This window comes from Rattus norvegicus, chromosome 5 (genome assembly GCF_021556685.1).
Source record: "Rattus norvegicus strain SHRSP/BbbUtx chromosome 5, alternate assembly SHRSP_T2T, whole genome shotgun sequence".
Lineage (NCBI taxonomy): Eukaryota > Metazoa > Chordata > Mammalia > Rodentia > Muridae > Rattus > Rattus norvegicus.
The window spans coordinates 148,845,049-148,974,505 of NC_141538.1; the positions used below are offsets into that span (position 1 = coordinate 148,845,049).

A 129,457-nucleotide genomic window follows, 5' to 3' on the forward strand; every position below is an offset into this window, starting at 1 on the left:
AGGTGTTTACTTGGCTGGAATTGCCTCACCTGATTGAATAGAGATATCTCCTAGGGGTTGGGGATTTAGCTCAGTGGTAGAGCGCTTGCCTAGCAAGAGCAAGGCCCTGGGTTCGGTCCCCGGCTCCAGAAAAAAAAGAAAAAGAAAAAAAAAAAAAAAAAAAAAGACTGATATCTCCTGAATACGGCTAAGCCAGCATTAAAATCTCACCAAGTGAATGGCTGAAGCTGAAGTTAAAACTAAGGACTAAGCTGGGCGGTGGTGGCACACATCTTAAATCCCAGCACTCAGAAGGTAGAGGCAGTTGGACCTCTGAGTTTGAAGCCAGCCTGGTCTACACAGAGCAGATTCTAGGACAGCCAGGTATACACAGAGAAACCTTGTCCTGAAAAACAAAAAAACAAACAAACAAAACAACAACAACAACAACAACAACAACAAAAAGCCAAACCAAATCAACCAACCAGACATACAAAAAAGAAACTAAGGAGGGCTGGGGATTTAGCTCAGTGGTAGAGCGCTTGCCTAGGAAGCGCAAGGCCCTGGGTTCAGTCCCCAGCTCCGAAAAAAAGAACCAAAAAAAAAAAAAAAAAAAAAAAAAGAAACTAAGGAATTATTCTGGCTCTCAGGATGAAAGCATGGAGCCCAGAGTCTGGTAAGAAGCTGGAAGGTGTATGTTTCTCATATCTGCCATCTTTCTTCCTCTTGTGTGTTTTTGTACTACATCTATTCAGTATTGTCCAGGGCCCTGGCCTGATGGAGCTAAATGCATTATCTACTTGATTTCACACAGTATTGTTAGCAGTGTGGGAAATGATGGTTCAGTTAAGTAACGTCAGGTCTGGTTTCAAGCTGGCTTTCCGAATACAGTATGTTCGTGAGTTTGAATATTGAGACCTGGGGATGTAGCTCTCTTGATTGGTAGGGTGTTGCCTAGCAGGCCTGAAGTCCAAAGTTTGGTATCCAGCACTGCATAAACTGGATATGGCTGAACATGTCAGTAATAGCAACAGTAGGAAGGTATGTGAGTAGGCTCAGGAGTTCAAGGTAATCTTTAGGTACACAGTGAGTTTGAGGGCAGCCTGGATGATATGAAACCCTGTCTCAAAAAAAAGAAAAAAAAATAGAGGTGGTGGGGGCACAGGCCTTTAATCCCAATATTCAAGTCAGAGATGGGGATATCTCTGTGAGTTCTAAGACCAGCCTGGTCTACAATGTGAGTTCCAGGACAGCAAGAGTTACACAGAGAAACTCTGTTTTGAAAAATCAAAAAGAAAAAAAACTTAAAATTGGATGATTCTCCAAGACAGAGGCAGGTGGATTTCAGTAGGTTAGAGACCAGCCAGGGCTACAAAAGACCCTGTCACATAAAAAAACAAAAACAAAAAACCCAAAAAAAAAACCCCAAAACCAAACAACCAACCAACCAACCAAAATGGAGTGTTTGCAAACACCTCAGGCTTCTTGTTCTCAGCTTAATTTGCATCTTAATATTTCTTTTCTTTCTTTCTTTTTTTGTTTTTGCATCTTAATATTTCTAATGACCTTTGAATAAGGGTCCTGGCATTGTCCATTGTGTTCCAGATCCTGCAAATTAAGTTGAGGCCCTGCCCTCCTACAGTTGGTTATCCTGTTGCTCTTCTCTTTTGTTTGTTACAGTGGGGAAACAGAGGCAGGAGGAAGATGCAAAAAGGCCAGGAACCGGAAGGCTGGAAGAGGTTCGAACCCAGCCTCGGGCCAGGCTGTGCTAAGGTCCACGCACAGATCTATGTTGGCGTCCCCTCCCCCTACGGCAGGCTGGGCACTCCGTGCGCGCTCCCGCGCCTTCCACCCTGCTCCCTACGCGGCGGCGCGTGCTCGCCCCAGCGGGCGGGCACAGCGGTTGTGTGGCCTGCGAGTTTCCCCGAGTTCACGCAGGCCCTGCGGTTGGCATGGCAACCGGGCAACCTGTTCCAGAGCCGCCCTCCCGCTCCGCACACGCCGCTGCCACCGCCAGAGCCGGGGCCGGCGCCGCTCCCATGATGCACCGCGTCAGCCCAGTCCCCAGTGGGCCGCCATGTTGTCGGAGTGAAAGGTAAGGGGGAGCGAGAGCGCCGGCGAGCGAAGATCGGGGGGCCGGAATCCATCTTCATCCTACCGCTCCGCCCGTGAGTATCCGCGCCCCGGTGGCCCCAAACCGTGCTCTGAACCCCCAGCAAGCCGATGCGCCCCTCGTATTGGCGTTTGGCAGCGGTTGGCGGGGCGAGAAGGGCTTAGAGACGCCGCCGGGCCTGGCGGAGGCTCCGCGCTCGCTCCGCTCGTACGTGTTTGGGAGGCGGCAGCGAGGCCCTATTGTTATCCGCGAGGAGGGGGTGGGGAGCGGGCCGCGGCCGGGGCCCGGCCCGCAGCTGGCGGCGGCTCCGTGCCTCTTCGGCCCCGCTGGGAGTCCCTGGAGGTTGGTGTTGCCGTTCGGCTCGGCTTTTTTTGGGGGGGGGTATTTATTTATTTATTTATTTTTGGTTGGGTCTGCGAAGCCCTAGGTCCTCTCTTGTAGCCGTGGAGTGGAGATTCCGTGCTCCCGCGGGCTCCTTCGACTTCTGGAGCTTCCGTGGCAGCGCCGAGGGAGGAACAATACATGGCTTTAGAAAGCAGCGGTGGGCCCGCGTCCTCGGGCGAGCCCCCACGGTAGTGGGGTAGTAGGCGATTTTGCAAGCCTTAAATGTGGAGAGGTGGCCATCAGGAAGTTTCGGATCGCTTTTTAAGCGCCTGGGATTCTTGTGGCCTTTTGTTTCTATGAGAGCTTGTGTGTTTTTCTTTTCCCCCCTTTTGAGGCGGGGGGTGTTCTTCCTCTCTGAGCTTCCCTGTGTTGGTGTATTTTCCTCTCCAAGGGGCTTTCAGTAGGTAGTAGGAAAACCATGTGTAGATATCTACACAGTGCTACAGTTTCGGTCCTCACAAACGCGGTTGGTAAACATGGGTCATTTGTTTTACTCGTCAGTACCACTCCCACGTTAAGTGAGGAACGCTCCTGTAACTTTTCTCCAGTGAGGCTCACCCCTCTTCCCAAGAGCTCTCACACAGACGACCAGAGGAAGGCTTTATTCTCATCATAACTTTGAAGGATTGTTCGTTTTCACTGTGCAAATTATGATAACGCTTCGTTACACTTGATCATTTTGCTCACTCCATTAATTACTGGGATTATTAAGATTATTTATGAGTGCTTTTGGACTTTTCAGTTTTTAAAGCCAGTTACTTCTGAAGTAGGATTGTAGATTTAGCTGTTTGTGTTGGTGTAAAAGTTACTAATGTTCTCGCTTTAAGATAAGCAGCTTCCTTCGGGGTTTTTAGTAAACACATGAACATTCTGACCCTTCGATCATTGTAACTTTGTAAAACACTAGGGACCGCGGATCTTTATCTGGTGGTTTGGAAATACTGGGTTCTGAACTTTGAGTATTTTGCCTTTTCACGCTTGAATTCATCTTGTCTAAGGCAACAGCTTTTTGAAGTTAGGATTGTTTAGTTTGGGTTTGTGAACCGATTTAAGATAAATTTATGTCCACAGAAGGTTTGTTCAGTGTAGTAAAAATAAATTTTAAACCCAAGCATCTTAGTAAAAGGAGATAGATTAAACCATGTTTCTTTGTTTAAAGAAAACTCCTATTAGTGATACTTTAAAAAAGTAAAAATAAGGGGTTGGGGATTTAGCTCAGCTGTAGAGCACTTGCCTACCAAGCGCAAGGCCCTGGGTTCGGTCCCCAGCACCGAAAAAAAGAAAAAAAAAGTAAAAATAAACTACAGCGTGATCAGTTTGAACGGTAGTACGTAGCATTGGTACCTCCTATTGCTTAACATATTTCCTTTTAAATGATATGTCATTTGCTTAAAAAAAATCCCATTTTAAATACTGCACATAACTTTTTAGTGAGCTTTGAGGGTTCCCTAAAATGCACCATCAGTTTCTTTTTTTGTGGTTCTTAGGGTGACCGATTATTAGTTTTTGTTCTGCCATTGCCAAGATGTTACAAAATTCTCTCAGACACATGTCAGTGTTTAGGTGTTCGCTCACTTTTAAGTTGTCCCTCTTGCCAGGCTCCCTGCTCCCCCCCCCCCCCCCAACCCCCAAGGCAGTTTGGGAAACAGCCTTGCCTCATTAGATAAAGCAGGAAGTCTCCATTCCAGATAGCCTTTCAAAGGCCAATTGTTTTGTTTTAATATTTTTGTAAGTGACCCCTCCCCAGTTATTTTTTTTTTCTTTTTTCTTTTTTTTGGAGCTGGGGACCGAACCCAGGGCCTTGCGCTTGCAAGCGCTCTACCACTGAGCCAAATCCCCAACCCCCAGTTATTTTTTTAGAATGAGATTGCTTTCAGGGACAGACTTTTATCATTTGTTTGTTTACTTATTTATTGTTTTTTTGAGACAGGGTTTCTCTGTATAGCCATTGCTGTCTTGGAACTCACTCTGTGGACGAGGCTGGTCTTGAACTCAGATCTGACTCAGCCTCGGATTCCTGAGTGCTGGGATTTAAAGGTGTGCACAACCACTGGCCAGCTAAACTTTTTTTAATATGAAAATTCATAGGTAACTTTTAGCAGCTTTTTTTTTTTGGTTCTTTTTTTCGGAGCTGGGGACCGAACCCAGGGCCTTGCGCTTCCTAGGCAAGCGCTCTACCACTGAGCTAAATCCCCAACCCCTTTAGCAGCACTTTTATGTTAGAAAATACTGCCTTTATTATTTTATGAATCCTCTTGGTGATTGAAGCATGGCAGCCTTGATTGGTATAGGTAACTAAATTTGTGGAATCTTAAGCATAGTGATTTGAGGAAATTTAGAACTTCCTTTATACTTTTCAACTTACTGATTAAAAGCTATCAAAAACCAAGGCCAGTGATTGGGGAAAACTTTTTTTTTTTGAAACTGACAGGTTGTTTGTTTGGTGGCAAAACTTTTTTGCATCAGTTGGCCTCAAGTAAAGAGATGGAGGCTCTTTTTTTTTTTTTTCTTTTTTCCGGAGCTGGGGACCGAACCCAGGGCCTTGCGCTTCCTAGGTAAGCGCTCTACCACTGAGCTAAATCCCCAGCCCGAGGCTCTCTTACAGAAGTAAATGCACTCTGAGATATGAAGGACGGAGGACTATGCTGGTGTATTTTGCAGAGGATCAGAATGAAACAGCTGTACATTTCTGGGTTTGTGCTTGAGCATTGACAGCATTTTGTTCATGAGAGCCTAGCAGGCAAAAACTATTCCAGTATAAGGTTTAATTGGGGTGTGTGTGTGTGTGTGTGTGTGTGTGTGTGTGTGTGTGTGTGTGTGTAGGTAGGTAGGTAGAAGGGTATTGGATTTTTTGATTTACATTAGGCATTTCCAAAGCAGAGGTTTGGTTTTGTTTTTTGGGGGGAGGGATATTTTACTGTTCTCCAGGTTTGCCTTAAACTCACAGTATAGCTCCTTGACCTCAAAATATTAGCAGTTCCCCTGCTTTAGTCTCCCAGAGTGCTGGGATTTTGAAGAGATTGCAGATTCCATGTGACTTTTACTAGCTTCATAACCTGAATTAGTTGTGAGAAGCTAGTATTACTTTTCCATGAGGTTACTTACCTAATGAGAGAGCATGGTGGAGTCTGGAGAGATGCTTGGTGCTTTTGCACTTCTGACTCGGTGCTTTTGCCAAGGACATGTGTTTGGTTCCTAGCACTGGCATGGTTCACAATCAATCCTGGCTCCAGTTTTAGAGGATATTATACCTCCGGCCTTCTCATACACTGCATGTACATGATACACACACAGGTAAAACACATACAAAAGAAGACTATTTCAGAAAAGAGAAAACAGGCTTCTCCTCTGTTTTGAACTGTGTTGCTAACCTCGGAAGTTCTCTGGTGGTTGCAGACAGAATACCCTAATTGGTAACCAGTTTACTTTTTTCATACAAATGTAATTATTTGGTTTTATGGAACTTAAGTAGCAAAGGATCCTAGTAATATTTGATTTCTTTTTTTTTTTTTGGTCTTTTTTTCGGAGCTGGGGACCGAACCCAGGGCCTTGCGCTTCCTAGGCAAGCGCTCTACCACTGAGCTAAGTCCCCAACCCTGTAAATTCTTTTAAAGATAATTAGGGTATGAGGTGGGGAGGGTCCATGGGATTGAATCTGCAGGGGCTGGGGTGGAGTCCAGGGGATATAATCTAGGGCCCATTCGGGCTGGGCCAGCAAGCACTCCATTGAGCTACACCTCAAGCCTATAAACTTAAGGATGCTTTCAAAAGTTCATGGTCACAGTCCTGTTGATGCATGTCTGTAATCCCAGTACCCAGGAGGTGGAAGTAGGATCAGTACTTGGTTCCTGGCCAGCTTTGACTACCTTTTAATTTCAAAGCCAGCCTGGGTTACATGAAATTTCACCTCAGGGAAAAAAAAAGTGTTTATTTTAAGTACAGTTGACTTAAGGAGAAAGTTGAGTAGGGAAACTACTATTGATTAAATTCTGATTCCATATTGCTATTTTGCTTGTTTGTGTATTTATTTATTTATTTATTTATTTATTTATTTATTTATTTTTCTTTTTTCTTTTTTCCGGAGCTGGGGACTGAACCCAGGGCCTTGTGCTTGTTAGGCAAGCGCTCTACCACTGAGCTAAATCCCCAACCCTGTTTTTTTATTTTTTTAATTTATGTGGTTCTGGGGCTCCAACTTAGGTCCTAGCACATTAGGCAAGTTCCTTGTCTTTGTATGATTACTTTTCAGTACAGCTCTGGTTACAGCAGTGGGCCCTCATCTCGGCACTTGTTGGAGTACCTGCTGCTGTTGACCTTTATTTCTGTACACACAGGCCCAGCAGCTTGAACGGAGGTTCAGGTCAGGAAACTGTTACAAGGCACTTGACTTCTTGGTAGAGACAGTTATACAGTATTGACTTGCAGAAGAGAGGGAAATGTTTAGCATTTTGTACTGGAGTATATGGAGTTGTTTTAAAAAAATGCAAGCATTAAACATCTGTTAACTGTTTGTTCTCAGGTGTTGGTGGAATGAGCGTTGCATGTGTCTTGAAGAGAAAAGCAGTGCTTTGGCAGGACTCTTTCAGCCCCCACCTGAAACATCACCCTCAAGAACCAGCTAATCCCAACATGCCTGTTGTTTTGACATCTGGAACAGGGTCGCAAGCGCAGCCACAGCCAGCTGCAAATCAGGCTCTTGCAGCTGGGACACACTCCAGCCCTGTCCCAGGATCCATAGGAGTTGCAGGCCGTTCCCAGGACGACGCTATGGTGGACTACTTCTTTCAGAGGCAGCATGGTGAGCAGCTTGGGGGAGGAGGAAGTGGTGGAGGCGGCTATAATACTAGCAAACATCGATGGCCTACAGGGGATAACATTCATGCAGAACACCAGGTAAAAAAAGTTCCTATTTCAGCTCTTGAAACTTCTAATCACTGTCTGCTTAGGCTTCTGCTTCCAGTGACTGTTCTGAAACTCTTCCATTGCTTATTTTATTTACTTTGTGTAAACAAGAGTCATTTGGTTTAAAGAATGGCTGGTTATTATTGTAATTGCCACTGGCTTATTTACCGTTCTGGTGTTATACAGTAATTCACTAAGGAAATCTCAAGAGTGTTTTCATGTTCTCACTGCATTTCTAGGAATATCTTACAGCATATTTTTCACCATTGACATGCTCTTAAGAACTGTTTGAGTTTACAGGACAATGTAAAGCAAAGCTTTTCTGTTCCGATTGGGTGACTTTTATCTTTAATTAAGATCCTGTTATTTGGAAGCAATGTGAGAATGTTTAAATTCCCAGGAAAAACTAAACTTGACAGATGTTGTAAATTGAAAATTTAAAGAATTACTGAAACAAAAAGATGTTATGGTTGGAAGTGGGGGGGGATTAAGAAGTGAATTGCTCACTTCAGATTGGTTGTTCCATGTGAGGACTGATCGTGCCTTTTAGGTTTTAACCATCTCGTTCTTGTTCTAAGAATTTAGTTGATATTCAGTAATTTTTTAATTAATTCCTTTCATTAACTTTTTTGAGAGACGGCATCTCTATATGTAGGTGGTGTAGATCAAGCTGGCCTTGAACCCACAGTGGTTGGCCAGTACTGGGATTAAAGACTTGAACTCTATGTCTGACTTCTTTTTTATAAAAAAAATATAAATCTACTTTACTAACAAAGAGTTTAGCCTGGTTTGTTTCCTGAGGGTTAGACTTATTCAACTGATTAAGGCTACTCTTGGCAATTGAGTATAGGTGCCATTTGTAAAGAGTCATTTGACATTGCCAGTCCAGTGCTTATTAGCCAAAGAAACAGATATCTTTTCTAGGGTTTCTAGTTTGTTTGTTTGTTTTTTGTTCTATTTCAAAAACCTAAGCGAGTCTGAATTTTCAGTTACTTGCTTCTTCAGCTCGCCAGGAAGGATAGTAGCTATTTCTCTTTGTTATTCGTGTATGTATGTGTGTGTGGTATATTTGATTTGAGTGTGTATTTGCGCGTGTGTGCGCGTGTCTGTGTGTCTGTGTCTGTATCTGTGTGTGTTCATAGGTGTGTGCTTGCCTGAGCCAGATATCTTTGTCTACTGTTTTCTATCTTTTATGTTTTTTTCAAGACATGGTTTCTCTGTTTAACAGCCCTGGCTATCCTGGAACTCAGTCTGTAGATCAGGCTTCCCCTTAAACTCACAGAGATCCTCTTGCCTCTGCCTAAAGGGCTGGTATTAAAGGTTTGTGTTTATGTTTTGAGACTGATTACTTACTGAACTTAGAGTTGTACTCGTTGGCTAGATTGGCTGGCATTGAGCTCCTGGGGTTCCTATGGGTTTGCTTACCCACCAAGGTTGGGGTTGTGGTTGCATTCATTCCTTTACACTTAGCTTTTATGTTAGTGCTGGGGATCTCAAGGCTTCATGAAGGCTTGGTGGCAAACACTAAACCCAATGATCCATCTGTCCAGCTCCTATTTCATTCTTTTTTTTTAAAAGATAATTTTTATTATATTTTATTTATTTATCTGTGTAGGTACATGTGTACACACAACATGTACAAATGAGAGGACAGATTGTAATAAGGTTTGCTGGCAAGCACCATCACTCATCCATCCAGCCATCTTGTCAGCCCAGCCCTCCCCCCTCCCTCCCTTTCTCCCTCCCTCCCTCCCTTCCTTTCTGGTTTCTATTTTTTGGAGGGGTTGGGTATTGAAACGGTGATTCTCTGTAGCCTTGACTGTTCTGGAACTCTTGTCTGTAGACCAGGCTTGCCTTGAACTCACAGAGATCTGCCTGACTCTGCCTGGGCTGGGATTACAGGCGCCACTTCAGTAGATGCTGGATCTTTGTTTTTTTGCAAGGGCATATGTAGGAAGGAAGAGGAAGTGTCTTGTGTTCCTTGGTTATAGTTTTATTAGTATTTAGTTTTATTCTGTACTTAAAGCAAGGCACGGCATTTGTTTACTGTTATAGCATGGTCACCCCATTTTTTTTTTTTTTTTTTTTAAATTTAAGATTTATTTAAGTATGTGAGTACTCTGTCGCTGTCTTCAGACACACCAGAAGAGGGCATCAGGTCCCATTACAGATGGTTGTGAGCCACCATGTGGTTGCTGGGAATTGAACTCAGGACCTCTGGAAGAACAGTCAGTGCTCTTAACCGCTGAGCCATCTCTCCAGTCCCACCCCTTTTTTCTTGGCTGAAGATAGAACTCAGGCTTGAGCTTCATAGGCAAGACTCATTTTACTACATTCTCAGAAAGGTTTAGAGTCTTGAAGGTGCTGATTAAATGTACTCATCTCAGTATCAGTCAATACACTTTAGCATGTAAGAAGGTTTGGGAGCCGGATGTTGTGTCATAAGCCGGCACTCCAGAGGCAGAGGGAAGCAGATCTCTCAAGTTTGAGGCCAGTCTAGTCTATGGAGCGAGTTCTAGGATAGCCAGGGCTCTACAGAGGAACCCTGTAGTAAGAATCTTCTGTGAGAGACAAGAAACTGAAGTATAGTTAGGAGGCAGACTTTAGTGATGACATTACAGGAAGGAGTGTGCCACCACCATGCCCAGGCTATGTAGTTTTGAAGTAAGCATGGGTTCACTGTGTAAGCTCTAGGTAGACTTTTGCCTTCCCAGGAAGACAAAAGACCCCAGAGAATTATTGTGGCAATATAGCACATTTTTAGGTTAACTAGTTATTTTACTAGAAAGGTAAATATAGGGCTGGAGGAATGGCTCAGTGGTTAAGAGCACTGACTGCTCTTCCAGAGGTCCTGAGTTCAAATCCCAGCAACCACATGGTGGCTTACAACCATCTGTAATGAGATCTGATGCCCTCTTCTGGTGTGTATGAAGACAGCTACAGTGTACTTATATATGATAAATACATCTTTAAAAAAAAAAAGAAAGGTAAATATAGACTTGATAGTAGATAAATACAAATGATACAGACTCTCATAGACTGCAGTCGTGTTTTCTGTCCCATGGTATATATGTGTTGTGTGTTCTGTTTTTATATGGGTTCTAAGTAGTAATCACTCAATAGGAAGTGATCTGACTCCAGTGCTTGCCACTGTACTACTGGGTCATTCATTTTTTTGTGGTGACTGTTTTCTGAGCCTTTTTATTTATTTTTACTTTTTTTTTTTTTTTTTGGTTCTTTTTTTCGGAGCTGGGGACTGAACCCAGGGCCTTGCGCTTCCTAGGCAAGCGCTCTACCACTGAGCTAAATCCCCAACCCCTATTTTTACTTTTTTTTTTTTTTTTTTGTTCTTTTTTTCAGAGCTGGGGACCGAACCCAGGGCCTTGCGCTTCCTAGGCAAGCGCTCTACCACTGAGCTAAATCCCCAACCCCTAATTTTACTTTTTAAGGGTCTTTTTTTTTTTAAAGTTAAAAATTCCTTTTTTTGGAGCTGAGGACCGAACCCAGGGCCTTGCACTTGCTAGGCAAGCGCTCTACCACTGAGCTAAATCCCCAACCCCAATTCCTTTATTTTTTATTCCTGGTATCACTACCGCAATTTACAGGGCAATATACCTGATGTAATGAAAAGAAAAAGACAAAGCTACAACAGTTAAAAGACCTCAGAATATACATCTAATCGACACTCATTGCATTAGTCAGTGGCTGCACTTTTGCAAACTGGCTGTGAGCGTCCTGTGAGGGATCATTGTTCCTTCTGTGGCAGATTTTACAGTTCCTCTAATGCATGTGGGACGACTGTCTCAAAGTAACCTGCAGCTTTCCTGACAATTCCTCGCTCTCTCCTGCTAAGAACTGTAGCATTTGTTTCTGTTTTATTTTAAAACCTTCTGCTACCATATCCACCACTTCCACCTCCAGATCCATAGCCACCACCATAGACTGCCTGAGCTTCTTCCACCAAACCTGTCCCCCTTCATGGGTCCAAAATTAGATTGTTGCTGTCCACTATAATTTCCAAAGTCATTATAGTTCCCACCACCACTATAGTTAACCTCCACCAAAATTTCCTCCTTCATTGTAACCATCATAGTCTCCTCCTCCACCACCGTATCCACCACCTTGGTTTCCATATTCTGGTCCACCACTCCATAACCTCCTCTACTACTGTAACCAGGACCACTACCATAGTTGCTACCATCACCTCCAAATCCATGATATCTATCACCACTACCTCCATAACTGCCTCTGCTGCCTCCGCCTCCACCACCATAGCCTCCTTTTCCACCAAAGTTTCCTCACAACCAAAGTTTCCTCACGACCAAAGTGACCAGAGTTTCCTCCACATCCCATAGAGTTGCCAGATCCACCTCCACGAGCTCTCTGTGACCCAGCAGACTGCATCTCTTGTTTAGAAAGGGCCTTTTTCACTCCACAATTATGCCCGTTAATTGTGGTTTTTCTTTCTTTCTTTTTTTTCTTTTTTTTCGGAGCTGGGGACCGAACCCAGGGCCTTGCGCTTCCTAGGCAAGCGCTCTACCACTGAGCTAAATCCCCAGCCCCAATTATGGTATTTATCAACTGTGTCATGATCATCAAAAGTTACAAAAGCAAATCCTCCTTTTTTCCACTCTGCCTGTCTTCCTGGTTCTATGGTTTCAATCTTGCCATACTTTTCAAAGTATCTCTCAGATTATATTCTTCTGTATCCTCTTTAATACCACCAACAAAAAATTTCTACACCGTTAAATGGGCACCAGGCTTTACAGAATCTTCTTTAGAAACAGCTCTTTGGTTTCACCACACGTCCATCAACCTTGTGTGGCCGAGCACACACTGCAGCATCCACTCTTTGTGACACAAGAGTAGGTCACAAAACCAAAGCCTCTGGAACGTTTTGTTTGAGGATCTCTTATTACCTACCACACAGTCTGTAAGTGTGCCCCATTTCTCACAATTTTCTCTTAAGCTATCATCTGTGGTTTCAAAGCTCAGACCACCAATAAACAGCTTCCTCAGCTGCTCTGGTTCCTTTGGATCGTGGCCCTCCAAATTGAGACCGTACTCAGGTTCTGTCATTTAAAAAAGATTTTTTTTAAAATGGATATGAGTACACTGTTGCTGTCTATCTTCAGACACCAGAAGAGGGCATTGGATCCCATTACAGATGGTTTTGAGCCACCATGTGGTTGCTGGGAATTGAACTCAGGACATCTGGAAGAGCAGTCAGTGCTCTTAACCACTGAGCCATCTCTTCAGTCCTGTCTTTTCATTTTTTTTTTTTTCTTTTTTTCGGAGCTGGGGACCGAACCCAGGGCCTTGCGCTTCCTAGGTAAGCGCTCTACCACTGAGCTAAATCCCCAGCCCCTTCAGTCCTGTCTTTTCATTTTTACATTTTGTTTTTAGACGACTATAATGGATTGACCCCCCCTCCTTCCTTTTATTTTATATATTTATTTTGTTTTGGAGACAGTCTCACTCTACCCCTGGCTGGTTTGAACTGGCTGTGTAAATCAGGCTTTCTTTGAATTTACAGACACTTGCCTGTCTCTGTCCCCTTGGTGTTGGGATTAAAGGCATTTCCATGTTCTGTTACAATGGAACAAAATTTAAGATCAAATTGGTAAAACACTTTGATCATTTAGAAGCTCAGGGTGTGATTATGATAACATTTATACTTACTGTGTCAGGAAGGTACTTTAGGTTCATGTTCTTCTCTTTTATGAAAAACTTACTTTTTTGGGCTAGAGAAATGGCTCAGTGGTTAAGAGCACTGACTGCTCTTCCAGAGGTCCTGAGTTTAATTTCCAGCAACCACATGGCGGCTCACAACCATCTGTAATGGGATCTGATGCCCTCTTCTGGTGTGTCTGAAGACAGCTACAGTGTACTCATAAATTAAATAAAGAAATCTTTTTAAAAAATCTTTACTTTAAAAGGAAAAAGGTTTATCTATGTGTGGTTTGCCTGCATGTAAATGAACCACAAGCATGTAGTACTCAGTGCTCACAGAGATCAGAAAAGGGCTTCAGATCCCCCGGAACTGGAGTTAACACAAGGTTGTAAGCTCAATGTAGGTGTTGGTAACCAAACCTGGCCCTCTTTAAGAGTAGCAAGTGTTCTTAACCCATGAGCCATTGCTCCAGTCCATTTTTCTTTTTTTTCTAAGATATACTTTTTTTTTCCCTTTTTCTCGGAGCTGGGGGACCGAACCCAGGGCCTTGCGCTTCCTAGGCAAGCGTTCTACCACTGAGCCAAATCCCCAACCCCAGATACACTTATTATATATAAGTACACTGTAGCTGTCCTCAGACACACCAGAAGAGGGCATCAGATCTCATAAATGTCTTTGAGCCACCTTGTGGTTGCTGGGAATTGAACTCAGGACCTCTGGAAGAGCAGTCAGTGCTCTTAACCGCTGAGCCATCTTGGGGGGGGGGTAGGGTGGGTGGGTGGGGCTTTTGTTTTAAAGTTTTGGAGACAATAGTTTTCCGTGTAGTCCCAGCTGTCCCGGAACTTGCTCTGTAGACCAGGCTAGCCTCAAATTTGGATATCCACATGCCTCTGCCTCCTGAGTGCTGGGATTAAAGGCAGGTACCACCACTGCCCAACATACAGTTTTTTTAAGGTGAACTGACTTTATTTTTGAGATGATGGTCTTTGAGATGATATTGCCCAGGTTTGCCACAAGCTCAAGATCTTTTTGCCTTGGCTTCTCACACACACACACATATGCATATACATATGCATATATATACGTAATCAGCTTTTCTGCTTTATAATACTGAACTTTTTTTTAAAAGTTTTTTATTTTTTGGAGCTAAGGACCAAACCCAGGGCCTTGTGCTTGCTAGGCAAGTGCTTTACCACTGAGCTAAATCCCCAACCCTAATACTGAGCCTTTTAAGGACAGGACTGCATGTAGCCCTGCCTGGTCTGGAACTTGCTTTTGTCGATTCCAGAGATCCTCTAACTTCTGGTTCCTGAGTGCTGGGATTCAGGTCATGCACCGTCAGACCTGGCTGTATTATGTTATATTTTTAGGAAGAAGGAGATATAGGAGGTCCTCCCCCCATAAGTAAGGTGAGCATGGTTCTAATACCAGTATTCAGTGGGCTAAGGCAGAAGAATGGTGAGTTGGGAGGGTAGCCTGGGCTACTAGTGAATCTGTGTGTTAATGCATCCTCCCAGATGAACAGTAAAAGCACATATAACTTTCTGAATAATTTGATTTAATAAGCTGTACATAGTTTGAAATGTCAAAGCCTCCATTTTTTGGACTCACTGGAGGTTTCTGGAGGAGAGGAGGGAAAGGGAACTTGGGTGGGTTGAAAAAGTAAGTAAGTAAGTAAGCCCTCAGAGCACTGATTCCAGAATAGAGCTGCACTGCACAGCGCCCGTAGCAAACCATTAACAGAATGAGGGTGCTATAGAAAAGCTGGAAGGCCCATTTGATATGTAAATGGTCTATATTTAAATAGTCTTTTTGTTTTTTTTGTTTTTTTTGTTTTTGGTTCTTTTTTTTTCCCCGGAGCTGGGGACCGAACCCAGGGCCTTGCGCTTGCTAGGCAAGCGCTCTACCACTGAGCTAAATCCCCGACCCCAATTTAAGTTTTTTTGACTAGCATTAAAATTTCATCTTGCAAAACTAAAACTTTGACATGTGATTGTGGTACTGACATTGTGAAATCTGTTTTCTCTGTAAAATGCTGGGAGATAAAGTAGGTGATGAAATAGGGGAAACGTGTTAAGGTCCATGAGTGAGCTTTATAGCAGGTTATCCAGGGCAGCCAGGAGCAGCTCTGTCCTGGCCACAGGGCCATGGAGTATACTCAGTTTGCTTGTGGCCACGGACACTAGGACCAGTTGGTGCTTACTGTAGGTTGGCCTCATAAAGGATGATCACAGAGGCTCAAGCAGAGCTCAGTTGATCAAATGTCTCATTGGTGTTGGACTGGTTTTTGTCTCTTGGTGAGGGTATCTTTTTTTTTTTTTAATGTTTATTTATTTTATGAGTACACTGTAGCTGGCTTCATGCACACCAGAAGAGGGCATCGGATCCCCTTACAGATGGTTGTGAGCTACCATGTGATTGCTGGGAATTGAACTCAGGACCTCTGGGAGAGCAGTCAGTGCTCTTAACCAGTGAGCCATCTCTCCAGCCCCCCTGGTAATGTTTCCTCTCCAGTGCTGTGAGGTAACTGACAGCTTATACTAGTCACCTGGGATAGATGGTTAGGTGGTTCCTCAGCACTTGACTAAATAAAATATCTTTCATATTTTATATTCTGTTATCTCTACACTCTTCATCCTTTTTCTCTGTGTTCTGTACTTTCAAGCTTAATATTAGGTACTTTGTTAAAAGGGTGGTCAACAGTCTTTGTATACTCTGAAGAATCATGGTTTCACATGAAGAAGTGGTCCAGTGGTCCTGGCATGTGTGTATGTACACATGTCCAGTCAAACTGAATAGAACTTGATGTGAATGCCTTCTAGGCAACACATTGTTTCAAAAAGCTTTTGGTAAGTAAGGTATTAGGGTAAATGATAGATGGTAGTAAGATGTCACAATGGAAAATGAAATTCAGAGTTTATTGTCAGTTTCAGGCTGGCCTGGATGATTAAATGAGATCCTGTGTCAAAATTAAAATCCAATAGAAAACTCACAGAAATAACATATACCAGTTGAAGAAGAGAGAATGGAATCAGTTAAGTGATTTTTGGAGATAGGGTCTCCCATTGTAACTCTGGCTGACTTGGAACTTGCTATGTAGATGTAGACCAGGGTGGCCTCAAACTCACATAGATGGGATTAAAGGTGTACACCACCAAACTCAGCCATGAAAGTCTTTTAAGAAAAACAGCAGTTAGGAGACTTGTAAGTCTGAGTGAGGGGTGCTGTCTAGATGGCTTGGAGGGTGTAAAGCAAAGAGGCGCTTCTGTTTCTGATGACACCTTTGTGTGGCAGACACATCCTTAGATGCAGCCTTTCCAGGAAGCTGCAGTTGCGCAAGACTTGTGTGAGAGCCGCTTGCTTCAAGAATATTCTGGAAAGACTACCTAGTAGCAAGCAGTCTTTGGAACCTTGATGCACACTCTGGTACAAGGTGCTGCCACACACTGTCAAGAGAACGGGGTGACAAGACTATGTGCGTAGGCGTAGTTTTTCTTTTCCTTCTTTCCTTTTTTTCTTTTTTAAATATTTAATGTATGTGAGTACACTGTCACTCTTCAGACACTCCAAAAGAAGGCACTGGTGGGGTTGGGGATTTAGCTCAGTGGTAGAGCACTTGCCTAGCAAGCGCAAGGCCCTGGGTTCGGTCCCCAGCTCTGAAAAAAAGAATAAAAAAAAAAAAAAAAAAAAAAAAAAAGAAGGCACTGGTTTCCATTACAGATGGTTGTGAGCCACGATGTGGTTGCTGGGAATTGAACTCAGGACCTCTGGAAGAGCAGTCAGTGCTCTTTTTTTTGTTTTGTTTTGAGGTTTAGTAATATACCTTTTTTCCCCCTTTTATTGGATATTTTCCTATTTACATTTCAAATGTTATTCCCTTTCCTGGTTTCCTGGACATAAGCCCCCTAGTTAGGCACCCAGTGCTCTTAACCACTAAACTGTCTCTCCAGCCCTCAGTTTTTCAATACAGGTTTTTTTTTTTTTTGTCTTGGAACTCAATCTGTAGAGGAGGCTGACCCTCCCAGAGATACATCTGCCTCCCAAGTGCTGGATTTGATGTTTTAAAGCCCTCTCCTTTGCTGTGTTTTCCCATTCATTTTTTTCTGTGTGCATAGCTGTCCTGGTACTTAATGCGCAAACAGTGCACAGATTGCAGTAGATCGTGTGAGCGTGTTTATTGTGATAGTAAGGGTTGAATACAGGATGGGGCTCAGGTTACCCAGGGCTGGAGCGGAAGTGAGCTACAGGGGATGAGAATGCTCCCACTGTGGTGTGGCTAGGCAACTGGGTAAGCAGCTGACAAGCCGTAAATCAAAACTTTAATTGAGCAAACTATGTTACCAATAAAGGAGTTATTGACAACATCCTTAATGCTCCCTGATTGTACACATTAAAATCACTTTCCTGGAAACTTACTAATTCTAAGAGAAGTACTTCAGAGCTGGTAACATAGCTAGGCAGCATAGCACACTTAACCTATTGAATTCCAGGCAAGCCTGGTCTACATAGCGAGTTACAGGAGAGTCAGAGCTGTATAGTAAGAGACCCTGTCTCAGGGGATGGGGGAAGGAGAGCTCTTGAGCTTTTAAACTATTGCCTGGTGTACATGGATTAAGGACAAGGAGGAAATAGCACAAAATTTGTTATATTTATGTAGGTAGTAGAGGTTACTGATAATTTGGTTTTTTACAATTTATTAATTTCAAATTTTATAAGACAGTTTATGTGCTGTATGAATGTGGACTTGCCATGCAGTTATGTGTGCGTAAGCCGGAAAATTCTTGGCTGTTAGTTCTCTCCATTGATGAATCTCTGTTTTTTGTACTGATATGTCAGGCTAGCTGGTCTGCAAGCTTGTTTGAAATTGCCTTCCATTTTGTCCTAAGAACATGGGGATTAGAACCCTGCACCTGCTTTATTTACCTGGATTCTTGGGATCAGACACAGGTCCTCATCTTTTGCCTGCCAGGCTAGTGCCTTTACCTTACAGAGGCCTCCCCATCCCCCAACCCCCACTTGTTTTACAATATTCTCTGTGCTCTGGCTGTCCTGGAGTTCACTCAATAGACCAGGTTTATCTCAACTCAGGTTTCCCTCTACCTCCCCAGTGCAAGTATTAAAGGCGTGCACCACCACCTCCAGGACAGCAGGACAGGGGGGATTTTTGTTGTTGTTTTTTCCCTTTTTCTCTGTGAAAACCTGGCTGTTCTGGGACTTGGCTCTTGGCTGGCCTGGAACTCACAAAGATCTTCCAGCTTCTGCCTCCTGAGTGATGGGATAAATTAAAGGATGACCTCCCACCCCCACCCCTAGCTCTCGGCTGGCAGTTTTATTCTTACATGGTGAGAACCTCCAATAATTTCATGCAGGTTATTTATTGAGTGAGTGATTCATGGTGGTGGTACAGTCACTACCTGGCAGCCTCATGTATTCAGGCCAGTGCTATCACTGAACATAGCCCCAGCCCTCTATGTAAGTTTTTATGAATGAGAAAACAGGGTGGAGAAATGTGGTTCTCATGTAAAATCTCACAGTTGACTTACTTTCTGTAGGACTCACTTGTTGCAGACCCATTGCAACTTATTGTGGGACAACTACTTTTCTAAAACACAAGCCTGTATTAAACGACATACGGTTTTAAGTGGAGCTGGACATCTCTCTAGCCCAGTCTCTTGTCACATATTTTTTCTTTTGTCTTTTTTTTTTAAATATTTTTTAAAGATGCATTTATTTTATGTTATGAGTACACTGTAGCTGTCTTCAGAAGAGGGCATTGGATACCATTAGAGATGGTTGTACTCAGGACCTCTGGAAGAACAGTCAGAGTACTCTTAACCACTGAGCTGTCTCTCCAGCCCTCACTTTTTTTTTTAATTTTTTTTAAAGATTTATTCATTTATTATATATAAGTACACTGTAGCTGTCTTCAGATACACCAGAAAAGGGCATCAGATCTCTTTACAGATGGTTGTGAGCCACCATGTGGTTGCTGGGAATTGAACTCAGGACCTCTGGAAGAGTAGTCGGGTGCTCTTAACTGCTGAGCCATCTCTCCAGCCCAATTGTTTTGTTTTTTATTTTTGAGTCAGGGTATCTTGTATCCCAGGATGGACTCGAATCTCAAGACATAGCAGATGCGCATTTGTTCCTTATGTTACCATCTCCCAAGTGCTCAGGCACAGGCTTCCACCCCAGTACCCAGTGTGTGTGTTGTTGAGGATTAACCCTAGGACTTCCTACCTACAACCAAGCACTCTACCAGCTGAGCTGTGGGTTTAGCCCTGTGGTTATTACCAGTTTATAAAGAGGGTCCGGCTTTGTAGTGTTGGATAGTCTGGATTTTCCTATGTAGCCTAGGCTGGCCTCACATTGTGTGTGGCCAGTTCTTCTTAGAGCTGGGATTACAAGAGCGTGCCTTTTAGCCAGGCCAATTTTTTCTCTCTTGAATTTAGGGTTAACAACTTCCCTTCGAAATAGTATAAAATAGTATAACAGGTCCTGCTTGGCGTTTTTGGTGCAGGTCACCTCTCTGCTTTTTTCATTGTCTCCACTGTGTACTGAATCTATAACTTTGTCAAAACATGCATTTTTAAATATTATTTGTGAAGTGCTTTCACATGCTATTTAATGAATGGATGAATCAATGACTTAAATGAATTCATTATATTTTGAGACAGTCTAGTTGTAACCTTGGCTATACTAGAACTTAGTTCAGTTCTGCCTGCCTCCCAGTGCCCAGTGACACTCGATTCACAATGCATTTCTAGTTTTATAGTTTTCTTTTTTTAAGCTACCTTCTATTTTTTTTTTATTAATTTTAGTAAAAAATTAACTTAAGCTAGGGAAGAGTAACAGGTTTTATTCTTACATTTCCACCTACAGTATATATCATTACACTTTGTTCTTTGCTCCCCACCCCTCTTCCTCCTCCCTGTTTGCTGTCTTGTGACATAGGATCCATTATCCTCTTCCCTGCTCTAGGACTCTTTAATCTTTCACAAACCTCTTTTAAGGTTTTACATACGTGAACATAAAACCAGCTGGGCAGTGCTGCATACACTTTTAATCCCAAGGAGTCAGGCAGGTGGGTTTCTGTGAGTCATGAGACCAGTCTGATCTACAGAGCAAGTTCCAGGTCACCTATGGTTATACAGAAACCCTTTCTTGGAAAAAGAAAGTTGCATGTGAGAGAAAACATAAAATGTTTTCTTTCAGCCGATAAGATACAGGTATGTGTCTGTATCACCTTCCTATTTTTTCCTCTTTCCCTGAAGGCTTGGCTAAATTCAACTCAAACTATGTATGTATGTAACCAAGTACGACCTTAAACTGCCGTCCTTCTGCTTCCTTCTCACACGTGCTGAGGTCACAGTTATGCATAGTCACACCTGGCTTGTGCCGCATGCTCTCCTCCACTCCTCTGTCGGTTTACTTCTAGGCTTTGCTGGCTTTGCTACTGTGAGTAGTGCAGCAATAAACATACATTGTATAAGGATCCCTCTGGTATGTTGTGTAGAGAATATTAGATATTCTCTGTTGCTATGGTGTAAAATACCAGGACCAAGACCAATCCTTATTAGAAGTAAGGATTTATTTGGGCTACTGGCCCACATCATTGTGGCAATCAAAGCAGAAAGCTGAGAGATCATATCTCAGAGTGAGCGAGCAAGCAGAGGGAGTGGCATTAGACTTGAAACCACAAAGCCAGCCCCCAGTGACATTCTTCCTCTAGTAACACACCTCCTAGATTTCCAGACTGCCATCAATGGGGGCCAACTGTTCAAATACATTAGTATTGGCAAGCTAACCCTTATTTCACTCCGATCCTTTCCAGATCCTCAACACTGGGTAGGAGAGAAAGAAGGTTGAAGGAAAGGAGGGATAAACCTCTTTAGACTACTTCCTGCTGATTACGGCCATTGGGTTCCTTGGGGCAAGTCCAATCTCTATCAGGATATCTCCATCCACCAATAGGAGACGGAGCAGCCTCCACTGGCACATGCCATCTCAGGGTTCTCAGATTTATACCGTCTCCAACGTCTCCAATTGAGTCCCCAGAATTCTAAAGATAAACTTTTTTTTTTTGGTTCTTTTTTTCCAGAGCTGGGGACCAAACCCAGGGCCTTGCGCTTCCTAGGTAAGCGCTCTACCACTGAGCTAAATCCCCAGCCCCTAAAGATAAACTCTTATGCAGTGATCAAAAATCATGTCCTCGCAGAGGAGGTAGTGGCAGTCATAGGCAGTGGCTCTGAACACTGAAGCAGCCCCATATCCTCCCACATCTGGGATTAAAACGAAAACGTATTTACCTAACATTACTAGGTTTTAAATTCTCACTACACAATGAGTCTTCAAGCTTTTGTTAAAAGTACCTTCATTTCTGGTGGCCGTTGCTAGCTCTCTCTTTCCTCCAGAATTAGATACTTTTGTGCCCGTGTGGTACTTGGTTAAAGCATTTAGCAGTGGTTGGGCGTTTCCTATGTCTCCATTGGATGTTACCGTGCTGTTGCAGTAAACAAGTGTGGACTCAGAATCTCCAATGCTGAGTTGTCATTCGTGTATGTTGTTCAGCCTCCCTTGAGATCCGTGTGTTAAGAACCAGTACTTTGGGAAACTTTCTCAAAGAAGTAAGTCTTTTGAAGACTTTTATTCCTAGCACCTGGCAAGTAGTATATAATCATTGAATGAAGACAGGATGCCATCAGGACACATTGAGGAGATGTACTGAGTGGAGTTTTTTATTTTGAAGAGTACTAGGATGTCATTTTAACTTGATAAACTTGTAAGGTGCAATCCAGTGTAGGGTCTTGACTACTGAGACAGTTTAGAGTTGAAGGAACAGTCAGCATGCTTCGAAAGGCTGTATACTGAAGAACCTTAAAGTGTTGTGTGTTCTCTGATTTGTGCCTTTTGAAAAGCTTGTTGTCAAGCTTGACAGCCTGAATTCCATCCCTGGCAATCACACTGTAGGAGAGATTTATTCCTGAAAGTTGTTCTTGGGACTGGAGACCTGGCTCAGCAGTGAAGAGCCCTGATTTCTCTTCCAGAGGTCTTGAGTTTGATTTCGCAACCATGTGGTGGCTCACAGCCATCTGTAATGGGATCTGATGCCCTCTACTGGTGTGTCTGAAGACAGCTACAGTGTGTTTATATACATAAAATAATAAATAAATCTTTAAGAAAAAAGAAAGTTGTTCTCTGACCTCCACACTTGTACTGTGGCATATTGGAGTTCTCGTCCCCATGCATACAAAATAAATCATAATGTAATAAAATGATGTGTTTTGTTTTTTAAAATACTTGAATTTTTCTTTTCTTTTTTTCTTTTTTTTTTTTTCCCGGAGCTGGGGACCGAACTCAGAGCCTTGCACTTGCTAGGCAAGCGCTCTACCACTGAGCTAAATCCCCAACCCCAATACTTGAATTTTTAAAATGCATTCCTAGACCCTCAACACCTGTTGAGGCTATATAGGATTGCTGTGAGTTTGAGACCAGTCTTAGGTGGGAAGTGAGACAGTATCCTTAAAGCAAGTGCAAACAAAGAAAATATCTGTATGAATAGTTCCTGGTTGTTGGCAGTTTGAATGGGAATGGCCCCCAGAGGTTCATAGTGCCAGAAGTTCAAATTAATTTGAAAGGATTAGGAGTGATGGTTTTATTCAAAAGCCCAAGCCAAGCCCAGAGTCTTTCTGCTCCCTGCTGCTGATCATGGTGTGGAACTCTCCAGTACTGGTGTGCTGGTGTGCTGCTGTGCTCCTAGCTATAACAGACCTCTTAAGCTATAAGCAAACCTCAGTTAAATGCTTTCCTTTATAAGAGTTGGCTGTGGTCATGGTATTTTCTTCACAGCGATAGAACAATGATCAAGGCAGTAAATTATGCCTCATTTTAGAAAATGTATGGGACTTCATGTAATTTGAATTTCCCCCACTTTTTTAGACAGGAAAGCAGTGTAGCCCATTGATACTATAGTGTATGTTTGTTTTTTGTTTTTTTCCTTTTCTGTTCTCCTTTTGTCTTGCTTTTTGAGACAGGATGTCAACATGTAACTCTGGCCTGGAACTTAACTATGTAGACCAGGGTAGCTTCAAACTCACAGAAATTCACCTTTCTCTGCCTTTGTAGGATTAAAGGCATTCACTACTATGTCTGGTTTATCCCATTTACTTGAGACATGGTATTACCATGTGGTTCTGACTAACCTGGTTTTGTAATCCTGTCCTAGCCTTCTATAGATGGATTCACAGGTGTGTCTCCATATGCCTTCCCCCCTTTTAATTAAGGTGACATTTTTACTTCTTGTTTTTGAGACATGGTATTACTAAAAAGCTCTGGGCATCCTGAAACTCAAGATCTGCCTGCCTCTGTCTCCTAAGTGCTAGGTGGCATATTTCATGGCAAACAGAATTCTAATTTAGTTTTTAGTGATAGAGTCTTTCTGTGCTGCTAAACTTGGTCTCAGGTGATCTTTTTCTCTTAGCCTCTTGACTTGTGACTACAGCTCTACACCACTGTACCTAGCTGGTGTGCAGTTGTAGAGTTTGTGATATGTACGCTTGTACTATCATAATCCAGAGATGGAATGTTCTAGTTGTCTGTTGTCTTTAGTAATCCAAGCCACCTCTATTGTAGTTATTACTGTTTTTGCAGTTTTACCTTTCTCAGTATGTCATACTAGGCATTCGCGCTTTTTAGTTACCTTCTGATTTATTTTGTCTGCATAGGGCAGAGAGGACTCACTTTCCACACAGCACAAGTGTTTAGAGGTCAGAGGACAACTTTGAGTAGTGAATTCTTGCCTGCAGCGAGTGCCAGGGATGGAACTTAGGTTGTCAGGTTTTGCAACTAGCACCTTTATCAAGGCCCAGCACCTCATAGGCCTTGAGAGACCTAAGGTTTGTTAAGAGGCAGAATCACAAATTCAAAGTGCACGCAACACTTAAAAGGGTTGTACTGAGTTTTAAGGTTTGAGATATGGTTTAGTGGTTAAGAACACTGCTCTTGGCGTTGGGGATTTAGCTCAGTGGTAGAGCGCTTGCCTTGGAAACTCAAGGCCCTAGGGTCTGTCCCCAGCTCTGAAAAAAAGAAAAAGAAAAAAAAAAAGAACACTGCTCTTGCAGGGACCTAGATTCAATATCCAGCACCCACATTCTTTTCTGGTTTCCAGGGGAGCTAAGCTGAGCATGCATGTGGCAGGTAGACATGTGCAGGCAAATTCCCATAGACATAAAAAAAAAAGTGAGCTTTGCTACCCATTCCCATTTAAAAGTTTTTTTTTAATTTTTTTTTATTTTATTTATTTTTTTTCCAGAGCTGGGGACCGAGCTAAATCCCCAACCCCAAGTTTTATTTTTTTAAATTTTGAAATAGGGTTTCGGATATAGGGTTTCACTGTGCAGCCCACGATGGCTTTAAACTCACAGAAGACCAGTCTGGCTGTTACTAAGACATGCATCACTACCGTGCTTGCAAGGCCTCAGTTTTTATTTTTGTTTCAGATAGGGTTTCCAGCTCAGTCAGCCCACAGGGTTGACGGAAGGAATGAAGATTAAAGAGGAACTAGACTAATGACCCCAGTAAGTGCTGAGTCAGGTTTACTGTTTGTTTGTTTGTTTTTTTTTTTTCCTTTTTTTTCTTTTCTTTTTTTTCAGAGCTGGGGACCGAACCCAGGGCCTTGCGTTTGCTAGGCAAGCGCTCTACCACTGAGCTAAATCCCCAACCCCGGTTTACTTTTTTTTATTCAGCTGTTTTTATACCATTCTATGCATGTCGAAAAAATAGGGTCAATTCTAGGTCAAAGATGAAATAGTCAAGGAGCAAACAATAGGCACAAACAAGGTACTCAGGGACTTACCAAGATCTTGAGCCTGCTTCCCTGTTCTAGCCCAGTGTCAAATTCTTGCCAGTATCCTTGAAGTGGCACTAAGAGTTCTCCAGATCTCCCCGTTTTATTTCATAAACAAGGTTGTTCTGACAAGTGTCTTCTTTACCTGTCATTGAGCATGCATTAGCCAAAGCAATGCATTTCTGTCTTAGCTTGGTAAGGCTCTGTGTACAATTTTTTTTTAAAGATTTATTTATTATATATGAGTACACTGTAGCTGTCTTCAAAGAGGGCATCAGATCTCATTACAGATGGTTGTGAGCCACCATGTGGCTTCTGGGATTTGAACTCTGGACCTCTGGAAGAGCAGCCAGTGCTCTTAACCACTGAGTCATTTCTCCAGCTCTTCTGTGCAGAATCTTAACCCATTGACTGCCAGCCTGTTTGAGTTTCAAGCCTTGTATTTTGGCTGTCAACATGTTGAAGTTGTTAGAGGCAAGTTTTATCATAATGGGCAGGGATAAAAGTATTCCAGGACAAGAAGGGCCAAAATGATCAAGCCATGTAAGCCATTCTTGAAGCTTGACCAAGATGGAAATATTGACCTTAAGCCATGAATAATTTTATCAGCAATATCTGCAGCATCAAAACTCAGCACAACAGCATTCTTTAAATTCATAATCTTGTTATGTAAAGTTATAATATCCAGAGAGGTGTTAGAATTATGCCAAATACCTTGCAAAAAGGTTTCTGAATTTTCTCCCAATTATAGGGGCTATCATTGTAAGTTTTAGAGGTGACAAAAATCCATTGATATTTAGTGTGACACGCGAGAGAGCTTCTTATTCCTAAACTTTGAACCTCCTTTCCATTATTTTAGTAGGATCATAAAGAGCATCAGTTTGTTCTAACCCCTATCTAAATCTTGAATACTCAAGCATTAGTCACATTTTCTGCTAAATGATTAACAAAAGTAGCTGTCTTAACTTCTTGCATCAAAGCAATTGCGGAAGCAGTGGTGGTCGCTATTAATGTAATCCAAGCTGGTGTGCCGGCACTGATCAGACCTGGACCCTCTTGCTTCTGCTTAAAGCCTGACACACTTCTTGTAAGCTTTTTTCAGAATACCAAGGTCCTGTCATAATCACAGGCAATAAAACAAAAGCTGGCTGATAGACCACCATACCAGACATGCTAGATTTCAGTACACTAACATAATTAGAAAGTGTACAATCAATGTAACTTACATTAAATACCATAGAAGAAACAAAATTTTAACATGGCCTATTAATAAAAGATTAGGAGCCTTAACACAAGCACTAACACTTGTTCAAAATACAGATCCTGTCCCAATTTTGTCTATTGATAAATAACTTTATAGATAGCTACGGATGACTTCCAAATATGCCATTGGAAATGGCCTGCTTCTGATTGCCAAAGGCCTATGGCTGTCCCCTTTCGTCCAGTGTTTGACGGATTCCCTGCCCAGTCAATAATTCACATATTATTTGGAACATTAAGCCACTTTGGCAGTTGATTATAGCATTCTTTCCATCTAACCATTTTTTTTAAATGCCTACACATTCTCTGTGGGTTCAGATCTGCAAGGTCATAGCTTATGAGGGCCAGAGGCCGATCCCTCATAGAATTTGTCATGTCCGTCTCTATGCTTTGAGTTACAGTTTGTGAAATGTTTTTCTTCCAAATATGAGTAAACACAGAAATACACCCATCATTCCATCATTCGTACTATTCTTCACAAAGCAAACAGGAATCCCATCACCAATTGCATTGAAAGTCATGGTCTTATTATAAGTTTACTTCCCTGTCCAGGGAGATCCAAGAAGTTGAGTATTATTCCTGGTCACAAGAATCTCTGGTCTGGACCACACCAGATGTATCAGTGGTGTATCAAGAACATAGGCTCAATACAGCTTCCCTGTCACCATTGTCAGGGCCCTCAGCAAACTCACAGCATCATTAGTCCTAGCATCAGCATGTCTTGCCAATTGCTCTGGCAGCCATCACATTCCTTTGACATCCTGCAAGGGGGCGGGGGAACACAAACATGCCCTCTTCCCCATATTAACAACAGATTGGGACCATGCCATTGGCTTGTCATATGCTATAGCATTGCCCTCACTAAGGTATCCCAGCAGTTCAGTATGAGCTCTTAAATGTCTTAAAAAGTAAGGAACAGTTTTCTTTTTTCTTTTTCTTTCTTTCTTTCTTTTTTTTTTTTTTTGGAGCTGGGGACCGAACCCAGGGCCTTGCGCTTGCTAGGCAAAGCGCTCTACCACTGAGCTAAATCCCCAACCCCCAGGAACAGTTTTCTTAAACTGAGTTGTATCTGCATAAATAATTGTAAAATTTGAGAATTAGCAGTATCTAAAAAAGGAACAGTTTCAAGCAATTATAAACCATGAGCTATATATTGGCTATCAGTACACAAATTAAAAGCTTGATTTTTCAACATTTCAAAACCAGCAGACAGCACATAATTCAGTTATCTGTGCTGAATTGGGCATTGGGTGGGGGGTGACTCAAGAGAATAGACATGTGATCTAACTACATATGCTGCCTTCCCATCAGATAAGCCATCTGTAAATACAGTAAACTCTTTCTTTCTGGACTGCATGTGCAAATTTACAGGAAATACAAAAGCATGCATAGAGGCAAATCCTAGTAACTTATCTTTTGGATAGTGATTATCAGTTTTGCCCAAAAAGTTTGCACATGCAATAGGCCAAATGTCAGTATTCTGCAACAACTAATTTAATTGCTGTTTGGAATAAGGAATAAATACTTCATGAGACTCTTGTGATTGAATTGTAAACTGCCAATGTTCCTTTAGCTTTATATATACTTAACTATAATTTTTAAGTGTCTTTTGCAATATTAGAGCATAACCATAATTTTGGAAGGCAAAACACAATTTTTAATAGTGTAAACAATCCAGTCTCTTCTAAAATCAATACCAAGGGTGTTACTTTCATGTTAGAAAGTTTGGCTTCCAGTTCTTGTATGTGAATACATGATGCTGCAGCTTTTTTTTTTTTCCCTTTTTTTCGGAGCTGGGGACCGAACCCAGGGCCTTGCGCTGGCTAGGCAAGCGCTCTACCACTGAGCCAAATCCCCAACCCCGATGCTGCAGCTTTTAATACCTCATTAAAGAAACATTGTTTTAAATCCTATCTTTTATAAGTTTTTTTTTTTTTTTTTTTTTTTTTTTGGTTCTTTTTTTCGGAGCTGGGGACCGAACCCAGGGCCTTGCGCTTCCTAGGTAAGTGCTCTACCACTGAGTTAAATCCCCAGCCCCTATAAGTCTTTTTTTTTAGGACAGGAATTACATAAAATATTACCACAGTTTAGACGTATCTTTAGAGACCTGGTTCCCTAGGTTGACTCATGCCATGTATTGTTTCCCAGGATGACTCCAATCCTGACTTAACCAGTTTAAAATTTTTAAAAGATTTTTAAAAATTTATTTTATGTATAGGAGTACACTGTAGCTGTTTTCAGACACACCAGAAGAGGGCATCAGATCTCATTACAGATGGTTGTGAGCCACCATGTGGTTGCTGGGATTTGAACTCAGGACCTCTGGAAGAGCCGTCAGTGCTCTTAACCACCGAGCTACCTCTCCAGTCTTAGTTACCAGTTTTAAGCCAACTTTCTGTTACCAATGTTATAAATTTTTTTTTTCTTTTTTTCCGGAGCTGGGGACCGAACCCAGGGCCTTGTGCTTGCTAGGCAAGTGCTCTACCACTGAGCTAAATCCCCAACCCCCAATGTTATAAATTTTTAACAGTGCCCAATAACTTATAAGCCAATAATCTATAACCCCGGCATGCAGAAGTGCCCACACCCATCTTACATATTTAGAGTAGACAGACAACATTTACTTGCTTTTTCTAGTTGTAATTTCAGGAGAGGAGCACCTTGTTGTCTGCAGAACCCAATAATCATAGTCACAGATTTTTATAGGAGAAACAACCATCAGCTTTCTGTCCAGAGAAGCTGAGAAGCTGCTAGCCCCTTTAAGAGAGGCTTGTACAGCCTTTCCTTTCCAGCAGTGCTAGACTCCTAGCTACAGGTGCAGGGCAACTTACCGGTTTTTGTTGTGCCAATTCAGAGTGTTTTTTTCCTTTTTAATAAAAAAATCCTTGAAATGAGTTAACTAAATTAAGTGGTGAATGACCAGCAGATAAAGTTTTAACCATTTTTTCTTTTGAATATGAAACAGCAACAATCAAGCCATGAAAACACAGACATAAAGTGACAGACATGGAAAGACTAGCATACCAAAGACACAATAGAGAAGAGATAGAAGGAGATGTTCCACCAAGGGGACCCAGAACCAGAACTAGGCACTCCCCAGTGAGAGCCAGAGAGGAAGCAGGATGTCTCCCAGCTTCCTTCTAACCCCAGGAGAGCTCTGGAACAGGTTACATTCACTTCCTTTCTCTTTGACCAAAGCATCCCCAGATGGGGAGGCTTTTCTGAAACCCATTCTCCCCCTCAGGTCTAGGGTCTAAATTATCTCTTATCAGGGTCCAAAAACTAAAGGTTCCTATGCAAATTATCTTCACTCTAGATTTTAGCCCCCCCCCCCCCCCCCACGCACACCCACACGCACACACACAACCATTACCCTGTCCCATCTTTACAGGATTTACTCACTGCTGGCCCAGAACTTCTGTATTCTCCTTTGCACATGCCTCTTTCCCCCCAGTTTCCTTCACTGTACTCTTTGTACTTGAGTTCCAAAGTTGAGACACCATTTGACCAAGCCAGCTCAGTCAGTCAACAGGGTCTCGACGGAGGGAGTGAGAGGGTTAAAGAAAGAAAAGACAACTTGAGAACGTTATAGTATGATCCCAGGAAGTGCTGAGGTGGCTTGGCTTTTTTTCAGTCTGCTTTTATACCATTCTAGGTACATGCAAAAATAGGTTCAGTTCTGGGTCAAAGACAAAGCCACGGAACAAACAAGACATAAAGGTTCCAGGGTAGTCAGGGTCTTATCAAGATGATCTAGATCTTGAGCCTGCGTGTTTGTCTTAGCCCAATATCAAATTCTTGCCTGAGCCTATTTGTTCTAGCACAGTGTCAAATTCTTGCCAATATTCTTGAAGCAGCACCAAGAGCTTTCCACACACCTGCCTGTCTCCATCTCCTGAGTACTGTTGTTATCACACATGCATTACCACCATTCTTGACCTTAGTTTTTATTTTTATTTGTTTGAGACAGTGTTTTTCTATGTAGCTTTAGCTGACTTGGGACTTGCTGGTGCTGACAGAAGTATGTGCATGTATGTGCAGGTGTTGACAGAAGTATGTGCATGTATGTACAGGTGCTGATAGAAGTATGTGCATGTATGCACAAGTTCTGACAGAAGTATGTGCATGTATGTGCATGTGCTGACAGAAGCCAGAGGTGATTAACTCTTCTGGAGCTGGAGCTACAGGTGCTTGTTAGTCTTCTAACATTTGTGCTGGGAATTGAACTTGGGTCCTCGGGAAGAACAGTCAGTTTGTGCTCTTAACCACTGAGCCATCTTTCCAGCCCCTCCATTTGTTTTTTTTTTTTTTAAAGATTTATTTCTTTTATATATATGAGTACACCGTAGCTGTCTTCAGACACACCAGAAGAGGGCATCAGATCCCTTACAGATGGTTGTGAGCCACCATGTGGTTGCTCGGAATTGAACTCAGGACCTCTGGAAGATCAGTCAGTGCTTTTTTTTTTTTTTTTTGGTTCTTTTTCGGAGCTGGGGACCGAACCCAGGGCCTTGCGCTTCCTAGGTAAGCGCTCTACCACTGAGCTAAATCCCCAGCCTGGCAGTCAGTGCTCTTAACCAGTGAGCCATCTCTCCAGCTGTCCATTTTTTTTTTTTTCCCGGAGCTGGGGACCGAATCCAGGGCCTTGAGTTTGCTAGTGTCCATTTGTTTTTTAAACTGGGAGTGCATGTGTATGCTACCGTACGAGGCTACCTAGATATCTAGATATTCCAGACTACCCAAACTTCTAGCAAAACATTGTTATGTTTTGTTTTATTAGTGTGTGTCTGTATGATGTATTATGTGTTGAGTGTGGGTTCAGGAGGTCAGAGTATCTACGATAGGTTGCCTGGATCAAATCAGATCCTCAGGCTGAGCTATTTTACTAGCCACCAGTCTAGAAGCTGTGAGTTAACATTCAGGAGTATTACTTAGGTGTGGTGTGTGTTCAGGTGGCACTTTGTATTGTGCTACTTTTGTCTTTTCATGTGCACGTTTCTCTTTAAAATTCAGACATGTTTTAGGGTGCTGGAGCAATGACTCGCTCACAGTACTTGCTGCTCTTAAAGAGCACCCATGTTCAGTTCACAACTGTATAACTCCAATTCCAAAGGATCTGACACCCTCTCCTGGCCTCCACAAGCAGCAGGCGCGCGCGCGCGCGCGCGCGCGCGCACACACACACACACACACACACACACACACACACACACACACACACACACACACACACACACACACATTGGAAGTCAAACACTCATACCATAAAGAAAGGTAGACATTTTAAATGTGGTATTAAAGTCTTTAGATTCTAGTGTGGTGGCACACACACTGGGGAGGTCAAGGCGGGTAGATTGTCTGTGAGATCCATATCCAGGGCAGCTAAAGCTACACAAAGAAGCCCTGCATGGAAAAACAAAACTAACCCCCCCCCTCCAAAAAAAAAAAAACGAAAAAACAAACTTTAAAACACATGTGATATTTAATAACTTCTGTTTTTTAGCTCTTTGCTACTGACCCCATTAGAATATGTTTGAAATCTTTGTCAATACATCTTTGCCCATATTCTGATTATTTACGTAGAATTTAAATTCTTGGAAGGAAATTTAGCAGCTCAAGTGTCATAGATATTAATAAAATCCATACAGCTTATTGTCAGATTCCTAGAGAAGCCAGTAAAGCACACTGACTTCCTGTGAGGCAAGAGAAGAGCCATTGGACAGAAGCTGCCTCCAGGGTGTAGTGCTTTCGTGACACTCCCCTTTGCTCTCTCTGCTGTTAATACTGACTGAGTTTTGAAGGTGCATATATTGATGTAAATGATTCAGCTTTCAGTTCAGCTACCTGTTGAGAGATCATTCCAAGGGAAATGACTGTTGCTAGTCATATCCATCTCTAGCTGAAATTTGTGAAATTTTTGTATCCCTGACTGTCCTCAAACTCACCCTGTAGACCAGACCTGCTTCTGCTTCAGATTGAAGGCATCTGCCAACCGTGGATTTATGTGATTCATTACTTAAGGAGGAGCTATTCTTTTTTTTTTTTTTAAAGATTTATTCATTTATAGTATGTAAGTACACTGTCGCTGTCTTCAGACACACCAGAAGAGGGCATTGGATCTCTTTACAGATGGTTGTGAGCCACCATGTGGTTGCTGGGAATTGAACTCAGGACCTCTGGAGGAACAGTCAGTGCTCTTAACCACTGAGCCATCTCTCCAGCCCAGGGGGAGCTATTCTTGGGACCATTCTGGCCACAGGTGGGGGAAGCAAGAAGTTGCTCTTTTTTCAAAAATTATTTTTATTTTATTATCTTATGTGTATGGGTATCTTTCCTGCTTGTGAGCCTGTATACAAATAAGCGTGCAGGGCTCATTGAGGTCAGAAGTGTACATTGGATCTCTTGGAACTAGAGCTGCCATGTAGGTACTGGGTCCTCTGGAAGAGCAGCAAGTGCTCCTAACCACTAAGCCATCTCTTAGGCCCCGCAGTTCCTCTTTCTTGACATGTGCTTAAAAAAGTGTTAAGTTAATTGACTTTTTTCTAAATACATGTGTAACTGAACAAATTTGTTCTCAAAAGACATTCTAGCACAGGTTAGGGAGTACTGAGTACTGACATCTTGCTTTTTCTGAATTTTATCTCTCTTGTACATGCAGCAGAGGACTGGACAAACTGTTACACCTAGCAGTTGAGGAGTAATAAGCTTTAGTTAGAATGCTCTCCAGTCCTGTCTAAGTGATGCTGAGGATGGAACCCACACAACTACTAGAATTACTGTTTTGGTCCATTCATGCCCTCAGCACAGGGCTCACCTGTGTGTGCTTTATTATTCTGTGGTTCCAGTGATTGCATCGGTTAGTAGTCTGTGGTGTATTTAAGTGAAAGGAATTACAATTGATGAAATGTATTTAGTTCTAACTTTTAAAAATGTTAGAGTTCTGTTGTGTGTGCTGTGTGTGTCCATCCTGTCCTGTCTCTTCCCCACCCCTTTCCCTTCTATTTTAGGCCAGCAGGAAGACAAGAGTGGGGAGAATCAGAACCAGTACAGAACAATGTCCAGAACAGTGGTCAAGGATTTTAGAGTACCTCCTTCTCTCTCTCTCTCTCTCTCTCTCTCTCTCTCTCTCTCTCTCTCTCTCTCTCTCTCTCTGTGTCTGCCTGCCTGCCTCTGCCGCCCCTCCCCCCTTCCTCCTCTAGCTTTTGAGGCTTGGAACTCACTGTGTAGACCAGGCTGTCCTTAAACTTAACAGAGATCACCTGTCTTTGCCTCTAGAGCACTGGGATCAAAGGCATGCACCACTACCACATGGCTTTTCTTTTTATTTCAATGACAGCTAAAAAAAAGCATTGCCATGGGTGGGAATGAAGCAGTGTTTTTATGTGGGCTGTGGAGTAGTGTCTGAATGGATGCTTTACTTAATTGTTGTATTTGCTCAGATTTGAGAAGGAAAAGAATGGGTATACATTGAAATCTTACAGTTTGGAAATAAGATATTCCAGTGTTGGGTTCTAGACTTTTCTGGGGAAACACAATTCTCCTTCCCTCCCCACACAGGAAGCCTGGGACAGAGCAAAGTCTATCTTGGTGAAACTCACAGTAACCTAAAACTTGTTACTTTTTTTTTGACTTGTGAGTTTGTGGCTTGATGGAAACGGCTACTTTGAGTACACCGACAAGTTATCTTACCTTTATAATTACTACTGTATGTCTGTGTGTGCTCGTGTGTGTGTGTGTGTGTGTGTGTGTGTGTGTGTGTGTGTGTGTGTGTGTAGCCTGTGGGAAGTCAGTTCTTTCCTTGCACCCTGTGGGAAATGTCTTAATCCAGTCATTTTAGCAGGTAATGACATTGGAGCTGATGAAATGGAAGCTTAAATAGGCTGCTTTAGTGAGATGTGAGGAAGGTTTCTTATGTGCTTTCTCCCTTGTTTTTTGATATTTGGGGGCTTCCTGGGACTGCCTTCTATAGATAGATGTTAGTCTCTGACAGTTTACAGCCTCATCTTGTTACCCAAGAGTGCTGGTTCAAACTGGCCTCCCTCATCCCTGACTGCTGAAGGAGATACAGCCCTGTTAGGATCAGCGACTTGCCACTGAGCACCTTTGTGCTCGTCTCTGCTTATTAAAGAAGCATGGGAACAGTAACTAGCATTCTTGTCATGGTGCATTTCATGCCTTGAAAATGAAGGCAGTAGGTCAGGTAACAGATCATTTCTGAATCTTGATGGTTTAAAGGTGAGTGAACGTTTAATCCCTTGAGTTTTGTTACTGTGTTTGTTGCCTTAAATATAGAAAAGTCTTCATTTGTGCATAGTATGTACGCAATATTCATAATGCTGACGCAAGCTTTCCCTTCTATTCTGAACACTAGGTGCGCTCTATGGATGAATTAAATCATGATTTTCAAGCACTTGCTCTGGAAGGGAGAGCTATGGGCGAGGTAAGTGAGCTGGTGTGGTTGACAGTGGGTGTTCTTAGGGAAGCTTGGATTTGTCTTTCATCAGTTGTGTCTGAATCTAGTCTCTAGGAATCTGTGCTTGCCTTTCCTTGTTGCCATCCTCAAAGTAGGAATAGGATGTTGGAGAATTGTGCCAAAACTCTACTGGTGACTTAGTACCTTAGTCCAGTTACACTGCAAAGCACCAACTGTGAGCACTGACAATAAACGTGTTAATGCGTCAGCTGTGATATGAGGCGTGCAGTCATGATGCCATTTATCTTCATCAGGTGTTCTTACCTTTGCCTCCATGCTCAGTGGCCAGGTGCTTTCCCATTGCGCTGGAAATCAGAGCGGTCAGTGGCTTGTGTTACACAGGTGCTCTTCAAAAGCTGGCACTCAGGCCTCCATTTTGAATGCTGCTGTTTCTTAGGTTTCTTACTTACAGATAGAGATCTCAGTTGGTCAGAGCAAATTCAGAAACAACTTTGGTTTCTTAGCATTTAAAATTTTTTCATTGTAGTGATTTGCCATTGTCTAGAAGGAGAGTGTGGCTAAAGTCCTGTCAGACTCGGAAGGGTCTGCTTGTTGGCAGGAGTCTGTACCCATGACAAATACTACTGTATTGACCGTTCAGATGTATTGCTGAAGGCCTCAGAGGTTCACTAAGAGGCCGGTCACTTCTGGTTGCCATTCTGGACAGTAATCCTAGGACTGTCTGTTTTCTTCTGTACATAAAAAGCTCTCTTAACTACTTCAATGTTTTGAAGGTGGAAGAATGACTATACTTCAGACCTTTTCTGTGTTCCAGCCATTAGATAACATTTGTTTGGTTTAGGGAATGCTATTTGGTCCTGGCATTGTGCTAGGTTTAGAAGATCAAGAAGTTATGCAGTCCCTTTGTTGAGCTTACACCAAGTCCTCCTGGGTGCTCTCTGGCCTCTATTGCTTTGTCCTGAGAGTCTTGCTTATTTTGTTGGAAGATTTTGCTTTGAATATTTCTGAATTTTCTTATGGTCCAAGAAGCTAGTGTCTGTCTTAACATCTTGGGTTCTAAATTTTAGGAAATGATTTGGTAAGTGTCCTCTGTCTGCCTACTATCATTGGAGCAGCATGTGCTAATAAACCTTGCATGTTACTGGGTAAAGTACTTTGTTAATTTCTGGAGTATGTTTTAAAGAGAAAATTAACATTTATGTTACCCATTAAATATGGAAGATAAACTATACTTGTGATTCTAACCTTTTCTGTGTTTAAAGTTCAGTCCAATTCTTGAGCTGAGCTTATTAGCTCATCCTTTAATCCCAGGATTGGGAGACTGGGGCAGAAATAGCTTGAGTTCAAGGTCAGCCTGGATGTCATAGTTGAGTGTATTAGTTAGTTTTCTGTTGTGACAAAATGAATAAGGGTACTCTAAGGAAAAAGCAGAGTTTATTTGAGCTGCTGGTTCCAGAGGGAGAGACATAGCTTTGGGTAGCAGGAAGCTGAGAGATCACACCTTTTATCTCAGCCTAGAAACACACAGAATGAACTGGGAGTGGAGGAGGAGGAGGAGGCTTTAATCTCTAAGAGCCACCTCAGGGACATACTTCCTCCTCTCTCAGTAGTGTAACTAGTTGGAGACCAAGGCTTCCTTTATTCTTAAGCCTGTTAGGCACATTTTTCATTCAGACAGTACACCAAACAACATACCAAACATACAACAGTGGCACTTACCATTTGTTAACTAATTACTAATTTGAGGCGGATATTAACTACTATTTCATATTAACTTACCAGCGCCCACTGAGGACTCAGTTTACTGTCCCCACAGGGAAAGCTATTACTTCTCAAGGTCAGATGACTCAAACAAGTTCTCTCTCCAGAGCACAAACAGGGCACTGAAGTGAGGGCAGCAAGAAGGGCCTGGAGAGCACATCAGGATCATGTGGAAGTTGGAAGCTGAGAAGTGGCTTCTGGTCAAATGAGGACTTGGTTACAAACAGATTGGGTGAATCTCCCCTCTTAATGCAGGGGACAGTAGCTTCTAATTACTTGATTTTTTTTCTTCCCATTTAGCAATAAAAGATACTCTCTTGAAGGGAGTAATATCGTATTTACTACCACAAACCTTAATCTCAAGTGGATTTGATGAACTTTTAAACTGGTGGTGTGTGTAAGGGATGTGTGTGCAGAGAATACTTAAGTACCTAAATGTATGGGTCTTTACATGTCAAAGAACATTGGTTCCCTTGAAAAAAACCGGTTTCTATTAGTGTTAGGGCTGCTTTATTCTGTTTAAAGCCTTTGTCATAGCTCTTAGCACAGAAAGATTTCCAATCTTTTTCTTAGTAGAAATTTTGCTTAAGAAGGTTTTCGTTGTTTTTCCCTTGACAGGGTTTCTCTGTTAATAGCCCTGGCTGTCCTGGAACTCTTATTTGTACACCAGGCTGGCCTCAAACTCACAGATCAACCTGCCTCTGCCCTCTTAAGTGCTGGGATCAAAGGTCTGGGTCACCACTGCCTGGCAGGAGTTTGTTACTTAAAATACCATGCTTACATGTTTGCTGGTTGTCTGAAGTGCAGCTCTTTTTGTTTTGCCTGAGTGTGTGTGTGTGTGTGTGTGTGTGTGTGTGTGTGTGTGTGTGTGTGTTTACACACTACACAACTGCAGAGGCCAGAAGGGGGTTGTCAGATACCCTGGAACTGGAGTTATTCTAGTGGGCTATGGGTTTCCATGCGGGTGTTGGGGTTTTAAGCTGTGTCCTCTGGAAGAGCAACTGGTGCTCTTCACTGCTGAGCCAGCCCCCCAGCTCCTGCCGTGTAGCTGTTTTCAGCTGAAGGGGTTCCTTTCTCCTTGTGCAGAGTATGAATTAAAGTAGTCCCCATTGTGTTTTACTGGTTCCTTAGTTCAACCTAAGAGTCCTCAAAGGTTTAAAGATACTTACTGGAGCAGCTTAGTTGGTGGGGATTCAGGAGAGTATTTTTGTAAAATACGGTCTTAGGGACTGTTGTATTCTCTTGTGGTCACCCAGACCAGATATCTGGCAGTAACAAAATAAAGGAAGAATTCTTATTCATTTATTTATTTTTATCTTATGTGTACGGGTCTTTTGCCTTCATATAGTAACATTCTAGTCCAGAATTGTTACTTTTAGCTGTTTCAGAGAGTTTGGAAACCTATAACAAAGGGGCTTCTTTGGCAGACAAAAAGCAGACAATGAAAGTGGCATACAGGAAGAGGCTATGGTGACAGAGACTCCACAGGAACATGCCTCCAGGGAGGACGTTTACCTAGTGTCTGCTTCTGCCTTTCCCCTCCTCCCCAAAATGTTATCCTTCCATTCACAATGTCAGTGTCTGGAGGTGCTGTGATGCATGCACCCAGAATGCCCTCTACTTGGTCCTTGGTCTACTCTGAATCCAGTTAGGTTGACACTCAGCTTTCAGCCTATGTTGACGTTGGTTCTTAAACTTCCTAACCTGGTTTCCCTATGGTCTCTGCTTTCTGGGTAGGATGGCAGTTACAATGGGACTGTCTAGGCCATGAAAAGTATTTCTTTGTGAAAAATAGAGAAACACTGAGAACTGTTGGTGACAAGGTCCCTTAATTTTTGTTTTTTTCTGTTCTTTATTTGTGGTTTTAAATTTTTACTTATTTTTGGGTAGGGTTTTTTGTTTGTTTGTTTTAAATTGAGAAAGGGTTTCTCTGTACAGCCCTGTCTATCTTGGAACTCATTTTGTATAGACCAGCTGGCCTCAAGCTAAGAGATCGCCTGTCCCTACCTTCTGAGTGCTTTAAGGCCTGTGCTACTGCAGTAGGCCTGAGATGGTCTACTTCTTCTGGAACGCACTGTTTCCCAAGCTGACTTTGAAATTGTAGTAGTTCTCTTACCTCAACTAAACAAGGGCTGGGGTTACTAGCATGAGCTAGCTGAATTTTCTGATCTTTATAGAATAAGTGACTATTTTTCTTTTTAGGATGTTGGTGATAGAAATAGGTCTTATGTAGCTCAGGCTGGACTTACACTTCACATGTAGGTGGCTTTGAACTCATTCTCCTGCCTCTGCTTCTAAGTGCTGCTGTTTGAGGCATTGACGATCATGCTGAGCTGAGATTCTATTATCTATCTATCTATCTATCTATCTATCTATCATCTAGAACAGTGTAGGCTACCATCTCATTTCTGGATTAAATGCATGTAGGTATGTAGCTCTTCACCCTTTAGAAAAATACTACCCTTGGTGATAGGTTTGAAATATGGTTGAGAAAGGGCTGGCTTAGTTAAGAGCACTGGTTGCTGTGCCAGAGCCTCAGGTTCAGTTCCCAGCACTCACATGGCAACTTACAACCATCTGTAACTCAGTTCTTGGGGGTCCGACATTCACATGGTATACATGCAGGCAGAAATGCCTAAACATGTAGAATAAAACTAAATCACGAAAAAGATGAGATTGAGAGAATCTAGAACATTCTCTCCTTGTATATGGAGTGATAAAGAGTCCTTCTCTGTTCTCCAGAAGTAGACTTTACCTGAAGATTGCAAACAGCAGAATTCAGAAGGAATAGTAGGGTCTCTGAATGTCAGCAGATTCGGGAGCTAGGGTCTCACTGCGTAGCCCTTTATGTCCTGTGCCTCCTGAGTGCTGGGGTTAAAAGCAGGCACCACCCACCACATGAACTTGGAGGAGGACGCTGATTACTCAGCAAAACTTGCCGGATAGAAGCAGCACAGCCCAGCATCTTAACCAGTGCTCCCATCTGTGCTTGGACATTTCTCTTTGCACCTTGCTGCTTTCTGTCTCCGAGAGATGTTGAGTAAGAGTTTAGTTTCTGGGACTCTCCTGTGTCAGAGATTGCTGGAGTTTGACCTTATGTAGAAAAAGAATGGTTAGCCTTTTAGGAGGAGCGAGGAAAAGAGAAATATGCCAAAGGACATTTAAGACTGATTTGTTATTCTAGAGCTTTTCATTGCATACACCCCCTCCCCACAGGACACCCTATAATAGGGTTTTTTGTATTCCAGGCTGCCTTCAACAAATTGTGTCCTTGTACAGCCTAAAATGTGTGCCTGCCTGAGCTTGTATGCACTGTGTGCATCAGGAAGGGGGTCATGGAAGTTGAGGCTATCACATCTTCTGGATGGAGTTATAGGTGGGGGTGAGCTATCATGTAGGTGGTGGGAACTAAACCTGGGTCATCTGCTAGAACATTGCGTGTTCTTCATTACTGATCACCCTTTCAAGTTTCAACTTCGGATCCTACTGCTTCATCTCCAGAGTCAGAATGTTTCTGTGATGCTAGGCTGCATACATGCTAATGTATGTAACCACCAACTGAGCTACATTGCCAGCCCTCATTGGACTCTTCAGTGACCCATTCACCTTTCAACAACTGATTGGAAACGTCCATCAGGAGACATGGGTTGAAAGCAGGGCAAAGTGGGAATGGCTCAGTATGTTAAATTATCTTCCATTATGGTTGACATTGTCTTATAGGATTAGAAAGGTGTTTTTTTTTTTTCCTTTTCTTTTTTTCTTCCTTCTTTTGGCTTTTTGAGGCAGAGTTTCTCTGTGTAGCCCTCGTTGTCCTAGAACTCACTTTGTAGACCAGTCTAGAACTCAGAGATCTGCCCACCCCCACCCCCTGAGTGCCACTAATGCCCAATTTTGAATTAGAAAGCGTTGATCAGCTAAAATGACTTGTGACTCACATTTCTGAAAGGGACTGCTGTTGTGCTGGCAATTCCTTTTAAATAGAGATACATAAAAACAGTTCATTCAGTTGACTACAAAATTGATTGTTTGGGAAGGAGACATGTTGTTGAAAGTAGTAAGCACAGCAGGGCTCCTGCTCTCTGTGTTAATATATTTCTAACATTCATGCTTCTCTTCTGGCTAAAATGTTAGCTTTAATAAAAAGAAAAGGCTGGGCATAGTGTTGCACAATTCCAGCAGTCAGGAGGCCAGCCTTGTCTACATAGTGAGTTCCGACAGCTAGGGCAGTGTAGAGAGACCTGTCTCAAAAGGGCAGTGTCTTCCAGTGTAGCCTAGGCTTTTTTTTTTTTTTTTGGGTTCTTTTTTTCGGACTCAGTGGGGAAAGTCCAGAAACCAAAAGGATGATGCATGGGCCCAGCTTGAGGACCTCTCTGCTCTTCTAACAAGCTTGGGATGGGCTCTGTCTCTGCCTCACTGGCTTCCCTCACCCTTGCCACCAGTCCCTCTTAATCCGACCATTTTTTCTTTGTCTTGTCACCGCATCTCATCATTACCAATCTTTTTTTTTTTTTTTTTTTAAGAATTTTTTTTTTCGGAGCTGGGGACCGAACCCAGGGCCTTGCGCTTCCTAGGTAAGCGCTCTACCACTGAGCTAAATCCCCAGCCCCCTAGGCTTGCTTTTTAACTCACAGCAATCTACCTTTGTGGTGGGATTAAATGTGTGTGCCACCATGGCAGACTGTTGGTATTTTTTTTTTTTTGATGCATATTCATATACTTGATTTGCGAGTAAAACAACTCTACATTTACAACAGTAAATGGCAGCCTCCAATATCATATTTATAATGATACCTCCCACCAACAGCATTTTCTGTTACTCTTTTTTTGTTTTTGCTTTGTTTGAAATAAATCTTCACTATGTAGTCTAGGCTGACCTTGAATTTGTGCTCTTTGTTTTTGCTTGGAAAAATGCTGAGATTATACGTATGTGCGCTGTGTCTGACTTGTTCCCCAGATCACCCTTCCTTCACCTGACCTGTGTAACCACATGCCCCTCACCTCCCACCTCCTTTTTTAAAGATGAGGAAAGGAAGACCAGCTAAGGCTGTGTGAATATTGCATAGACTCACTCCATTTTATTGGGCTCAGAAGAATTCTATTGAACAAATATATTCTATTTTGGCTCTACTTATCCCTTCATAGACCTGGTTTTCATGATGGTCCTACAGTGTTAGAATGCTTTTTTTTATTTTTTTTTTGTTCTTTTTTTTTCCGAACCCAGGGCCTTGTGCTTCCTAGGCAAGCGCTCTACCACTGAGCTAAATCCCCAACCCCTAGAATGCTTTTTAAAACAGATGAGCAGCAGAGCTGATGTGATCTTTCCAGCTGTTCAAACCCAGATACATCATTCTCAGTGGTTTATGTGGAGTCTTAGTCTTTCAAATTTTGGCTTGTAGTTTCTGCTCCTCCACAAAGCTGTAGAATGAGTTCTGCTTTCAGGGGATGTCTCCTGTTCTTAGGCCCACACTTGTTCGTCTAGAACTCCATCTATTTGGGGTCAGTAAAACTGCAGCACTTAGATACCTTTCCTGCCCCTAGGGTTGGGCAGATATGAAGAGGATGAATGACAGCAGACCCGAACATCTCTGTCCCTCTTCCAGATAGTTAGGGCAGAAGCGTTTCGGCACCGATAACTAGTGATCTACATTGCTGCTGCCCTGCTGACTGAGTCTGATACGGAGGCACTCTATTTGAGCCAGAGCTACTGTGGAACCCTGGCTGGCCTGACAGCTGCATCCATCTGCCTCTGCCTCAGTGTCCTGGGGGACACTCTGTAGGCACACTCTGCCATATGCCCCCAGGGCATTTGTTAGCAGATTATTGTAGTTTAACTAGATCAAGAGGCTGCTTTTCTGTATCGTCTATGTATCATCTATGTGTGTGTAGCCAGACATAACAGTATTTATGAGGTTGGCCTTGTACTCTGCTGCTTGCTCAGGAGTGCATCAAACTATGATGTGTATAATTGTTTCTTTGTTGTTTGCTTTCCTCCCTCCCTCCCTCCCTCCCTCCCTCCCTCCCTCCCTCCCCCCCTCTCTCTTTCTTTTTTTCTAAAGTTTGGGACAGGGTTTCACTGTACAGACCTGGCTGGCCTGGAACGCAGAGATCCGCTTGCCTTTGCCTTCCAGGTTGCTGGGATTAAGGGCATCTCCTACCAAGCCCAGAAACATCTTTCTCTTACAGTAAGTTTGCTGTAAGGAACCAGAGAGCATTCACTTCACTGATTTTGATTTGGTTCTCATAGCAGACAGAGAAGCCTTTTCTGTTGATATTTTCTGTATAAACAGCAGTCACATTTTTGAACCAGTCATTTATGAGGATGCATGGAAAGGGCACTCCTTCCTCTAGCATAGAGACGCCTGTTGCTCATGCTTAATTGATGAGAAGTACAGAGGCTGACCAGCAGTATGAATGGGTGGAGTGTTGTAGTCTTCACTTCTTAGGTATTTGCTTGGAGTTTCAGGATCTAGAGATGTTCTTGGAGACTGGTGTTCAAACTGTCTATTCCTGAACTCTGTGGTAAGGGGTCTCGGGCAGGTCTTTGTATCCTAGGGTTTCAAGAGAAATTGTTTTGATTTTGATATAGGCCCATTTAAACAGGAATGTGATGGACCATCATTATGCATCAAAAAAGCATGCAACTTCATCAGTAGGTAACTTGACAGACAGCAAACATAGTGGTATTTTATTGTGTAATTTCTTCCTGTTGTTATCCTGGACTGATTGTCAAATGTTGTGAAGATAGTTTCATTTGTCGCTGTCCCAATAATTTGGAGTGGGAGCATGTAAAGAATTCGCTCAGTGGACTCTGGAGTGCTTAGTGGAGGGGGAGGGGGAAGGAGGGAGGGAGGGGCTGGTGTGTTACTTGTTTCCAGGTTAATTTATCCAAAGTGACAGGAAGTTTGAGGTGCTATCTGTGTCTGGAGTCTTTGAAGGACTTGTCTCATGAAAGCAGCATGTCTGCAGACTGTTTCAGGAAAAGTTGCTCCTGATGGCTGTAGGTCAAAGAGCCAGCCCGCACCTCTCACTAATGGGTGTCCTTAATGGGCATCAGTTCTCCAACCTCCTTCAAATCATGCCTCTTGGTCCCTCAGCAGTTCATAGTGGATCTTCAGGGCACCTTACTATCTTCTGGGTGGAAGAAACATAAGCTGTGTGGATCCTGTTAACATTTGCCTTCTGTGTTTCAGTTGGCGCTATAGAATAGATTTTCAGTTTAAACAATTTAAGTGATGGCTTCTGTGACTGTATTTTTGTTTATTATGATGGGCTTTGATTCATCATTTGTAATTACAAGAGTAGGAGAGATGGCACAGTGGTTAAGGGCATATGTTCTTGCAGAGGACCTGGGTCTAATTCCCAGTATTCACATGGTGGCCCACAACTGTCCACATGTAACTCCGTTTCCAGGATTCTGACCTGAAGGCACCAAGCACTCACATGTTACACATGCAAAACACTCAACATAAAATGAGTAAATCTTAACAAAAATAGAAATTACAAAAACCACAACTTGCCAACAACAAAAAACTGACAAACACCCAGAAAATCAAATCCCAAAACTTGTTTGGAGGGCTAGGGATGTAGCTCAGAGGTAGAAGGGCTTGCCTAGCATGGACAGGTCCCCAACTGCTGTAGACTGAGTAAGTAGAGCCATGGGAAAACTGAGCGGCATCGGAGAACTCAGCCTTCTCCTAAGGCTTCAGACCTTAGGTACTATAGACTTACCTTCTGGCCTCATTTAGATCTCTGACTTTGGGGCCAGCCTGATCTACAGAGTGAGTTCCTGGTCATGGGCTATGTAGAGATACCCTGTCTCTTCCCCCACAAGCCCATCCTAACAAAACAACAAGACAAACCCAAAACACCAAGAACCCAAAGTCTCCACCAAAAGTAGGTTTCTCACTGTAGAACCCGTGTTAGCCTTGCAGTCCAGCTTCAGTATCCTGGGTGTTAGGGTTCCAGAAGTGCATTTGCTGACCAACTTTAAGTTTTTCCATAGGCAGAAAAACCAGCATTGGATATTTTACATTCAGGAAGGAAAGACTAAAATGACTTTATCTTGGCTAGTTGAGTGATTGGTGGTTTCACGATAGTGGTGGAACTTGTGTTGAAAGATATTAATCCTGCTCTTATAATCCAGGACAACACAAAATCATTCCTTTCAGGGTCTGGAGAGATGGCTCAGGACTTAGTCTACTCCAGAGCTGCCTGTAACTCCAGTGTTGGGAACTCTTCTGGCCTTTATGAGTGTGCGCACACGATACTGGCATGCACGCACACACACACTAAAAATAATAAAAATCTTTTAAAAGTTTCTTCCTGTATCAAGGGTTCATGTAATGCTGGGCTTTGCAGACTTTGCACTTTAACTGGTATCTCTGTCTTTAAAAATAATTTTCTGTGTGTACGGATAGGCATGTGGAGGGCAGAGAACAATTAGGGGCCATTCTCTTGCCCTGTCCATAGTACAGCTTTTGGGCATGATCTCAGGCTGCCTGACAAGTGCCTAGGGAGAGGAGAGAGGAGGGCCTAGGACGAAGACTCCTGAGTGAGCATATGTGTTGAGAAAGGGTTTGATTTGTAACCCAGGCTTGTGGTAGGGGTGCTAGGATTACAGGCATATATGCACCACCAAGCCAGATTGAAGAACTTTCGTTGTTCAGATAAGTTTCTCTTGGGGATTAGATGGCCCTGTGTCTGTTCATTACTCTTCTGTAATGAGTGACTTAGGTTTTATTTACATTTTATATACTTTCAAAAATGTTTACATTTATTTTCTGAGACACTGGCTCACATCTCTAACAGAGCAATGATAGCATCAGTAGAGGGTGTGGCATTGTGGACATTTCCTGTATTGTCTCATTTATTTTACAACATGTCGGTATTGGGGGGCAGCTAGCTAAATCCCATGGAGTTTTGACAATAGATTTCTGAAAATACTGCTGTTTTCAGGGACTTGTGAATTACCATAGTCACCATCATAGTTCAAGTTGCAGTCTCAAAGGGGCCTTTTCCTGACTTAATGTCAGCTTCTGAGACTTAAAGGATTTTTTTAAAGATTTATTTATTTATTATATATAAGTACACTGTAGTTGTCTTCAGATACACCAGAAGAGGGCATCAGATTTCATTACAGATGGTTGTGAGCCACCATGTGGTTGCTGGGATTTGAACTCAGGACCTCTGGAGGAGCAATCTGTGCTCTTAACCACTGAGCCATCTCTCCAGCTCTAAGGGATTTTTTATTTCTTGAGTCTTACTAGATTGTTAAATGTTTAATCATTTCAGGTAAAACTAGGAACTTCGAAATTCGAGTAGGCAGACAACATGATACCTGATCATGCCTGTGAATTCGTAAGCATCCCTTGTGTCTTAACAAACTAGATTTCTGCAGGGAGTGGTATGGACGGAGAGAGAGGAGAAAAAAGGAGGCTAGTGGTAGAGACAGGAAGTATGAGCAGTTAGATAACACTTAAGAGCATATGGTAGTAGAAAGAGTGTACAAATTTTTTGGTGGGGGCAGGGTGGCATTTTGAGACAGGGTTTCTCGTGTAGCCTTGGCTAACCCAGAACTTACTCAGTAGAGCATTAGATCTGTCTGCATCTGCCTTGCAAGTGTGGGGACACCACTGCCTAGCCTTTTAAGGTCAGCAGAGAATCTCATGAATACTTCCCTGGGCAAACATTAGTATTGGCATGATCATACACGGTGATCCTCAGTTAGAGAGCTTCTCCAGGTTCTGCAGAACTACAGTCATGGTTCTTGGGAAGTTTGGTTGGCTAGTGAGTTTTACTACAGTGGTCTGGCTGGCATGGTGCTAGCTTTGTCTGCTGGCAGAGTACATGGACAGCTTTGTGTAGGTTGATGTCATTATGCAGGTGAAGGCCGGTACAGGATAGAACGAGGCCTGTCACTGGACAAGAAGGGAGGATGGGCAGGAGAAAAGTTTTAGAGAGGGGGAAAGGAAGACAGAACAAGAAGAGGAACTGAGAGAACATGGTGACAGATGTTAAGATTCTTCTCTTCACATAGTTACAGGTTGTTACCAGCTATTTTTCAGGGACGGGTGTGTACAGGATTTTGTGTTGTCTAGATGGGCAAATTATATCTTACCGATTGGATCAGAGGATATTGTGTGGTGTGTTCTTCCATATTGCGACTTAATTGGGTTCAAGAGAGTGTGTGGTGGCAGGACGCATCAGGCTTGCCACAGAATTGGGATGTGTATGCCTGGTGTGGTAACAACCCAGCCTGGGAACTAGATGGGCAGAGAGATTGCTGCCTAGGTCAGAGAGTATTTGGGGCAGCGTGGAGCTGTTGAAGTGCTAGTTCCAATGGCTGGAACAAGTGAGAGCATGACTGCCAGGATACCAGTGGGAACTGGTTTCGCCCTTTTTTATTTTTTACCACAACAGCCTTGGATTGGGGAAATCCCACCCTGTGGTAGAATGATAGCTCTTTACTGTAAGTGGTATTGCATTATTTCTGTTGATGTTTATGACAGAGTATTTGTAATATTAGATAAGGAGGCAGATGTAAAGCCACACTTGGCATTCAGAGACTAGAGGTTTTGAGTGTTAAGGTTCCTTAATAAGTGATATAAGATAATTGTGTGGTGTTTTTGATTTTTAAACACTTGTTTCTGGTGTTTTTGGTTTTGAGACAAGGTCTTTGCTAGCTTTTATTTAACCTAGAACTTAAAATGTAGAATGAACCAACTTGTAGTAAATTTGTGATAGTTCTCCTGTCCCCGATTGAGATTTCAGGAGATGGAGTCTCCACTGAGTATGACTTCTTGTGTAGTCGTTTTTGTTTTTTTTTTTTTTTTTGTTAGACTCAGAAAACAACAAAAGGTGTTCCCAGGCAAAATATCAGTTTCCCAAGTGCCAGATTACCTGCAGACCAGCGCCTCTGTCTTGCTCTCTCAGTTCTCAAAGTGCTCACCATTTAAGCATTTCCTTGGTTCAGGAGGAGATTTGACATCTCCTATCTAGTTAAGAATACTATTTAATGAAATGTTACGGGGAAAGAGAAGGTCTGTTTTGCTGAAGATGGGGAGACAGCCACCTCACTCTCAGTTTGTAGAGGTTTTTGTTTGTTTGTTTGTTTTGTTTCAAGACAGGGTTTCAGTTGTGTAGCTCTCTGTATCCTGGAACTCATTTTGTAGACCAGGCTAGTCTCAAACTCAGAGATCTGCCTGCCTCTCTGCGGCTGGAGTGCTGGGAATAAAGATGTGCGTTCCTACTCTAGTTTGTAGATCTCAAAGGTGGTCTATTGCTCATTCAGAGGAATTGGATTATGACATTGATCCCACCCTGACCAGAACCACAAGAGACTATTGGATAAAAGCTGAATTGCAGGCTGCTATTTTCTGAGAAACTGTGGGTCTCACTGGACAGGGTCACTGTGGTCAGTGATCACCGTGCTTGGTTATAGATGAAGTCAGTTTTGAGAAGCTGTTTGCTGTTAGCGTTGGAGGTGGAGAAGTTGCTGGGCTTTGTTGGATCAGTTTGCAATCCCCATCACCTCTTTTTAGAATTGTCATATCTTAATCCTTTATAGCTGAGTTTTCCCTTACAGTGAAGTTTGTAAAGCTGAGCTGTCATTTGTTGCTTTTTGGCTATAATTTCAGCACCTGAAAGCTGAAGCAGGAGGATTGCCTAGAGCTGTAAATCAGCTTGCATTACTTAGTGAGTTCTCAGCAGGCCTGCCTTTATTGCACTGTGCTTAGATGGCCTGATCCACCCCCACGGCGGCCCCCTCTGCCCCGTCTCACAGATAAAGGCTGGTCTGGCTGAAGTGCAAGACTGTCAGCTACCTGTTTTTGGCAGTGTGTTGGCTCGTGGGGATGCTATACCTCATGCTGCAGATAGAATGACCTCTAGAGCTGTGCTTGCTGAATTTAAATGGCTCTTGACTCTTTCTCTTGTTTTGTAGTAAAGTTGTTACGTAGCTCTGAAGGTGATGTCCTTACTCTTGCTGACTTGGAATATAGAGCTGAAAGTGTTCACGCTGCTTGTCACTAGCTACTTAGTTCTAGTGTGTTTTTAAGCTAGAGTATGGGAGAACAGAAATGGACAGAGCTAAATAGCTCATTTTTCCTAAATCAAAAATTAGTGTAGTTTCAGCACTGGAAGTGGGATGAGAAGTGTCGGTGGTGTTGTTGTTCGGTGTTTTTGTTTCTCTGTGTAACCCTGGCTGTCCTGGAATTCACAGATCTGCCTGCCTCTGCCTTCCAAGTGCTGAGATCAAAGGGTGTGGACCACCACCCATCGAGAAGTTATTCTTAAAACTCCAGCGTTGGAAACACACACTTCCACATAGTCGTGATGGGATCAGTTCCCCCACTGTATAACAGATTCCAGACAGCTCAGAAGGCCATTGTTTAAATCTTACGACTTCATAAGCTCTCTCACTTGCTGCAGGCATGATTTCTCTCAGGGTTGATTTTATGCTCAACTTTATCTGAGAAGGATCTTCTTTCAAATTTAATATCAGGATTCAGGCCTTCAGACTCAGGAGGGCTTCGATTCCTAGTGAATTGTTGGGTGGGGATCTCTCAGGCTATTCTCTTGATACTTTGCCAGGTGGGCCACTTGCGGTGCTGTATGGTTCCCCGCACAGCAGCTGTCTGCAGTGAGCAGGCTGGGCAGTGGTGGTGGTGGAAGGGGCCCTTTACAGAACACTAGGACTAGGTCATTTGGAGTCCGCTGTGCTGCTTACCTCTATCGGAGTACAGGCAGATTTTATAGCAGAGGGAGAAAGGCTAGGTTAGGTTCTTTTGAACTCGGAGATATTAAAGGGCATAACTAAGCTTGCTTTTGACTTTGCCCAGATCCCTTGGTTCAGAGATTGCCTTCCTGTTTGCTGAGCACCCATGCAGCTCACCCTTTCTACCCTGCTTGGCCCCAGTCAGCATGCTACACTCTGCTCTTCTACCGTGTTCTATCTCTTGGGAACTTGCCCAAATGGTGTCGGCTGTTCTCATTGATAACAGTTAGCTGGCCTCCACCCCATATGTTTAAGGAGCGCTAGCACTGTGGGGGTCACCTCTAACATCTGCTTACTATTTGTTTTCTGTTTGTAGTAGCAAGACAACTGGTTGACTCTTAGTGAACTGGGAACATATTTTTGATGTGTATCTCTTTGAGGCTTGTTGCTACTAATAGAAAGTAGACTTCACCTTTTTAATGTTTCATTATTATTTGTGTGCATATGTGTGAGTTTGCGGACTTGTGTGCCATAGTGGGTGTGTGGAGAACAACAGCATGTGGAGTTAGCTCTCTTCTTCTAATATGTAGGTGTCAGGGATTGAACTCAAGTAATCAGGCTTGGAGGCAAGCACTTTTGCCCTCTGAGATATCTCACCAGCTCTCAAATGCTCCCTTTTAGCGATGTGCCTCATGCTTGCTCTACTGTCTCCCTTTTGAAGGAGTGTCTAGCTGTTGCCCTCATCTGCTTGTCTGCGCTTGCTGCTTTGCATGTTATGATAACCTAATAGACTATAGTAAACAATGTCAGACGCCCACAAGTCCCCTTTAGTCCCTTGATAAATTATAGCAAGACTGTTTATATGTCGAATCTGGTACCTTGTCCAGGTTATTCTTGAATTGTGTGGAGAAGGACAAATGTTGAAAAAAATGACAGCATAGGACTGGTTTTAATTACTTTTGCTCTTTACACCGTTTCATAGAGCATGAAATTAACCACTAAGAGATGTGGACTCTTGTCGCTCCTTTCAGTGTACAGAGAGGATCCTACGTTGGGACTACTGTCTGGTCTCACTGTCTTCAAAATAATGAATGAGAATGTTGTCACTTAAAAGTGGAGTGTTGGGAGAGCGAGCGAGCTAGTGAGTAATGAGATTTATGGACTCTTTGGATAGGCATTTTTACAAGTTGAAAAGGAGGGGAAAAAAATGAAAACAGGAGCTCTTTTTATTCTGTGTGTATTGATAAGGTATTCTGCCTGCATATGGGATTGTAGTCACAGACCGCTGTGAGCTTCCATTTGGGAACAGGGGTTCTTTTAAATTGACCCTTGTATATTAATAATTCTAAGTATCTCTTCTGGAATTTGACCATGTTTTTGCTTATGTCTGATGTCACATAATACATTTCCCAAGAAGCTGTTTGATGCACATTGGGCTTAGTTCTTGCTCATGATGCTTCTGATTGGAGCAGCCATTGAAAAACAGGCTTGGCAGCAGAAAAAAGAGGAAGTGACCAAGGGCAGGTAATAGTAGTTCCTAGGGTACATCACAATTATCTACTTGGGGGATTTCTGGCCCTTTGCTTAGCTTTATTTGGTCACCTGTTTCTCCCTCTCTTTTTATTTCTTCTTCCCAACCCACTCTAGTTAGCAGACCCCAAAAACATCAAGGAAGAATTGGTTGATGTTTTAATTTAACTGCCCATCTTTGAGGCAGCTTAGCACTTGCATAATTCAATGTCAGTCCACAGTCTTTCTGTTAGGGATCTGTTAGAAAAAGGTAGCAAACTGCTTGGCATGTTTTGGAGCCTATGCTGTGGAATGGTTTGGGACTTTCTGAGGGTACATGAACACTATGCTGAGAAGGTGGTAGTGAGGCTGGAGGGCCAGTAGAGTTTGTTTTCTTAGACAGCTTCGTTTTCTTTATTCTCAGATGTAGCTAAGTAAGTTGGAGTGTTAAACCTCTCCAAGAGGAGAGCAGATCTCTTGGGCTTTCTGGTGTTTTATTTCTGAAACCTAGCATTCCATTTCTGCTATTGCATAAGTCAGTTCTTCAAGTATGCCTGTTTATGCTCAGTAGTAGTGATTGCACATTATCTCAAACTTCTTGGTATCCTGTCTGAGGAATAGCAGTTATTTAAAAAAAAACATAATTAGAGGAAACAAGAGGGAGACATTTTATTAAGTAAGGTTGGTGAAAGACCAAGAATTATGGCAGTCTTCAGGAATTTTCCTTTGTAACTACAACCACTGTTTCTTTGATTCAAGTTACTTAATGATACTATCAAGTATTATTAAACCTAACAGAAGTCAAGAAGTTTGTTTTTTCTTTTTTTTTTTTTTCCCGCTTCTGAAAGTGGATGAACGTCTTTCTCTTCTTAAAATCTCAGACTAGATGGATATGGTATGGAAGTGTTAGAATATCTGTAGCTGGGTTCATAGCTGGGTTCACACTCCTGCTTGGTTAGCGTTCTGTGTTCAGTCAGTGCATGTGCAGACGGTTTGATTAACAGTGCAGGTACTCTTGCACTTAGAGCCCTCTTAGCAAACAGTTAGCTACTAACTAGGGCGATTTTGTACTCTTACCTCCTCAAAAATCTTCACATAGATTAAGTGAACAATTTTAGATATTGATGATTAGTGTCCCCTTGCTTTAGGCCTTTCTATGTCTTTTACCAAGTAGAATAGTGCTCTGATCACAGCTGTGTAGCCAAAACACTTTGACTGAGACCCGCAGGGCCCTTGGGCGTCTAAAGAAAGTGTTGACTGCTGTACTTTCTCCCTTTGTGAATTCTTTAAAAGCATCTATTATTTTTAATTTGCAGCAGCTCTTGCCAGGTAAAAAGTTTTGGGAAACAGATGAATCCAGCAAAGATGGACCAAAAGGAATATTCCTGGGTGATCAATGGCGAGACAGTGCCTGGGGAACATCAGGTAATCTAGCTCTAGCTGTCTACTGTGATTTATGCCTGTCTTAGAGCTCCCTCCTCAGCACTCGGCCAACTCATGAATCTCACATCAGTGGCAGAAGCACGCTGAGCAGATGTCCTGTCCTGTGGTAGTATAATTGCTACCAAGGAGTGTAGGCCATGAATATATTAAAAATAATCACACAAAATCAAATCTTCAATATTTTCTGAAGTGCTAGTCAAAGAAGAATGGAGTCATTTGAAGTGACCATGATTTCAGCTCTGAGTTTTCCCTCTGTACTGCTGTCAGCTTGTCTGGAATTGGAAAATCCAAGCCTGTACTTTGAACTTCATGATTCTTTTCCCCCCTTGATGATCTGTGCTGTATATGAGGTAGTTATCTAAATGTGCGTGGGACCAAATGAAATCACCCGGCACAGACATTCTTGCGAATAGACTTCCCCTGAAGAGGACTGGGGGGAGCTGGTAGAGGCAGAGACGCCAAAAGCAGAAAGAAGCTGTAGTTTCTAGGGAGGGAGAAGACAGAAAACCCAACACTGGAGAAACTGTGTTCAGGACAGTGCCAACTGGAGTCCTCAGATACTGTTTTGCCTAAATAAATAAATAAATACATACATACATAAATAAATAAATAAAAGAAAGAAATCCTGCAACTCGGAAGAGACAACCATTGGCTTATCTACCTAACTGTGTGAACTGTACTCCTCTGCTCTCCTAGATAGAGGCAGGGTGTGTTCTGTTTCCTTAGCCTATGTAGAATACCAGTGCTTATTGAAAGACCAAAGAGGAGACCTTGGCTCAGCTGACCGTGCTGACCGTGCTGACCATGCGTGGTTGGTCTCCTGATTCCCAGACATTGGTTTATCATGAGACATCACTCATAATTTGTTTGGGCTTCTGGCTGCACTGTGTCACACTTGTGTATCTTTTTTGTAGATCATTCAGTTTCCCAGCCAATCATGGTGCAGAGAAGACCTGGTCAGAGTTTCCATGTGAACAGTGAGGTCAATTCTGTACTGTCCCCACGATCGGAGAGTGGGGGACTAGGCGTTAGCATGGTGGAGTATGTGTTGAGCTCATCCCCGGGCGATTCCTGTCTAAGAAAAGGAGGATTTGTAAGTTGGCTTGAGGAACTCGTTCCTATCTCTTTCTTTCCCCTTCCCCTAAAGCAAATGTGCCTGTTGAGTTTCCTAGGTTCTCAGAGAGCAGTATAGGGTGTTTTAAAAACACTTCCATTGTAGCATAGAGCTCAATAAGCAGAGCAAGAGAGGCAAACTGCACTTCAGAGGTGAAAAAGTAAAGTTCTGCTTTTTTGTGGGCAGTGGGCTTGCATAGTATTTAGGTGAGGAGAGAGCTAAAGTCAGTCTCAGTTAATTAGTTTATAAGAAAGCATTCTTCATTAAAACACAAAGTGTAACAGAGGACTTTCTTTACAAAGAAAGCAGAAGTTGGGTATCAGCATGAGGTACTTGTCTTAGAGGAATAATTGGCCACTACCCAAGAACTTTACAAAGGACAAGGCTTGTGGCCCAATCTTGATTTGCAGGCTAGATGTTAATTTTATGGTGGCCTTAATGAACAGCTTTGTTTCCTATGCCTATGCTGTTGGGGAGCTTTTTTTTTCTTTTCTTTTCTTTTGTTTTGTTTTGTTTTGTCTTTGTTTTTTGGTTTGGTTTTTAATTCATTGTCACTAACCCACTTATCCTGGCTGAATGGCAGCCAAAGCAGCTTCCTCGCTTTCTTCTTCTTCGCATTCTTTCTGAAGCCTTTGACTACCTTTCTTGAAGCACATTCTCTGTATTAGCAGCCTTATAGATAAAGGAGTCTTAACAATATCTACTTGAGTCTCCTTTTGTACTCTGTGGCTGATGCTGTAGCCACAGCTATCTGCCTGCCTCTCATGCCTAACTCAGTTTGTTCTCTACCCTCCCTTTTAGTCCTTTTCTGGATGCCATTGTGGACAAATAGCACCCGGTGGCAACTGTTTGAGATGTCTTCTCCCTCCTCATCATCTACACATGCGCTTCTCTCTGTGTGGCACTTATTACCGAGAGGCCACTTCTGTCACTGAAAACTGTTGGGTAGCAGTAGTTGGTGTGTGGTAGCCTGCTCTCCTTCTGTATATTAATAGTATGCATGTTCTTGAGGGCCAGTCTTTTCAGAGCTGACCTGAACGCTTCTGGATCTTTTGATTTAGTCAGGGCATAATGACTTGTAAATCAGATAGGGAGCTGCTTTTGCGTTCCTTCTCATGGGGCTCTTTGGGGAAGAACAAGATTTATACTTTGGATATGAGGAATGGGATCAGGCCAAATGATTGTATATCTTCTCAAGAAAACAATAGAATTCTATTTTCTTCCTCCTTACATTTTCATTTGATTTCTTCAGAGAAAGTACTGCCTTCTAGATACTGCCTACCATTTTTAAGTTATTTGCTGGAGAAAAATTAGTGTGGTTTGTTAATGAGTTGCTTGTATGGTGACCAGGAACCTTGCTAACAATGGCTGAGAATTCTCTGACCAGTTTCTACTTTGTTGACATTAGGCACAGGCACACATCAGGATTACTGTGAAAGTTGTAGGAGGCAGAAAAATCATTTGAATTAAAAGTAGGTAAAACAGGAGAATGGAATTATTATTGTCATTTTTAGGACAGCTTCTATGATAAAACCCCGCCTTTGGATTGTAATAGGGTTTCATACTTAATTGTTTTGGGAAACTGGTGATTTTTAGGTCTTCATTGACTTGAGCCTCAGGCCAGATGAGCTTTCCCTACCTCCAGTTGAAAATAGTACTCCCTGGGAAGCAGGACTCTTAGCAGTCAGCTGGATAATTCTTCATATCTTCTTTCTTAAGAAGATGGCCATGGAGAATAAAATGTTATTGACTATTTCTACACCTGTGCCATCTGTAGATAGCATTCCTGTTGATAGAATACCTGTGGACATCAAGTCAGGGTGTTGATAGAGGAATACCTGTGGATAGCAAGTCAGGGTGTTGATAGAGGAATACCTGTGGATAGCAAGTCAGGGTGTTGGCAGGTGCCATTTTCTAGCTGGAAAGCCTAGAAGGAAGGTCTGTCTGCCAGAAAACTGCTGGTCAGCACTGGTGTTTGTGTTCTGCTGATGTTAACCTAGGCTTGCTCTTCTGCGATTAGGATATCACCTAGAGAAAACTCTTGTTAATGGGAAATCTGAATTACTCTAGTTCTCATGACATGCACACAACATTGGGGAAAAAAGGGGCTGTCCCAGTCTTTCTTTTAAAAACAAAGGTAGTTCAGTGTTAAGTTTGGAGAGCAAGGACAGTGTCTAGGGGGGTTCTCTACAGAGCACAGAGCTCCTGGTCGGGGCAGCTTGGGCTTTAGTCTAGTAAGCTGAGTGGCCAGCATCATTTATGGCACAGTGATTATGTAGAACTCACAGCAGGTACACAGAAGTCCTTCTTGGATGTGACAGCTGGCAGTCCAGATGTTAAAACTCAAGTGATGAAGGTGTCCCATGAGGAGACAGTAGTTTTAAGTTTTCGTTGAGATTTCCCTCACCACAGCTTGAATGAAAAGATTTAGCTCTCCTGCCCCGTGCTTCCCTGAGTTCCTTTTGGTGTTTTAAATGCTTCAGGAGTTTTGGTTTGATTAAGGATTACTTTTAGCAGGTGGGGCCTGTTATTTTATGCCAGAGAGAGGTCAAATGATCTCTGAGTTTGAAGCCAGCCTGGTCTACATAGTGAGTTCCAGGCCAGGGCTTGACAGAACCTGCTACAAACTTAGCTAACTTACTTTGAGGGTCAGCAGAAGACTCTGCTCTCACACTTGCTAGCACCCAGCATGTGTATACCAGATTTTGGAATAATCTGAAAAACCTTGAATTCAAGAGTCAAGTCTTCTCTCCCCAACCCCTAGCTTTTATTTTATTTGTTCCTAGAATAAGGTATTTCTCTCCCCATCTCCTGGATTCAGAGGTAGTTACAAAATTACATATTTTGAAAGCTCTTGGGTGAGATTGTCTTTCTAAGGGCACTGCTCTTGGTCCCCGATTTGTTTTTCTTTAAATAGGTTGAAAAGTGGGTCATCAGTGCTACCTTCTGGTTTATCCAGTGCAAACATTGCATTAGTGACAACTACTCTAACTTTGTTGGTAGGTTTCTTCACGCTGGGTCAAAGTGCCTGCTTTCTGACCTGGAGGTCACATTTGGGCCAGTTATTTGGCTGGGAAGGCTAGTATTATAATTGTTTTCTGTGAAACTTGGGATATTGCATTACATAAAGAAGCCAGGGTTTTGAGTCTCAACTTTTGCTTTTAAAAAGGTTTATATATTTATGAGTACACAGTAACTTTTCAGACACACCAGAAGAGGGCATCAGATAACATTACAGATGGTTGTGAGCCACCATGTGGTTGCTGGGATTTGAACTCAGGACCTCTGGAAGAGCAGTCAATGCTCTTAACCACTGAACCATCTCTCTAGCCCTCAACTGGACTTTTAATTGTTTAGCAGGAATAATTACTATTCAAAGAAGTATCGTAATATTGTAAGAAATACAATATTCAGTTGTGCACTGATATCACTAGCATTATCCTGGGACTTAGGATTCCTAGGACATACCCTGGCCTTTCAGAACTGAAACCTTCTTTTGTTGTTTTGGGGACAGGGTGTCACTGTGTAGCCCTGGCTGGCCTCAGACTTTCAGTCTTGTTGCCTCAGCATCCTGAATGCTAGGCAGGCAAGAGTGTACCCACCATACCCACATTTGTAATAAGTGAGCTCTCTGCTGCCCCAGTGATTCACATGAACATTAAAGCAGGTGAGCTCTGCTGCACTGCTAGAGTCTCCTTGGAAGAGCAGATCATCAGGGTGCAGCACCTTCAGATTGTGGAAGCCACATGCTGAGGTCTGCAATACCAAACTTGTTAAACAAAACCAAACTATTTTTGAGGGTTTTCTAATAAAATCAAACATCACTTCTTGCCTGTAAGATAGGTTTCTTTTTCCCTCTTAAATATCACTGCAGGTGGCTGCTGCTCTTACCTTTCTGCACACCAGGAATTGGGTGATTGTGAGTAGACTTGTGTAGGTCATGCTCTATGGTACACTTCTCTAAGTATTCCTCCTGCTGAAATGAGTGCCAATTCAAATGGCCTTGTCATTCTTGTGTCCTTTTATAGTGGTTCCTAGCATGATAGTATCCCAGAATCCGTGAAATGTATGGCTACATTTTTTTTATACTGATCTTTTTTTTTTTTTTTTTTTTTTTGGGGGGGGGGTTCTTTTTTTTGGAGCTGGGGACCGAACCCAGGGCCTTGCGCTTCTTAGGCAATATACTGATCTTATAAGAACAAGTTGTTTTGTCTTTTAATTTCTTTTGAAGACTTATAATTTTAAGGATATTGCCTCATTTAACCCTTGGAACAACCCTTAAGGCAGATTAATTTATAGATGAGGAAAAAGGCTCAGGGCAAAGTCCAGGTTCTGCATTCAAGCTTTGCTTTCATTTCGGTTTTGCCTGGGATGGCTTTTGCTCTGCTATGTTGGCTTTTGAGTGGGTTCTCATCAAGTTGTTCCACAAGGCTAGCAGCTGTAGATTTTTTTTTCTCATTTTTTATTCCTGTCAGAGGTGGAAACTGTTATACTTCGAAAAGATTTAATTAAAAAAATTTCAGGGGTGTGTTGTGTGAAATGAACACACACTGGACTTAGCATAGTCAGCATCGTCTTGTTTTTGTGCAGCTAGATCCACACAGACCTGCATGTATGATGCACATGGAGGAGAGCCTCTGCTCTCACTTGACTGGATCCTTTGTCATGTGAAGGGTTTTTAGTTCTGACTTCTTTGAGAACAGAGAAAGGTTTGGGGGTATCATGCTTTATGGTTGTCCTGAGGAGGCCGAGCCCACAGTGAAGAGGCCAAATCTGTCTTTCGGACTATGTCTGCTTGGCTCCTGCCTCTTTGGCTCCTAGCAGTGGCGATGGTCCTCAGTCACGTGTTGATCTGCACCTTCTTGTTGCCACTGTGAAGAGCGTGATAGACAGGTAGACGGGGCCTGGATGCTCCAGTGCTTTCTAGACTGTGGTGGTGCCTTTTTTTTTTTTTTAAATTAAAGGTTAAATCTCTGAAGTAGTTTGAGATTGTGCTCATCAGCATTGACTATAGAATCAGTGTTTTTTTTTTTTTTTTTTTTTTAAAGAACCATTTTTAAATGAGTGCTCTAGAAGGACCACACCAATTAAGTACTTGTGTTCGGTAGTGTTTCAAACCCTGCTGTGAACACCTTTCTGACGTATTTTTATGGGTATACAATAAGATTCTTAAGTTTCACAATACAGCATTTCATTGCTGTTCATAACTATTTATTAAACAAAATTATCCCTGCTTTATAAATGAGAAAATGAAGACTCAGAGAGTGAATGACCAGAGTTCTATGACCAGTGTTGTACATAGAACACACAATAGATTTCAGACTAATACTGTCTGAAAACTTTCATAACCATAAACACTTCCCCTTATAATTGAAAACCATACACATGCCACAAATTAACACTTTTCATACTCCTTTTTTATTTTTCCCTAAATTTACTTTTATTTTACATGTATGGGCGATTTGTCTGTGTGTTTATTTGTACAACGTATGGCATTCCATGCCCCTGGAGTCCATGAGAGGATGTCAGTGTCCTAGGAACTGCTAGATCTGCCACATTGTTTCTGGGATTGAACCCTTGTCCTCTGGAAGAGCAGCCAGTGCTCTTCTCTGCTGAGCCATCTTTCATTTCGCTTTCTTCACAAGATGTTTTCTTTCTTCCCCTCCTTTAAAAATAAAAGACAAGGTCTAATATGGGATCCCTATGTAGCCAAGTGCCTTGAAGTCGTTGTAACTTTCCTGTTTTATTACCTGAGAACTGGGGTTACAAGTTCAACTCCCCTGCCCAGTTATAAAGAAAGGTTTCACTGTGTGTACCTCTGGCTCGTTTGGAATTCACTCTGTGGACCAGACTGTTTATAGAGTTCCTCCTGTCTCTGCCGCTGGGCACTGGCATTAAAGTCATGTACTATCATTGTCACCGCCACTGCCTGACTCAGAGACTTTATTCATGTTCTTTGAGACAGGGCCTTTCACTATAGCCCTCGCTGGCTGGTAATTCACTGCTTCTCTTCCTCGGTGCTGGGACTATAGTAAAACCTCTTTCGATGATCTTGAATCCAGGGCTGACTTTCCATAGCAACTGATTTCTCCCTCTGATCTTGACATAATGCACAAGGCAGACTGGATTGCCAGCTATTTTTGTTGCATATCTTTTGTTTGTTTGTTTTTCAAAACCTGGTTTCTCTCAATAGTCCTGGCTGTCCTGGGACTTACTCTGAAGACCAGACTGGCCTCGAACTCAGAAAGCTCTGTCTGTATGCTTCTCCTGCCTTTCAGTGCTGGGATCGATTAAAGGTGTTCGTCACCACAACCTGGCATGTGTAATTGTTTTAAATGAGCTTTTTTCTTTAAAAAAAAAAAGTATCTGTCTATATATATCTTTTGGTGTATACACACCTAACTGCTGTGGTTATAAATGTTTTCCACAAACTTCTTTAAGACGAAATGCACCAACAAAATCAATAGGCAGAAAGCAGTGCTCTGCCAAACGTCTGATATTTTGATAGGGGGAAAAGTCAGGTAACAAGCTGCAGGAATGAAAGGTACAGGGTTAGTGAGAGCCTCCTATCTCAGGGAGTGTTTTGAAAACCTAACCCTTGACTGTGAAATTGATAGTGAAACTAATTGGTGCAGACCAGTGAGCACATGAGTAGGCTGAACAGGTTCCCCGGAAGCCTTGTGGAGATCCCCCCCCCCCCCCCCCCCCCCCCGCCAAGTACTGGCTGTAGGACCTTTGTGCTGCTGTTTTTTCCTGTCTCCTGTGCAGTTTTATGGTCAAGTCTTTTGGATGCTGTGGGAGAGATTGGAGTTGGGCAGTTTTTCCTGAGACATAGACTTGATGTGTAGACTTGTAGAGATTGCTCACATGATTCTTCTTGGCCATTGACATTAATGGTTTCTTTCTGCCACTGCAGTCATATTCTCACCATCTAGACTGGGTTAAGATGACAGAGATAAGATGGAGTTTCTTATTTTGGCAGTGCAGTTTCCCAGGAGGCTTTGACCCTCACCATTAAAACAGCTCTTGGCCATACTTACTGAGATTCCGCTAGACAGTGCATCCATCTTTATAGCCGCAGATGTAAAACAAAACTTCCATCCCTCCTCTCTGCCTGGTGGAGGTTGCTACTGTTTCTGGGTTCGTGTAAGCTCTTGTCCTTTAGAGCCTTGTCTTCCCCTGTCTGCGCTGGGTGTCAGAGCTCTCCTTCAGTGCTTCTCTGTTCCTAAGCTGCATGTTGTAGAAAAGCAGTCTCCAAGGCACATCCTGTGGTGGCCACTGTTGTCTTGATGCCACTTGAGGCCAAGCTGTGTATATACTTCATATGCAGTCCTATTTTTGTATTATCCACAAAGGCTTTCTTTTTCTGTGTGCATTTATACAGAGAATGGCTTTAAAAGGAAAACTGGCTCTGAAATAGTATCCTACAGGTCTAAAACTTCTACAGGTTTTACAATTCAGGGCTCCTGTACTGTAGTTTCTGATTAAGTGATTTCTTAACACTTTGGAGAGCTTATGTTGTTTTCTCTGGGCAGCGTGACCATTTCTCAGTGGGTCTGCTCACAAAACTAACTGCCTGCTACTCTGTGCTCCACTATGTCCTACTGGAGTTTAGCTGGTGATTGGGAATTTGTCTTAGAAGTGCTTGTCTTCTGTCCACTGGGCTTGCCTTGTATCAGGAACTTGAGTTTGAGCCATGTGCCCTTGTTTCCACCATTAAAGCCCAAGACAGTGGTGGGAACAAAATTACTTCTCTCAGTTTATAACAGCTGAAGTTACTTAGTGCCCTGCAGTGCCAGGGTCTTCAAAGCTGTCTGCCACATTGAATTCACAGATACTCACTTTCCTTTTGGGAATCAAGGCATTAAAAATTAATATATGCAGGGCTTATGCTGGGTGCTACTAAGAGGAGATACATTCACATTCTTTTAAAGGCAGGATCTGAATATATCTGATAACATCAATTACAGTAGTGCCCATGTCTGAAAGTTTGAAACATTTCAGAAATTTTCTTGCATAAAATGCCCCCAATTATATCATTTAAACTAATTTGTTGCAAAATATGCAGGTAATGGAAGATACGAGTTTTTAGAGTATGCTTCCTAAAAGGAAGATTTAATTTGTTTTGAAGCATCTTTTTAAAACTGTCAGTGTCTGCTGGGTGTGTGGTACACACTTGTAATCTTGGCATTCAAGAGGCTGAGGCAAAAGGGTTGCCAAAAATACAGGCCAACCTGAGCTCTGTGTTCCAAGCTAGCAAGAGATAGCAAGAACCTGATTCAAAAAGCCAAAACAAAACAAAATCAACCAGACAAAAAATTAAAACAAAATACAAAAATGTCAAGGACTTGGTGCAACAGGGTAAAACTGGGCAGTAGTATGATTTGGCAAGGCATATATCCCCAGGTCAAGTGGAGACGTGTTAGATTCAACTGATTTCAGCCCACATTAAGTTTCATATTTAGAAGTAAAGGAGGGGCTTATATAGGATAATGGGAATCATGATTTTTTTTGTTTGTTTGTTTTAAAGCAGGCTTAATGCTTTCCCTCTTAGGAGTATGCTAGACAGATTTGAGAGTAGAGAAGTAGGCTGGAGAGATACACAGTTTCAATTGGGCAGCAAAGGGGTGGGGTAGAATGGGGAGTACATGGTATGATAAGATGTATTCAGTTTGTAACATACCTGTCTGTCTGTCTTCCCCCATTTGGCAAAACTTTGTACAGTGTTCCTGCCTCTGTGTTGTTTGTAAACTAGACTGTAATGTCAGGCATGGGCACTGTCCTGTTCCAGTTAGCATTTAGTGTAGTGTGGTGTCCACAGTGGGTGTCCATAATTAGTTGATGATGATTAGTGAAGCTGAAGCTATTTTTTAAACAGGGCCCAAGGGATGCAGACAGTGATGAAAACGACAAAGGTGAAAAGAAGAACAAGGGTGCGTTTGATGGAGATAAGCTAGGAGATTTGAAGGAGGAGGGAGATGTGATGGACAAGACCAATGGTTTGCCAGTGCAGAATGGGATTGATGCAGACGTCAAAGATTTTAGGTTTGTATATTTTACACTTCTGATTTTTTGGATGTGGGCTGTGGGTTTTTGTTTTTATTTTAGTCCCTCCTGTCTTGTTTCAGCTTTAAAAATTGGATCTAGTATAGATGATGCCGTAGAGGTGTAAACTAACTGGTAAGGTGGAATTTTCCAAGAGCTGACCTTGTTTTATACTTTGCCCAAATAGTAGAATTGGCATTTGTATGGAGCTGGGCTTGCAGAGTAGTTCCACAGAGGACATTTTTATAGTTCTAGAACTTTGATGTAGGCACTTGGGGACTCCCTGAGTTGGTCCCACACCACTATACACCAGAGCCATGGACACTGAGGGATGTGTCTCTCTTTCACATTGGAGGGAGAAATAGCTGAGATGTTTTACACCTTCTCCTGTCTTACACACTCTCGGCAGCTCCACTCTATGTAGGTAGGCTGTCATCAGTTACTTCAGTTGGAAGAAGTAGATGTTCACGTGCAAAGTAAGAGGGGCTCACTATGTAACCCAGGCTGGCTTTGAACTTGGCAATCCTCCTGCCTTGGCCTCTGAGTGCTGGAATTTCAATTGTATACTGCCACACCCAGCAAATGGCGTGTTCATAATCATGTACTTTCCATGGATGCCTCTTATCCCATCTCTGGTCATGACTGAGTTGCAGATTTCCTTGTAATAGAACATCTGTAGTATTAATTATTTGTCTTCCACAATTGATAACCATACTTCTTTATGTAGACAAGGTTTAGTTACTGTGTGTGATTTCAAAATGCCTTTAAAAAAAAATCTTTGGGGGTTGGGGATTTAGCTCAGTGGTAGAGCGCTTGCCTAGCAAGCACAAGGCCCTGGGTTCGGTCCCCAGCTCCGATTAAAAAAAAGAAAAAAAAATCTTTGTTCAGTGTTACACATACACAAAAATAATTTAATGTCATTCTAAAGCTTATAGGTGTTTATTGCAGACAGACGCAAACGTGTTTTTATACCTTCTAATACCCATTGTATAAAAAAAGTTTTGTATCATTTGCAGAGGTATTATAAGCTTAATTATATACATATATATACATATATATCTCTATATCTCTATATATATCTATATATTGAACTGTATAGAATTAGAGTCTTTGAAGTTCGAGACAACAGGCAATAAATACTTACCTGTGTTATTTGGATGTGTTCAAACAGCCTCACCTCCATGAGTCACAAGCATCTTGACCAATGCTTTAAGGTATCTTGCTGGGGCCGGAGGTAGTGGCGTATGTGATGGAGCGTGACAGTTGCTTTAACTTGTACCAGCTGTATTTATCTTTTAAGAGACGGAGGGTCGAATGTAGCCATAGGCTACTCTCCCTGGCCTGTAATGGGTTTGGAGATTTGCAGTTTATAATGGTTATGGAATTATACATAGGGTTGTGGTATGTACTCAGTTATACCTTTTGGCTCTTTTAGTTCTTTGGAGTGTGGTGCCATGGAGGATGAAATATAAACACACTAGATTAGGTTTAGAATTGTCTCGGAGTAGGAGCTTGTGGTCAGTAATGATGCTTTACACATTTTTGACGTTTTTGAACTGACTTCCTTCTTCCATTTACTTGGCAGGTGGGGTAGTATTCACACCACTTGTAAAAATATAGATAAATAAGACATGAAAACCTTTTTATTAGAATCATTACAGGAATTGGAATTCCCCCTAGGAACCAACTTTAGGTGTTTTGCTTTATTTTGAAACAAAGGCTTGTGTGGCCTCCAGCCTGACTTTGAAACTTGCTCGGAGTGCTGGGATTGTAGGTGTGGCCATTACGCCCAGAAAGCAGCCGTCCCAGTTTGCTCTGTGTTTAAAGAGGATCTGCTACTCTGGTGGAGCAGAGTGCCTGTGTTTGTGGGGAAAACTTGTTTTGTTTTCATGGCTGCCACAGGCAACATTGTTTTTAGTTGACTTTGGTTTCTTCCATCTAGAGTCCATAGTAAAGGTATTGTATGCTAACAGCAGTGATGATGACCCAGCAAGAGGGTCTAGGAGGGAAGGCAAACAGTGGAAGAGTCATTCTAGAGGCTACAGCCCTGTAAGCCTTGTCAAAGATCTGGTTAGTTTGTAGAACTAGCTTTCAGGATTGCTAATGAACTGTGATGTCAAGGACATAAACTGGGGGTTGCTGTAGTGTCCCTTCTCGATCAAAATAAGGTTTAATGCCCTTTACTTTCTCTGTTTAGCCGTACCCCTGGTAATTGCCAGAGCTCTGCTAATGAAGTGGATCTTCTGGGTCCAAACCAGAATGGTTCTGAGGGCTTAGCCCAGCTGACCAGCACCAATGGTGCCAAGCCTGTGGAGGATTTCTCCAACATGGAGTCCCAGAGTGTCCCCTTGGACCCCATGGAACATGTGGGCATGGAGCCTCTGCAGTTTGATTATTCAGGCACGCAGGTACCTGTGGACTCAGCAGCAGCAACAGTGGGACTTTTTGACTACAATTCTCAACAACAGGTACAGTGTGTGTCTTTGTCACTCTTCCCTTTCTTTTCAGCCAATACATTTTGGGTGCGGGGTGGGAAAGGGTCTTACCAGTTCAGAAAGTCTTTAGCCAGTTGCTTTTGGTTCAGCAGTGGGATACATTTTAAAAGCTCAGCAGGAATCTGGTTCTTAGGTTGCAGTTGCTGAGAGGAGGGCACCCTGTCCTATGTGCACCACGCTTGCTTGGCTCTTTTCTCCCCCTTGGGGAGTGGATGGGCATCCTCTCAGATGCTGTTACATTTAGAAGTTGCTATTGTATGCTGTTGCTGGTTTGTTTTGTGTTAAAAAATAATGAGGGGCTAGAGAAATGGCTCAGTGGGTAAGAGAGCTTTCTTTGAAAGCAAGAAAATCCACCTTCAAATCTCTAGCATCTTTGTCAAAGCTGGAGAGCTGTGCATGCCTGCTGCAACCCTAGGGTCGGAGGTCAGAGATGGGCATGTTCTGGAGCTGTTAGCCAGCCTGACAACCTAACAGAGCAGTGGGCTTCAGATTCAGTGTTAGACCCTGTATCAAAAGGTAAGATAGAGAACAATAGAGGAAGACATTTATTTACATGTGTACACAGTGCCGCATGCATCCATTCCCCAAGTGAATATTTCTTCTATAGCTCCAATAAATAAATGAAATGGTGATTTCTTTTGTCCATAACCTCAGTATAATACCAACCCATTTCCTATCAGTCATGTCTTTTGTTTAAATTAGTTACTCTAGATACAGTCTATAACACACTTAACAGACATTCTAATTGTAAAATAATAAGAATGATAAACTAAGTACACAGAACACTAGAAGGTCTGCAATGATTTGTTTGGTGGCCCAGGGAGGCAGATGGTCATGAGAGCCAAAGAGGTCAAATACACACTTGCAGAGTTCAGAGGAAGATGTTGGATGTTTTCTTCCTCTATTGCTCTTTGCCTAATTCCCTTGAAACTGGGTTTCTCACCAAGTCTGAAATAAGGCACTTCATCTAGGCTGGGCATTTTCCTAGGTTAGCCAGCCAGTAAGCTCCAGTTATCCCCACCACCACCCCACCAACAGTGCTACCTGTTGTTTTCTGTGCTCTTACACACCAAGCCATCCCTGCAGGCTTAGCTCTGTGTTTTTACAAGTTTCTAGAAAAATCCGTTCATGTGTTTATTACTGTTTTAGTCTTTTTGAGACTGTTTTTTTTTTTTTTTTTTTCCGGAGCTGGGGATTGAGACTGTTTTTTATGAACCCAAGGCTGGCCTGGAATCTGCCTAGCCCAGGATGGCCTTCTTGTCTCCATCTCTGTGCTTTGTGAACATGCATGTCTGTGTGCCATGTGCATGCAATGCTCAAGGAAAAAAAAGAAGAGACTTGAATTCTCTTGATCCTGGAGTTACAGATGTTTATGAGCTGCAGTGGGGTTCTGGGAAATGAACTGGGAGCAGTCAGCGCTCTCAACCACATAGTCACTTCTCCAGGTCATTGCTTTTAGCCTCTTTGGTAATACTGAGATCACAGATGTGAACCACCATGCCCTAAAACAATGGCAGCCAGTTTTGAAGGCACAGTAGGCCTAATTCATTAGAAAGGAAGTGAGAATCAGAGGGACTACTGTGTAGCTTCACAATCCACAAAAGGTCTGACAGATTACACCTTTCTGTTACTCCTTTGGATTGTTACAAAAATAAAAATTCAAAGTGTGAGAGATGGCAATATTTTGAAATTACCTACAGTGGAGATTAGTTATAATGTGCTGTGCCTCTTTTATATGCTCCGAGTATATATGGTGGTTACATTTTTGTTGCTTTCTGCAGTACCGAGGGGAGAGCCTGTGCTTGACCTTCAGGTGTATATGGCCCAGCCATACCCCCAGCCTATGTGTGATTTAATTAGCAAGCTTTTTTCCCCTATAGAATGAAAAGTATAATTGAACGTTATTCTCTATAGTTCCCAGGAGCTGTGTACTCTACAAAAATTGTCTCTTGTTCTTCTCTTTTCTGGTCTTTACTGACTCAATGTTTTGTTTTGTGTTTTTATTGAACTCTTTTATTTAAGAAGAGTTTATTTGGGGCTGGAGAGATGGCTCAGCGGTTAAGAGCACTGACTGCTCTTCCTGAGGTCCTGAGTTCAATTCCCAGCAACCACATGGTGGCTCACAGCCATCTGTAATGGGATCTGATGCCCTCTTCTGGTGTGTCTGAAGACAGCTTCAGTGTACTCACATACGTGAAATAAATAAATCTAAAAAAAAGTTTATCTCCTGTAGGGTGTTTTTTTTATCTATCTGTCCTTTACTTCATAGTGAAGGAATTGTGGCCCTTTTGGTTTATTAGTCTACAGTTTCATATTACCAGGAGTTTTGGAGTTAGCTAATTATTAGGATTTAAACATAAATGAATTTTGTTTATATCAGAGATACTACTTGTACAGATAGATGTACAGTGTCAGAGATGGCTTCAGGACTGGCTAATTTAAAAAGATTGCTCTTTGGAACCTGTTGAGTTACATACAGCTTTTCATAGATGTCTTAGTTTTTACAGCTTAGGGGTTGCTATGTGCATAGACTATGAATTGTGCATTGTTTTATCCCATGTTTTAATTAGAGTTACCGTTGCTATGATGAAACACTATGGTCATCAGCATGGTGGGGCTTACACATTCACACCGCAGTCACCATTGAGGAAGCCAGGGCAGGAACTTAAGCAGGAACCTGGAGGCAGGAGCTGATGCAAACACAGGTCATAGAGGAGTGCTACTTACTGGCTTCCTGAGCCTGCTTTCTTATAGAACCTGGGATGACGCTCCCAGGGATGGCCCTACCCACAATGCACTGGTCTTTCCCCCATCAATCACTACTTAAGAAAATAGGCTTGCCTGCAATCTGACCTTATGGGAACATTTTCTAAGTTGAGGTTCCCTCCTATCAGATGACTACGGCTTGTGTCAAAGTTGACATAAATCTTGCCAGCACATTTTGTATATGCTAACTATTGTCTTTTCCTTCATTCATGCCAATGACATGGTCAACTCCTGAGCTGTATTGCCAATCTCAAATTAACTTTTTCTCAGTAGATATATATTTTTAAGATTTTTGAGCACCCTGATAACATCTGGCAGTCATTATCCTAAGATGTCCAAGTTTTCTAAACCCAGTTTCCCAGAAGTGCCTGTGGAGAAGCTGGCAAAGTTGAGGAAGGATCATTTGTAAGTTGGTATGCATTCTTACTTTTGCATTTTATATTAGTTTCTTTCTGTTGCTGTGATACAACATCAGGACCAAAGCAACTTAGAGAAGGCACGGTTCATTTGGGCTTCCAGTACGAGACAGTGTGTCATTGCAGGGAGACATAGCGGCGAGTGGCAGGCATGGCTGTAGGAGCAGGAAGCAGGAAGCTGATGACTCATATCTTCTACTGCAAACACAAAACAGAGTGAACCAGAAGTGGCTTGGACCTCTAATCTCTAAACATCACTCCTGGGTGATATAGTTCTTCCAACAAAGTCACACCATCAACCAAGTGTTCAAATGTTTGAGACTGTGGGGCATCTCATTCAAACCACCATATTTCTCAACACACTTAACTCCATTCCCATTCTCGGCCAGCTGTACCACTCTATTTTTTTATGTGCAGCTGGAAAGTCCTCATTTCTTCAGCTCCATTGTATGACGTGGCTCAGTGACCTCAGATCCTGTGTCTTTTCTTTGCCTGCCTATGATAAGGTATTACTGCCTTTGCCTGCTTGTGAGCTGCCTGAGAGCAAGGGCTATCCCCCTGCTTCCCTTTAGTCAAATGGGGGGGGGGGCTTTCCTCTGTTTCTGTTAGAAAGTTTCCCAAATTAAAATTTGAAACTCTGTAATAGCTGGGAAAGTTTTGGATGTTGTTGGAAGGTTTGTTATATAACCTCCAGTAATATAATATTACAGCATAATGGCCGGGGTAGTTATTTCTTGGATCAGATGTTCCAAGGGTCACTGTGTGGCCGTCTGGCCTTTCACATCCAGAAAACATTTTCTTGTTTTGTGAATTGATGTAGGGAGATTGTGGCTTCGTGGGCTACTCATGATAATGTGTAGTTAGTACCTTTTCATCTGTAGACAAGTGTATCTTTGAATAGAGCAAAGGTTTCTGTTCCAGTTGTTTTCAGTTGTTAGGACGCCTCTCATCATTTCTGTAGAACAGGCAGCACTCTGATGATGCTGGGGAGATGGCTCAGTGTGGTAGATGCTCTTGCACAAGACACGGGTTGGCTCTCCAGTACCTGTGCTGTGTGGCTTACAGCTGCCTCTGGTACGACCACCAGCTTCTACTCTGTAGCTCTGGCTGTCTAGAAATCTGCTATGTATACCAGGCAGGCCTCAAATTCTGTCTGTTTGCCCATGCTGGGATTAAATAAAAGTGTGTGCATTTAATGCCCGTCTCTGACCTCAGTAACAGGAGTGCCCACATACACACGCACACACACAAACTCTGAAATAACAAAGAGATAAGATCATTCATGTCTACACCCTATGGAGAGTTTCTGTCTCCAAAGAAAGGAAGAATTTATGGAACAAGTGCCAGCGAGCTGTTCCTTAAAAGCCTTTCTTCAGGAAGAAGCCGAAAATCAAAAATAGTAAAGCCTAAAATGTAGATTATCCAGAGTGTGTTTAACCGGATGGGTTATTTGAGAGACTCTGAAGGTGAGTAGGCGCTGTGCATGTGGACTTAATACCAAGTAAGACTGTTTTTTTTTGTTTTTTGTTTTTTTGTTTTTTTTTGTTTTTTTTTTTTTTGGGGGGGTTCTTTTTTTTTTTGGAGCTGGGGACCGAACCCAGGGCCTTATGCTTCCTAGGCAAGCGCTCTACCACTGAGCTAAATCCCCAACCGAGTAAGACTTTTTTTAAAAGCAGGATCTATATGTCTGTCTGTCTGTCTGTCTATGCATATATACATACATACTCAGTCTTGCCATGTTTCCTTTACTGGCCTTGAACTCATGAATTTCCTGCTTCTATCTCTTCTTTTTAGGAAGAATGCCTGGTTTTCGTGGTTTTGTGGCGTTTGTGTAGAAGCAGGTGTAGACACTGTGGTGGTAATATATTAGTTAGTTGTTGACTCACCAGTCCTTGTGGAAACCTGAGTTCTCTTGCAGTGGGATCGTGTTAAATTGGTTGGTGTAAGTACTACTGGCCAGGCATGGGAGGGCTCAGTGATGATCAAGGCTGTCTTAAGTGGGTGTTTGGGTTGACAGAGCAGAGAGTATTATATATAATCACAGTGTGCCTGGACTGTAATTCTAGCATTGAGTACAAGACTGCATTGAGAATTGAGTCTCAGTTGTAGTGGTCTTGCTTATACCAGATGTGTCTCTGAGAGTACCCAGAACAACTGAGGGTCGTTAAGCTGTGATCTAGAGCACTGTGTATTGTTTTCCACATTATGCTCTTTGATTTTGGGGTCTGTAAATGAGGAACAAAAGGTGGTCATCTTGCGTTTTTAATTTGCTTCAAATTGTAGGGCAGCTTTATTTTTGTCTGTTTTTTTCCTTTTTTGGTGGGGTGAGGGGGAGTTAGTGTGGACAACTACAGAATAAATGGTCTCTTGTCCTAGCTCCTTTCCATTGTGACGTTTCCCATTGAAGTTGATGGAAGTTGGTTTTGTAACAAAGTGTCAGCTTGATTGAGATACCTGATAGAAAGCGTCCAGTGAGTAGGGGAAAGGTGCTTAGTCCCTTTTTATTCTGTGGGCTTTGGATTTTTTAGATTCTTCTCTGGTTACTGGTGCTCATTGTGAATGTGACCTCTCAGATTTATAAGAGCAAGAGTTCTAGAAATCCTTTGGGCAGTTAGGTGACTCCTGTGATTTGCTTTCTTGTCTGCTTTGTTTTATGGTGAGGGACTGTGCAGGCCCAGCGCATGCTTTGCTTCTGAGCAGCTTTGCCAACCCATATTGTTGAGGGTGTCCTTTTGTGTGTATTCTAAATATATGGTATGTGGTAGACTATGGAGAAAACACATCAATGTGTTTAAAAGCAGAATCTATATTTGCTTCTTTATACATAAGAAGCATGAATTATTAGCTGATACTGAGCATGAGAAGGATTTTGGAACGCTCGTGACTACACAGAAGAGGAAAGTGCATGGTTGCCATCTGCTGTAACAACACAGCTTTAAGGCTAATAGTGACCCTTTTTGGAGACTATTTCAAGAGTTTAAAGAATATGCTGAAGAGTCTGCAGGTGGATAAGCACTCAAGTGAGCCTGCAGGATTGACATTCATGGAAACGGGGCCTCAATTAAGGCTATTTTCTCCACATAATATCCTTTTTGATGTCCTTCTGGAGTGATCTTTCCACTTTCTTGCTTTGCCTTTTGCCTTCTTAATCCTGAAAAACAGCCCCCAAAAGTTTTTGTATTACCAAATTCGTGCCATTCTGTGGTATGTATTTGAGCAGTTTTTAAATGAAGTAACATATAATTTTCCATTTATATTCCCACCAAAATATTTTGGAAGTCATTATATCCTCACCATGTAACTGAAGCTAATACTGTTATGTAGGCATAAGTTATTGAGTGTTGATGCATTTTATTTAGAACAGTCAGTTGAAAATAGCCTAATATAGATAGGGTCTCATGTTACTGGAACTGACCCAGAAAACTGTTAATTGTGTAACTGAAGACCTTGAATTGATCCTTCTGTTCCTGTCTTGAGTAGTGGGATTATAGAGTGTGCACATGTGACTTGTAACTGACTATAATTCCAGCTGCAGGGCATCCAGTGCAGGATCCAGGATCTCCAGGAGGAGAGGGATCTTCTCTTCCTCCTCATCATCACCTAAGTGCACTTTGAAAACACACACACACACACACACACACACACACACACACACACACACACCCTGTCTGTCTGTCTGTCTGTCTGTCAGTCTGTCTGCCTGCCTGCCTGCCTGCCTGCCTGCCTGCCTGCCTGCCTGCCTGTCTCTCTGTCTCACACACACTCATTTTCTTCATTAGTGATTAACCATCGTTAACGGAGGCCATAAGTATGCATAACTTTAGTATTTTGTTTTTGAAACTCAGTCTCTTTGTAGCCATGGCTGTCCTGGTAGCCCTGCATAGATCAAGCTTTTCTCAAACTCAAGAGAAGGGCCTCCCTCTAACTGTCTCCTGAATGCTGGCCACCACACTGGCTTATTTGCATAGCTTTAATGCAAAACACCTTTAAAATTCACCAGCGTCCTATGGGCTATTATTGAGGAAGACTTGTTATTGACTAGTTATAGGATTATTTACGGTTACCTCAGTGTATTTTATTTTGTTCAGTTATACAGAAACATTTATTTGGTAGAGGATTGGGTTTTAGTTTTGATTTGAGATCTCAGAAATCATTTACCCTAGAATCAATCAATCTCTCTTTTTCTCTGTCTTTATGTTTCTGTCTTTATGTTTGTCCCTGTCTCTTTCTCCCCCTCTTCCTCTCTCCTCTTACCCTCTCTCCCCCCCCTCCCTGGTGTCATATCCCCCCCTTCCCCCCCCCCCCCCCCGTTTGCTTTTTGAGATGGTCTTTCCAGCTCTGGCTGTGCTGGAACTCATGTAGACTAGGCTGACCTCAAACTTAGAGAGATCCTCCTGCCTCTGCATGCACCACCAGGATCATTTGGAATTAGTTGTTTTATCTGTTAAGGAACAGTGAAGGTTTTGTTGTTGTTGTTTAAATATAACATTTATATGTTTAGTGTATATGGGTGTTTGGTATACATATGGACTATTGGCTCTTGTCTGAGACACATAAACAACAGTAAAAATTGAAACAAAATGGCGAGATCTTTTGGTCTCTAGTGTTAGGCTTCCCCCGCCCCCCAACCAAGGACTGCACAGGCTTTGTTATGTAGATTTTGCCCCCCCCCACTTTCAGTTCAGCTTTATCCTTAGTCTTCTTTTGAAAGGTGTTTAACAGAAAACTGTTCTCTAATAACTTAGCATCTTTCCTTGTAACTTCCAAAAACATTTGTATGTGTGCGCCCGTGTGCATGCATTCATGACATGAGGGAGGGGGGAGAGAGACAGAGACAGAGACAGAGACAGACACCGAGACCATACAGAGGACAGCTTGTGGGAGTTTTATCCTTCCGCTGTGTAGGATATACTGATTATAACAGTAATAATATTAATAGCTCCCTTTTGTTTTCTAAGCCATATTGGTAATAACTACCTTTTATAAATAGCCCACTGTTGTGTTGTATGTTTTTGAGCTTTTGGAACAGGAACATTGCCTTTTGTAAACTCATGTAGTGAGGGACATAGAAGAAAGAAAGTCAAAGCAGTTTGTTATAGATACCCAAACTGTGCTTTCAGCATTTATTGGGAATATGACTTTGAAATGTTTGCTGAATTGCCCCGTGCTCCCTCCCTGTGCACGCGCTATAATCAGCACAGCTCTCATCTGCTGTTCCTAGCTCCTTTCTCAGTGAATGCATGACAGCGGTAGCAGAACTCAGGGATGTGCTACCAGAGGGCATTAGTTTGAGTTTTTTTTTTTTTCGGAGCTGGGGACCGAACCCAGGGCCTTGCACTTCCTAGGCAAGCGCTCTACCACTGAGCTAAATCCCCAACCCCCTAGTTTGAGTTTTTAAGGAGCTTTGGAGGCTGTCACTTGCCAATTACCCAGTTTTGTTTTGTACTGTATTTCTCAAGAGAAAATGTACCAAGAAAAAAATGACAAAATTGACATAATCTAATATATAATCAAATCTAATGGCTGATACATAATTAGCTTTTGTTAAATTGTTTACTATAAAATGCTCTCAGAAAGAAAATCTCCCATTTTTCTTATCACTAATTGTTAAGCAGTCCTTAACCACAGGCTACGTGTGGCCTCTTGCAAGGCTAAATGTATGTGATTCCTGTTAGAAGTAATAATCTTTACCTTGAAGTGTGACCACATGAGGATGGGGACTGCAGATTTTGGTTACATGGGAGGATTGCTTTTACGGTATTCACATATATGTGTGTGTTTACAGTTATAATACTGAGTACATGAAGGATGTATCGAGGAAAGTCTTGAGTGTTGTTGGATCCTGTCAGGATGCCCTCAGCCCTGACATTCTACATGTATCACTGTTACCTCCCAGTTCCATTCTGTGCAGCAGCCCAGCAGTGGGACTTAGCAGTGAGAAGGGTTGTTTAAAGCAGGGCCGTGAGGGTGGCATAGAAGCAAATGGAATCAGTTGGTGAGAAGGACTGCTTCAAAAACTTTTAGTTTTTTTATGTGGCTTTTACCTTTGTTTATTACTTAACCTTTATTTATTTGCTTTTAAAAATTATTTTTTGGTACTTGATTGAACCCAGGGCTTATTACATGCTCAGTGAATGTTTCATCACTAAGCTATCTATATTCCTGGCCTCTTCATTTTTTTTCCTCTTAGCTGATTCTCTTGTGTACAAACACCCCCCACCTCCGCGCACGCGCGTGTGCTAGTGACAGTGTTCTTGAGATAAACTTGCAAAGCCCATACATAAATGCAGCTTGTAAGACACACTGATCAGCTTTGGTCTTAGGGTGGACAAGTGTTTTGAATGCTTGAGAAATTCATCTATCTCACTGCTTGGTATTAGATATGTATGAGCTAATGCCTTTTTATTTTTATCAGCATCATGGTGACGTTTCCTTTAACCTTTGAAAAGGAAAGCCAGAGGGTTTTTTGTTTTTTTGTTTTTTTTTTTTTAAATCTGAATATGATTGTTTCCTAAGGACCGGCAAGATGAAAATCTGTTTGTTTGGTTTTTTTTTTTTTTAAAGAAATACTTGAAGTATAGAAAGTAAGATTCAGGTTAAAGTGGCCACTGTGTTGAACATATCCCAACTTTTTATTTAAAATATTTGTAGTGATTGGGAGAGATGGTTCAATAGTTAAGAGCACTGGCTGCTCGGGGTTGGGGATTTAGCTCAGTAGTAGAGCGCTTGCCTAGGAAGCGCAAGGCCCTGGGTTTGGTCCCCAGCTCGGGGGTGAGGGGGGGACAAAAAAAAAAAAAAAGAGCACTGGCTGCTCAGAGGATCCAGGTTAAATTCCCAGTACTCACATGGCAGCTCACAACTGTCTGTTCCAGGGGATCTGACTCCCTCATGAATACAGGCAAAACACCAATGCTCGTAAAATATCAATATTTTTAGGCTTATGTGTATGAATGTTTTGCATGGTGTGTGTGTGTGTGTGTGTGTGTGTGTGTGTGTGTGTGTGTGTGTGTGTGTGTGTGTACACCACATATTTACCGGGTACCACATAGGTCCAGGGATTGAACCTGGAGCAAAAGCACCAAGTGCTTTAATGAGCCGAACCATCTCTCCAGCCCTGTTTGAGACAGACATAGGTAGGGTGTAAGGCCACAGGATTAAATCTCTGTTGTATACATTAATAGTAAGAATAGTTGCAGTGGTAATTTAGCTGAGTTGACGTGATGGCACCTTCTGATGTCTCTCAATAAATATGGCTGTAGTTGAAGGTCTGTCCTGTCTGTTAGACATCACCTAGTGATGTGAACTGGGCTCTCGGTGGCTCTAGTAGAAGAATAGGTGGCTGGAAGCTGTATTCTGGGCATAGAGCTTTTGAGCAGTTTACAACCAGGCTGTCAGCTTCACCTTTCTTCTTCATTCTCCATGTTCCTTGCATAGTAAATATTTGTTAAATGAATAGGTGAATCACTTACTTCGGGATCTTCTATAGGTACATTCATGGGATCATGTTAACGAGAGGTGTTTGACACTTTTCTCTCTTTGCTGCGAATTAAAATTTTGTGTGCAAGTCCTGATGCCACCAGCATAGGAAGTCAGAGAACAGCTCATAGGTCCTAGGGATTCAGCTCAGTTTCTTAGGCTGAAAGTTAGGAACCTTGCTTGTTCACTTGTCCATAGCTATACTTTAGGAGACCCTGAAACTCCCAAAGCCAGGCATTTCTCTAATTCATTCATTAGGAAAGGCTGCTACTTTATGAAGGTATGCAAAATCATTTTCCTAGAGAATAAAGCAAACCTTTCTCATCTCCTCCAAAGCATGACTAAGTAAGAACTCAGTACTCTTGGGTCTTAAAAGACCTTTGGATCGATTCTAACCTTTGGGGTCATGTGGAAGTTACTTTGCAGCTTTCTTACCTGACTTTAAGGTGTTCCTTAGTCATTCTGTGCTGTACACTTGCTGGTTGCTATTAAGGATTTTTCATATGTGTATGTCAGGAGTTAGGGAACATTTGACATAGGATCAATCTATGGAGGAGGGTGGGCTATTTGAGGCAGGAAGGGAGAATAGATAGACTGAAGCATTATTCCTTCAGGGAGTGGAGCAGGCATCCTTTTTTGTCAGATATTATGTGTAACAGAGGCTAATGGAATTGTTAAGAGATTTCAAACACATTTCACAGGACAGTTCTCTAACTATAGCATCTTTCTCTTGCCTCAGCTATTCCAAAGACCCAATGCGCTTGCTGTTCAGCAGTTGACAGCTGCCCAGCAGCAGCAATATGCACTTGCAGCAGCCCACCAGCCTCACATCGGTAAGTCCTTTAAGCCCGTGTCTCTTTCTATCTAGCAGTGGTAGATGCTGGGAAAACCAGTAACTTACAAATGTCAGAGGCCTTCCTGACAATTGGGAGGCAGTGAGAGTTTAGAGGAGTTCCAGGCCAGTCTGATCTACAGAATAGATAATACATTTGTGGTGAGCCTGGAATTTACAGTGATTCCCTGTGTCCAAAAAAAGAAAGGGCACGGGTGGCCGGATTTGAGACAAATGCCTTGTACAGAGTAAGTGGCCTCTCTTTCTTGTGTCCAGTTATTTCTTGCCCCATAGTTTATTTTCGATGTGCTAGATCTAAACTCATAATACTTCTCTGAAATGTATTCCCCTTTACCCCCAGGATTTAAATAATTTGCTAGAGAAATGACTACTGATACCTCTTCGTAAGATTTCAGGCAACAGTACTGGGTGTGGTGGCACACACATTTATTCCAGAACTTGAGAAGCAGAGGCAGGAGGACCTCTATCAGTTCAAAGCCAGCCTGTATTACAACATAGTGAGTTCCAAGCCAGCCAGGGGTACACAGTGACATTCTGTCCCCCAGAATAAATAAATGACTAGATTTCCGCACCCGTGATTAGGTTGTTGCAGTTATGAATAGCCCAGGTCACTTTTCAGCTTACTGGACAGCAGATAACGCTTTTTTTTCCTTTTAAGAGCCATCTTCCAAGTCTTTTCTTCCTCTTCTTGGGTTGAGTTTGGCAGGCATTTTAATCTTCACTTGGACCTTCCTACCTATTTAGACCTCTATTTTTAGATCTTTGAGACAGGATCGTGGTGTAGTCTCAACTGGCCTTAGACTCATGTCGGTTATCCTGCCTCAGCCACCCAAGTGTTGATATCACAGATCCCCGCCAGACCTTCTTAAGGGTTCTTCAAAACAAAATACCCTGACTGTAACTAAGTGGGAGGAGAGATTTCTTTTATTGTTTTTTTTTTAATATCTATTTATTTATTATGTATACATCATGCAGCTTTCTGCCTGCATGTGCACCTACAGGCCAGAAGAGGGCATCAGACCTCATTACAGATGGTTGTGAGCCACCATGTGGTTGCTGGAAATTGAACTCAGGACCTCTGGAAGAGCAGTCAGTGCTCTAAACCGCTGAGCCATCTCTCCAGCCCGATTTTTTTTATTCTTGCTTTAAAAGTAACAGAAACGAGCAGAAAGGACATGGCAACACTGGATGTGTATGCAAGGAAGAAGAGCATTTAACCCCACCCTAGTTGCCATAAGATCCTACCAGTGCTGTGTGTATGTAAATTGCCATTAATACCAAAACTGTTTTGAAACATTGTTTTAATAGAAATAATTCATCATTTAATAAAAGTGTTTTGAAACAATTTTAATAGTAAAATTGAAAATTAGTATGATTTTAAAATTAAGATTTGGAGATGGAGTATGTATAGTAGATTCAGTGTCTGCACAGGGCCCTAGATTCAACCCCCAGCAACACAAACAAACAGTAAAATTAATTCCTAAGAGTCTGTCTAGCTGGATTTAAAACTGTAACAGAGACAGGGCAAGGAGACAATATAAAAATGAGGTGTGCATGATTTGTTGCAAACACTACATTAGTAAAGATGGGAGAGGTTGCCCAAAGTGGTCTAAACTGGGCGGTGTAGTCCAGCACTTTGAAGATTGAGGCAGGGGGATTCAAGGGAAGTAAGCTACATAGTGAGACTTCCATTTCACAGAGCTAACAGGACTGGAGTGAAGCTTGGTAGGTAAGAGTGTTTACTGGTCAAGCAAAAAGACCTGAGTTTAAATGTTCAGTACTCACTTGAAGGCAGGTAGATCCCAGTATTGGGGAATGGGAAGGAGGATCCAAGGACAACCTGTCTTAAAAAATAAGGTAGAGAGCCTTAGAGCTATGGGTGTCAACCTGTGGACTCGCGTATCAGATATTCACGTTACGATTCAAAATAGTAGAAAAATAAGATTAAGAAGTAGCAATGAAATTTTATGGTTGCAGGTCACCACAACATGAGAAACTTAATTAAAGAATTGTAACAATAGGAAGGTTGAGAACCACTGCTATAGAGGAAGGTACCTGTTGTCTTCCCCTGTCCTCCCAGTGTACTCACTCACTCACTCACGCATGCACGCACTTGGATAGATGTCACTATGGCTTTTTATTGAGGTTATATTATCTTTGTGAAATTCCTCTTTACTCTCAGCTCAGCCTATTCTCTCTTCCTTTTGTCCCCTTCATCTACAGCCTGGAATGCTAGCCAAACTAGAGAGTTGTGTAGTAGGGCTGCAGTTTGGTCGTTTGTTTTTACTGACAGGTATGTTTCCAGCAGGTTTAGCTCCCGCTGCGTTTGTCCCCAACCCATACATCATCAGCGCTGCTCCCCCAGGGACGGACCCCTACACAGCTGGATTGGCTGCAGCAGCGACACTCGGTGAGACACGTGCTGCATGAGGGATTTGCTCACCTGCTAGAAAGTCCTTTGAAATGGGCGTGCCTTTCTCCTCTCGCAAACCCATGTCTCCAACACCAATGTCTCCTGGCTTTAGTTCCTGTCCCTTTTCAGTCATATTTCTCTGCTTAGCTATTTCCCCATTCTGCCTAGGAAAATAAGGCGCTCACTCATTTTGCCCCACAGTGGCTTGGGCGCCCTGAATTGCTTGTTGATAGTGCAGGGTATTTGCTCAGCTTTTTCTGCTGGTTCCATAGGGAGCTCACTGTTTTCTTGCCTTCTCTTTGCTTTGTGGCTTTCCCTTCCTCCAGTCCTCTAAATTACATAGCTTTTGAGCACAAGTCTTAATACCTCCCTTGGATTTCTCTTCTCCCTACTCTGAAATGTGGCCTGGTACTGTTACTGTCACATTAGGTTCATCATCAGAGCCTGAGGAGAAGATGACAGTTGGGTTGATCCTTGGGATTAGTGAGTACTACAAAGGAGCTCTAGTGTCAGAATTCTGAAGATCGACTGAGGTTAGCCCATTGTATATCATTCTCTCTCCATGACTTGTGTGTGAAGCTGACCAATGTACCGTTCTTTTTTTCTTGAATGGTCACATTGGCTCACAACATACACTACAGTCAGCCCCATCTGATCTCAGTTCCTTACAGTACCAACTTGGGCTTCTGTCTTGGGATATTAGTCATGGCTTGTGCCTGGGAAGATCTGGCGTTGGTCTGGATGGATGATCTGTTAGTCTGGGTTGCCTGTTGTTTCTTTGTTGCTGACAGCTGTGGGTGTTATTTGCTGTGGATGGATTTACAATGGCCTTTTCCTTCCCTGAACTTTGATTTGTATTTCAAAGTCAAGTACCTTTCTCCTTTGACTCTGTGTAGCACTATTGTTGTCTCAAAGGGGCCATAAATGTTAAGTGGCTTCATTTCAATATGAAGACAAAGACATTTTCAACTTAGTTCCCATGTAAGGTTTCTGTGACTGTTGTGTAGAACATTTACGTCTGGTGTGTGGTTCTCAGTGATGGTGCAGTTTAGCTCCTGAATTGCTTCCCTGGTGATGATGGCAGCCTGGTTAATACTTCTTGGGAGTGTGACAGTCCTGTCAGCAGTGCGGACCTTGGTTGGCTACCACTAACACTTGCCACACCTAAGAGCTATGCACTGCCCTGATTACTGCTGTTGAGCATTTTCCATCATCAGGTAATGAGTGTGCAGTTACTGAAATGGTAGGTTGTGTGCACATGACCCCGACTGCAGATGACAAGAGACATTAGCGACCCAAACCATGGAAGAAAGGATTTTGTAAACACAGAAATTGAGCCAAAAGTTGTGATTAGCCAGTTTCAGCTCAGCACCCTGACTGGGGTGTTTAATTTCGACCACATGACCAAGGTCCAAGTAGTAGAAGTACCAGCTCAAGGATTTGGAGGCAGAGTGTTAAGTTTTTAGGGCACTGTCCTTGCAGGTCTCACCCATCTTCTCAAAGGCCAAAGGGCCACACTCTTTTATTTTATTTTATTTTTATTTTTTGGTTCTTTTTTTCGGAGCTGGGGACCGAACCCAGGGCCTTGCACTTCCTAGGTAAGCGCTCTACCACTGAGCTAAATCCCCAACCCCAAAGGGCCATACTCTTAACCTGGCACACTGCTGTGTGAACAAGGAACCCAGGCACTGGGACAATTTCCTTAGGTGCCTTTCTCCCCTTTCCCCCTTGTGGCTTTCTTTATCTTAATAGCTTGTCAGGTGAGTTTGGAGACTGTCATTTTCTTTACTTGTTTAGGTTCTGAAAAGCCAACAAGGCACTTTAATGCGTACACACGCTCGCTGTGAGAAAATGGTCCGTGTGGTAACGCATTTCCTCAACAACACAGTGGGCGTTCTTGGTCATGGTAAGCCATAGGTGTCAAACAGCACCCAGCTAGAAGTTCTGGAGGCAAACATTAGGCCGTGATGCAGTCAAACTTGCTTGTGGTTTAGAACCTTGCAGCTCCTCTACCAGCACAACTATACTAAAATGCAAGGCTGTTCACTGCTTGTCATGCTGCACGCACGTATGTGCTTAGCCTGTGAGACTGAGCAAGAGGCGTGTCTCACCAGATTCCAGGAGTTGTCTTTGAACACTTTATGTTTTCCTTCTATGTAAGTTCTTTTAATTATGTAAAATATACACAAACTATTTACTCTTAGAGCCTTGTCACTGTCTTCAGGGTGAATTCACATCTTTTTTCTTTTTTGGTACCAACTGCAGCATAGAATTTTGACCTAGACTTTGGCCCCACCGGCTGCTCTCTGAGCTACCTTATTCCGTTCAGATCTGCTTCTCTGACTTGTGTGGCAGACTTTGGAGCTCACTTATCACCAGTGAAGGGGACAGTTGGCTTGGAGAGAGTGTTGAGTTTCTGTGCTGGGGCCGGTGACTCTGTGGTGAGTCAAGAGTAAGGTGCATTGTGCTTTTGTCAATAACAGTCAGCTTGAAATGTGAGGCTGGATGTAACTGTGTGAGTATGTGCTTGTTGTGTTGAATAGCTTTGAGACTTTAAACATAGAAAAAATAGTCAAAGGTTTTTGAAATTGTATGTGGAGGTACGGTTATCAGAAGGGTCATAGATTGCATCTGGCGTTAGTGAAGGCTGAACACAGCTGGAGTTTGTTCTTTTCCTTTCTGTTTAAGCTCATGTATCTTCCGTGTATTTCTCTTTCACAGCAAACTTTGTCTGATGTCTGTCATGTATCTTTTCTTTCTCATGGGGTAAACATAACTTCAGCTGGGTATGCTGTTTCATGTCTATAGTCCAGCACTTGGGAGGCTAAGGAAGGAGCAGGTCTAGTTTGAAGCCAAACTGGGCTGCATAGCATGACCTCATCTGACAAACAAATCTTTGTCTCAGGCAGCTCCTCCTGTTTTTAAGCCCCATTCCTTCAGTTCCCTTCCCAGCTTCTCTTTAGTAGCCTAATCACTGTACCCATACCTGTCTGGCCACAGTGCAGCCTGGCTTCAGAAGACCCTGCCACAAGGATCATACAGTCAACCTCAGTCCCTCCCTCCTCTCATAAATACTAGCTAGCACAAGTCTTTGTGTTCTTTAATATTTTTTTGGATCTCACTTTTCAAGATCTGAATAATCTTAAGGTCATGCTTTTTAAACTTCTTACCCTTTTCTGGTTCCTTTCAGGCCCAGCTGTGGTCCCTCACCAATATTATGGAGTCACGCCATGGGGTGTCTATCCTGCTAGTCTTTTCCAGCAACAAGCTGCTGCAGCTGCAGCAGCAACAAATTCAGCTACTCAGCAGAGTGCCCCACAGGCCCAGCAGGGACAGCAGCAGGTAAAGTCACTCCTGTGAGGCAGGCGTGTGGTGTGTGTTACTGACAGACAGACCAGTGAGTGCATCTGTGTGCAAATGACTCACAGCTGATGTTAATGTCTTCATAAAACACAGGGTACCTCTGAGAGAGAGCGAGTGTGTGTGTGTGTGTGTGTGTGTGTGTGTCTGTCTCTGTCTCTGTCTGTCACAGATGATGTTGCTCTTAATCATAAAGTGCGGAGTGCCTGTGCTTGATGTCCACATACTTCAGTGCTCATTTAGCTGATATATACATTATTGTTGTTGGGTGGGTCAGAGGTTATTAGCCTCTGGTGCCATTCTTCAGGAGCCAGCCACCTTTTTTATTGAGATGAATATCTTTCACCCATACCTGGCATGCACCAGTTAGGTTGGACTATCCAGCCAATGAGCCAGGAATCTTCTTGTTCCTTCTCTGACACTGGGATAAGTTCTTGTTAACGTCAGTGCTGGGCATTGAGTTCTGGTTTACATGCTATGTAGCCCTGGCTATCCTGGAATTCACTGTGTAGACCAGGCCGTTTTCTGAACTTTTTCTTTTTTTTTTTTTTAATTTATTTATTCTTTTATGCTATAAGTACACTGTAGCTGTCTTCAGACACACCAGAAGAGGGCATTAAATCCCATTGCAGATGGGTGGTTACTGGGAATTGAACTCAGGACCTCTGGAAGAGCAGTCAGTGCTCTTAACCGCTGAGCCATCTCTCCAGCCCCCGTTTTCTGAACCTAAGAGAGCTGTCTTCCCTGCTTCCTGAGTTCTGGAGTCACCATGCCCTGCCAGAATGTCAGAGGGGTTCCAGGACAGCCAGGGCTACACAGACTAACTGCATCTCTGTCTCTGTCTCTGTCTCTGTCTCTGTCTCTGTCTCTGTTCTCTCTCTCTCTCTCTCTCTCTCTCTCTCTCTTTCTCTCTCTCTCACACACACACACACACACACAGACACACACACACACACAGACACACACACACACAGACACACAGACGATTTAAGAGGACTTAGGTTCCAAAGGGTTAGTGTTTCTGATGGCTGAGGGAAGATGGTAACAACAGCTGAGAGAGGGGTTGGGGAGAGAAGTGTTAGCCCACTTCTCAAACCACAAGTGGGAAGCAAAGAGCAAACCGGGAAACTCCAAGCTCACCCTACTGACCTACTTCCTCCAACAAGACCTTAATTCTTCTTAAACATTTTTTTTTTTTTTAATCATGTGGAGACAGTAGTCAAACATGAAGCTGTGTGCCCATTTTCACTTAAAGCGCCATACAAGAGAAAAAAGAAAATGTTGTGGTTAAGAATTTTGTGCTTTGGTTTGGGAGTTGGCTCAGTTGGTATTGGATCAGTGTTTTCCTAGCGTGCATGAAGCCCTGGGTTCCATCCCCTAGCACCATGTGAGCACAACCGAACATGGCGGCATGCCTAGTGGAGGTAGGATGGTAAACAGTTCAGAATTGCCCTGAGTTTGGAGATGGCTGTGGAGTGCGTACAGATACTTCTACTCGGTGTTGACACTGCTCCCTGTCTGCGCTGATCTCTCCTAGTCCTTTTTAGTCTTCTTTTTCACTCATGTGACAGAACTCTGACATTGCACTGCTTCCTTCCTTCCTTCCTTCCTTCCTTCCTTCCTTCCTTCCTTCCTTCCTTCCTTCCTTCCTTCCTTCCTTCCTTCCTCTTACTCTTGTTCTGTATTCAAGAGTGTTTTGCCTGCATGTTTGTATGCACGTTTCCCCTGGTATCTCCAAGGCCAGAAGAGGGCATTGACTCTATTGGAACTGGAGTTGCAGGCAGTCGCGAGTGCACGTGGGTGCTGCGAGTTCTCACTGTTACTCTAAGCTGTCTCTCCAGCCCTGTTGACTAGAGTGCACCTGCTTTGCCTGTCTCATTTATAGTTATATTTTCACTGTTTGCTCTATGGTAAGAGTTAAAACTATTGAGTAACGAGTATCACTGTGTTCCAGTCTTTTCTCTTGTCCTCTCTCCCTCCTCCCTCCTCCTTCCTCCTCTTTCTTTCTTTCTGACAGGGTTTCTCTGTGTGCCTCTGCCTCCTTAGTGCAGGGATTAAAGGTGTGCACCATCCTGTCTGGTATTATCTACTGTTTCTAAAGGTTGCACTTACAACAAGAGTATTCTAGAATGAAATTTTACCCTAGTAGCCACACAGTGTGATGAAATCATTATAGTAAACATTTTATTCCGTGCAGTGGTGGCACATTTCTTTTATCCCAGCACTCAGGAAGCAGAGACAGGTGAATCTCTGAGTTTGAGGTCTACAGAGTGAGTTCCAGCACAGCCAGGGCTGCACAGAAAACCCTGCCTTAGTTGAAAAACCAAAAAGGGGGAATAAAGGACTATTTTACTTTTGCTGTCTGACTCTAGTAGAGCATGTGGTGTGTCCTGTGAGATAGCATTTCTGTTTCCTACTCCCAGGTTCTTCGTGGAGGAGCTAGCCAGCGTCCTTTGACCCCAAATCAGAACCAGCAGGGACAACAAACAGATCCCCTTGTAGCAGCTGCAGCAGTGAACTCTGCTCTTGCCTTTGGACAAGGATTGGCTGCAGGTATGCCAGGTAAGAGTCCCACTCATGTTCCTAATACTTTGTGAGGCCAAGAAAGTATGAATTCAGGGAGTGTTTGTGGCCTAGGACTGGGGACTGGCAGGGATGATCCATACTTGCCCTCACTTAGACCAGAGGCCATTGATGAGGCGCTGTTTTCTGAGCCAGTCGTTGGTCATCATGGTTATCTGAACACATGACGGATGTGTGTGTCCATACGTGTGAGAAGGTGAGCTTTGCTTTGTTGATCTCTTTTGCCTCAGGACTTAAGTGGACACAGCTTTCATCTGTTTTCACCATGGTCTGAATGCCTGTGTGTGAGCTGCTTGACTAAGAGAGAATCCCTGCTGTTCTCTTAGATAGGCACTGTCTGTGTTTGTGGGATTTCTAAGTGTTGTTTGGCTACTCACTGAGTTGTTGAAAAACCAAAAAGGGGGAATAATCCATGTGTCACCAGTGCCTGTTGGTCTCTTCACTGCCTTACCGTGGCATGCATTGGACATAGATTGATGTCATGTGCTTAATTGAAACAGGTCCTTGATTTTGTGACACTTTCCCGTCCTAGTGTAGCCATTTATATAAAGTGAGAAGCCTCAGCTTGCCTTGTGTATTATCTCTGTGTGGTGCTAGGTCTCCTGTGCATGCGCACACAGTTCTTCCTGAGACCTGGAGATTCTTAGTAGCAGTGAATAATTTTGTCAGTTGAACCTAAACTAGCTCTTCTTACTATCTTGTGGGGTATGTAACCTGCATTTTCTGTGGTCTATGGAAATACTGTGGTGGTTGTACTCAGACTTCTGTTCCTTGTTTAGTAAAGACATAATTGGTCTTGGCTAGCACTTTGATGGAACGGTATTTTCAGTCCTAAATTGACCTGCAGAAGAGAGTGCTTCTGTCCATCAAGTGCTGTGAGACCCTTCACATCCGTCTCTCCTTTACTATTCCCAAGGCAGTGAGTGCTCAGATTCGGGGAGTTTCAGCTGTGTGAGTGACAGAACCAGGATGTTTATCTAGGTCCACAGAATCCCAAAACGGGATCTGTCTCTATGATATGTTGGTACCCGATGTCTCCTGTAATTCAGAAGCTCCTTTGATTACTGTGGGTCGAAAGACCCATGTGTGTGATGACTCACACTGGTTAGTACTGAATCTTGTTTGTACTGTGTAAACAATATGAATTCAATGCCTGGTAGGAGACTGAGATCTGTCTTAAAAGTTACTTTCCTGTTTCTGAGAAAGCACCATAACTAAAGCAACTTCCAGAAGAGATGGTTTATTTGGGGCCTACGATATTATAGTGTCAGAGTCTACGTGGTAATGGCAGAGAACATGGCAGCAGGCATGGTGCTGGGACAGTAGCTGAGTGCTTCCTGTCTCTTTAAGCCCGAGGCAGAGAGGGCTAACTGGAAATGGTGTGAGCTTTTGAAACCACAAAGTCAGCCTCCTGTGACACCACCGAGGCCAAGCTTTGTAGTCTTTTCCGAACAGTTCTGGGGACCAGGTATTCAACTATATTAGCCTATGGAGACCATTCTTATCCAAACCATCACCTCAGCTAAGAGCTACTGTAGACTTTAGTAACTGGAATACGGAGATTCTGTTGTGGCACATTAGAAGCCTCAGGCTCAAGTGCTACAGCAGCTACACTGGTAAGACAGTCTGGTAATCTAGGCTACTGTCACTGATGGGCAGGTTGCATTTGTAGGGAGGTGGGACTGGAGTACTGTGAAGTTTCATCATGTCACTTAGAATGACCCCGTGGTTTAACGCTCACACATCATTTGTTTGATGAATTTCCACCTAATGTAGCGGAGACTAACTGACATGGTTTCTACTTGTGCTGCTTACTCTCCCCAGGTTATCCAGTCTTGGCACCTGCTGCTTACTATGACCAAACTGGTGCCCTTGTGGTGAATGCAGGGGCAAGAAATGGCCTCGGAGCTCCAGTTCGGCTTGTTGCTCCAGCCCCAGTCATCATTAGCTCCTCAGCTGCACAAGCAGGTGAGCTTCGTTTTGGACGACTAAGGGTTGAGGGAGCTAAAGGGGAAGGGTTGGCTGATAGTGATAGTCTTCAGATGGGCTCTAGTGTTCCTTCATTGGTAATCTCTATTTTTTTCACCCTGTAATATTTCAAAGAGAATTAGAAGCTACAAGGCAGTTTGGTAGATTCAGATTCTATTGGTGATTGTGTGGCACCTGGTTAGATGCACAGGCAGTGGCACAACAGCTAACATTCAAAGACTGAACAACATACACCCCACCCCCCACCCCCCGTTGCTAGGAATTGCTTTAGCTTAGGGCCGGAGTAAAACTGGGTACCTATAGGACCAACATAGCAGTGCATTTATTGACAGTGCGGAGAATTTGGTTTTTAAAGCTTGATACATGAGTTTTTTTAAAAAATGAGAGTCAGCTGCTTGCGTTTGCATACACTTCGTATTCCAGTTCTTGGGAGGCAGAGGTAGGTGGATCTCTTGTTCATATTCCATGCCAGTCAGGGTTACAGGATCCTGTTCCTGAGTAAATAGATGCATGGGAGGGTGGGAGAACAGAGGGCTATTATGGAAAGATCTGTGTCTTAAAAGGAGGTTAAGTGCATGACTGAAGGACTTAAATAGATGGACAAGATCATTTCATGGAAAGTCTCAGGTGGGAGTAGGTGTAGAATTTGGGATTTTCAGGAAGTTGATGTATTTAATGGGTCCATGTAATGCTTGAGCCACTTTTAAACTGGAGCCACTTTAAATCCGCGTCTAGCCTAGAGAGATTGTTGTGTGGAATTTTTATTTCAAGCCCATAATACAAATAGACAGTAAAAATTGCAGATGAAGGCATCAAAGATGGATGTGTACAGTTCTTTATAAGGTTTGTGTCAGCCTTGGAAGGATTCTGTAGCACTAGAAGTATTGTTTTAAGTGGATATAATACATAGGTCTGTGGCTGGCACCTTTCTTAGCCTAATGCTGTGCTTTCTTCCTCACAGCTGTTGCAGCGGCTGCAGCTTCAGCAAATGGAGCAGCCGGTGGTCTTGCAGGAACTACAAATGGACCATTTCGACCTTTAGGCACCCAGCAGCCCCAGCCCCAGCCCCAGCAGCAGCCCAGTAACAATCTGGCTTCCAGCTCTTTCTATGGCAACAACTCTCTGAGCAGTAACTCCCAGAGCAGCTCCCTCTTCTCTCAGGGCTCCGCCCAGCCTGCCAACACGTCCTTGGGATTCGGAAGCAGCAGTTCCCTTGGTGCCACCCTAGGATCGGCCCTTGGAGGGTTTGGAACAGCAGGTACAAATTAGGCTGAGAAGCTGTTAAAACAAATTTGAATGAGTTTTATAATCTTTCTGGAACCCTGACAATGCATGACACCCTGCACAGATACCACAGGCAGATGTGGACTAAGTCCCTGGCAGTCTAGCCAGCCCACCCAACCTTTGAGATGTTGGACTATAGACGTCAAGGTATGCAGCCAGGGCCTCTTTCGGTCCGTGCTTGTGTTGCTACTTATTTTAGTTTCACTTTGTCAGTTTGTTTCAGGCGTTGAAAACTAAAGAGAGATGTTCTTCAAGCATTAGGGAGTTGTGGAGGGGACTCTAGCAATGTAGATGTTAGGCTGAGGGAAAAGGACTCACAAGAAGGTCGAAGGCTGGGCGCTCCACATTCAAACCTGTGCCCTGGGCTTGGCTGGACCATTTTAAACAGGCATTTTATCCATGTTTTGAACAGCGGTAAGGGAGATGCTGTGGAACATTGGGAGGAAGGATGCTAGACCAAAATATTTGTTTCGATGGGAGAAGAATGTAGTCTGTGGACAATGGGATACATGGAGTGGTTATCAGCAGTGTGATTTCAGAACAGAACGGCGTGTCTGAGAGAAGGTGCACTAATCAGAGCTGTAGGCTAGCTGTAGCTCCCGAAGATGACAGACAGGCCTGCATTAGAAAGTCCCGTGGAGCGGGCAGGGCCCCGCTTACACATCTTTTTTTTTTTTTTCCCCTGTGTTCCATTTTTCTGCTAGAACCTTTCAGCTGATGAAAGGCATTCCTTTTAGGTCATTTCCTTTCACTTTCCCGTAGCTCATGTGGCCATCATAGCTTTTTAACCTGCCCCCATCCCATTCTGTCTGTGACACTAAGGAAAGGTAAATTTGCCATATTTGTGTGATGGCTGGAATAATAGCTCTGTTAACCCAAGCCATGTCCTCTTTATGACTTTAGCTGCCCCTAGAACTGCTACATTAACAGTTAGGCTGTCTCTGCTGACACATTTGCGGTGGTAAGGAGTCTGGTTCAAAGTGTTAGGAACAGGCCAGTGGGCTTGTTCTTCAAAGAACAGGCCTGTTCTTATCTGCATTGTTTTAATTCCATTTTAGTTGCAAACTCCAACACTGGCAGTGGCTCCCGCCGTGACTCCCTGACTGGCAGCAGTGACCTTTATAAGAGGACATCGAGCAGCTTGGCCCCCATTGGACACAGTTTTTATAACAGCCTTAGCTTTTCCTCCTCTCCTGGACCCGTGGGCATGCCTCTCCCTAGTCAGGGACCAGGACATTCACAGACACCACCTCCTTCCCTCTCTTCACATGGATCCTCTTCAAGCTTAAACCTGGGTAAGAACCATTACTCTAACACCACCTTGAACGCTAGAAGTCTCTTGCCACTGATGACATTTCAAGTACTTTGCATAAGCAAAGGACAGTCCCTTTATTCTAGAAGTGTCCTGGTGTTCTATGCCTTTGATAAAGTCCTCCAGTTGCTCAGGTTGTACCTCTAGCTTTGTAGCAGTTGGGGATTGCTAAGCATCTGGATACACCCTGTGTATTCACTCCATCCTCAGTGTGAGCATTTACTCTTGGGCAAACACAGTAAAAGTCATTACAGGGAGGTAGGAGGACACAGAAAGAAGAATAGTTGCTAGTGTAGCTCTTGTGATGACAGCAGTAATTGATCTGCTAAGGCTCTTTGTAGGCTTTCTCCCCCTCATCCCCCCCTCACCCCTTGGATAGAAGTTAGTAGCTTCACAAAGCATTTTATTGAATTTTTTGGCCAGATTTTAAAGTATTAATAAATACTTTAAAAAATCCAAACCTTTATAGCCTGTAAATAATTAGATGAGAAGGTTCCAAATAGCAGGCTTTAAAGAATAGTAGGAAATTAAGTTGTAGCACTGGGCAGGGGTGCAGAGTTCTTATCTAGAAATGAGGTGCACCCCTCCTCCCTCTCGTTGTCTCTCTGGTATGGATTTCAAGGTGCCAATTTACTTCCCAGATGGGGAAAGTTGAATTAGAGAAGTGGAGAGCAAATGGTGAGGTGAGAGTGTTGTTATTTTGTGGTGGTGGCTTTAAATGGGAGTGTACTGAACAAACCAGCAAGAATGCACTTGCTAGAAGATTCTGCCATTGCCTAACATGTTTAAATGTGGCTTCAGGGACTTGGCAGTGATGACTGAATAAAAGTGAATAGCATGATCTCATTTGGAGAGACATTTATGCAAACCAAGAAAAGTTTGGTAAAGTCTGTAATAAATAGTTATTTTAGAACGAGTTTGAAGGCAAGTGATGCATGCAGTGTGTGTGCATGGGCATGTGTGTGCATGCACACATGTATTTTCTGAAGTGGAGAAAACTTGGACATTCTTATTGGCTGTCCACAATGGATAGATGAGTGGATGGGGCATGTTATGGCAGTGTTTCCTAGCAGCAGAAAGCCTGGCTGCAATATAGGACCAAGAGGGCCATAGGCTCAGAGCAGAGGACTGAACAAACACTGTCCTGCGCTACCCTCCTTGCATTAAGACTCTCACTTCCTGTGCGTCTGGGAAGTACAAGGGTGGGGGGTAGCACTTTGTTTCACATGTAGAGAGCCTTCTCAGAGCTTGAATATTTTGCCTCACTTGTATGTATCAGATTTGAACAACAGTTTTTAAAATTCTAAATTCCAATATATAACCTTTTTATGTGATGTGCCAGTATATCTTTTGAGCCAGCACATTGTAACTAAGTCTATGTTTTGCTGAATCATTTGTGTTGTTGCTGTTGTTGGCTGTTTTTGTCATTGTTTTTATTTACTTTTTAAAAAATTTTTTTAAAAATGTGTTTGGGTGTTTTACTTGCATGCATGTGTACCATATATGTTTCCAGTGTCCAAAGAGACTAAAAGAGAGGAACTGATCCCCTGCAACTGGAGGTAGGGACAGTTGTGAGTCACCATGTGGGTCCTGGGAATCTATCCTGGAGCCTCTGGAAGAGCATTCAGTGTTCTTTATCTGCTGAGTCATCTCTCCAGCCTAGCTATATTCTAATTAAACTAGTTACAAAATACAGGTGGTAACCAGACAGATTCTATGTCCTAGAGTTTAACTCCTGAACTACATGCAGTGGCTCCCGGTGTGCACACTGGATCTGAAAATGCTGATGCAGTGAGACCCAGCAGTCAACATGCATTAGAGGATTCTAAGAAAGCAATTGATCTGCTTAATAATTACTTCTATGTGCCTAAGAACCCTCAAGTGACACCCCCCCCCCCCCCCCCCCGCTGGGGACCGAACCCAGGGCCTTGTGCTTGCTAGGCAAGCCCTCTACCACTGAGCTAAATCCCCAATCCCCAACCCCTCTCAAGTGACTTTTCATTCCCATTTGTTTCATTCTAAATTAAAGACCAACTTCTAGTTCTTACTGTAAAATTTACCTTGTTTGATGTAGTCTGTTGAATAAATTTTATTGCTGTAACTTCTGTGGCTTTCACGGTAAATCTTTTATAATATTTACAACCTCTCATACCCTTCTGCACTTCATTTGAAACTGCAGTTAATGATGTATTTAGTTTGCATTTTATTTTTTCTTGATATTTGTCTATGATGCATTATATGCCAGTAGGTAGTTCCTTCTTATTGAACAATTTTTGTGAGCCCATTACCTTTTGTCTGTCCACTCAGATCTCAGGGGCTTTTGTTTCTGCTTTGGCTGTTACTTGTTATAATTACAGCTGTGAACCTCCCCAAACCCCAGCAGTGTCTCTGAGTGGCCATGGAACTCTCTGTAGTCCAGACTGGGCTTGAAGGCAGAGATTCGCCTACCTCTGCCTCCTGAGTGCTGGGATTAAAGGCCGTGCGCCTCCACTGTGGGGCATTCAGCTACGAACATCTTAATGGAAGTGTTTCTGTAGGCGTACTTGTGTTAGCTATATGATCTGCCTTTTATTTTTAAGATAGGGTCTGGCTATGTAGTTCTGCCTGGCCTGGAACTCACAGATCTGCTTGCCTTTGTTTTGATAGAGCTCTTTCAGTGGACAAGGAATGGTATCTCATTATGCTTTTATTTTCCATTTCACTTCTAACTCAAAGCATTTTGGGAGAGGGTTGACGAAGTATTATCTAGTCTACGCTGCTTTCAAATTTTGTAATCCTCCTGCTTCATCCTCCCAGGTACTAGTTTTATGTGCCCTGGCTTTAGAACATTGTTTTATGTGCCTTTAGTTATCTTTAAAATTTCTTATGTGTTTTGCTCATTTAAAACTTTGGTTATTTGAGCTATAAGAAAGAAATCTTTATGTTCTCATCATTTGCTTCTTTTATTTTAAAATCGGTGTCTTTAAAGTATGTCAAGTTTGAATTTGATTAAGTTTATTTCATTGAAGTCTTGGTTTTGTAGGAAATATTTTCGTATCTTCTAAAGTTTTACTTTTTTTTTACTGTTTATTTTGATGTTATTTTTTCTTCTAAGATGCATTTTTGTAATTTTAAGTTACATGTGTCTGAATATAGGTCTGTGCATTTGAGGCAGGCAGGTGCAGATTCCAGAGTCCTTGGCCCTGTGGAGCTCCAGCTGTGAGCTGAGTGCTGGGAACCAAATTTGTCCTTTGGGAGAGTTAGCAAGTGCTTTATTCCCAAATCTTACAGTTCTTACTCCTAAACATAATGTGTTCATTTTGAACTAATGTTTTCATCTCGTGGGTTTAGGGTTCATCCTGACATGTAACTGTCTAGTTTGTTCCTCCCCCCCTTTTTTTCCCAGCAAAGTTTTGTAGTTTTCAGTGTGGTTTACGTGCTACTGTGAGTGGGATTTTGTTCTGGTTTAGGGTTGTTCATTTTGTTGCTGAAATAATACTGAGTTTTTGTATACCGATAGTGATGGTTTGTGTATGCTTGGCCCAGGGCACTATTAGAAGGTTTGGCCTTGTTGGAGTAGGTGTATTATATTATCACTGTGGGTGAAGCCACGTGAGTTCTTAAAAGACCTCACACTGCCCTGGCTGGCCTTGAATTCCTGGTTTTGTTTTAGAGGCACTTTCTCTTTTTATATCCCTGGCTGGTCTGGTCTCCCAATTTGTAATCCTCCTGCCTCACCCTTCCAAGAACTAGGATCAGAGATGTATACCACTGCACCTCACTTACATATCATTTTTATTGTACTTATTGAGGGGGTGGCCAGAGTGCATCCTCAGAGGTCAGAAGACAACTTGGAGGAGTCTTCATCTAGCTGGCCTCATATCATTCTTAATTCATTTATTTAAAGTGTATAATTCAACACTTTTTGGTGTATTCAGACACCAGCAAAGGCTGGAGAGCTGGCTCAGGAGTTCAGAGCACATAGTAAGCTTGCAGAGTACCTGACTTGGATTCCCAGCACCAATGTCAGAGGGCTCACAACTCCCTATAACTTCAGCCCTAGGGAGATTGGGTGCCCCTGTCCTTCATGGGCCCCTGTACTCGTGTACATAGAAGTGGAAACTTGTGGTTTCTTTGGAAAGTCAGTTGTGTCAGATGGTGTTTTGTAGGGCAATTACATGAAGGAATGTTTTTGTGAAGCAGAAACAGGTGAAAGGATGTCTGCTAAAGCAGACACGTGGAAGGACACATGAAACAGGATTCTTTGCTAACAACACAAATGTATTGGTCTGTTTTACACTGCGTAGTTGAGCTACATTTCTCAGGACTCCATAGAGAGAAACGCACCCAAAAACCTCTGGTGGTGTGCTGCAGTTTTGGGTTGATTGGCAGAGTGATGTCAACTGAGACAGATGCATGTGCTGTGGGGAAGACACGTGATGAGGCAAGACCCTTGGAGGACAGGTGATGATGGAGGGTATAAATAGGACTCGGCTGACTGTGATGGAGGCTGAGCTTGGCTTGCTTAGAGAGCCAGCTGTGCAATGCTTGTGGGTCTTTCCTCTTCCCTGATCTCTGCTTCCCTAAAAGAGGCACAGCCTAGAACTTTTCCTGGCCTCGTCCTGGGTCCCTCCTGTTGGTCTACTTCCTCCGTATCCTATCTTTCCTACTACCTTTGGTGGACGGTGGGCTAAAAGGGAGATTAAAGCGTTTAAGAATCATCATTAAAATTAAGGTGTAAAAAAAAAATTAAAGTTACAAGGGTGTACCTGCATCCCCCAGTGAGCATACAAAAGACAGAAAACAGCTTACAGGAGTCTGTTCTCTCCCTCCATCATGTGCTTTCTGGGAACTGAACTCATGTCACTAGCCTTGGTGACAAACAGTTTTACCCATTGAACAGTCTCTTTGGTCTGTTTTGTGCCATCTTATTATTAAAAGTGTCTCTGAATCTTTATGCCAGCTCCCAAATAAATGTCCCTATAAGAGTTTCCTTGGTCATGGTGCCTGTTCACAGCAGTAAAACCCTAACCAAGACATCTTATCCAGAAAATGGTCTTAGGTTTTAGGTAAATCTCTAGGATTTCTAGATAACAGAACAGAGAGGAGCGTATTATTTTGGCTGTATCCAGGTCCTGGGGATAATGTTTGTTCATTGCCCTGAGGTTTGTTGGCAGTTGGTCATTGTGATGGACCTTTATGAAGATGAGAAAACTTGCCACTATCACAAGATCACAAGTTAGTATGATTTCTTTCTTTCTTTCTTTCTTTCTTTCTTTCTTTCTTTCTTTCTTTCTTTCTTTTTTTCTCTCTCTCTCTCTCTCTCTCTCTTTCTTTCTTTCTTTTTTTAAGATGGATTTTGATATTGTCAAGTACTTTCTGTCTTTGTTGATCATGGTAGGACTCATTTTGTGAAGATTTTGTTATACGTCTGTATTAGTAAAGTGCAGGTATTCTGTGTAATACCTGTTGTCAGGTTGGTATTGACCTGACCTATGTCTCTGGTAGTTTCTGGAAATCCTATAGTACAGGGATTGTTTTTCCTTTATTTGTTTGCAAATTCACCAGTTAAAACCATTTGCAAGGTTTTAGTTACTTTTCTTATGTCTGGTGTTTTATCCTTGGCTTTAGGTTTTTTCAGTCTGTCGTCCCCTCTCCCCTTTTCCTCTTTTGTTTTTCAAGGCAGGGTTTCTCTATGTAGCTCTGTCCGTATTGATAATACTGGCCTTGAAATAAAGAGATCCACTTGTCTTGCTCCCAGTCGGATTAATGGTGTGCTTTAATTCACCAACACTTGTCGTCATTTTCGTTGTTACTACTGGTTTTTGTTTTATTTTTCTGAGATAGAGTCTTACTCTGGCTTTCCTGGAACTCACCATATAGACTAGGCTTGCATGTGACGCTGCCAACTGGCAGGTTTTGTGTCTCTTAAGTCAGTTTGGTAATGGAGATTGGGCTCTCCAGATTTGTCCATTTCATCTTCATTTATAATACAGTTAGGGCTGGTTCCGTACCTCAGCTGGTACAACTCTTGCCATGTAAGCCTGGTGACCTCAGTTGGTTGCCCAGGACCCACATAAAGGTGATACTAACTTGAGGGAGTTAGTTGTCTTTATAGACCTCCACTGACATCACCCTTCCTCCAGTCTCTTCCTCGCATTGTGTGTGTGTGTGTGTGTGTGTGTGTGTGTGTGTGTGTGTATACATATATATATATATATACATATATATATAATGCAAAACACACACACACACACACACACACACACAAGCTTGGGAAAAACATACAAAATGTGAGTCTAAGCAAGGCTGAGGTAAGCAAGCAGTTCTTCCACATAGTCGAGCTGTTGTCATGGAGCCCCTCTCAGTGCACATGTGGATTAGAAGATGGAGTCTGTGATTGCACACTTAAGCTTCAAGGATCTCTCTCAGGAAAGCTGTGAGGAGTGCTGTCTACTCTGTTGTGGATGTTCTAGAAGTCTGGTGTTAGTTCTGTCTGTCCTGCTTATCCATGCAACGTCTGTGACCCATTACGTTCCTGTTCCCTGGTTTGTTTCTCAGTGCACATGGTTTTCTGCAACCCCTAGGTTGTACCTTAGCTCTTGAGAATCAGAACTTGCTGAGCGAATTTGCTTGGGCTTATATACAGTTTACAGTCCTCAGGCAGGCTTGTGGAACTTGGGTACGTTGTGCCTGTTCCCACCTCCACAGTTGAAGCACACCCAAGTCCTCTTGTACTCTGTTCAAGGTGAAAAAGTTCTACTACCTACCATTTAGGGGTTTTGTTTTCTTCTTGAGACAGGGTCTTTCTTTGTAGGCCAGACTGGCCTCAAACTCAGATCGCTGCCTGAGCCTCACTAGTGCTGCAGGGATTGAGAGCCACACTTGGAGACCGTTTCCTTTTTTCTTTATCACATAGAAGTCTTTTCTGCCTGAACCTTATCCAGGTTGGTCAAAAGCAACACAGAAGCAGGAGTCTCTCCCTGGGCCCTGTCATCTATGAGTCTCACTGCCTGGATACATTTTTAATGTACTAAGCTTTCTTTAGTTTAGGACTAACATGATGTGTTAAGGCATCAGTGAGCATTGCAGCCTCTATTAAATGTTGGAGGTGAGGATGTAGCCAGTGGTTGAGTTTTTAACCTAACGTGAATGTCGGAGCTTCATTCCTCAATACAGTGGAGAGAGAGACTGGGGAGGGGGGAGGTGGTGGGTGGGTGGTGGTGGTGGTGGTGTGTGTGTGTGTGTGTGTGTGTGTGTGTGTGTGTGTGTGTGTGTGTGTGTGTGTGTGATGACGATGCCAGGAACTCAGCCTTTAAATAGCTATGACATAATATAAGTAGACTATGTAATCCCTTAATTTCTGTGGAATGGTGCTTTAAGACACTGTCCAAACACTACAGAATATGGGAAAGTTCAGCCAGCTTTTAAAAGCCCATGTTAATTGTCTCTTTCATAAAAGGCTTTCGGTTGCCTGGTACTTGCAGGTAGACTGACTGCTAGGAACTGGATTGTTAACTGCTACTTCTCACATTCCTAATCCAAGAGCCATTTGGTCAGTAAATACTGAAAATCTGTTTGTTAGACGGTTTTTTCAGAAAGGACCAGAGAACTTTAATCTTAAACAAAACTTGCTGTCTTAGGTTAATGCATAGATAAATCCTACTTGACCTCTGCAGGGTACATCTGTGAGTTGTGTTTCTCTCAGAGATTTGTGTATACTTTTTTTCAGTAATAAAAGAGTCAGTATGTCAAAACTTGAGCATAAATGTGTAAATATATAACTTATGGGCATATTCGCTATCGTTCCTTCTAGCCCTTTGAAGTATGTATTAGTATAATTTTGGCCACAATAACAAAGTCTAGTTAATGTTAGCTTCAACAGCACTGAATTTATTAGTGCATAACTGGAAATTGAGAAGTGTAGGGTAGTGTTGAGGGTTAGTTTGTTCCATTATTGACTTAGTTGCCCAAGGCCTGGCTTCTTTTCCACGTATCTTCTGCCTTTTTCAGTGACCTGCTAGCACAGTGCCTGGCGTGACTTCAGAAGCCATGTGTGTTTGTGCTGGTCCTCCTTGTATGTTTGTTATGAGCACCGCATCTGTAGTGCCTGCTGCTTCACCGACCTTGTGACTGTTTCTTTGTCCTCTCTCCAGTCAGAAGAGCAAGGTTTCTTACTGTCGTAGAGAGTGTCCTTAGGCTGCTCTTGTCTTCTTGAACAAATCCACTTGTGTTCCGGAGTACTGTGACATGTGAGACTTAGCAGTACCCCAAAGAACGAAAACGGTTGACGTAACTGAGCCTCAACATAAGGCACATGGCGCTTTGGGCCAAGGGCCTGACTTTTGTTCTGGCTGTTAGGACTATGCCTTGCATTTTTGGATGCCTGGTTCTTTTCCCTCCTAGTTCTAGTTTCCTGTTACGAACATGTACCCATGACCGATAGGCAGCACCTGTGAAGAAGTAGCTTAGATGTTCACACACTGCTCTCCACAGTGTAATGCTGAGCTGTTAGTGTTGCCATTCTGTCACTCAGAGGGAGACCTTTACTTTGGAAGTTGGGTCCTGGAATTTGTGAAAAAAGCCAAGCTAGGTCTCTATTTGTACTTGCCATTAAATGCTGAGGCAAGTTCTGTTCAGAGCACGGAGAGATGGAAGTAGGCAGTTGTCCATGGATTTGGAGTTGATGTGTTTCTTAATACTTAGGCTGTTTTAGGTCGGTTTGTTTACAGTGATTGGAGAAAAACATTCCTGTGCTGGGGTGCACTTTAGTGATGGAGCTTTTGAGTAGCACACACTGAAAGACTGCCCCATGGCAGCCTTTCTTCTGAATGCCATACGATTTTATGTTCTTGATATACAGTAAAAATTAAAACAAAAACACCAAGCCAGGTATGGCGGAGCCAAACCTTTAATCCTGGCACTGGGAGTCAGAAGCCAGTGCGTCTCTGAGTTTGAGGACAAGCAGGGCTACACAGAGAAACCCCGTCTTTGAAAAACCCAAACAGTTCAAAAGCTACGACAGGAACTATGTGAACCATTGTAAGAATGATTGAAAAAAATCTATCTGTAAATCTATGTAACTATGCTACTTTCCTCTGTGTGTGTGCCTGCGTGCCTGCATGCGTGTGTGTGTGTGTGTGTGTGTGTGTGTGTGTGTGTGTGTGTGTGTGCGCGCGCGCGCGCACTCACGTCTGTGCCTGGGTTTTGCCAGGTGGAGCCCAGTATCATACCTATGTTAGGCACAGACTCTACCATTGACCTACACCCTAGCCCAGGGCTGCTTTTCGTTAAGTCTTTTGGTTGGGATGCCATCTTGTTGTGTAGGGACACACATTTGTAACCTGGTCACCATCAGGAGCAGTACACGGAGTACAGGACGTGCTATGCCACGTGAGCTTCCTCTCACAGGAATGAGTGTTCACAGTCGCCTGTTGATGAGGACCTCAAGCCTACCACCTGCCTTGAAGTCATTCCTTCACAAAAAGCTTTCCAGGAATTTCCTGTCCATACATTAGGATGTCCTGATTTTATTCCCTCTTCGTACATTCCCAAGCAAGTGCAGTATCCACACCCCTGTTTGTAGTGATCTTAATGGGTGGGCTTCAGTTGGGAGGGAAGGTGACTTAGGAATGGAATGAGTCCCTATAGTGCTTGAAGTGACAAGCTCAGAAGAGGCCTCATTGTGTGCTTTGTGTTTTCTGAGTCCTTACTGTAGGTGCTGTGCCTCATTTGATTTATTAAGGAAACACAGTATATTGCTCCATTTTTTACTGGTTGGTTTTGTTTTCTCCTTTTTAGGTAGTATTGGGGATTGAACCTAGGACCTGACACATGTTAGCAAGTGCTTCATCTTTAAGCTGTACCTCCAGCCTTATAGCAATTTTGCTAGCACTGGTTAAAACAAAACCCAAACAAACAAACAAACAAACAAACAAACAAAAAACCAAAATAGATACTTCTTTCTTAATCTCTGTGCAAATGTTTCCTTCAGATTGGTGTGTAGGCCTTGGAAAGCCACGGTAGTGGGGAAACTGCCTGATCCTAGCACAGTGCCGTAGGAGGAGAGACGGGGAGGCGTGTGGAGGTGCAGGAGTGGTGCAGTGCTTCTTCCTCCTAGATGAGGCTCCTTCCCTAAGTGTGGACTCAGGTCTTTTTGTTCTGTAACCAACAGGAGGACTCACGAACGGCAGTGGAAGATACATCTCTGCTGCTCCTGGTGCCGAAGCCAAGTACCGCAGTGCGAGCAGTGCCTCCAGCCTTTTCAGCCCCAGCAGCACCCTTTTTTCTTCCTCTCGTTTGAGATACGGAATGTCTGATGTTATGCCCTCTGGCAGGAGCAGACTTCTGGAAGACTTTCGAAACAACCGGTACCCTAATTTACAACTGCGGGAGATTGCCGGGCATATAATGGAATTTTCCCAAGACCAGCATGGTTCTAGGTAAGGACCTGGCTTTGGCCCCCAGAATAACTAAAGTCTGTGCCCTGGATTCCATGCCTCAGATAGGAATACACCGCAGCACAGAGACGTGACTCACAGTATGCCTCTGCTGCGTCTCTCAGGGTTTGTTTCTGAGGGGATTTAGGCATGGAGATCTTTAGATGGCCACACGTTTAAAACATCTTAGTGGTCTGGACCATGGTTGTCTTTGAGCAACTTTTTTACTTTTATGAGCAAGTACTCTGTGTGTTTCTGCTCCACAAGAATCTTAAAATGCTGTTGTCTGCCTCTGGCTATGGTTGCACATAACCTATAATCCCAGTATCCATGAGACAGAGGCAGGGGGATTGTTACAAGTTCAGACATTTTATTGTACACTAATTACACCCATCTCTATGCATGAAGAATTAACCTTCCCAGGAAGCCCTGTGCATAGGTCAGCACTATAAGGCCTCTTGTGGAGGAGACAGTGTGGGTCCTCAGTTCCCAGGAGCACAGCAGGTCTAGCACTTGCTCTCATTCCTACTGCACCAGCAGCTGCCCAGAGGGTTGCACTGGGCCTAGAGACCCAGCGAGGTGAGACAGTGCCACTCACCCTCCATCCAATCAATCTCTGTTGTGGTTCTTCCTGTCTGTATTCAGGGAAACTCCTAATGGTTTCCCTGCTTTGGTGCTTCTCTTAGCTGCCTTCCCTGAGGAGTGGAGGACAGTGGAGACAGCAAGGATTTTCCTGAAGGAGTCAAGCAGGGGGGGCAATTCAGAAGATAATGAATGACTCTCTTTACCAGTGTGGGTTATAGAATGGGGTCAGGATGGATTCTGATGAGGGACTGCTATCTCAGCACTTGGGGAGGCAGAGGCAGGATGATCTTATGTTTGAGGCCAGCCTGGTCTACGTAGTGAGACCCTTAAAAAACAGGCAAACAAAACAAAACCCAGTGCATTTATTGGGCTCATGGTCCAAATGTTGCAGAACTTGTCTATCAAGTGATGCCCTCACATTGCAAGTCTCTCTGTGTGGTTTCATTGCCCCTTCACTCTGTTCTCCAGATTCATTCAGCTGAAACTAGAGCGAGCCACAGCAGCTGAGCGCCAGCTTGTCTTCAACGAAATCCTGCAGGCTGCGTACCAACTTATGGTGGATGTGTTTGGAAATTACGTCATTCAGAAGTTCTTTGAAGTATGTCTTTTTTTTTCCCCCCACACTTTGACTTTGAGAATCTTCAGAGCATTTGACTTTTGTTGGCTTTTTGAAGCACAAAAGCTCATTCCAGCCATTAAGGTCTTCTCAGAGAAGAGTGTTTTCAGTGTTTCTCCAGTTCCCGATCAGCCACCATTGTGCTCCTGGGTGTGTTAGATGACTTGGGAGTATGGTGTGATCACTGCTCCTACGCTCCTACGCTCCTACGTGAGACTCAGCACAGACTGTAGACCAGACTGGGCTTGAACTCAGGAATCCACCTGCCTCTGTCTCTGTCTTCCAAGGGCTGGGATTAAAGGCACGCACCACCCTGCCTGAGTGCATTAAGAGAGAGTGTTTTTTAAAAAATGTTAATATATGGGGATAGGGTGGTTGCCTGAAGAGGCTTGGGACATAAGATCCCTTGAAACTCGAACCAAGCGGTTGTGCTAGGAATCAAACTCAGGTCCTTTGGAAGCATGAAGCTTGTCATGAAGCTTGTCCTAAGTGCTGAGCCCCACTCTGCAGCCTTTACCTCAGTGTCCAGATGGTCACATTATAGTTTAGCAGCAGCATCACTGCAACGCAGTGTAAGCATGAGGAGCAATGGAAGGCAGCCCAGCCTCCGCTTTCCCACCATGCCCTGAGGCAGTGTGTGGAGACCTCCTTTGGCCTCGTCATCTTCTTTTGCCCATTAACTTGATTGAGTCTTTGGGAGTAAATTAGTGGTGAATATTGTCTGCTCCCTCTTTTAAGCTCAAATTTCAAAGACGGGGATTTTTTTTTTTTTTTAAGTTTTTATTAAGGTTATAATAATGCTATTGTTGTCATTTCTTATTGTCAGCAGCTTCAAGCTGTTGGATGATGCAGAAACACTGAGGGAGAAGATTAGGTCTGGGGACAATTACTGGACCTCTAAGCTTACCTGCTGCTAACATCTACAAAATCTCATGGCCTCTTATTTGTATGAAGCTTTAAGAGTGGCTCTTTCAGACTTTACCGGTTCACTTCCTCACAGATACTCAGCTGCTCTAAGAAACTGGCCTCTGTGCCTCTCTGATTCTCTCTTCGCTGCCATTATGTCACTGAGTTAGGGTGCTGTGCAGCTGGGTGTCAGAACAAATGTGGCGTGTGTGTAGTTTTGTGATTTAGAGCAAGCCAGAAATCTTCCCTAGACCCATGAGTGGAACATAGAGCTTGGATGATGATTGTATTCAAATGACTGCAAACAGCCAAGGTTGGAAAACAATTTTTGGGAGAACTTTAATTCTGTGCAATGTCACCTTTCAGGTTCCTTGGCTTCTCCTTTCACAGGTTTCTTGTTAATATCAACAGTCCTTGAAAGACACTAATCCATAAGAGTGTTGTGTGTACTTCACCTCACACTTGGCAGTCACTTGGCTTGCCTGCCACAGACCTTGCATATGTCTGCCTATGCATCACAATTAACTATATCACTCTGAGGCATGTGGAACCTTGAAGACGCTTCCATCTACTGGCTTTGAGTAACAGGTGTCTGGCTCCCTCCTTTCAGAAATGAATGTTAATGCTTTAATTCTTCAGGGCTCTTTAAGATATATTTGATTGTAGGCAGTAGGACAGCAAGAGGCGGAGGCTGGACACAACACAGGTTAAGGAGAACTTTGTTTTCTCTGGTCCTTCTCTTTTACTTAAGTAATAGTGTCTCTCATATACCCCGTCCAGTTTGGCAGCCATGAACAGAAGCTGGCTTTGGCTGAACGGATTCGAGGCCACGTCCTATCATTGGCACTGCAGATGTATGGCTGCCGAGTCATCCAGAAAGCTTTGGAATTTATTCCCTCAGACCAGCAGGTAATTGTAAGTTTCCTTTTCACTTTTCTCTTGGTGTCTCTGTGGTTTGTGCAGTGAACTGTGAAGACTGTCAGTCTGGAGCTTTGTGGTTTATGGTTGTACTCATGGCTTCCCATTGGCAGAGCAAGCAGGAATTGCCCGGTTAGTTCACAAGATTCTAGAGGATCAGATAGTTTGCAGCCTCATCTCTTTGGTTCCAGTGTAGCCTGAGTAACTGAATAAGGTAAATCTGCTTATTGCCCATAAGTGGCACCAAACATCCCAGCAAACCTGAACTGTAATTGAGCCCACGGGCCATCTTCCTTCACTCTTCCTCTTGTTCACTGGTCACATGCTGAAGCCTGCTTGCTGTGTGTCAGCAGTGGGCAGCATGGACATGACTAAGGCTGGGACCCTGCCTTCTCCACACTGTGGTGTACAGGAGCAGTGGGAAACAATGCTGCCCGTGGGGGAGGCCCTCACCCCCTCCACTGCAGAATCAAGGCTGGGGAGAGTTAGACAGGAGAAAGGGAACCGAGGCCCAAGCAGCTAGTTTCTGTGGATAGGGATGGATGGGAGGCCCACAGATAAGGAAGGCACACACACCACAGCTATTTGTGCCAGGTGGCACCAAGGCCCCTGGCCTGCACTCCTCAGCCTTGGTGCTCTGAGCTCCCTCAGCCTTCTCAGCGGTGGGGTTAACTGTTGTCTGGCGGTGATGACCCACTTGCCCTCACTGAGGACAAAGTTCGTTGGTGAGAACCTTTGATATGGACTCGTTCTGAGCCAGACAGGATCCCACCAGCTCTGATTCAGACCAATTCCATCATGTAGATGTGGCAGTTGAAGGCTGGTGGAGCCTGGAGCACTAGAGGCTGAGTCTCATAGCTAGGCGACTGAAGATGGGTGTGGTTGGAGACAGACCTGGGCCATATGTGCAGAACAGATAAGAAAGCACTGTCTAGTTGAGTGTGGGTGTACACAGTGGCGTCCTAGCACATTGGAGCCAGATGCTTGAGGAGTATCCCAAATTTGAAGGCACCCATAGAAAGCCATTCTCCAAGATCGGTGCTGTTTGTCATCACAGGCAGACCGAGGCTGGCATTTGCCATTCACTCAGGCATTATGAGTTTTAATAACCTCAGGGTTTTGTGGCTCAGTGAATTATCTTTAATTCTGTTGCTGGCGCCCCCCCCCCCCCCCCCAATCTTCTTTCTCTTCCATCGTGATAGCCACTTAACAAAAGTAACCAGCTGTTCTGGCCGTTGTATATGATGTCCCCTCTTCCCCTTCCTCACTGAGAAGGCCTTTGCCAGCTTTTCACCATTTCATGTCTTCCCCCAGAAGGGCTGTTGCTCTTCTTTGCCTCTCTGTCCTTCTCTCTGATTCTTCCTCTTCCCACTTTTGTGGCAATGTAGGGTTGAAGGTAGGGCTTTATACAGGTTGGCTAACTGCTCACCCCAGGCCTTGAAAGACCTGCCTTGGCGTATCATGAGACGCTGGGGTCGTGGCTTGTGCCCCCATGCAGAGTTGTTTCACTTGTCCTTTTTCTAGCTCTTTCTCTGTGGCACTTTGTTCTGAGGTGAGACTACTCTTCTGCTGTGGACTATGCTTTATTTTAGTAGACAAGTTTTATCAGTTCTGTGAGTATGTATCCCTGGCCAAAAATAAGGCTTTTTCTAGTGTTGGTTTAGTAAATGCTCCTTTGGACTAGGCCATAGTGAGTGTTGAGTGAGTGTCTTGATAGGGATGGATGTCTCATTTGCTCTGCAGCTCGTACCTCAGGGATGCAGTCACTGTTTGTGAGCGGTGCCATGTCACAGTGGCTGTGGCGTTCTCGCAGAAATACAAAGAAGTGCAGATAGAATCAACAGGGACATTGGGGAGCAGATGCCTGGCCAGCCAGATTCTGTGTTTCCATATAGACGATGTGAGGCAAGGAACGCCAGCATGCCAGGTCTTTTTAAACTCCCTCATATATGTCACTATGATGCCTTTCTCAGTGAGTCTAAGTTTATGAGTTGGATTAGTAATAACATGGCCCACTAATGAAATTTCCATATTAGGATCTTACTCAGTTCCCATTCTGGGAACAAACAACAGAAATGTATTATCTTTCCCTTCTGGAGGCAGGAAGAAGGTTCCAGTAAGAATCTTATCCATTGTTGTTGCACTCTGTGTCTATCTGTCATCTTTATTCACTGTTTGGACACCATTAATGAATTGAGAAAATCATTCCTATTGACTTTAATCAGTGGATAAGTCAGACACTGGGAGTCATAGTGTGACTGCTCTGAAATTTGTATTGTATCGCTTTTTGTCTTTCCCCATGTACCTTGGTTCTACCAAAGGAGCCCTTTGAGACGTGTTCCTGGCATGTCTAGGTTAACCTTAAACCTCTTGGGTTCTCTAACAGTCTTAATCTTCCTAGATGTGTACCGTCACCACCAATGGCTGTCTATAGATTGTATGTCCTGGCAAGGAGGCAGTCCTCCTGCCTTCACCTCTCATGTACTAGAATTACATGTTTTAATATGTTTTAAATAGGTAACTTGAGTTGTCAGTTTGTTTTTCTGTGGCTGGAAGAGCTGCAGGTAATTATGGAATTCTCAGGTGGTTGCCCGGCAAACACAGGCTGCATCATGGCGCTCCATTGCTTGGGTTTGAGGCTTGGAAGTCCAGATCTTTTTCAATAAGTTGTGTAATGTGTCTGCTCCCATGCTTCCTATGTGATCTGTTAAGAGGGAGCTAAAGCATACATTCTCAGCTCTTGGATCTTTCTAGATTAAGTGCTTATTAGTAATAGAAGCTTACATGGTTGTCAGGACACAAGTGTGTGGAATTGTCTGAGCTTTTCAGTCCTTCCTGCTTCATCACTTTTTTCCTATTTGAAGAGGACTTTGGTAGTTTTTAGGTTTTTAGAGTCTCATGTAGCTCAAGTTGGCGTTGATAAAACTGGCCTTGAACCTTTGAACCTGTTGCTGTGCTATCAGCACTCACAGTACAGGTTGTACCACCAAACCCTGGCGTGTTTTTAAAAAGGCTTTGCTAGGTGTAGTATAGGCTGGCCTAGAAGTTGCTATGTAGCAACTCCAATTCTGCCTCAGCTTCTAAGACCTAGAGTAGAGGTGTGTTCCACTGCACCCTGCTGGTGTCATGGTTTTGAAAGCCGGTTTTTAGAGCCTGGACGAGTCTTTTCCAAGTTTAATATCATTTTATGTCCCACCTGCTCTCTCACTCGCTGTGATGTTGCTTGGCTACCGTTGACTTTGGTTGTCATGGCTCTCTCTGTGCAGTGCTTGCTCCTTGGTAGGGGTGGGGACTGTTGGGATGTTTGCTGGCTGTGATTCTGCTTGGTAGGGAGTGGGGACTATCTGGATGTTTGCTGGCTGTGATTCTGGTGGTGCCTTCTCATCTTTGTCTCTAATAGAACGAGATGGTGCGGGAGCTAGATGGCCATGTCCTGAAGTGTGTGAAAGACCAGAATGGCAACCATGTGGTTCAGAAGTGCATTGAATGTGTACAGCCCCAGTCTTTGCAGTTCATCATCGATGCATTCAAGGGGCAGGTAAGTCACTTAGGGTCATGTTGTCCCCATGCGTTTATTTCACACTGCAGTCATGTGCAGTGGCATCCACCAGAACATGTGGTCAGTCTCTTCCCTTTACTCTCTGGGGTCTGCTGTTGGTAGCAGAACTGTTAAGATGTATTAATATCTGAAGGATTATGTTTCCCATGGCTAGTTTTTATTCTGAGTTTTCAAATCTTTTGTTACATAAAAAAATTAAGATAGAATCTTGCAGATCATGATTGATCACGATCTTTAACATAACCGGGCGTCTTTGCCTACAGCTTTCTGAGGGGGTGGGCCATGGTTGTGTGACGTTTACAGGACCCTCTCCTCCAGCACTGCACTGCTTTGGTGTTGAACTGGGTGGGGTCTTGCTGTGGAGCCCAGGCTAGGCTCAGCTTTGTAGTATTCCAGCCCTCCAAGTGGGTATAGCCATGCCTGGGCTAAAGTTGTTACCATATTATGCCATTATTTTTCTGAGTGGCTCTAAATTGAATATAATTGTTAGTTTCTTTGCCAAAAATAATAATTTCCTGCCTTGCTGTAGTTAATGGGATTGGGCATTAAACAAACTTTCTTTTTTGGGCATTTGAATCAGGACTTCTGTTTTTTTTAAAGGAGGAAATATTTCTCTAAGAAGTGCTTAAATGGAAGCATGGTTTAGAGTTTTTCCAAGACAGTTCTTGTTCACTTACAACATGCTTAAGATGACTCAGAGCCCAGGGCTAACATACGGGGAGTTTCAGGATTAGTGGAGGGGAGAGAGACAACGTTTGTTCACTGCAATGATGTGCGAGCTGGAGAGATGGCTCAGTAGTTAAGGTCACTTGTCGTTCTTGCAGGGGACCTGGGTTTGGTTCCCAGAACCCACATGACCACTCAGAACTATCTGTAACTAGTTCCAGAGGATCAGATACCTCTTTCTGGCTTTTTTGTATACACACATTTGTATATAATTTAATCTATAAAAACATTAAATTAATGACAGTATGCAGCAAAAGTAAAACAAAGGAGAAAAATGATTGCTGTGCTTATTTTGAGGGAGTGGTGAGGAACCAGTGACCTGCAGCTGCAGCCACACTGCTGTCTCCAGTCCAAGGCTTAAATGCCACCCCTTTGGAACCGCAAGAGCTGATGGCTAGGTTAGATAAAGAACTGTTGCAATCCAAGAAAATAGTATGTGGAGGGGAGAAATGGAGGAAAGGTGAATTAACATTTACAGAAGCTCAGATTGCCAGCTGATAGGGAAATCGTCTATTCCGTTCCTCAGGAGGGAAGTGAGAACGAGATCCAGATACTACAGGCAGTCCCCACCATGCATTGCGGAATGCTTCAGAAATGTGCTGCAGCCACTTTGAAAATTAAGAATATTGATAGTCTTAGATTTCAGTATTTGTATTTCTTTGATCTAGCATTTGGCTAATTATTGTATCTAGTGAAAGACCAACTTCATGTATTTTATATAGCATTAGGCACACTGAGGTAAAAAAAAAATTAAAAAAACAATATTCAGTGTAGATGTCTGTGAGCCACTGTCTAGGTTTAAAAATGTCATGCTCTGCCAGCAGCATGCTGGGTAGACATTCTAGACAGGGAACTCTGGAGACAGCCCTAGTCTTAGAGGATTTTTGTTTTGGAAACATGGTGCCCAGTGAAGTGGTTTTTTTTTTTTTTTTTTTTTTTTTTTTTTTTTTTCCTTTCTTTCTTTCTTTCTTTCGGAGCTGGGGATCGAACCCGGGGCCTTGCGCTTCCTAGGCAAGCGCTCTACCACTGAGCTAAATCCCCAACCCCTGTTGTTGGCGTTTTTATGTTCCTAATAAGTCCATATAAAAGATACGAAATCCAGATGTTATTTATAAGCCAAATGCTTAAATTGGGCAGATGTAGGGCTATTCCAACTCATTCCCCAGCTATCAAGCCCCTTGCTATTTAACTGTTTCTCCTGGCTCTGATCCATGGTGGCTTCCTCCTCTTTGGTCTTCTTCCTCTCCTCTCCCTCTACTCTCCTCTGGGACCTCCAGTTCCACCTTATTCCCTTCACTGCCCAATCACTGGCTCTATCCTTTTATTGACCAGTTGAATTGGGGAGAAGGTTCATATGACATCGCTTGAGTATGTGCGAGCATCATCTGCTCCTTGGGGGGGTCAACCATATCTTGAGGCACCAGTTTTAGCATTAAAATACAAGCTGCATCAGACCGACCCACCCACTGCAAGCTGTTGTAGATCGTGAGCAGGCAGTGTCTTTGCAGCGTTGCAGATAATAGGTGCAACTGTAGGGCCAGGCAGATAGGGAGTGCTCAGTCCACTGACACCTAAGGGAGGGAGGCAAGCACTTGGTGTGCTGTTGCTGCTGCTTATAGAAATTGTCATCTTTTCCCCCTTTGCTGTCCCGTGTCGTCCCCCCCCCCCCCCCCCCCCCCCCGAGCTGGGGACCGAACCCAGGGCCTTGCACTTGCTAGGCAAGCGCTCTACCACTGAGCTAAATCCACAACCCCCCTTTGCTGTTTTGAGGCAGGCTCTTACTATGTAGACATGGCTGGCCTTGAACCTCATGATACTCCTATCCTGGTTTTCTGAGTTCCGGGATTAAAGACATTAACTCTTGTGCTCCCATAAGTACTTCCATGCAGCTAGGAAAAGCCAGAATCAGGATCCTGGAGATGTAGGCTGGGGATGCAGCTCACTTGTGGGATACTTGCCTAGCACAAGAAAGAACCCCTGGTTCAATCTGCAGTACCACAAAAGTCAAGTCAAAATACGATCGTTAAATGCTTATGCACTTTGTTACTTGTTCTGAACCAAACAGCACCCTAGCCAGCATTTTGTGCAACGGTCTGTTTATGTGGAAGCATTTAGATTTAATCACTTCTAGTATGTAGGCTCCTTGGTGGTATGCCTGTATGCTACGAACACTCCACCAGTGAGCGGGCGCCTACTGGAACCTTCTTAGTTTTGCTACCCTGGCCTCCCTGGAGTAGATCTCCCCCTCTGCCTCTTGAGTGCTGAGATTAAAGGTGCTGGCCACATGTCCAGTTTATCCTCCTCCTCCTGTTTTCATTCTATCTTGTGGAAAGGCAGTTGGTTGACGCTTTTGATTCTTCTTCTTTTTTTTTTTTTTTTAAAACTTTTGGGGTGAGGGGGAGAAGTTGGTTTTTTGAGACAGAATTTATCTGTGTAACTCTGACTGACTGTCCTGGAACTCTAGAACAGGCTGTTGTGGAACTCAGAGGTGCACCTGCCTCCTGAGGAGTTTGCATCATCACCTTGCCTCATTTCCATTTCATTTGAGGCTTCCTGGAAAAGTTCGTTTCAGCTACTTTACCCGCTTGTTTGAATTTCTGACCGACATAAGTCTGTTGAGCTTATCTGTGATGCTAGGTGGGTGGGTAATGATGTGCCAGCACTGAAGCGATTGGCCTGGATCTGTCTGCTCTAGGTGTTTGCTTTGTCTACGCACCCATATGGCTGTAGGGTGATCCAGAGGATCCTGGAACACTGTCTCCCCGACCAGACCCTCCCTATCCTGGAGGAGCTTCACCAGCACACGGAGCAGCTCGTGCAGGTACTATGGTTTCCAGAGGAGGAGCTGCAGACTCTGGACTCCTGTGGGCCGACGTGTGTGTTTTCTCAGCAGAAAGCATTAGCATGTCATCAGTGTCCTGTAGATCTGTGTGTGCCATGAATATAGACAGTGATTCGAAACCATGGCCTGTGAGTGGGAAGTCTCCACTTCATTGCACACAAACCAAATGTGATGGTGGTTGACTCTCATACGATAGTGAACAACCCGAGTGTTAGAAAGACGCAGTTTCTATTAGAGGAAAACATTTCTTTATTCCCCAAACACTCCTTCCCTGATTCTAAAATAATTACAGACCTACTTTTTTGTAGTTAGTAATTTGTAAAAAGCCCAGCTAGAAAGTAAATCCATAAATATATAAAGAAAAATAGTCTGCTGTCTTGTAACAGTGCGTTCTTGTTTTGTATAACAGAGAAAAATTGTTACCAACTATCTATTTAAAAGTTCCTTGCAGGTTCCTTCCCATTCAGATGCACTTGAGTGCAGCTCTGTCATTACCCGGCCCTCTGCCTCTAAGAGCGATAGACAGTAATCAGATGGAGGACCCAGTAATCCACAGAACTGTTTTATGTATATTTTCTTTTCTCTCTCTCTTTTTTTTTTTTTTTTTTTTTTTTTTTTTTTGCTTCTCAAATAGGATCAGTATGGAAATTATGTAATCCAACATGTCCTGGAGCATGGTCGTCCTGAGGATAAAAGCAAAATTGTAGCAGAGATCCGAGGCAATGTACTTGTATTGAGTCAGCACAAATTCGCAAGGTGTGTGCTCTGGGGAGCAAGGATTGGGCAGCGCTTGAGCCGCAGATTCTGTTCCCTAAGTTCCTACACTTACTTGGCTGTATGTGCATGCGTGTGTGTGTGTGTCCATGTACACTGCACCATGTGTATGTATGGAAGCTAGGAGACAACCTGGGGGAATTGGTTCTCTTTTTTTTTTCCACCTTATAAGTTCTGGTTATCAAACTTTCAAATGTTGGAGTTTGGTTTTATTTTTATTTTTTAAGTATTGACTGCTGTAAAAGTCAAGTAGCATGTTAAGTGCTCTCTTTCTGCTCCTTTGCAGTTACTCTGGAAATCTAAGGGCTGTTTCTGACATGTCGTCCTTTGACCCCTGTTTGTTTCTTCCGTAGAGTGGGCATTGTGAGGTGCTCTCCACTCACCTCTCTTGGCCTGAGAGGGGCCATTTGTGAGACCTGCCCAGGCCTTCGCGTCTCAGCTTCAGGGTGGCGTGCTTGGGAAGCCCTGGCCTCCTGGGCCTTAGCTCTGTGGTCTTCTGACACATTCATTCTTTCTCACCGCTCATAGAACACAATACTGCTTAGTTTTGTAGTATTTTCTTCCCTGGAGCTTTTATGGGATTGGCTAGACAGATAGTCAATACTCACTCTTAATTAGGGAAACCCTTTAAAACCTTTTTTTTTTTTTTTTAGAATTTTGTGTGTGTGGTATATGTGTGAGTGTTCATGTACATCTTCCATGGTGCCCAAGTGGAGCTCAGATGGAGTAGATTAGTCAAAGCACTTATGTGTGACTTAGTCTAGAAAGGCTGGTAGGCCACGTGCCTTCAGGGGTCACCTTCAGAGTTGTGCTTCTGGAGTTTATGGTCTGCTTTCGGTAGGAGTGGCTTCTTTCTTGGTGAAGGTTTGGGACCTAGCACCCCTTTGTAAAGCCAACTTGGTACTTCTGGGTACTGGGTTCTGGGCTCACTGACAGTGGTCCACATAGCACACTCTATTGTTGATTTGCACAGCTTTGTGCTCATGGAACTGCGGTGAGGACACGTGCCATCTAATAAAGGCAGGCAGTTATTATAAGGAACTGCTCTGCTGGCGATTGGCCATCTGTGTGGCAATGAGGCATTTTTTACTGCTTTCCCAGATGATGTGTGTGAGGTGGTCACAAGTGCTGCTGGCACAGCACAGGGGGCCCTCTGTGCTTCTGAGCAGCTGACAGTGCTGTGGGACAACTTGAAGTTCCTTCACTGAGCCTGGACTGCTCCAAGTCCCAGTGTCTGTCGTTCATGGAAGCTGTAACCAGCAGAGTCATCCTAAGTCTTGATTATGTTGAAATAGTGATTATGAGCCCCCTGAGCTATGGGAGAGCTCTGGTGAACCTTGGGTGTCAGTTTGTTGGTTTCTCAAGTTCATTACTATCTCAGGTCAGCAGGTCCGGGCCCCTCTCCTGCAGCACTGGACACCCAGCATTTCTGATGAAAACATGGATCTTCAGAACCAGACCCTGGGGAAATGAGTCCTCCATGTGCATCCTGACAAATGGAGCCTAAGAGGGGATGTTTTCTGATTGATCTTCCCAATTTGTCTCATGACAGCAATGTTGTGGAGAAGTGTGTCACTCACGCCTCACGTACAGAGCGTGCTGTGCTCATTGATGAGGTATGCACCATGAATGACGGTCCCCACAGTGCCTTATACACCATGATGAAGGATCAGTATGCCAATTATGTGGTCCAGAAGATGATCGATGTGGCTGAGCCGGGGCAGCGGAAGATTGTCATGCACAAGGTAAGCAAACTGGGTATGAGCCCAGAGTTGACAGAGGACCAGACGGACCCTGTGTAGACAGAGAGGACAGCAGACAGTGGGCTTGGTGGTGTGCTGTGAAGACTTGTTGCGGTGTGGACTCACCGTGGTCTTTCTGTGCTTTCCATTCCTGCCCTCAGCTCAGTGTAGGGCTTTTGTTTCTGGGATTTTGTTTCTTTTTTAACTTTAATTTTCTTCATTTTTCTTTTCTCTTATGGGTATGGCTGTTTTGTCTGAGCACACACCTATGTGCTACATGTTTTTTTAGCATTTTGTTGAGTGTGGATGTTAGGGTTCATGTCTAGATCACACTGAGGTAGTTGGGTTTGATGACAAGTACCCTTTTCCCTCTGACCTATGCTGTTCATCCTGAAGAAGCTTATTTCTGGTTTTCAGATTCTGGGGCTTGACCCCAGGCCTGGAGCATGCTAGGCTAGCATTCTGCCACTAAGCCACATGCCCGGCCTGTGTTTGCGTGGAAGGGCTTACTTTGTTGCTGGCCTTAAAGTTGCTGGCCTTAAAGCGTAGGGTCTTTGATGCTTGATTGCAGGCACATGCTACACACGTCTGAGGTAAATCCCTCCCTGGTCAGATCATCAGTCCAGTAGGCAGCCTGTTTTCCTGTATTTCCTTTCCTCTTTTCACTTATTCCTGCTGTGTGTGTTTTCAGGGAGGTAAATCTGCTTATTGCCCATAAGTGGCACCAAACATCCCAGCAAACCTGAACTGTGATTGAGCCCACGGGCCATCTTCCTTCACTCTTCCTCTTGTTCACTGGTCACATGCTGAAGCCTGCTTGCTGTGTGTCAGCAGTGGGCAGCATGGACATGACTAAGGCTGGGACCCTGCCTTCTCCACACTGTGGTGTACAGGAGCAGTGGGAAACAATGCTGCCCGTGGGGGAGGCCCTCACCCCCTCCACTGCAGAATCAAGGCTGGGGAGAGTTAGACAGGAGAAAGGGAACCGAGGCCCAAGCAGCTAGTTTCTGTGGATAGGGATGGATGGGAGGCCCACAGATAAGGAAGGCACACACACCACAGCTATTTGCGCCAGGTGGCACCAAGGCCCCTGGCCTGCACTCCTCAGCCTTGGTGCTCTGAGCTCCCTCAGCCTTCTCAGCGGTGGGGTTAACTGTTGTCTGGCGGTGATGACCCACTTGCCCTCACTGAGGACAAAGTTCGTTGGTGAGAACCTTTGATATGGACTCGTTCTGAGCCAGACAGGATCCCACCAGCTCTGATTCAGACCAATTCCATCATGTAGATGTGGCAGTTGAAGGCTGGTGGAGCCTGGAGCACTGGAGGCTGAGTCTCATAGCTTGTTGATGTATGAAGGTGTTGTGAGGTGGACCTGATGTATGTAGGAACTGGAAGTACAGGAAAAGGGCATACAGTGATGAAGACTTGGGGACCAGAGAGAAGACTCACTCACTCACTCACTCACTCACTCACTCACTCACTCAATTTATTTGTTTATTTATTTATTTATGGAGCTGAGGACCAAACCCGGGGCCTTGCCCTTGCTGGGCAAGCGCTCTACCATTGAGCTAAATCCCCAACCCCCGAGAGGAGACATTTCTTTCTTTCTTTTTTTACTTTATGTGTATGCCTCAGCATGAATATATGAACATCAGAGGACAGCTTACTTGATTTCTTTCCTCCTACCATGTGGGCTCTGAGGATGGAGCCTGCAGGTTGTTGTCAGGCTTAGTGACAAGGCCTTTATCCATGGAGCAATCATTCAGACCCAGGACTGTGCTTTAAATAACTCTCCTGCTCCTGCAGCACTGCTGTAACTTCAGCTGGTGGTGTTTGTCAGACCGAAGAGAAGTGGTCAGTAGAAGCTGGAATCAGGAGGATAGGGACAGCCAGGACTGTCTGCATATAGTTAAGGTGTGGGGGTGGGAAAGAGCGGGGATCCCTTTCATGTCTTACTAGTCAAGTTAAAAATGGAGTGCAGGAAGGCTGGGGAGATGGAAGGGAGTGGGAGGGTTAAGAACGGAGAAAGCCAGATTACACTTAGATTGGGGGTGTATGCAAAGCAAGGGCACTTGAGTCTGGGAGAAGCTCTTGGTAGGACTGGGTTCCTACCATACCTGGGGGTGAAGTACTCGTGGTTCCTTTGGATAGGCAAACTTGGGAAGGTATGTAGAGTGCTACCTAGAACTCAGGACAGTTTGTTACCATCCAGTATCCCTGTAGATACCTGGATGGAGGTGTGCTGTTTCCTGGCCTATGTAGGTTCATTGCAATTTCCACAGCTTTTTGGCCCTTCCCTTGCTCTGAGCTTGCAGTTGATGAGGCTAACTGCTGATCTTGTAGGCTTCAGGATGGGCTACCACCCATCTCCTTTGGCATGGTACTCCTTGAGATGATTTGGGGTTGGGAACACAGATTAATATCTGAGCAGAAGGGGAGTCAGCACTGTAGCTCCAAGTGAGGTCCCCTCTCTGGGTGCACAGGAGTAGATGCAGGGCATGAATGGCCACAGGGGCGAGCAGGGCTCAGGATGGAGGAGTGAGGGATGGAGGCTGGGGGCCCGGGAGTGAGTGATGCCAGAGATGTGTCATGAGTGTTGGGAGAGCGAGTTTCTGGGTTTCGATACCTGTGCTATTCCTTATCCCTAGTTTATCTTTGGAGAAACGACAGAGCTGTCATCTTTGAGCTGCACTGGCACGTGTCCATCCTCTTCATTTGTTTGTCCCTTTCTATTTCTTTATTATATCTTAGTTGGGGTTTCTATTGCTGTGAGAAAGCACAATGACCACAAGCAACTTGGGAAGAAAAGAGGTTATCTCATCTTAAAAACTGCTTAGCCTGCTCTATTGTTGAAGAAATCCGACAGCAGGAACCTTGAGGCAGGAAGTGATGTAGAGGCACTGGAGGAGCCCTGCTTGCTGGCTTGGCTTGTACAGTCTGACTACTGCCCTGGGGTGTACCACCCACCGTGGGCGGGCCCTCCATCACACAGCAGTCAAAAGAATGTACCACAGCCCTGCCGCAAGGCAGCATTTTCTCAGTCAAGGTTTCTTCTAAGGTAACTAGCTTGTATCATGTTGACATGAAAAACTAGTCAGCACAGTCAGCCTCTTTTCAGCTTAACAATCATACTGCTTTTAAAGCATAGCCTTTCCTTTCTTGTTCATCTCCAAGATCTTATATTAATATTAACCTCACAATATAAAAACATTTCAATGTTTAAAGCCCTGCGGTCTTTACAAATACTTCAAAAATTCAGTTTCTTTAAAATATCCAAGGTCTCTTTAAAAGTTCAAGCCTATAAAATATTCATAGTCCCTAAAACTCCAAAGTCTCTCAACTGGCTCCTGTAAAAGCAAAGTAAGTTAAATACTTTCTTATCCCAAGAGGGCAGCGTAGGACACAGTTGCTCAGAGCAAACCCAAGCCCAGCAGTATAAGGCTCAGTGCCAGAGCTCTGGACTGCACCAAGGAACTTTTGGGGTTCCTCCAGAGGGCTTGGACAGCCCCCCACAACCCACATCGTTGTCTCCTAGGGTTAGGCAGGCTTTACTGCACACAGCTGCTGCTGTCATGGGACCAAACAGCTCAGTCAGTCATCGGGGTCCAGAGGGAGGGAGGAATGTTAGACAGTTAGACAGCATTGTGACGTGATTCCAGCCAGTGCTGAAGCGGGTTTCTTTTTTTTTTCAGTCTGTATTTATACCATTCTAGGTGTATGCAAAGAATAGTCAGAAACAAACAAGGCAATAAACAAAGCCCCATGGTCAGTGTGTCTAGGGGTTTATCAGGATGACCGAGATAGAAGGACTACAACATTTCCTCAGCTGCATTCATCTTGAGCGTTGTCCTAGCCCAGTGTAAATATTCTTGCCAATGTCCTTGAAGCAGCATGAAGTGCCCCACACTGAGCATCATCCCATGGCACTGGCATCTCCAAAATGCTGGGGTCTCTCTCTGTAGTGGCCTCCACCTTTACCAATGACCTCTCCTGAGGATTCTTCATGGATTCTGAGCTGCCATATTGTTACCAAGCCTCAACTTCTCTCATGACTCCTTCAGTCTTAGGCCTTCTACTCACTGAGGCTGCACTTCATCAGCGGCTCCTCTTATCCTCTCACACTGCCAAGCTTCAATTTTTCTTCAGGACCTCTTAGAAGGCAGTTCCACCTAGAAGAGACTCTACTTATACATTACCATGGTTGGCTGCAGCATGAGGAGCCTATTGGCTCTTTTGGGGCTCAGCTTCTGTGTACTGACCCTGAGGAAATACTCTGGGAAAATTTGCTTCACTGATGCGGGTCTCTTCCTAATCGCAGTCCCAGCTGACCAGTATCAGTTGTACCAGCAAAGCAAAGATTTCATGTTAGTGGTTAATTGCAGATGTCACTTGAATGCCTGATAGAGTCTTTGTTTCCCTCAAAAGCCTGGCAGGCCAGTGCTCTTTTGTCTGTACTGCCTGCACGTCCTCTTCAGGCGCTGCCACAGCCCTCCCTAAGACATGGTCTTGTCTGCCACAGCAGTGTCCAGTTATGTCGTAGTTAGTGTTTCGGCTGTAAACATCACCCAAAGCAGCTGAGAAGGAAAGGATTTGTTTAATCTTACCGTTTTTCTATCATCCAAGAAAGTCAGGAACCTGTTGACATGGGCTGATTTCAGAAGTCATGGAGAGTGCTGCTTCTTGGCGTGGTCCCAGTAATTTGCTCAGCCTGCTTTCTTATAGCACCCAGACTCACCAGCACACGGTGGCACCACTCACAGTAAGCTGAGCTCCTCCCACATCAATCATCATCAAACAAGAAAATGCCACAGGCTTGTCCACACACAGCCTAGTCAGATGAGGGTATCTTCTCAATTGAGTTTTCCTCTTCCAAAATGACTCTTGTAAAGTTGACATAAAAACTAGCCAGTGCCATTGGTCAACTGGAAACAATCCTGTGCCCTGGAGAGGCAGGCATCCGATGGTGGTGAGTTCAGACAGATGGTTTCCCCAAAGGAAACCCCACCTCTCAGGACAGCCTGGCTTTCTATGTGTCTGTGGTAGGTACTGTGCAGTCAGCTGGCATGTGCTGTTCTGTCATGGGTGGGTGGGTGGGTTGGTTCTCTGTTTTGTGTCAGTGTTTAGGTAGGGCAAGAGCTCCTGTCTTTACCTCACCAACTTGCTAGCAATAAGAGGACAAAAGTACCTGTGTGGGATGAGACACCATGTATGTGCACTGTGGAGTCTGTGTCTGGCTGGGAAGGTGCTGGAGACACCTCGGGACTCTCTGGCCAGTGTAACACCCACACTATCTTCTCCAGATCCGGCCACACATCGCGACTCTTCGGAAGTACACCTATGGCAAGCACATCCTGGCCAAGCTTGAGAAGTACTACATGAAGAATGGTGTGGACTTGGGGCCCATTTGTGGTCCCCCTAATGGGATCATCTGAGCAGTGCACCCATCCCTGTCCCGCTGACCTCACTGACCCTGGCAGATCCAACCAGCAACCAGAGATGCCCAGCTCAGAGTCGAAAGTGGGCGATGGTTGCTCCGGGATTGCTCCCTCCTCCAAAAATGGAATCGGATCCACTTGTGGAAAGGCCTTTGTAAATTTCATTTTATTACACATAACATGTACTAATTATTTTTTTTAATTGACTAATTGCCCTGCTGTTTACTGGTGTATAGGAACTTGTACATAGGTAATCAGTGTACATGAGAGGCCACATGCTTTGTTCAATGTTGTATCTATATTCCACATGTGGACACTTTCAGGGTGGTTGGTTTAACAAAAAAAGTTTTAAAAAAAGACAAAAAAAGGTTTTTAACTCATTTGCCTTGTGGCAAGTTTTGCAAATAGCTCTTCCCCACCCCATTTTATTAAAAAAAGAAACCTGAGAAATTTGAATTTTAGTTAAATAATCTCAAACTGGCATTTAACACTGTTTATAAAATATATATATATATATACATATATACATATGAAATGGGAACGTTTCCGAGTTGCTAAAGCATCAGCCTGTGATACGGAGTTTATGACGCTCTTTGGAGATGACCTCATGCTGAGGGAGGTGGTAGCTGCAGATCCAGGAGGAGCGGGAAGCACAGAGACAGGCCGGAGGCCAGTGGGCATGGCCACTTGCTCTATGGGTTGCCTTCTGTGAACACTGGGAAGCAGAATCTGATTATCTAGCATGAGAGAACCCAGCTCTGCTCCTGGTCTGGCTTCTATAGATACATAGTGTATACTTGTGTAGACTTTGCATATATACGGATTTGTAGTATTTTCCTGTTTTGATGTCTAATCTGTATCTATAATGTACCCTAGTAGTCGGACATACTTTTGATTGTACAATTGTACATTTGTATACCTGTAATGTAAATGTGGAGAAGTTTGAATCAACATGAACACGTTTTTGGTAAGAAGAGAACCGGCCAGCCCGTGCACTCTGTATATCCCACCTTTTATGGTTGTAGCAGATAGTGTTGTATATTGTAAATTGTAATTTCAAACAGAAGTAAATTTTTTTCTTTTGAAGGAATAAATGTTCTTTATACAGCCTAGTTAATGTTTAAAAAGAAAAAATAGCTTGGTTTATTTGTCAGCTAGTCAAGACGGTAGTGAGAGCCTTTCTAAATGTTACTTCAGATGATTCAGTTCACACTAGTGTTCCTTTTTTTTTTTTTATCCTAAGAAAAGGTAATGTTTCGCTTATTTTGTGACAGTCAAAAGGATGTGCAGAAGTTTCGCCTGCCCCTTCCCTGCTCACCACCTCCCCTTGTAAAGTGACTCACCCTCCGTTTTGTACAGATGAGCTGTATTTTGCATTTTGTCTACTTGTAAGTGAATGTAACATACTGTCAATCCTCGTTTGAATATAGACTGTAACACTACACGGTGTACATTTCCAGAGCCTTGTGTATATTTCCAATGAACTTTTTGCAAGCACACTTGTAACCATATGTGTATAATTAACAAACCTGTGTATGCTTATGCCTGGGCAACTATTTTTTGTAACTCTTGTGTAGATTGTCTCTAAACAATGTGTGATCTTTATTTTGAAAAAAATACAGAACTTTGGAATCTGAATTTGTATTGCTCTCACTTCTCTCAAACCTGCTCAGGTGAGCCCTGCTCCACCCTGCCTCTGCTGCTCCAGGGTTGCAGAGGAAGGGTAGAAGAGTGGAGTGGAGCTGGGGGATCAAGCTGATGACTTCTGAGCCTAATTCGACCTGAGAGGTTGAGTTCAGTTTGCCTCATGTCTGGTTTTGCAGTGTTTTGTGATAGTCTTTTCCTGGGGATAGACACACACACACTTGCTCACCCCAGAAAGGGAACCCATCTCGGTGAACCAGTGAATTTTTATTGGGACACTAACAAGAGGGGTTACTCACAGCTGCATCCTAGAGTGCCCCTGTCCCCAGCCCAGGCTGTAGCCCTGGGGCTCTCTGCAGAGCATGTGAGCAGTTCCACAGTCAGAGCCTTTCACAAAAGCTGGGGAGAAGCCTTGAGAATCTTCAGCTTCTGCTTTCCTAAATATGAGCTTTTGTTCACCTGAGTCTCATGAGCCTCCCCTCCCTGTGAGGGACTGTTTCATGTAAGAGAAAATTGCCAGACAAGCTTGGTGTGGTGGCTTCAATCCCAGCAGAGGGAGGCAGATCTCTTGAGTTCAGGGCCAGCCTGGTCTATAGCTTGAGTTTCTGGACAGTCTGGACTACACAGAGACACCCTCTCTTGAAAGCCAGAAGATCAAGAGAGGAAAGGAAGTGCCCAGCTTGCTCAGAAATCCTCAGTGCAAGTCTCCTGTGCCTCTTTTTGCTAGTGTGTGTCCATGGATTACTGCCTTGTCCTGCTGACCATCCTGCAGGGTTTTCATTTTGGCTTCTGGCATTTTTTGGCATTGGGAAATATCTTTTCTGAGACTGACAGCCCCTATACCTGGCTATCCAGTGTCTAACTTACTCTGATTACCCTCTGATTGAGAACCACTGGGATCACAGTAGTTCCTGTCCTCAGGATGTCCACCCTTCCCTTACCCACCCAGCTGTTTGTCAAGAGTTGCCTTTGGCAAAAATCGACAAAGGTTGGTTTAGCCAGGAAGACCAGATGGGAGGCCATAAGATCCGGAATTTCACCTGGCCTCCTGCATGTAGGGGGCTCTAGCCATGTATGCCAGCAAGCCCTCTGCTTGAACATCTGGAGTTGGGCTGTGGGGACTTCCCAGGGCAGGTATGTGCTGAGGGGAGGTGGCTAGTGGCTGGGGCCTGTGTTTTGGGACATCTCAGGGCATTTACTTGTAGTTGCTTGATTGGGTTCTTTTAGCATTTCAGTGGAGAAGCACGTGTGTGGAAACCCTGCTGGAAAGGGGGTGGTCTCTTGATTTCAAACCTTGCATGTGTCAGGAGTCTTCAGAATCAGGATTAAATGGTGCCTTTAATCCTCCCATGCCCCTGAGACCCAATTCTCTGCAAAAGGGGAAACTACCTGAGCACTAATGATGAGCACTTTGAAAAGGAGTTGTGTAGATGGAGAGTTTGTGACTGAGTAGTACCCAGTGTGTTATGGATCAAGCAACATTTGATGTTCTCTGTTTACTGTTGGAGACTTCATTTTAATAGCTTCTGGACAGAGCCTCTTTCCCTCCCCCGACACATGCTGGCTGTGCACACAGCATGAACTAGAGACACCCAAGCTTGTCATCTCAACCATAAGAGGCCGAGGCAGGAGGATGGAGAGTTTGACATTAAGCTACAATAACAAAGGGTGTCTCAGAAGCAGAAAAACAAAGCCAACTGAGCCAGCGCATATTTATAAATGCCAACACATTTTAGAAGTTCAAGATCATCTCAGCCACGCAGTGAGCCAGAGCGACTGCATGAGATCCTGTCTGTCTGGGGAGGTTTGGAAGGGATGCTTGTTCCCCAGCACAAGAGTTCAGAGGACCTTTGTCCACCGTCACAGCCTTTTGGAGACTGGTTTTATTTTATTGATTATATCTCTGACCATCACATGATGGGGACATCTGGCTTTACATGGGCTTTTTCCTCACGTACTCTACACTACGTACTCTACACTGAGCCATCTCCCAACCTCAGACCCTTTTTTTTTTTTTTTTTTTTCTCAGAGCTGGGGACTGAACCCAGGGCCTTGCGCTTGCTAGGCAAGCGCTCTACCACTGAGCTAAATCCCCAACCCCACCTCAGACCCTTCTTAACAAATAAAAATAAACCCAGGAGAAGAAACCTGTTTTTAAGGAAGTCTGTCCGATGCAGTTCACTAGACACACACTCAGCTGACACCAGGAGGTAGCTCAGGAATGCCCATTTCAGATCCATAAGCCAGGAGGTAGCTCAGGAATGCCCATTTCAGATCCATAAGCCAGGAGGTAGCTCAGGAATGCCCATTTCAGATCCATAAGCCAAGGTTCCACATTCGGATGAGACACTCACATCCTCCCTCCACAGCACTGTTCGATGGAGCAAGCTGGGCTCCAGGCTGTGTCCACCCCTCATTCTTGAGACAACCGGGAGGGAGTCCAGACGTTTCAGCTTACATTGCAGAGGAGATGAAACTTGGGCTTGGTATACATTGAAAACCAAGCCAGGGTTTTATCTGCGTCTCCTGACTTCCTGGATCCAATGCTCTGTTTATTACAACTTGCCCTGCTTGTGTGGCCTAGCGATCCCTACCCTTTAGAGTTGCAGCAGGGGCCTGTGAGAGGGCTCAGTGGTACAGGTGCTTGCTACCAACTCTGGTGACTGAGTTTGATCCCTAGAACCCACATGGTAAAAAGAAGAGAACTGGCTCCCATGACTTGACCTCTGACACACATGCACACTTTAGAACAAACATGCACCCACACGTATGTTTGTGAACACACATACATACTGCTCTTTCAGAGGACCATGAATTTAGTCTCAACACCCAAGGAAAGGGCCTCATAACTGCCTGTGGCTCCAGTTCCATGGACACACACACACAGACACTCACAGACACACTCACAGACACACACAGACACACAGACACACAGACACAGACACACAAACATGCAGACAGACAGACACACACACACAGACACAAACAGACACACAGACAGCCACGCAGACAGACACACAGACACACATACAGACACACACACAGACAGACACACACATAGACACAGACACACACATACAGACACACAGACACACTCACAGACACACAGACACAGTCACAGACATACACAGACACACACACAGACACAGACACAGACACACACACACACACACACACACACACACACACACACACACACACACACAGAGTTGAGGTGGCAGAAAGAAGGCTGGGGTTAAATTCCCAGCATTTAGTGGCACATCAGAACCATCCCTAACTCCAGTTCCAGGTAATACGATGCTCTCTTCTGGCCTCTTTAGGTGCCGTATACATGTAGCATAAGAACAGACATGTAGACAAAAGACCCACAAATAAAACGAAAAGGTATTAAATTATAAAACCTCCAAAGCAGTTGCGCAGAAATAAATTCACTGATGAAGCAAGAAGCTTGTGACTTCTGGTAGGTATCAGCTCTGGCCACATGAGGGCGCTGCTGCCTAAACCAGACACTATGGAGTCTCCAGGGCACCAGCATTCAAGGCCTGGCTTTCAAGACCTGGAAGTAGGGTGAGATTTGTTTCTTCTTCATTCCTCCCCAGAAATCCCTAGTGTGCAGGGCCAGACCTTCACGGTCTGGGGCTGGGAACCGAAGTTCACACACGTCTGGCTCAGATCCAGTTTTGATTTGCTCTATGACCCCTGTGGAGCCTCTGCCTTCTTTGGCCTCTGTTTCCCCACTTGTCACCTGGTGGGGTCAATCAGTGGTGGGACCCAAGCAGAGAACTCCCAGCTTCAAGGTAGCCCTTGGGTGTCTAGGCCCCAGCTGACTCATCCAAGCCCCCAAACAGCACAACCCAAACCTCCAAGTATTCTCATAACCGGGAGCTTCATAGCCCAGCTCTGTGCGTCTCTGTGTAGCTCCCCCCACAGCCCCCCAACCTCCCCACCACCCCCTCCGCCCTCACTTCCCGTGTAAAATGGGAGGAGAAAAACTACTTCACTGGACATGTGGAAGGCCTGGACCCCAGCTGGATGCACAGCTGAAAGACAGCACTACCCTTCGTTTTGCTAGGGTGATTGATGTGTCTCCAAAACCAGGACACTTATCGCAGAAAGTAGAGCTTTTCGAGTGCATCACTGGGGGCTCTAGGGGTCCTGCCTGGTGGTGCTCTCGCCTAGAACCACAGTCCAGGGTTGTGTGTCCCCTAAGGTCACCGTAGCTCTGGGGACATTCAGATGCTGTCCTGCTGGCTGGATTCCTGTGGAGGTTGCTCCTGGCACTCTGGGCAGAGACTCCAGGCACCCGGGAAAGATCCAGTTCCACAGTCACCCACCCACCTACTCCAGTTGCTCACTCCCTGACCCCGAGAGGTATCTCAGCCTGTCTGTCTCTCAGTTTCAGGCAGAGAATGACTCCAAACAGTTGCCAGCCTCCTGCGGTGGTGGTAGGATCCACGTCTGTGCTGTCACTTGGATTCTGAATATCAGGAGTCGGTGGCTCCAGGACTCAACCCTGAGCCTGTCCTGTGTCTCCAGGTTCCCTTGCCAAACCCCATCTAGGCAAAGGGGACACAAATCTGCTGGAGACAGAGCAGGGTGGCCCTCATGTGAGGGCAGCTACAAGTTACTGCCTTCCTGTGACCTTCAATAGCAGATTTCTGCCTCCTCCCCCGGGGTGAGGGGGTTGTTTCAACAGTGGTGGGGCTGGATGCCAGTTTCACAAGATCCCCCTTCAAATGTAAGATACATTAATCCCAACAACAGTTGTGCCAACAGTCAAGCTGCAGCAGCCGGGGGAGTCAGGATTCCCAGCCCTCAGCTCCAGTCTCAAGATGGGGTGAGAAGGGAAAGTATTTTTAGGAAGTTTTTGGTTTTTTTTTTTCTTTTCCTTCCAAGAAAATGACTTTAAATGTGCAATTTATTCCCAGAAGCTCGGGTGTGCTATGGAGAAACCTCTGAGATAATGCTCTTCCTTTCCCCTCCTCCCTTTTTCTTCTCCTTCCCTCTCTTGCCCACCTCATTTCCTGTCTTTTCTCTCTTCTTCCTCTTAGTTCTTCCCTTTTCCCATCCCCCTCTCCCTGCCCTCTTCTCTCCTTCCCCAGTCATTCTTGGGTCCCCAACACAGGAGAGAGGACAGGTGTGAGTCTCAATTAGTCTAGGCCTAGCTTCCTCACAACCTTTCTAGTTCTGTGACCTCAGCCGCCTCACCTTGGGCAGAGGTGACCAGGTCCCAAGATTTTACAGATCGGGGGCAGCTGGACAAGGCTACCAGATCATCTGGGAGGAGACCTCAGGATGAGGAGCCATCCAGTCCCCAGCTCAGCCGTAGACTGTGTGGCATGGTACCCGTCGCCTCACTTTCTACGCCTCGCCTTTCTCAGTGTGAACCAGACGTACGAAATTGCCTGGGCAGGGCGAGGCTAACTGCTTTCTCCTCTTTGGACAGGACAGTTGCTGTCTAGAAGAGGAGTTGCGGTGACCACACCACGCCCTCCGGAAATGGTGCCCGCTCTGGTGTGAGGTAGCATACAATGGAAAGAACGGCCTGCAGAGGGCCACTCTGCAGTCCGGTAGCAGCTTCTCTAAGTCACCCATACTGGGAGGCTTTTTGAAGATGCAGCTGCTTTTGACTGAGTCACCCATGCTCCTAGGACTCACCCCAAGCCCAGCTCGGATGGGCTCATCCTATGGTCTGTTGAGTCCTGTCCGGGTAGAACAGGCACTTATGTCCCTCTCTCAAGGAAAAAAGTAACAATACTTAATCTGGGATTCTCAGGTAGATAGAAGCTCCCGCCCCTGCATGAGCAGAATGTCAGAATGAAGCTTCAGGTCACGCTTCTCGGCTTCAGAGCACTCGTCCACCCCAGCCTCTCTGGAGATGTCACTATTAGGCAGACCTCCTGGATTTCCCCAGGGGGAAACCTCATCCTGGCACCTAAGGATCTGTTCAAAGGTGAATGGTTGTCGAAACAGTATGGCCGCAGTCTCAGGACCCTCTGGTGCACAGCCCACCTTTAAGACTCTGTTCTCGGTGCTCTATATGGGTACCTCAGGGCAGCGCTGGGCAGCTAAGGCTCCCCAGAGCCAGTCCCACTATCTCCCTTCCCCTTCACAGCTGCAGGTCGGGAAGTCTCATCTGCTTTCAGTTTCCTTGGCTGTTCTGGTCCAGAAACTATGTGCTGCCAAGGGACCTGTTGGGGTCTTGAGGTTCCGCTGGCCCATCCACAGCTATTCCAGACACGAAGGCCTCTTTAGCCTGGACTCTTGACATCCCCTCTACACACCCATGAGACCTGAGGGATGGCTGGGCACTGTGGCTACCAGCTGCTGCCCACGCTGGATTTCACATGAAGGCAAAGAATGACCTCTGAGGCTCTCCAAGTTCTGCAAAGATCATTCTGGTTCCTTCAAGTCTGGTGCAATCCTGCTAGGATCCTGTTTCAGTTCCTACATTTGGGAGGTCACTGATTCCTCAGCCTTGTTTCACCAAGGCTTTCCCAGAAGTAAATCTTGACTTTGACCTCTATCCTGACTCTTGGGGAGCAAAACAGAAATTTGAGTAGGAGAGGGGAGGGCCTGAAAATGCAGGAGATGCTTTCAAGGACCCTCTTGTCCCAAGGTGACCACCCAGCACTGAGGTTAACAAGCCAGGCCACACAGCGATGGCATACACCCGTCAGGCAGATCTCTGTGAGCCCAAGGACACCCTGGCCTACTGAAAGAATTCCAGGTCAACCTGGGTTACATCGTGAGACCCTCTCTATTTATTTATTTTTACTTTTAATTAATTTATTGTCTAAGGAGAGATGGTTGAGTAGTTAAGCAAACCTGTAAAGCTTTCAGAGGACCTGTATTTGGGTCTCAACAGTCACATTAGATCTGATGCCTATGCCTGTCTCGTACCTCTATCTCCAGGGTGTCTGATGCCTTCTTCTGGCTTCCAAAGGCACCTTCATTCAAGCCCCTCCTCACACACACATACCTAGACAATGCAAACTTTTTCTTTTTCCAAGAGCTAAGTCCAGATTCCTGGTTCATCCACTTCCCGCCTGGGAGACCGGAAGCAAGTTACTGAGTGGGGGCCCTCAGAGTCAGCAGGCAAGGCACCTCTGTAGGCTGGGCTCTCTCCGAGGAATGAGTCGCTTGGTCCTTACAGCACCAGGCCTGGGAGAAGTCAAAGCGAGCAGGTGCTTGGCCAGGGCTTGGTGATGAGATGCCCTCTTGTAATCTCAGCTTTTCCTACTTGACAGGGGTTTTGAGGATCCCATCTGCTTGGCCAAACCTCTGGGGGAGGCAGGTGGAGAGAGAATCACTCAGTCAAGTCTGTCAAGTCTGGGGTGCAGCCTTGATCAGAGTGTTGATCAGTCCCTCCAACCCTTTTTTTGGGGGGGGGCTCCCGTAGTTAGGAGACAGTTTCACGAGGGGCACAAGGGATTGGGGAGACACGGTCCAGGCAGCTGGTGGGAATCAAACTTATATGCTAGGCCGCATCTAAGCATGTCTTGGTTTAGAGTGCAGCTCCCTCAGTAACTTTAATTCACTCACCAAACACTTCCCAATACAGCCTGGGGGTTAAGAGCAGAGGTCACGGTCTCCTCACTGGCTGGGTTTCAGCAGTAAGATGGTGGGGTGGGGCTGGACTCTTGTCCTGATTTACTTTCTACTGCTGTGATAAAAGTGATCGAGATCAACTCGGGAAGGAAAGGGTTAATCCTGTCTTCCAGCTCTCAGGTCATCCTCAATCACTGAGGGACATCAGAGCAGGAGCACAAGGCAAGAACCTGGAGGCAGGAACTGAAGCAAAGGAAATATGCTTACTGACTTGTTCCCCTGGACTTCTTCAGCCTATTTTCCCTTCTCTCCCTCCCTCCTCCTCCCCTCCTTCCCTCCTTTCCCTCCCTCCCTTCTTCCCTCCTTCTCTTCCTCCCTCCCTCCCTTCCTTTCTTTTCCTTCCTTCCTTCCTTCTTTATTTCTTTCTTATTTTTTCAGACAAGGTTTCTCTATGTAGCATTACCTGTCCTAGAACTCACTCTGTAGACCAGGTGAGCCTTAAATCAAGGGGTCTGTCTGCCTCTGCCTCCTGAGTGGCTGGTATTAAAGTCATGTCACCACCACCGGGCTTAAATATTTATTTATGTTTATGTGCAATAGTGTTTTGCCTGCTTGTATGTTTGGGCACAACATTTGTGCCCAAGGAGGCCAGATCCTCAGGGACTGGAATTACAGGCAGTTGTGGGTTGTCTTATTGGTGTGGGGAACTGAACCCAGGTCTCCTGGAGCTCTCAATCACTGAGCCATCTCTGCCTGCAACCTGCTTTCTTATGCACCTGCACCAGGATCACAGCACTCACAGTGGACGGGGCTCGTCCACATTCTCAGTCATTAACCAAGAAAATCCATGCCATCCCCCCTCCCCTCGCACCTGTCTATGGGCAAAGCTGATAGAGGCATTCTCTCAACTGTGGTTCCCTCTGACTCCAGCATGTGTCAACTTGACAACTGCCCAGTTCTTCTTGAGCTCTGAAAAACTGAACTGGAGTTCTGTCAGAGAGAAGGGTGGAGGACAGGCAGCCTGGCTAGAACCCTGCAGTTATTGTCCATTAAAAACTTGGACTTTGGGGCTGGGGATTTAGCTCAGTGGTAGAGCACTTACCTAGGAAGCACAAGGCCCTGGGTTCGGTCCCCAGCTCCGAAAAAAAGAACAAACAACAACAACAACAACAACAACAACAACAACAACAACAACAAAAACCAAAAAAAAACAAAAAACAAAAAACAAAAAACAAAAAACAAAACCTGGACTTTCCCTCCAGGAAAGACAGACGGACTGTTGAGTGTGTGGGGTGTTTTGTGTGTGTGTGTGTGTGTGTGTGTGTGTGTGTGTGTGTGTGTGTGTGTGTGTGTGTGTGTGTGAGAGAGAGAGAGAGAGAGAGAGAGAGAGAGAGAGAGAGAGAGAGAGAGAGAGAGAGAGTCTTTGCCAGGTGGCCTGAGGCTGGATGACGGCAGTTTCTGGAGTCTGTTTGGTGGATGGGGATAGCACACGGAAGGAGACATTCGAGTCCTGGGGGTGTGGAAGGACACACATGGTGGTATAGGTGGGGTGACCAGTGATGTTCTGAATGTCCAGGGACTAAAAGTGCACCTGATCCCCAGAGACTCCCATCTCAGCTCCGTCCATGATGTACCTATGACAAGCAGCAGGTGGCGCTCCTAGCCAAAGATTCCCCACAAGGTTTCCTGCTGGGATCTTGGTTTGTGGAAGGAAGAAGGCAAGGCTGGACCATGCTTCCTGGCAACTTGGTAGACTCCTTTGAGCAACACTCTGAGCCTTGCTTGCCTCCTAGCATGGGCAGCTCAGTACTTTGTTCGTCAGTCAGATCCAGCTATCCCAAGGGTTTTTTTTTTTTTTTTTTTTTTTTTTTTTTTTTTTTTGCACATAGTTGACAGGCCACTCCTTGGGTCTCCTGCTTGATCCCTGCTAAACCTTTGGAAGCGCCTCAGAACCACTCTTGGTCTGCTTACCCACTCTGGGAGGTGGTGTCATGCCCATATCCCAATCCCCAACCACATTGGTTGACCTCCCAGTACATGAAAAGGAAGAGCTCACAGAAACTTCCCAGCCTGTCCCCTGACCTGGTACACACAAGGCGCTCGATGTGTTTGTTGAATGAATAAGTGAAGCCCATATGGTCATCATTTGCGTCATACATTTGGGGAATAGGATCAGAGAGGTGAAGCTGCACAAACAAGTACCACAGCTCATGATTGTCAGAACTAGGATTTGAACCCAAGCACTTGCTTAACCCAGAACTAGAGTCCCTCAGTTCCTAATTATGCTAGCGATAAAGCCAGCTCCTGATTCCTCAGCTCTACTCTTTTCCAGCTCTATTCTCCAAGGCATTCAAATGCCAAAATACGTCGAATGGATTTGGTTTAAAAGACTGTTTTTGAAGTCTTGGGGATGTAGCTCAGTTGGGGGAGTACACGCCCCTCTGCACAAAGCTCTGGGTTCGGTTCTTAGCACTGCATACATTGGATGTGATGGTGGTAGGAGGATAAGACGTTCAAGGTCGTGCTCAGCTACATCGAAGAAAGTTCAAGGTCAGCCTTAAAGCCCATCTTCTAAAATAACGTGTCAACGTTTGCTTTTATTATTTTTAGGAGATT

General features: G+C 43.9%; 1 protein-coding gene and 3 non-coding genes across 54 annotated transcripts; all 4 read left to right on the forward strand.

Annotated features, from left to right (window-relative positions):
* The first annotated feature begins 2,045 nt into the window (after positions 1-2,045).
* Pum1 (pumilio RNA-binding family member 1) lies at positions 2,046-119,284 on the forward strand. Of its 51 annotated transcripts, none has more exons than NM_001437073.1 (22): positions 2,046-2,147; positions 6,996-7,369; positions 34,529-34,597; positions 51,893-52,001; positions 52,934-53,112; positions 62,012-62,178; positions 64,376-64,646; positions 76,071-76,164; positions 78,478-78,594; positions 81,788-81,939; positions 84,381-84,519; positions 86,365-86,508; positions 87,491-87,787; positions 88,872-89,108; positions 99,279-99,546; positions 100,597-100,726; positions 102,431-102,565; positions 105,969-106,106; positions 109,549-109,674; positions 110,330-110,451; positions 112,022-112,214; positions 117,512-119,284. In NM_001437073.1, exons 2-22 carry the CDS (start codon positions 7,007-7,009, stop codon positions 117,641-117,643), a joined length of 3,582 nt encoding a protein of 1,193 aa, NP_001424002.1. In that variant the 5' UTR covers positions 2,046-2,147; positions 6,996-7,006; the 3' UTR covers positions 117,644-119,284. The 51 variants fall into 51 exon arrangements, with proteins under 51 accessions (NP_001424002.1, NP_001424004.1, NP_001102154.1 ...); NM_001437075.1 differs by having other exon boundaries at positions 102,431-102,559; NM_001108684.2 differs by having other exon boundaries at positions 78,490-78,594.
* On the forward strand, positions 84,603-84,676 carry LOC120103260 (small nucleolar RNA SNORD103/SNORD85). Its single transcript, XR_015621548.1, has one exon. It is a non-coding gene; the product is annotated as a small nucleolar RNA SNORD103/SNORD85 (small nucleolar RNA).
* On the forward strand, positions 103,247-103,329 carry LOC120103258 (small nucleolar RNA SNORD103/SNORD85). The gene has a single exon (XR_015621546.1). It is a non-coding gene; the product is annotated as a small nucleolar RNA SNORD103/SNORD85 (small nucleolar RNA).
* On the forward strand, positions 113,371-113,453 carry LOC120103259 (small nucleolar RNA SNORD103/SNORD85). Its single transcript, XR_015621547.1, has one exon. It is a non-coding gene; the product is annotated as a small nucleolar RNA SNORD103/SNORD85 (small nucleolar RNA).
* Positions 119,285-129,457: the final 10,173 nt, after the last annotated feature.

What these genes read in the sequence shown, in the direction of transcription:
- Pum1 (NM_001437073.1), top strand. Translation starts at nt 7,007, where the DNA reads ATGAGCGTTGCATGTGTCTTGAAGAGAAAAGCAGTGCTTTGGCAGGAC. An exon ending in GCAGACGTCAAAGATTTTAG is followed by an intron (nt 62,179 to 64,375) that starts GTTTGTATATTT and finishes TTCTCTGTTTAG; the next exon opens with CCGTACCCCTGGTAATTGCC. An exon ending in TCATTCAGAAGTTCTTTGAA is followed by an intron (nt 100,727 to 102,430) that starts GTATGTCTTTTT and finishes TACCCCGTCCAG; the next exon opens with TTTGGCAGCCATGAACAGAA.